Source organism: Lycorma delicatula, chromosome 2 (genome assembly GCF_047948215.1).
Source record: "Lycorma delicatula isolate Av1 chromosome 2, ASM4794821v1, whole genome shotgun sequence".
NCBI lineage: Eukaryota > Metazoa > Arthropoda > Insecta > Hemiptera > Fulgoridae > Lycorma > Lycorma delicatula.
Window position 1 is genome coordinate 18,191,314 of NC_134456.1, and position 144,179 is coordinate 18,335,492.

The 144,179-nt window shown below is 29.7% G+C and overlaps 3 protein-coding genes across 5 annotated transcripts in view; all 3 read right to left on the reverse strand.

Annotated features, from left to right (window-relative positions):
• Window positions 1-1,369: 1,369 nt before the first annotated feature.
• LOC142320135 (putative cytochrome P450 6a17) lies at window positions 1,370-28,797 on the reverse strand. The gene is made up of 5 exons (XM_075357814.1): window positions 28,765-28,797; window positions 14,351-15,340; window positions 9,338-9,556; window positions 6,224-6,469; window positions 1,370-1,659 (listed from the first exon to the last, which is right to left on the reverse strand). The coding sequence occupies exons 2-5, from the start codon at window positions 15,321-15,323 to the stop codon at window positions 1,493-1,495; spliced, it is 1,605 nt and encodes a 534-aa protein (XP_075213929.1). The 5' UTR covers window positions 15,324-15,340; window positions 28,765-28,797; the 3' UTR covers window positions 1,370-1,492.
• Window positions 28,798-38,494: 9,697 nt separating this feature from the next.
• Window positions 38,495-82,665, reverse strand: LOC142320515 (alpha-tocopherol transfer protein-like). 2 transcript variants are annotated; one of them, XM_075358386.1, is made up of 7 exons: window positions 82,471-82,642; window positions 55,960-56,054; window positions 52,679-52,829; window positions 46,937-47,130; window positions 44,659-44,766; window positions 43,219-43,366; window positions 38,495-38,757 (listed from the first exon to the last, which is right to left on the reverse strand). In XM_075358386.1, exons 1-7 carry the CDS (start codon window positions 82,613-82,615, stop codon window positions 38,732-38,734), a joined length of 867 nt encoding a protein of 288 aa, XP_075214501.1. In that variant the 5' UTR covers window positions 82,616-82,642; the 3' UTR covers window positions 38,495-38,731. The 2 variants fall into 2 exon arrangements, with proteins under 2 accessions (XP_075214501.1, XP_075214502.1); XM_075358387.1 differs by lacking the exon at window positions 43,219-43,366 and having other exon boundaries at window positions 82,471-82,665.
• A 14,365-nt stretch (window positions 82,666-97,030) lies between these two features.
• The window catches only part of LOC142320516 (alpha-tocopherol transfer protein-like), an 84,339-nt gene continuing 37,190 nt past the window's right edge, over window positions 97,031-144,179 (reverse strand). The window contains exons 2-8 of one of the 2 annotated variants that reach the window (XM_075358390.1): window positions 133,173-133,354; window positions 132,598-132,689; window positions 125,384-125,575; window positions 107,502-107,651; window positions 103,554-103,664; window positions 102,280-102,418; window positions 97,031-97,882 (exon numbers count right to left, since the gene is read on the reverse strand). In XM_075358390.1, the coding sequence (XP_075214505.1) occupies window positions 97,815-97,882; window positions 102,280-102,418; window positions 103,554-103,664; window positions 107,502-107,651; window positions 125,384-125,575; window positions 132,598-132,689; window positions 133,173-133,354 (934 nt within the window). In that variant the 3' untranslated portion in view covers window positions 97,031-97,814. The remainder of the gene's footprint in view (window positions 97,883-102,279; window positions 102,419-103,553; window positions 103,665-107,501; window positions 107,652-125,383; window positions 125,576-132,597; window positions 132,690-133,172; window positions 133,355-144,179) is intronic. The other variant, XM_075358391.1, reaches the window with a different exon arrangement.

Genomic DNA, 144,179 nt, shown 5'->3' on the forward strand with positions numbered 1-144,179 from the left:
GGCACAAAAGCTCACATAATGAGACAGTATGTACCAGTTCACATTTTCTCCGGCAAGGAAGGTCTATTAAAGGTGAGGACATTAGAAGCAGAAGGTACATAAATGGTATCATCCAGATGTGAGGATTATCTACCTTAGGGTGAAAATTATTATTATTATTATCATTTCTATTAATTGTTACACTGAAATGAATAATGCAATAGTTTTATTCATATTTAAAGTTATAGTTGACCTAGTGAATAATTTTGTACTGTGAAAGGTTTTCCAGTTTGTTAAAAAATTTATGAAAATTAATCAATTTTTATTTATCTAATTAAAAATAAAAATTCATTAGTATATGTAAGTAATCTAGAGGAAATAAAAATTAATGAACAGCACATATTTCAGATAATCCAAGTTCAAACAAAAATAATATTTACCCAGTCATCAATACGATTTCTGTAACACTGGATTTTGAGATTGTGTACAGGTATCTTAAAATATGGATCACATTTCTAAAAAAAAATATATGCCTATTTATACAATTAATTTCATCATTAACTTAGAAAATGTTTTAAATATGTGATTATAAAGTACTTTGGGTTGAATATTGATAAAACCAAGGATTTGGGTAACAGAAGGGGATAAAACAGAAGTATGAGTACAGAAGAAAAAGAGATTAGAGATTTACTGTACATTAGTATGTCATCAATCCTAAATAACTGTTAAAACTAAAATTTAAGCTAAATTTAACCTTAAAACTAAAATTATTTAACCTAAATAACTAAAACCTAAATAATTAACCTAAATAACCTAAAATTTAACCTAAATAGTTATTTAACCTAAATAACTAAAATTTAAAAAAAATCATTTGGAATTTGAAATTTTATCACAAGTCAAAATAATAGTGTATTGCCAGTTTATGAAATTGTAATGATTTTAAATACATGCTCATTTTTCTTAAGGTTCTCACAACATTAATTACTGTGTGTTGTATGATGTCTTGTTGATATTTTGTTTATTTGATTGCCAGTAGTTAAATTATAACTTAAAACCTGAATTAAAAATGTGTATTAATTGATGAGCATAGTTTTCAGTTGTAAAATTGTATCATAAAATTTCATTTAATCATCAAAACCATAAAATAATATTAGATGTTCACTTTTTTGCCAGTAACACAAGAAAAAAGATTGTAAGCTGCAAAAGCAGGAGTTTTTAATTAGAATACCACATACATAATTTTTTGTACAATAAAATCTTTTGTAAAAATTTTTTTTTTTCTTCTAATTGTAAAAAAATTAACTTGATCATTATTTGTCTTTTGGTCAAAGGTAATAGATCATTGAAACAATTCCTATATTTTTTATAAATCATTTTATTATTAATTGCCTTATTTTTAGGTAAATATTTTTGTAATTACATTACATTATCGTTTAAATTGTACTAAATCACAATTGTAACAACTATTTAAAAAATATAAAACCTTAAAATTTTTTTTATATAAATAAAATAATTAATTATCCTTTTTAAATTTTATCCATATACCTCCATCAACATGATTAAAGACTGAATGTTTTGTGATTTTCAAAGGTAATTTGGTCTTCTCACTTAACACTACGGTGTAGTTCAGTAACAAGTTGGCCAGAATGATCTTCATTTCTAGCATCACTAATTGCACAGCTATAAAAAATAATTAAACAGTATTACTAAATTTCCTCATTCTTTATTAGTATGATAAATTTAATTGAAAACTAAATTTACTAAATTGGTTTGTACGAGTAGTTGTATATTTATAGATGTATATACGAGGTGTGTGAGAAAAGTAATGAGATTGGTAACACTGCGATGTGGCAACGCTGTGTTTACCGGTCTGTGCGAGACCGGTTTGTTCATCCCTTCCACATGCTCAGTACGAGTTTCAACTCCGTTCAGCCAACACATTATTTTTGACAGCGCCATCAGTGAAGTTGTGTTTTTGTTGTGTGTTACGAAAATGGAGCATCGGAATTTAGAGCGACGTTGTGCAATCAAGTTTTGTGTTAACAACTCGGGGAATCCGCGAGTGTGACCTTTGAAACGTTAAAAAAACCTATGGGGAAAATTGCTTATCTACAAGTTTTCTACTGGCACAAATCATTTTTGGAAGGCTGAGAACACGTTGAAGATCAATCTCGCTCAGGGAGACCTTCGACTTCAAAATCTGACGAAAACGTTGAGCGTGTGAGGGTTCTTGTGAGATCAGACCGTCGTTTAACAATAAGGATGATGAGTGAACAGTTAAATTTAAACACTTTCATCGTACATCAAATTTGGACCTGCGAAAGGTTTGAGCCGAAATTGGTGCCGAAAATCCTCACAACGGAACAGAAGGACAATCGAAGAAACGTGTGCGTTGATCTTCTTGAGAGGATTGACAATGACCAAGAATTCTTCAATCGTGTGATCACAGGAGATGAATCCTGGGTATTTCAGTACGATCCTGAAACAAAGCGGCAAAGCGAAGAGTGGTACACTCCGTCATCTCCTCGACCGGAAAAATGACGAATGAGCAAATTAAAGATCAAAACCATGCTGATTTGGTTTTTTGGCAGTAGGGGTATCGTGCATAAAGATATTGTTCTTCCAGGAGAAACTGTCAACCAAGTGTTTTACAAAGGTGTCCTTGAAAGGCTCAGGAAAAGAGTGATTCGCGTAAGACCAGACATTGCAGTGGATGCTTCATCATGACAATGCCCCGTGTCACACGCCCATTTCCATCACGTAATTTTTTACCTCTAAATTCATTCCTACGGTTCCTTAACCCCCCTATTCACCTGATTTGAGTCCGTGTGATTTTTCCTTTTCCCGAAATTGAAACATGCCTTAAAAGGACGTCATTTTGGAACTCTGGAGAACATTCAAAAGACTGTGACAGACCAGTTAAAATCCCTACCAGTTGAAGTCTTCCAGAGCTGCTACCAGGAGTGGGAACAATGACTCCGCCGGTGTACAGCTGCCCAAGGGAACTACTTTGAAAGGGATAATACTGTTGTTTGAAAAAAATAAAAACTTTGGTAATTAAAAAGTCAGTTTCATTACTTTTCTCACACACCTCATGTATATATATATATATATTAAATGGAATAAATATTTGGGATACTGTATATTCTGGCAAAATTAAAACAGCTAGTGATTAAAAAGATAATTCAACATCTATGCTGTGCATAGGTATTGATGAGGTTCTTGTTACTTAAGACATTATAGAAGGTAATATCTTAATACTAATAATTAAACATTTTTTCCTCTTATTAGTTGATCAATTTAAAATTATTTATTAATCATGCACTCTTGCTATCTTAGGAAAAAGACACTTTACTCTCCTTCCTGAAAATTTTTGATGAATAGATATTCAACTGTGTGACTTCAGCTGAAGTCCTATTTTGGGTGGGATTTGAATCCATTTCTTAATCCTTCTATTGTTTTGATTATTAATTCGTCACTATAAATCTATCCCTTTCCCTTTATTCTTGTTCCCTTACTCCCTGCTTGTGTTATTCTTTTGGTTATGAAGTCTGTGCGTCAAAAAACTGTTGAGACAGGTGATTTTTAAGTAAAAACTTCTTGGTTCATACTTTCATCACAGTCTTCAAATGTTAAAAGTAGTGATTGAGAAATTGAAGCATGGTGGCTGTTATGATTAACTGACTGTAACTTCATACTTCTTATAAAAAAAAAAAAAAAAATATTTTCCTTGATCATTAATGAACTATGTTTATTTGTACATTCTACAAAAGATATATTATAACAGGCCTAAAACAAGATAATATAATTGTGACAGTGTTGTATAGTATTTGTTAAAAATATTGTGATAGTACCAGCGAGGAAACTTCTTGCTGGCTTTTTGTTGTCACAATTCTATGAATTTTTCTGATTAAAAACTAATATGTACATAAGATACATTAGAATCTTAAGATACATCCTCTGACTCATCAAATGTCATATTTTAAACAGTAAACAATAAAAAACCTGTAGATTTTATTATATCCTCAAAATGGCTAACCGAAAACAAATTACTCATTCATGGTTAGTGCTCAAATTTGGTTCTTATGCATCCGAGAAACATCTAACACCTGTCAAAAAATTTGACACATTTAGAAATTACAGTAAAGGAATGAACTGCATGAAATCAGTTCCAAAGTTTTTGAGAGCCTTGAAGATGCACTCTGATCTGGAAGTCCAGTTTTCTTTAATGATGAAGATTTGAGAACTGCAATTGGGATGAATTTGATATCAATCTGCAGAAAACTTGTTACTGACAAGTTTTCTTGCATTAATATTTGCAATATTAATGTAGAAATTGTAAGAGCAGATTTTCATCAACTAGGAAAGAGATGAAATTAAGCAAATGGATACTTAGTGTTTTATATTTTAAAACAAACTGCTAAAACTCACAATAGAGCATTTCTCATCTCACTTGATCAAAAACCTAAATTTTATTTGACCAAACTTTAATGTACAGTGAGAAATTGATCATGAACTTGAATCACAAGAGATTTTGTCATTGATTATTTCTAAATGATTTTCACACAAACACCAAAAACTGCAACCAAACCCATGAAAAATTTTGCTGTGTTCTGTGGACTTATGAAGGAATCATTCATCTTGAGTTTTTAGAAGTAAGAATAACTATCGGTGCTAAGATTATTGTTATCAGTCAGAAAGAGCTCAGAAAAAATTGTGAAAAAAAAACATTCAGCATTGGTAAACAGGAAAATAGTTTTGTTTCTTCAGGATAATGTTGACCTCATATGATTAAGATGACTAATGAAGATAGTGCAACTTGAATGGAAGATTATGACCCATCTACCGTATTTTAAAACCTTTTACCAAAAATTGTTCCTGAGACTGGATAATCAGATCAGAATCAAGAAGTTCAGTGTTAAAGTGATGTGAATATATATATATATATAAATATATTAAAATTTTTATAAAAATGGCATTTATAAGTTGTTAAACTGTTAAACGTAACCAACCAGGTTGGTCTAGTGGTGAACTCATCATTGAAAATCAGCTGATTTTGAAGTCGAGAGTTCTAAGGTTCAATCCTAGTAAAGGAAGTTATTTTCATACAGATTTGAATAACAGATCATGGATACTGGTGTTCTTTGTTGGTTGGGTTCCAATTAACTACACATCTCAGGAATAGTCGATCTGAGACTGATCTCAAGACTACACTTCATTTACATTCATACATATCACTCATCCTCTGAAGTAATTACTTATGGTGGTGACTTTGGAGGCTAAACAGAAAAAAAAATCCTGTTGAGAGAAAATTATAGAATGTGAAGGTTCTTATTTTTATGAATAAATTCATTTTAAAACAAAAACAAGTTTCATCTGAAAAATTTGTAATTTCTTTAATTAGTGAAAATTTAGCACACACACACACACACACACCATTCTGTATTATAAATGTTGTATTCTACACATTATACTAATAAACAACTTCATTATGTAACATAATAATGTAGACTTACTTGATGTTGTCACCTGAAGAGGAAAACCAAACATACTAAAATATAATCAGAAAGCAATGCTACAAAATAGTTAGAGTCTTATTCTATTTAAGACCATTTGTTTTTATAAATATTTATTAAAGCCAAAAAATCAGAAAATTAAATAGTTTATTCACTAAACATAAAATATAAAATATTTATCTATTAAAATTTTTCAATTTTTTTTTTCTATACATATTTTTGTATGATTTATGTCATTGTTAGAGAATCATTAAAAAATTAAATATATCAAAGTTTATAAAAAAACTGTTGTTGTACTCGTATAACAACTGTGAAAAATAAAAGTTGTATTCACAGCTAGCAGAAAGTCAACAATCTAGACTGTTTAGAACAATTATTAAATTTTTGAATAACAGTCCCTAATGAAAAATTATTTAAAAAGTATTTACAAATAAGCCATTTATACTTTCTGTTATGGTGGTCACATTATTCTAAACATTGAATAAACATGTTATTATATATACTACAGAAAAATTTTTAATAATTTATATATAAAAAGAATAATTTATTTTTACATAGGAATATAAAGAGCTTATAAGAATATATATACTTCATTTTCTCTGGGAAATATACTGCTTTGTGAGTATAACTATGAAATTTTTTGTAACGATTGATAGTAATTTTAATTTAATTAAATAGTTGTACTAAGAAATATTAATCTTAAATTTGTTATTTTGTAAATTCATCACCGATACAAATCCTTGGGCCGGAGCCAAATGGGAAGAAAACACCTTTTGGAATGCTCTCCATATTTGTAAAACGGTCTGGATTAAACTTATTAGGATCAGGAAAATATTGAGGATCCATGTGAAGGCTAACAGTAGGAATGAACACTGCTGTTCCTTTTTCTAATATTACATTAGTGCCTGGGATTTTGTATTCTTTTGTACAATTCCTTGTCAATACTGGAATTATTGCATGTAAACGCAAAGTTTCTGAAACAATAAAAATGACCAGTTATCAAGTGATTAATCTTTATTTGTTATTTTTAGATTGTAAACTACTTCGAATTATGAAATTAATTTACTGTAGATAAAAATACAATCTCACTTTCAGAACATTCAATCAAAACTCTTGGTGATCCAATGATAAAGTTTCAGAAATATCAGGATCACTCAGAATGTAAGGAAATCTTACAACATCAATAACTTTAAGTAGGTGCATAGGATTTATAAAACACTCCATATGATTTGTTTTGTGAAGTGCTCCATGCCAAATAAGGTAGTGTTGCAGGTGATCTAGGCACCTTTCAACAACATATGGTAAATGGAAATCCCAAATAGATGTAATTCAGTCTCGTTACTTAGCCTCAAAGTTAACAAGGGTATCCTTACACCACACATCCTTTGGTAACGGATGCTTTCATCATTTTTGTTCCAAACCTTAGCATTATTTTATTGTACGTTTAGTGTTATGATTAAGTTTTTCTTTTCAAGGTAATGTTTATGAACTTTATATCAAATTATTGTAAGCATTACAAAACAGTTTTTTCAAATATTTGTATTTATTCTGTGAATTATACAATTGCTTTTGAAAATGTCTTCTTTTGACAAAAACAATTCCTGAATAGTGCCAATTACACTTTTAGAAAGTGCACTCGAAGACAAGGGAGATATTGGTTTAAGTGATCATGGACAAAAGATAATTTTAAAGAATTTGATGATTTGAACTTGGAAATGAATGATAAAGATGTAGTTAGATGTCATTCATTTGGTGAGCATTATGTTAGAAAAGATGAAACCAAGAAACCGAATAGAAATTATGCTCAACAAAATGTAGGAATTTAGAGAGATAAACATTATTATTCATTTTCACAACATTAGTTTTGCTATAAAAGATGCAAAAACTCTTGTCAAATGTTTCACGCATTTTACAGACAATAATATTTTAAGATTTAATACAAATTATATTAGTTCTATATTACAAAGGTACTGCCAAAATTTCAAATGAAAATGTTGGTAAAGTTAATGAGGAAATCACTTTGGCAGGGCATATGACAGATAAGAGCACTTATATCATGTAAATTTGCAGAACCTTATCTACTGTCACATTATACAGCAGAAAATGTTAAAATGAAGTGTGCACTATGGTGATTTTTTTCAAGTTAGTTAAATAATATGCAGATGGCAGGACTATTTTCAACATTTTTTATCAGTTGATTTCTTTAATTATTAAAATAACTAAATACTAGACATCATTTCAGTATGTTACTTAGTTTGTCCCCAACAGTTCATTAAACAAGAAGCTCTTACCAATTTTGGTGAAACAAAGAAATAGAATTTCATGCAATCATAAAATTCTATTCTCAAAAAGGGTAAACATCTACCCAAATAAGAAATAACTTAGATGCAGTTCTTCCTGAGACCTACACCATCATTTAAAACCATTCACAAATTGAATGATAAGTTTAAATATGATCGAATGAGCTGAGAAGATAAACACTACAGTAGTTGCAAGAATGAGGTAACACTGAAGAAAAGATGATAAAAAAACTTTGTAAAATTGTTTTTACAGGCTGTAGATTGAAAATTAGAGAAATAGTTGAGATTTGAGCATCTGAAATAAACTTGTGCACAACATCCTAAATAAAAATTTGAGTATGATAAAGCTTTGGCATATTTGTTGCCACATTCAACTATAGAATTGCCTGAATGCTCCATCTTGTCGGAATATGATTTTAGGTTGTAACTCTTTATGTTGAGGGTAAGCAATCCCTTCTAACAAGTCCAGTTTGCATTAACTGTTGTTTCTGCAAAGATAAAAGGCCCAATTACACAATCGTGAAGCAGTTCGCATGAAACATTAATTTTTGGCTTATCGATAATACAGTCAAGTGTAACATGTGGGTTCCCTGATCTCCATTTCGAACGTTGTGTGTTCACTTTTCCAGACATACGAAATGTAGCCTTGTTTGAGAACATAACTTTTTTAAGGTAACAGTCATCATTTTCAGTCATTTCCAAAGTCAATTTCTTTCTAGCAGTGTGATCTTGTGGTGTAATATGCTGTAATATTTGTAATTTATAAGGATGCAATTGTAATTGTTTCTTCAAAACATTGTGAATACTAGATCGCTGAAGTTTTTTAACTCGCGTGCTGCACTGTTGACCTTCCAGGGCTGCTAACAAAAAACTGATGAATGATCTCTGTTTTTTTATCTGATGTTCTAGGCCTGCCTGGATCTTTCTTATGTTCAACACTCCCAGTTTCTTTAAATTTATCATGCCATGAATGAATACTTGTCCTAGAAGGTGGCGTTAACTTACACTGATTTCTAAAATTGCATCGAACTTGTATTTTGATTTTTTTTTTTGTCTGTCTGATTTTGTTTCAATAAACCACTCAACGCACTGTGCTTTCATCTGTGGATTCACGGTAACGACATATGTAATCACAGCGCTATCTAGTTTTTACTAAGAGAAACTTTATAAGTTACCTGTTAAAGAGAGCCAACCATTTATTAATAAAACTATTTTTTTTTCTAATAATACATCAAATTTGTTCAGATAATTCTTGGAAATCTGGGTATAACTGAACTTTTATACAATAGAAAAGTTTTAACAATCTCCTTTTCTCATTAATATTGATTTACTGTAAATTTATGTATTTAGGACATGTAGTACAGTAATACAGTATTACTTATTAAAATACAAGAGACAATTCTGAAAAAAGTTTTTTTTCATTCTTTAAATATTTATTTACCTACTTCAGTTAATATAATCTATTGTGGAATTGAATGTGATGTGCACTTAAAAAAATGGAACTTATATTGATTTGTATTTAAATTAAAAAAATTCATATACCATTGATAGATTGTTCTAAATACACCATTCTTTTGACAGATTGATAATCAAACTCATGACATGAGAGAATATCAGAGATTTCTTTTTTTACTCTTTTTTGAACATCCTGATTCACAGCCAATTCATATAAAACAAAACTCAATGTAGTCGCTGTCGAATCGCTTCCAACAGACATGAATATAAGAGTCTGTGCAGCTATAAATTCTTCAGTAAAAAATTCTGGAAAAAATCATAACTTTTAGAAGTATCTAGTTTTTTAAAATATTGTTTTTAAAAATATAATGTTGTGTATTGTTAAAAATTTTACTTGTGTTCCTTTAAATTAGTCTAATATCTCATTTCCCACTTCAGGTGCTTAATTTTTATGCTTTTTTTTAAATGCCTTGTACTGATAATGGAATAATGACTGTAGGAATATATAGAGCTATAAATATAACCAAGAAGAGGGAAATATATCAAATGCTAATGAGATTGGTATGTATGGAAAGGTAGCATAGAAGAAATAATAAGCAAATGCCAGCAAAACTAATGAGTATTTAGAAAATAAGGTGTTCAAGAGTCCAGAGGTACAAAAGTAACTAAAGATGAATATGGTAAAACATTCAATAAAATGATTGAGGGTTAAAAATAAAATTGGTTAGACGAAAGTAGATGCTGGTAAACTCAACAAATATCTTCCAGAAGTGGAAAGATTTACAGTTATTAAATAAAATGCACATGTAAGTGGGTTGATGATCTCCTAAAAACAGGAATGGTACCTCTAACAAAGACAAGCAATTTAAAGCAATACAATGTGTCTTCAATAATTAGTTTTGAAGAATTCCATATTAGTGTCTTAAGGTAATACATATACATTATAAATATATTAGTTAATATATATATAGTATTATACATGTTATATATTAGTTAAAATCTGCCACATTTTCAAAATGTGGCATAATATGTTGCATATTTTGAAAATTGCTTTATTTTTAATGAACTTTGAAGTTCTTGTTTGTTTAGTGTTGTACTTTATTCATACCATTTTACTTAGTCAAATTCTCTTCAAGTTTTGTTTAAAACTTTCTACTTGTTTATTGCTTATTCAACCAAGTTATTTTATGTCAAATATAAAATAGTATGTTTTTCAACCGCAATAGTTTGGCTTTTATCCTAGATTTCTCAAAAACTACTAAATATGGTTCTGGGACCTATTATTTTCAATTACTGAAGGCATGGAAATCAGGGCGAAATCTTTTGCCAGTCAACATTTGCTAAGTAAGTGATTTTCATTTTATGAAAGTTTGTTACTCTCTTCTTGAATCACTCTTTATATATAAATATGTATTTATATAAAATTACAGAGTAATTCAAAGCAAAGAAAACTTTGAAGGACTAGTTTGATACAGAAAGGTTGAAGATCAACTTTTGTAAAGATTAAATTAGGATTTTAATAGAAGAAGCACCAGAAGAAAACTAGACCAGTGTGATAAAAATTTATGTCAATTTTATAAAGTAATTAAAAATCCTCACTTACTTTCTAAATAAATAGAAATTTGGTGGCATAAGGTCTCTTTGAGACTATACTCCATTATAATCTCAAATGGGCTTACTGATTGAGTTGTTGTTTCTGTTGCATGTTTAATAATAGCCAGGAAATCCATTTAATGTATGAATGTTACATGCCATAACTAGACAATTGTATATGACCTGACATGAGACACCAGCTATTCCTGAAAATGCTTTAGCCACTTCCAAGAATAACAAGCATTTCATGCTAAACTGTAAAAGAAAATGAATTGTTAACTGGTTTTTGGTTGAATATACTGATTCATAAGAGCATGCCAAGCCCACTGATATTCAAACAATATCTTCACTCTCTTCATTAGGGGAAGTGACAGGTTTGTAAAAAAAATCATTTTCACTTTCAATACAGGAAACTCTCTTAATAGTGCCACTTGAATTATAAAAAATTCACATGGATACTTTTTTTATATCTCTAGTATCCTACAGTTAAATAGCTTTTACAATTTTTTTTGGAATTATTGTTTTTCCGCACAATGATTTGATGTTTTGAGTGGTAGTAGAGTTTAAATGCTGAAAATTCAAGTTTTATTGATCAACCGAGACAAGGTATCCAGTTGATCAAAAAACTGAAAAATTGATGCCCATTTCCATTTCAATTGTTAAGTAATCATTTATTTAACAAATAGTTATTAAATTAACAATATTTATGAAACACTAATTAAAGAGAGTTTCTATCTGTGATAAAAAAATTAGTTAAAAAAGTGTTTGACAATTCAAAGGTAAGTTTAGTTTCTGACTGAGATATAAAAATTATACTGTGTAACCTTTTACCTGCAGTTTATTTTCATTTTAGAAACACAGGCAGAAATTCTCTTTTTGTAAGGTCATGAATATCATTCAGTTCTTTATACCATCATTTCCCTCTGGTAAAAATATCTTTGCACACAAAATGTTTGTTGTGTTTCTTATGTAACTTACATTTAAACAAAACTTCATTTTCTACGTTTTAGGCATTTTTGTAATAACTAATGTATGTAAAGCAATATATTAAATGATTTTGAACATCTGTCAGGGATTAGGAATTAAAAACTTACCATTATGAAGGTAATAGGTGTATTTACAGAATGATTCATTCACTGACATGCTGTTACATGTCATTGGATAGCAATCTGCTTAGTCATACAGAGACACTTTATCACTTTATAAACATGCCAGTAATGCTAAAACAGAAGCAATACATGCCATTGTTTTACCATCCTGTTTTTTTCTAGTGATTTACTTATGAAGGATATTGTGTTAGAGAATAATTATACAGATGATGTGTGGAAATAATTTGGATAACCTCTGTTTTGAGTATGGTGATTTAAAATTACAATGATAAGAGTGATTCCTATAATTTAAAAATTGTGAACTATATTTTGGTTTTAAAGTGGGGGAATCAAGATAAGAACTGGGCCTCTCTTGTCTGTTGTTTATCCTATGTGGAATAAATAATCTGGACTATAGTTCTTGGCTCATGAGCTCATGTCATATCCACGGTATGGCATGGACCTCAAGATAATGCATTAGACTACTTTTTTATTTCAAAAAGAAAAGGAATATGGAATAAATCAAAACATACAGTAAAGAATCTGAATTTACCAACTTTTCAAAATTTTGGGAAAGTGGTAGATAAAATTGGGCTGGGTTTCATTATTTGAAGCAAATGTTTCTGGTATTAATGATGCTAAAATCAAACAAGGAATTTTTGTGGGTCCCCGAACAAAAGCCTACAAAATACATTTTGATTAAAGATGAAAAATCATCACAGGAGTCATTCAAATGTGTTCTGAAAAATGCTTTAGGAACTCATAAAGCCATAAACTATTGTGAGATTGTGTGTGAGCTATTACAAATATACAAAGTGTAATATGTCTATCAAAATTCATTTCTTGAACTCCCACCTGGATTTCTTTTAAAACAATCTTGCTGATATCAGTGCTGATCATGGAATACATTTTCATTAAGATATCATTGCCATGGAAAAGAGATACCAAGATAGTAAAGCGCCAGAATAATTTTAGTTTAGTGTTGGTGTTGAAGAGGGATATTTCAGAGGTCAAACGCAGAAGGAAAATAACACATTTTAGGTAAGATGAGTAGTCATATGTGTATTTAGATGTGTACGTATTTTTTTCATATTTCATTTCTTCCAGTGTCACAAAAAAACTGTGGGAGGTAAAGAAAAACCACTTACAGATTTGAATTCAGTGTGAAAATTGCAATTAGGAAAATATGCCTGTCCTTTTTTCCAACAAAAAAATTGTATTTTGTTTTGTAGTGTAATCATAATTTAACATTTTCTTCTATTCATATTAAATGTTTGATATTGTTTTACTAATTTCTAACAGCTGCCTTTGATGATTGTTAACAACCAAAATGGCCATTTAGTTTCAAATTTAAATTTAATTTAAAAAAAATTTCCAGTATTTATTATTTTTAAATTTATATTAAATATTGTAAAAATAGTATGAATATGAAAACCCAGTTACGAATTGAAAATTTAAACCCCTTAAATGTTTATAACTGCAAAATTTTGTAAAAAATCTATCTTAGTGATCATTAAACTGCATTTTGTCTGTTTGTAAGTAGTGTTACATTCTGAAATTCCTTTATAATTTAAATCTCCATCTAAATGTTAATAAAATTTTGGAATAATAAGATGATTTTTCATAATTGAAACACAGAAAAATGGTCCTTATTTCAAATGTACTATTTTTGGTATGAAATCATCACACTCCAAACACCCAGGAGGCCCTGGTGCAAAGGAACGATTAACGTTTTAAATAGAAAGGGTAGGGTTTTGACATATCATTAGATAAGAATTCAAAAAGAAAAATTTTGACTTGAAATACTTCAGGCTATGATTACCTTAAATACAAGAACGTTTTTATTTTCTATGTAAAAAAGAAAAAAGTAAAAAAAATTGCAGTCTTACTATCCCAAAAGGATTTATTTTCTGATATGAGCCCACCATTAAAATTGTCAAAAAATCACATGGCTATCAGTTGTTTTTTAGGGAGCGATCTGCCTAAAAAAAGCTAAGGCTAAAAAGGCTAAGGTGATGGCCTTAGCCTGAAGGTTTTATGTCGAACAGTTATTTATCTTAATGCATTTAAAATTACATGTTATATCTTTTCATTTAATTCTTTGTGTTGCCCAAAATGGGGGATAAGGGATTTAATAGTCTCATATAGAAAGATAGGTAGTTTCGAGGAAGAGATATCAGATAAATTTCATTTTTGTATGTTTAACTGTTAGTAGGTTATTTAAGAGTTTCCATAATATGTTAACACTGTACATAACACCACATTACATATGTTGAATAAAGTAGTTGTTTTTACCAGAGGAAACTCTGTTATGTAGATGATACCCTGTTTTTGGGACAGATGTGTGATTATAATAAGATTATTTATTTTCTGATTTTATTAACTGTTATATAATTTGTATGATTTGAGTCATGCTTACCGGATGACTTAGACCATTTGCTGATTGAAGTCGGAGTGTTGTTAAGCTGATCCAAAAGTTCTTTATCCTCGTTTTCATATTCATTACAAGAAATAGGATTTTTTTCATGATCCAATAAACTGTGCTCTTTTTTCTTTTCTTCTATCATTAGCTGAATGAAATCATTTCTTCTTGTACCTGTTTCTTCTCGAAATTTTATGATGTCCTTAGTCAATTTTAGAAAAAAATTATTGGTATCTTCGTGTATTATTTTGAATTTAAAAATTTTCCTCAATATTGGTAATCCATTTAAAACCATAAATTTCAATAACAGAATCCGAGAGGGGTTTAAATATTTATAAATTGATTTAATAAAGTCATTATGCATCTCCTCCTTTTCATTAAATGTATTTACAGTTAAACCAAAAGCAGCACTTGCGATTATTTTCACAATAATTTTTCTCAATAAAGTTAATGCTTCTATGTCTTGACCCATTTTATCTTTCAGGAACAGTACGCCTTCTTCACTACACTCTTTTATCGGTTCAAACATCATTTTTAATTTACCAGAAGTAAATGTAGGTGTTAATTTATGCCTAGCAGCTCTCCATTCATCACCGCAAAGATTACTAATAGCCAAACCAAATAAGTCGATTGTTTTTTCTTGAGGTGGTCCACGATCTTCAAAATGTGTAAAATCTTGAATTAAAATCCGATTAATTAATTCAATATCTCGTATCATTATAGTTGGTGTCAAAATTTGGAAGTACCCACCAAATTTCTCACCTTCAAGTTTTTTGTACATAGTATTAAACATTTCAATCATATTTTTTTTGCCCGTTATGATGCCTGAAAAAATTTCACATTGGTCTGAACTGGAAATAACAGGCACTCCTTTTTTCTTCCAGTAATTAGTATTCCTTTCATTTAGCCAATGCAAAAAGTAAAGTACTAAAATGGCTAAAACTGTAGTAATTATCAATGTACACAGCATTTTTGATTATGATGTTTCTGAAAATTAAATTAAAAAAAATACAGTTCAGGTTAAGCATTTAGTCTTATTTGAATGAAATAAAAGTTTACTTGCTTCTTTACTGATGAAATACAAGATTATTTTTTGGTTACTTCTTTTCTGTAGTACTATTCATATAGCATAGCGGTTCATAATGACAGAGGAGAGAGATGGTTGCTGCCTTTTTATTGCTAGAATAGGGTTTATAATAATAGGGATTATTCTATGATACAACATAGAATACTATATTGTACTATCTGTTAATCATTTTTAGTGTAATTTCTGTTAAAAAATAATGAAATTATATTAATTAGATTTGTAATTAAACAAAGTTCTTTACTTACCATTATAATATTTAGAAAAAAATCATTTAATTACAACTGTGATCAGTTTTTTATTATGTAATTTTTGTAATGTAAGTGAAAGGGGTGTTTCATATAGTAGAATTACAGTTAATGAATTAAACGTTTTTTTTTTATTTTACCTCCGGAATCACCATTAGGTATTGCTTCAGAGGATGAGATGAATGATTTGTAGTGTGTATAAAAAATGTATGCCTGACCACGATTTGAACCCGGCACCTCTGGATAAAGGCTGAGACGCTTCCCTTGCACCACAGAGGCTGGCGAACTTAAAGGTTTTTTTTTTTTTTTTTCCCTACTCTCCCCGACCGGATATCCAATTAAGTATACTCAGTCGGGGAGAGTGTCCTTTTACTCTCAAAGGAGGCGTCCCCCACCCGCCGGCTATACGTCCGGCATGGCAGGTTGGCCTCCCCGATCTCGGATCTTTTGTTTTACATTGCCTGCCTCTAATCCCCCGCTTTAGAGCCAAGGTCCGGCTATGCCGTCCCCCAGCGCCTCAGCAGGGAACCGGGACTCGGTCTTTACGCCTTTGGCCTCTAATCGACAGCGCCGACCCCACAAAGAGCCTAGGCTCCCGCAGGGACGACCCCGCCGACCGGGAATTGGTCTTTTATTTTAACCCAAACCCAAACTCCCCTGGAGTTCACCCCCTTCTCAGGTACCCGCACACCAAGGCGTACAGGCCCTCCATGGAGTGACTGTCCGCCCTACCCTACTGTTTATACTCCCATTCTTCTGTCTTCATCCTCTTTGGCCCGCAGGACCTCCCCGGCGAACCTGCGGAACCATTCCCAGTTCTCATTGTTGTACCCCAACCAGTTAATGAGATTTTCTGGTGTAAGACCATTAATTACTATTTGACCTCTGTTAACCTCTGTTATGTCTTGGACATATGAACAACGTATGTTCGGCATCGTCGTTCTCTGGACAATAGATGCACTGCGGGGTGGCTCTCTTCCCGATCCTATACAGATACTGACCGAAAGAGCCGTGCCCCGTCAGTAATTGTGTCATGTAAAAATTGACATCTCCGAGTCTATTGTTATTCCAGGTTTTAATATTAGGGATTAGGCGTCTGCTCCATTCTCCCACTCTGGACCCTGTCCACTCTTCTTGCCATTCTTGTTCTATAATCCCTTCCATCTCTTCTTTCGACATACCGCTGTGTCTGAGGGTTCTGGCTTTTATCTGAAGGTCTATGGGTAGGACCCCGGTCAGTACGCACAGCGCGTAATACGATACCGTACAGTAACTAGCAGCTACACGCAGCAATGCCAGTCTATGGACACTTCTCAACTTCTTTTTATTTCGCTGTATGTTCATTGCCGCCCCCCATATGGGAGCCGCATACAGTACCGTCGAAGTGATAGCCGCGGTTATCAATCTTCGAATAACCATTTTAGGTGTGCCGTGGTTTTGAAATAATCCTCTTAATCCCTTTACAGCAGGAGTAACTCTCCCACAAATCATATCAATATGCTTGCTGAACCTTAAACTTTTGTCCAGAAGTACCCCCAAGTATTTTGTTTCTTTTACTTCATCAATTCTCTGTCCTCTGATATTTAGATTCACACTTCTTAATGGTCTTCTACCCGAGAGGACCAGGCAACAGGATTTATTAGGAGCTATTTCTAATTTGTTATCCTCCATCCATTCATCTATTGTTCTAAGCGCTTGGTTTGCCTTGTTCTCCAGTTCATTAATATCTCTGTCTTCTACTAATATTGCGATATCATCCGTGTATCCTACTATCGATACCCCTTCGGGGTAGTTCAGCCTGAAGATTTTATCATAGAAAACATTCCATAAGGTTGGGCCAAGGACAGATCCCTGCGGCACCCCTCCGAATACCTGAAATATGGCTTTCCTTTCTAGGGTTTTGACCTCTATGAACCTATTTTGCAGATATTGATCTATCTGATTTACTAAGTATTTACTTATTTGCATGGCTTGAAGCGCCTCAATGATGGCTGTCCAGGAGACCGTACCAAATGCGTTTCTAACATCAAGCATTATGATCATGGGGATTTTTCTAGTCCTCCATGTACCGCTTCTGCAATTTAATGCCCAGTTTTTTACCTTCTCGACTGCGGTCACCGTGGACCGTCCCTTTCTAAATCCGTATTGTTCCGGGTGTAGACATTGTTTTTCCTCTATTTCCTCTCTAAGTCTATTTTCTAAAAACCTTTCAACTACTTTTCCCATATTATTTATGAGCGTAATCGGTCTATATGCTGTGTTCTCTTGAATTTGTCCTGCCTTTGGGAGGAAGACTGTTCTTGCTTCCTTCCAGCATTCAGGGAAGCTTCTATTTTGTAGGCCGTAGCTGGCTACATCGACTATTTCCCAAGGTACGATCCTAGCTATTATCTTAATGATGGCCGCTGGGATGCCATCTGGGCCGGGGCTTTTCTTATTTTTTAATTTATTTATAGCTTCCATGACCTCTTTTTGTGTAAATCTTCCTCCCTGGCATTCTATCGCCTCTCTATTATATTGCTCCTCCGTTCTGGGGAATAACTTTCTGATCTGCAACGCAGCCGTTTCTTCATTCAGTGTCGGAGCTTGTCTCCCAAGCCGCTTGGTTACTATTTTGAAAGCCCTTCCCCACGGATCAGCATTCAACTCCTCGCATAGTTCTAACCATTTCCTTCTTTTGGCCTGCTTTATGAGGAAGTTAAGCGTCTTTCTCGCTTGCCTATATTGCTCTGTCGCAATGTTACATCCTATTTCCGAACCAACTCTAGCTCGCAACCTTTGGGCCGTCCTCTTGTGTCTTTGCATAATTCTACGCTGTTCCTCTATCTCCCTGGACCACCAGTAGACCATATTATGTTTAATATTATTTCTCCTCGGTATGTTCGCCATCTCTTCTTTAACTATATTTTGGAATATTTCAGGTGTTATCTGAGTACTATTTCTAATTCTATTTGCCGCATTATTAGCCACTCTATACATCTGTTGATCAGACAGTCTGATAGTGTTATTTATCTGTCTTATTTCTGGCCGTTGCTCTCTGAAGTTTACAAAGATGGCTCTGTGATCGCTGGCTGTTTCGTCATTAAGAACCATGAAATCAGTGCGCATCCTTCCATCAATTATAACTAAATCCAGGACCGATTGATGCCCTCTTGCTTGGTAGGTGGCTGTTCCGTCATTAATACATGTCATTCCTGTCGCTGCCAGCAATTCCTCCAGGAGTTTTCCTCTAGCGTTCGAGGAGACCGCTCCAGCTAGAACAGTCCTCCAGTTAAAGTCTCCAAGGACTACAATTCTCTTCCGAGCTCGTATAATGACTTGTTGGAGGTCAAGGAGTCTGTTCTTAAGAGATTCCCTGCTGCAGTTAGGGCTGATATATACACCTATTATAATCTTATCGCTTACCTCAACAGCAATGAGTCCGTCACCTCTACCATACAGATCATAATCCACATTTCCAACGATCTTTCTAATTGCCACATCACCATTCCCATCGGTCAGCCACTGTTCTCTGGCCGCCGAATACACATTAGGTTCGGTGGCCACCAGGAAGTCCGCTTCGTATCTAGCTGCTATTTCTATGCTCAAATCACTAGAGAGTCGGCTCCTGTTATTATTAACTAGTATTACTTTAGTCATGACCTTTGTTACAGCACGGGTTCCCGGTCCTATGTGAAGTGGCTCCACAGTCCAGGCATATGGTCGCCTCCTTGCAATCTTTAATTACATGGCCGGGTTTACCACAGTTGAAGCAGTGGTTTGAACGGTCCTGGCCTCTGCACTCTCTTCTGCTGTGACCGACATCCCAACATCGATTACATTTCTCTATATCCGTCCGGATGTAGGCCCTGCAACTCACCCACCCTACTCTCAGCCTCGCTGCAATTAATTTCGTTGCATTCCTTTGACTTGTGACCACCGTGGCATTTTTTATGTTTCCAAATGCCTCCCTTAGTGATGTGACCTGAAAGTTTTCTCCTTGTCCTAGTACCTTCTCTACCGCTTCCCTGATCTCTCGCTCAGTAGTGTCGCCTAGCATGTCTTTTACATGAACGACTGTTCTGCGGTCTCCTCTTGTTCTTATATCCACCTGGAGATCCTCTGCTCTGTTCTTCAGCAGGGAGGAAAACTCCCCCGCCTTCTGCGCCCCACTAATTCGGACCTCTAGTTGTTGATCCCTTCCCTGTTTAATTGACAGTATTTCGCCGGCCTCCTCGACCTTAACCTTTTCTTTCATGGTTTTCAACAGATCGGCATAAGATTTACCGGGGGCCCTTACTACGACCGTTTTACTTCAACGACCGGGGGGGGTTCCCCTTCTTGTTGATACCGACCTCGACCTTGCCCTCCCTTGTTCGCTCAGGCTGGGGAGTAACATCCTCGTCAAGGTCTTACCCTTCCTCATCATGTATATTACTATTTTTCTCACTATGATGCCCGCTGGACCACTGGGAACCACAAAGACAGCTGACTCCAGCTTACCTACAGCTCTTCATAAGGCCTTTATAATATGAGAGGCCATTATCTTATCTCCTTCTCTAGAGTCATAGATTACCGTGTACCTAGTTCCGGTATTTGTGATCTTTCCATCTTCGAGGATGGTGGAGTCTTGTAAGATCATTGCCCCAGGTGCCGTCCCAGCATACCGGCTGGATGGCTTTAATCCATTCAAATCGATGAAAAAACAGCTGTCATCTCCTGGTCTTAGATCTTTCTCCTGGGTCAGCCTGTTCATTACCCAGGTTGACCATCATGTGGGTAATCTGTCTATCAGTTGTTCATCTGTCAGCTCTACATCTAGAATATCTGACATCTCGTTCCTGCCATGACTTTCGGTTTGTGTACTTTGGTCAACTGTGTCTGGAGTCTCATCATTTATTCGTTGTAAATCTTTATAAATTTCTGTCAGCTCCCTCTCATGAGCCTTGATTGCCGTTACACTGGCCTTGCCAGTTAGTTGCCTAAGCTGTAATAGTGCATTACCCAGCCTGTACGTAACCTCCTTCAAATTAAGGGGGGCCTCCTCTTCTTCTGATGAGCCTGCTCTCAGCCGCTTGGCGGTTCTCCCCTCTACTGTCTTCCACTTTGCTTTTCCTTGATTTAATCCTGTAATGTCCATGTCTTCTGAGACTTCAGAAACACCATCCCTCCTTCCGGCAGTTCCCCTCGAGGGCCCAGCCTCTGGAGAGGCCTTATCTTCTATTGGAAGCGAGCTTCGTCTTCTCATGACTCGGATTCGAAATCAGGGGTTGATTCCGAGTCCTATTATACCCCACACGGGCGGGTGCCCCCCAAAAATTATTTTTTGGTTTGGGGGGGGAAGTAAAATGTATGTGTCCAAATCCGGGGTCAAACATTTTTGGGGGGGTCAAAATATGAGGGGGGTCAGAAAGTCAGAAATCTTTGGTTTCGGATAGATATTTGGGAATTTTGGTTCTATGGTAAAAACTATAGGAGATATGGAGGATAGGAGTTTGCCCGTGTAAAGTATCGCAAACACTTAGCAAAATTTCTACTAGTACACAGTAAAACATCTGAAAATTTTACAAGTCCTTGTTTACTTGTATTTCAATGATGTCACGAACAAGCCAGAGCTTGTCGCTTGACTTGCAAAATTTGTCTCTGAACAACCGAAATTAATTCCAATATCAAAAGTTTATCACTTGAATAATAATAAACAATATTATCAGTCGATGCCAGTTACAATTGTCTATGCCATCCACTACAGATAAGCTACACCCAAATTGAAAACAACTCAAGGTACACCACTACTAACTCACACTAACCACTGCGACCAGCAGTCAACTATGAACCTTATTGCCAATAGCAATAAGGCTACTCAGATAAAAAATTCAATAAAAAGGTCAGTCCGCAACCAAAAATCACCAAATTGTATTAATACACTTCCGAAAATTTTCCACCGTCAGTTCCCAATTCCAAAAATCAGATATAAAACCGTTGATCCGAAAAAAAACAGTATAAGACAGAGCTTAAAGGATAAATGTAACTTTGTTAACATATAAAACATTTTTCTCTTGAACAAATATATTTAACTATCTATTTCCTGACCTCCGTAGGGGAAGTCAGGGTTATGACAGTTGTCACACTAGCCTCTCCATTTCAAGTTGTGATGGGCTTTACCAGAGGTTGTCTTTTAGACCCTCTAAACCTGATAACATATCACAGTCATCAGTTTGATCTCTGTCAGGATACCACCGATCAGTGTATTCCATCAGTGTATTTACACAATCTAATATTGCCTTGGTATGGTCTCTTCCAACCATGACCACCTACCATAACTAACAATCCTCAACTATCAAATTATCTGATTTGTGGAAGCATGATCCCTGCCGCCTTCTTCTAACACTTAAGGTTTCACACAAAAACTCTTCCCATATATGACTTCAGTTAGACTATGCACTCAGATGCATAACAATAACCAATAAAACAGATCGCAACGACAATTTTGTCCTAAAATTCAATTTACTCAAAGTCCTCTTGATGTACTTAAAAATCAAGAAATATATTCACAAATTTAATAAGCCTCTAATGGAAATATACCCTACCTCTCGCTGCTCTGATCTGCTTTCATGAGTGAGGTCAATGACTACACCCATCACAGAGTTCTTCACACATTCATTCTCATCGTAACAGTAAATAACTCAGCTAACATTTCACAGAGAAAAATATTAAACATCACATACCAGGCTTTGTATGTTAATATACTTTTGCTAATCAGGACAATAATACATCTATTAATGATAACAATAGTAAAAAATACTCTTATATAAAGTTTTTATTTTGATAGGTATGTAACAGTATTATTTTGTATAGATTGTGCATGCCAAACCATAAAATTAAAATGAGGAACTGTGGCAGTATTTCCCTGGATAGATCAAAGGAAACCATCTAATTAGCGTAAAATCTTAATTAGAGCAGCACCACAAAATGTACTGTTAATTATAAGATACAAAATAGCTGTGATTAAATCCATGTTATAATCCATACTATAAAATACAATTATACTAACTATTAACTATTTATAAGTGACTTACACGTATCAGAATTAGTAGTAAACAATTTCTGTAGGAAATATATGAAAATATGTGAATTGTTTTTAAAGCTATTAAATATGATGAACACTTATGGTAAATTTGTGGTTATCTGAATGTTAATTGGTCTTCTCTATATAAATACTGTTGTTTCTTTTTGTTTATAGAACAATTGTGCTACTGATCAAGATTAGTTAATTAAAAGGGATAATTTCAATCCAGGAAAACAAAATGTTAAGAATACTTCACTTGTTAAGCTTGTTAATAAATTTGTAATTAATGAAGAAAACTGTGAAAGCATTAGATAAAGATGGCAGGGGATTTAAACATTTAATTAAGATTTTTATGCAATCAAGTGATGCTTAATAAAAAAGAGAATATTATTGAATCTGAAATCAGAAAATTAATTTGTGACTATGTATTTGATGACAGCAAATCCTAAGGAACTAGCAAATCTTTAAAGGAATTTAGTAAATATTTCAAAGATATAGTTCAAAATTTTCTTGGAAACAAAAAAGCTGATAATATTGAACTGTTAACAGAGATACTCTTAGTGAACTATAAAAATTTATGCTGTGGAATGTTATTAAACTTTTTTTTTTACTTTGTCATCTTTCCTTCCAGATTCAGATGGTTTGAGCAGAGAGCAAGAAAAAGGGTTAAATATATATTACAAATATAACAGGATTAGGGTGGATCTACCATGACCATTTTTTTTTTTACAAAGAAAACATTTATCTGTTAACAAATGAAAAAAATAATTTTTCAGTTAAATAGAAATTTCTACAAAATACAGATAAATATTTACTTTGTTTATATTTTTAAAGCTATTGAAATGGTAATTGTTGCAAAGAAATACTTAAAAAGTTATAATATAGATTATAAAACCACAATGATACATATCATTGAGACCATAAAGTTACAATTTTCTGTTATTTTTGAAGAAATTTAAAAGTGATAGAGAAATCTGATTTGATTTTGACATTCAGCATAAAAATGAATTTATTCTCATCTACTTGTGCTTACTTTTCTTTTAATTTGAAGACCAGTTTATTTGTTTCATGGTTTTATAAGAGAGTTTTATTCCTTGTAAGTCTTTAATTTTTCACTAATCTTAATCTGATCCACTGTTATCATTATTTATCATAGTTCTTTTTATTCTTTCTTATAAGTTAGAGCTCTTTCTCATTGCACAGTTAAATTTCCAAATTTGTCATTTTTTAATTTTTTGTACTTTTTAAAGAAAGAAAACAGATAATGATTTATTTAATGACTGTACCTTCCCAAGGTAAATTCGTTTCTATATATGACTTTTTGCTTTAGCTATTCAAAATGCTACTAACAAAAATAAAAAATTTTTATTTCGTTTTATTCTGATATATATATATATAATTTTCAACCTCAATTAATACTGCACCACTTTTCATCATCCAGATTTTTTTTGTTGGAATTCTCTTTTTTTTATTCTTCTTTAGATTAATTTGATCTTTTTTTAATTATTTTTTTAATGATTTTTTACTTTCTCAATTTTTTAAAGTGATAAAGAAAGTTGTTTTAATGGGAATAACAATTAAATATATTTTTATTTTCACATCTATGTTTAGATCATTACGTGAGGTGATAGCCATGAGGCCCTGTAGTTTGTATTTCTGAATCATGGTTTAGAATTACATTTTTTATATCTTTACCATTATTATTACATTTTGTATTTGTCCATCATCAACATGTTACATTCTAAAAGGTAATGTTTTTACAATAATAAGTAAATAAATCCTTTTTTTGGTTTATGGTGATTTTATTCCTTTATCTATCAGGGAAGTAGTACATCTATCCATTCCTGATGTGATCTATATAATATATTATTATCTACCAATCAGGATAAAAAATTTATTTATTTAATAAAGGTTTAGGATACAATAAACAAAATTTATAAATAGAATGATTTGATTTACCAGTCGATTTAGCCTTCGTAGCAGAAAATTTGAATCAATGCAAAAATAGATTCTTAATTAAAATTGCTTGAAAGAATTCCAAAAGAAATCCTCAAAAGAAAAGGAGCAAAGTGGAGACAGAGAAAACACTCAAAAAGAAAGAAAATAAATTTAAGAGAAAAGGAAATTCAATGAAAGTTAGTACATAATCTTTTGCTGCACAAAAAAAAAGGTTAATAACAAATTTTTTTCCAAAACCGGAAAACTAATGAAATTACATGAAATTTTGTAAACTCAACTCCATCAACTATCTTATTTTATAAAAATGAAATTAATTTCTTGTGTATGATTGAAGTCAAATTTTTTAATGATTTCTGAAATGTCTATAATCTCATTATAATTTTTAAAAAATTATAATTTTAGTGAAATTTAATGAAAATGTTTGAGGTAACAATAGTAGATATGGAATTTCATTGGTGATATATTAGATAAAAAAATGGAGTGGTGTAGTTTTATGGACTACTATTCAATTTAAAAAAACATACTATATTTTAATAACTTTCTTCCATAAAATTATTTGTCGGACTAATGCTTAGTTGATGGTTTATTGCTTGAACCGACAGAAAAATTAAAATAGAATTAATTACTCAGTCATTCAGTTTATGAACTTCAAGGTTGAATATAATATGCTTACATTCTAAATATTTTTTTATTAAACAAATATATTTAATCGTCTACATCAAATCATACTTGAACACAAGGCCATCCAAGTCCTTGGTCCATTGATTTTCATAATATTTACAAAGGGTCGTTCTCATATTATAAAACCATTCATTGTTAACCTCTTAGCAGGTTATATAATTATCTAAATTATAATATAATAGTTATAAGATTTATTACTTCACAAAATTCATTCACTGGATGGAATACAATTATTTTACTTTAAATATAGATGAAACCACATTTGCTTCTCATGCAAATGTGTATGTTGGAATGTTGTGCAATATCCATAACAGTTGTAGACTACCTAATATTGAATAAAAAGTCATTCCCAAAAATGACAACTACATTTCATTGTCAAGAATAACAAACGTTTTTTCCCAGGGTTTGTGTGGCAATATACTTTTACTTATTGGGTTGATAGTACTCTATTAATAATGATATTAGTGTGTAAGTAAAGTAATGAGGCTGGTTCAGAAAAGCTTTTTATTTGCAATCCAATAATACATGGGGACTCTATCACCTTCAAGTAGATAATTTTGAAAAAGTTTCAATAGCATTCTCACCGAGTTTAACACAAAACTTGATTGCACAACGTTGCTCATAATTAGTATCACTCATTTTTGTGACAGCCAACAAAAACTTGTTTCAAGAAAAGTATCTTTACATCCACGTGGCAACAATAAACTAAAAATATTAATATTTAATGCAAATCAGCTATTCATACTTTACAGTGTTGCCACTTTGGCTGCCAAAAAAAAAACTAGTCTCATTACTTTACAGACCTCGTAAATTTATATAAATAAATAAATGTTCGTTTGTTCAAAATCTTAAATCTCCAAAAATTCTTCACCGATCGCTTTGAAATTTTGACACAACATTGCATTCGAATACGCACGTGTTTTTATATACCTACTATTTATATACCTAAGATGTAACACCCGTGACAGGTAAAACCATGTTTTTTTTTAAAAAACAGCGCTATCTGTTGAATGTAAAAGCAACACGTGCTATACTAAATATTTTATGATTCCATTTCAATGTTTCCGATATGTCTGTCCGCTATAGACTAAAAAACTACTGGACTGATTTACGCGCTGGGAAAGGGGAGAAAAGGAAAAATCGAAAAAGGTAAAAGGGAAGAAAATAAAAAGGAAAGAAAGGGAAAATTGAAAAGGGGAAAGGAACAACGAAAAAAGGGAGTGGAAAGGGGAAAGGAGAAAAAGAAAAGGGGAAGGGAGAAAGGGAAATAAGGGAAAGAGAGAGGGGGAATGTGGAAAGGAAAGGAAAAGGGGGAACATGAAAGGGGATGTGGTAAAAATGAAACCAGAAAAATGGAAACTGAAAGGGGAAAAGGAAAAGGGGGAAGGGTAAAAGAGAAAAGGTTAAATTTTGTGAGGTTCCATAATGTTCATTTTGTTAATGTTTTATCAAACTTTCAATTGTGTTCATTTAATCTACATATATGTACTCAAATCTAACAATAGCGAAGCATTGCCGGGTCTGCTAGTAAACTCATCAATTTTTTATTCTAATCAGTACATAATAATACACATTTTATATGTATGACATATGCTGTACTATGAGTTAAAAAAGTATCTGCAATAGTTTTTTCTTGGCTAAATCATGGAAAATCATATTAACACCTTTAACAGAGCAGCATAACAAAATGCATGATCATTTGTAAAATAAAAATAGGTATGATTAAAGTACAAATTAAATTAAAAATATGAATACATGAAATAATATTGAAATAAGTACATAAAATTATTAAATACAAAAAAATAACTAAAATATAATACATAGTTAAAATGGATATTAATGAAAATTATTTGAACACATATTTATGAACATGTTAAATGGGTGTAGAATTCTTAGCAGTTTTTAAAATTATATAATTAGTATTACTTAAAAATTTATCTGCAGTAATATTGTATGTGTAAAATAAATTTTTTAATTGTTTTTTAACAGATTGATGGGAAGATTTTTTTATTTGATTTAGTCATTTGAAATGATTTGATCAAAAATGGTAATGGTAGATAATAAGGTCCTTTCTTGTAATCAAAATTAGTGTATTGAGTTATATTGGTTTGCTTGGCATTTCTCCCGTCACCACCTCATTCAGTTGCCCTAAAGCATAAGACCGAATGTCTGTGCCACAAACGGCTCGAAACAGTTTAGCGACCAGTGTCCTAAATAGCTTCTAGAGCTAATCTAAAAGCGTGAGTGGAATAAGTGTGGTACCATACACCACTCGCTTGCATGTCCTACCACCCACTTGTCATATATAAAATTGTCATGTATAAAATTCTCAGATAACTGGCTTTATATTTTAGGAGATGAAGCATAAAATGTTCAATGAATAATTTCAAAATTTGAAAAATTTTATGACAAAATATGTAATAAAAATTAATGTTAGAAAAGTCAAAATAATGAGGATAGGACACAATAAATGTCTACACAAAAGAAGGAAGCATTGAAGAAGTAAAAGCATTTAGATACTTACCATACCAACAGAAGAAGATTGCAAAAGAGAAACTGAAATAAAAACCCAAATAGGAATGACTAAGGAACTATTTAACAGAAAGAAACAATTATGTAGTGAGACTGGGTTAAATCTGAGTTATGTTAGGAGTAAAATTTTGTATGGATATGAAATAAGAAATTAAGAAAACGTGAAGAAAAAAGGCTGGAGTCATCTGAAAAAAGAGCAGAAAATGAACGCTATACTGGCTGAGACAAATCATGAGAGAAGGATTGATTAACAACGCTAGAAGGAGAAAAAGAAAGAAGCTGGAAAAGAGTAAAGATATACACGATCTAATTGGAAATTGAAGGTATCAGGAATTCAAAAGTTTACCTATATATAGAGGTAACTAGAGGGTAGGTACCTATAAACAGAGGTAATAGAAGTTTACCTATAAATTGAGGTAGACATGTTGGAAGGGTGCTGCGTAAGGGCAGATATCTGTGTGATGATCTATTGAGTGACATTCAAATTACCGTGTATTTCTTTGAGCGAGAGATGGGTGAATTCATTGAAGTATTGTGTCTGAAGCAGGTTACCCTTGTACATATATACATGCATCTAACTTATGGAAAGATAATCTATTACCTTTACGTGTATTTAAAATAACTCTATGCGAAATGATTCAAATAATTCAGATGAACTGGTTCCAAAGAAACAGGATTATACTATTATAATTTGCATGTTTGTACAAACTGCACTATTAAATAAATAATCAAGTAATAGATTTATTTATTTTTTTTTTAATACCAAACAAAATTTAAATATTATTCTAGTAGTAATTACATTATAAATTTAATTAAATAACAATTTGAATATAAAATGTAAAAAGTAAAGGTAAATACTTACATAAATTGATATTAAATCATGAATGTTGCTGTGTTAACTTATGAGTAAATTATGAATTGTGTAATCTAATTTATACTAATTATATCTGCTTTTTAATCTTTACCACAAAAAGAGACTTTTATCTATAATATTTACAAGTGTTAGTAAAGATAAGTTCTAATTTTGTGCATACAGTGATTTAATAAAAATCAATATATTTATAGAAAAATTGATTTCATATTAAAGAAAAAAAAAACATATAAATACAAATCTCAGTCAAATCTAAGTCCAGGTTTTTACTGTATAATAATTCCCTCTTCTTGCTGAAGAATTCCTTTATTATCACTATCTTTCCTTTTATTTCCACTGAGCTCTTCTTCCAGTCCTCTGCCACCATAGTACACATACGTCTGTAATTTTTTACTTTTTCTATTCTCTTTTCACTTGTCCTTACCATTAAATCCTATTTGCTGTTTACTTTAGTTTTACTTATTATTACTTTAGTTTTATTATTATTACTTTAGTTTTTGTGACATTTATTTTTGTTCCATACTCTTTCATTCTTTCTTCTAGGGCTGTAGAAATTTTTATATGCCATAAGCTAGAATTATGATATTATCAGCAGATCTTATGCATCTTATTTTTGTGTCCTCCTGCATTTATCACTTCTTCTGTTTCTTCTAATATATTTCTTATGATATTTTGAATGTATATGTGAACAGTATCAGTAAAAGACAGCATCCTTGCCTAACATCTCGACCTAGATCCACCCAGTCAGTCCTATTCTTATTTACTTCCGTTTCTGCTGTTTGTCTCATGTGTAATTCTTTAACTAACTTTCTGTCTTTTCATTATACATATTTCTGTTTAAGAATCTCCATCATTTACTCCCGTTTGGCTGTTTCAAATTCCTTATCTAAACCTATGAAATAGATTACTTCCTCTTCCTCTTGTTAAATATATCTCTACAACCAACCTTAGTACCCCGATGGCATCTCTGGTTCCTTTCCCCTTTCCCGAAGCCAAACTATTCCTCTCCTGCATTCTCTTCCATTATTTTTACCTATCTGAGGTTTAGGATTCTTAACAATATTTTTGCAGCACGAGCTATTAAAATTATTGTTTTGTGGTCTGTATATTTTCTTGTACCTCTTTTCTTCTTTTTGGATTCTTCTTAATCTTCTTATTGATTCTTATTAAGTAATAAAAATGTAGAATTAGCATAATATTATTTACTTGCAAATTTAAACTGAGGTTCTCTTATTATGACAACATACTAAATTTAGGAAAACATCTAATTAACTTTTAATGGGCTTAATGTCTAGACTTTACTCTTCTAATAAACTTCTTTACTGTAGAATCCTTTGTACATTTATCAGATAGAAAAAAAAATCTATCGGTGTTATATGTAATGTATTTTAATCCTAATTTTTATGTATTATATATAATTATATATATATGATTAATAAATCAATCCTTGTATTATATTTGTTTTATTTTTATATTTTTTAAAACTAAAATTTGTCTACTAGTAATTTAGTGAAAATAGAAACATATTATTTATATCTTATTAAAAATCTGGTATTCCTGAAAATTTTAATTCTGTTTTCAAATTTTGTTTCAAATCTATTTATTACATTTTTATCTATATAGAAGCTCGAGGGTAATGAGAGGGTACAATCTCGTCATTTGATTAGTTATTTTTTCCTTAATTTCTCTTTTATTTTTACCCTAGTTTAATTGGTTGTTTTAACCAATTGTTATATCACTTCATGATATAACCTGTGTATAAGTTTTCTTACTATACTGTTGTATAATTTTTCTTATACTACAGTCATAAGCTTTCATTGATAAAACAATATAATAAATAAATGAATATAAAACTTTAAATAAATAAAATATTTAAAACGAAAAAAAAACATAACCTTTACAGGTTTTCTATTATAAGAAAATAAAATAAGTGTCGAACCAAGTAAGTACAGTTTACACGAACCATTTAATATAATCCAATTTAATATTTGACATTTTTTCTAAAGGTTTGCTGTCTTCAAAACAACACAAAACTAAAAGAACGGTGTAGAAAAATTATAAAATTAAATCGCATTTTATTTGTTGTATTTGGACATTCACTCGTCGCGTCTAGCTGGTGAGTGAGAAAGCTGTCAAGAACTTGATTAAGTTATTATCGAACGTTGGAGGGCCTCATATACGTCGAAGAGGAGGCTGTACGCGCATGTGGCGAACTAAACTTTTCTTTATGGTGGGCCAGTGTGGAAGATAGCCATGGCGGTAGGGGGTAACAGAGCATTGTTGAAGGGAGTACAGCGCCGTACGGCTCTTAAGGTGGCGTCGACATACGCCTTCCGTCTCGACTGAGGCGGTGCTGGTGGTGACTGGGATGCCGCCACTTCAGCAGCTGGTGGCGGCTCGTGCGCAAATTTATTAGGGTATGTTTAAGAACGATGCCAACAGAACAGGATTTACAGGATTTTAACAGATTTTAACAGGATTTACAGGGATTGGGAAGCCAGGTGGGATGCGTCCACGACAGGGAGGTGGACGCATCGTGTTTGATCGGCTCACATTGAGCCGTGGGCCTAGAGGAAGTTTGGCGAACTGGGATTCTAGTTGACACAATTCCTAACCGGCCATGAGGTCTTTCGTTCGTACCTGTGTGGACGAAGAAGAGCTAAAGACCACTTCTGCCCCTACTGTCGGGAGTTAGACACGGCGAAACACGTGTTATTCCAGTGCCCACGGTGGGACGAGAACGCCGCGACTGTACTGCCGTAACTGGGCATCTCGAGGTGGGGGTCCATTGTTAGAACGATGTTACGAAGTTCGGTAGACTTCGACACTGTAACGGGGTTTGTGTTTGGAATACTGTAACTGAAATATCGGGAAGCATGGGGGTGAGGGACAGCTCCGTACGGAGCTGCCGTTCGCCCGTACTTGCACGGGTGGACGATGGTCATGAAGTGCGGGGACTCTCGAGCCCGTATGCTAAAAGAGTCCCGGCGGGGTCGTCCCTTCGGGGGTGTCCCCGTTAGAGGCGAAGCACAAAGGACCGAGTCCCGGTTACCTTTATTAAATTTTCAACTTAAAAGGTCTAGGAGGTGAGGTTGTAGAACAAGTTCACCTTCAGCATCTCGAAATTTCCCCTTATTTTTCTTAGGAACATTTGTTAACCATTAATAAATAATATTTGCAAAATAAACATTTGAAAAATTGTCCTCCCACAACCAAAAGAATCTCTAAACTATTGCTAAGTGGGTATACTGAGTCAATAATACCCCATAACACCACAAGGAGCGCTAGTGTAACACTGACGTACTAAATTAAGTTGTACGTGTAAGCCGCTGACGGGAAAGTCCTACAACTGTGTTGTCAGCTTTTTATTAAAATTTCTTATCATATATGGCATTTTGATAACTTTGAATTCTGTTCTAAATATATTTTGATATAAATATTGGTATTTATAAAGAATATGTATTTTTAAATAAATAAAATTAATACTTAACCTGATTTTCTAATCTTCTAACTTTTATGTATTACTTTTAAAAGTCTAATAAATTTTTTTTTGTATTATAAAAAAACCCTCAAAATTTACATCTTTTTTCAAAAACCGTCGAATTCTTAGTTAATTTTCAAGTAGGTCGTACAAATTTTAATTTAGAAAATTGTTCATTGTAAAAATAATATTCTTGTAACTTTTTGAGAATATCAGAAAATGTTTCAACAATATAATCTAAAAAAGATTCAGAAGTGTAAAAAAAAAACTGTTATTCCATTATCGAGATATTTTGTAAAATAGGTCAAACGTTGTCGGTAACCATTATTATGAGTTAAAAAGAAAAAAAAATTAAATAAAATTAAGTGAACTTTAAGGTTCTTATTTTTATAAAGCAGGAAAAATGTATGAAACAAAAAGGATTTAAAACTATTTACTTATATTTCAAAACTGCATTTAAATCTAGATATTTTACAACTAGATTGACAAAGAAAGTATGGAGTGAGTTAATATAAAAATTTTAATATATAACTATTTATATCAGATCTCTACTAGTTATATTGTATAGTATTTCAAAGTGGGTATTTTATTATATGCTTTACTTCCTTTCTTTTTCTGTTTAGCCTCCGGAATCACCGAAAGGTATTACTTCAGAGGTTGATACGTATGAATGTAAATGAAGTGTAGTCATGTAAAGTCTCTGATCGACTATTCTTGAGATGTGTGGTTATGCTACTTCAAAGTTAAAAAGAGGAACTGTTGTAGTACTTCCCTATTCTTTCTTTTTTCTGTTTAGCCTCCGGGAATTACCGTTCAAGTATTACTTCGAGGATGAATGAGGATGATATGTATGAGTATAAATGAAGTGTAGTCTTGTACAGTCTCAGTTTACCATTCCTGATATGTGTGGTTTATTGAAAAACCTAACCACTAAAGAATACTGGTATCCACGATCTAGTATTAAAATCCGTGCAAAAATAAATGACTTTACTAGGACATGAACGCTGGAACTCTCGACTTCCAAATCAGCTGATTTGGGAAGACGCGTTCACCATTAGATCAATCGGATGGGTAATGTAGTATTTCCCTGGAATAATCAAAGGAAACTTGAAAACTGATAATGAATATTGCTGTTAAATTAAAATAAAATGATAAAAAGTTCTTTATAAAAAGCCCTCTTGAAAGCCAATTTTTTATTTTATTTTGTTTCCATGTTCTAACTTATATCATAACGAACCATGCTTGGAAATTACCCCGTTAAAAATGTATCGATCTTAAATTCTGAGTAACTAATGAACTATTCAACCAATCTTCATCAAACTTTTACATGCATAACTACAGATACACTACTGTAGCATATGTAAATTTCAATAAAATTGGTGTAGTAGTTTTGGAGATATTTGAGCCACAAAATATTATCCATAGACCTCTCTCTCTCTCTCTCTCTCTATATATATATATATATATATATATATAGAGAGAGAGAGAGAGAGAGAGATAATTTAGATATATATATAATATATATATATATGTCAGTATTCTCCGGTGAATGTCGACACACACCAAATATGTCGTTTTGAAAAACCTAAATATTTGCTTATTCGGACCTTTGCCGGTACATGTTGACAAGCACAGGTAAGCTGTGATGAGGGTAAACGTTAACTAGAAATTACAGAAAAAAAAATCACCCATTATACTAATCTATAAGGTAAATAAATTACGATAATCCTTCGTTAAAAAAAGGTAAGTTTAAATTTAAGCTAAACACAACGCTCTACACACGCTTCGCTCGTTAACCTCGTCTAATTAACGTTTAATATAGAAATTATATTTTTGTTTTTCTTCAACATTGGACGCAATTAATCAAATTCATCGCATTCAGCATGCAATGATGGTGAAGTTGAATAAAACTATTTTCATAAAAAAAGCTGAAAAAAGTGCAAACCATCTTCATTTATTTCCTTATCATTTATTTGTTTCCTTATCATTCATCCCTGCAGTTAACATATTCTGTCTATCTTGATTGACATTTTCAATTTATAGTAGTGAAAATTTTATTAATTTTTTTTATAAATGCGGGGCATTTGCTTAATCGCCTTCAATATTGGAGAATAACATATATAATTTTTATATTTAAAATTAATTAGACGAGATTAGTAAGGGTACGTTTAATTTAAATTTAAACTTCCTTTATTTACTTCATTGTATGAAGTAAAGGAAGTAATGTGATCGCGAAAAATTTCGGTTTTCATATTTCAACGGAAATATCCATTTTTCACCCTCCCTGAATCCATTTTGACTAGATTAGGGGTGACGCCTGTACGTACGTATGCATGTAACTTGTATAACTCAAAATCGATTAGCTGTAGAATGTGAAATTTTGAAAGCCGAAATCCAAAAACATTTGGATTTCGGAATTTTTCCCTCATTAATCAGCCCTCATTGAGAACTTTTCAGTAATATATCGTAAGTGGTACTACTTATTTTCATTGGTTACAGAGTTATAAAAAAATAAAATAAATGAAATATTTGGATCTTACAAAGGAAAGGAACATCGGTTCCAATCTGACTTTATTTTCTTTTATTTTTTAATTTATATATATTGATTTATTAATAATTATTAACCTGTGATTAAAAAAAAAATTTCCAATAAATAATAATTCAAAAATAACAACAAAAAAAAGAAAAAATATCAGAAGTTGTTGATAAAATAAATTTTATATACTTTTCTTTTTTAAAAAAATTACGTAATTTAATAAGCGTATAAGGAAGTCATATGTATGGTTCCAAATGTGATTTGGTGAAATATCTGGTTATTTAATATTATTTGAAAATTATAATTTAGAATCCTAATAAATATTATGTACTTTTCATTTGAAAAAAATATGTCTTTATATAATTTAATATAAGCACAAGGAAGGTCATATGGTGTCCACAACAGATTTTTTTACAAGAATTTCTCATAATATATTTACCTTAGAGATTAGTATTGCATGATTTTTTTTCTAATAATTACTATTTATTTTGATCACCACTATATCTTATTTGTCGACATATACCGGTGAATATATATATATGTTCAGCATTTAAAAAAACAATAGGGTTCAAATACAGAGATAGAAGAATGATTGCTAACATTTACAGGAACCAAACAGCAACAGTAATAATTGAAGAACATAAGAAAGAAGCCGTAATAAGAAAGGGAGTCCGACAAGGATGTTCCCTATCGCCGTAAATTTTAATCTTTACATGGAACTAGCAGTTAATGATTTAAAACAATTTAGAACTGGAGTAACATACAAGGTAAAAAGATATAGATGCTACGATTTGCTGGTGATATAGTAATTCTAGCTGAGAATAAAAAGGATTTAGAAGAAACTGAACGGCATGGATGAAGTCCTACGAGAGAACTACCACATTAAAATAAACAAGAACAAAACGAAAGTAACGAAATGTAGTAGAAATAACAAAGATGGACCACTGAATGTGAAAATAGGAGGAGAAAAGATTATGGAGGTAGAAGAATTTTGTTATTTGGGAAGTAGAATTACTAATGATGAAAGAAGCAGGAGCGATATAAAATGCCAAATAGCACAAGCTAAACGAGCCTTCAGTAAAAAATATAATTTGTTTACATCAAAAATTAATTTAAATGTCAGGAAAAGATTTTTGAAAGTGTATGTTTGGAGTGTCGCTTTATATGGAAGTGAAATTTGGACGATCGGAGTACCTGAGAAGAAAAGATTAGAAGCTATTGAAATGCGGTGCTATAGGAGAATGTTAAAAATCAGATGGGTGGATAAAGTGACAAATGAAGAGGTGTTGCTACAAGTCGATAAAGAAAGAAGCATTTGGAAAATATAGTTAAAAGAAGAGGCAGAGTTATAGGCTGTATATAAAGGCAACCTGGAATAGTTGCTTTAATATTGGAGGGACAGGTAGAAGGAAAAAATTGTGTAGGCAGGCCACGTTTGGAATATGTGAAACAAATTGTTAGGGATGTAGGATGTAGGGGGTATACCGAAATGAAACGACTAGCACTAGATAGGGAATCTTGGAGAACTGCATCAAACCAGTCAGATGACTGAAGATAAAAAAAAATACGGCGAAGGTTCGTATAAGGAAATATTTCCGTCTTTCAGCGACATATTTTGTGTATCTCGACATTCAACAGAAAATATCAATATTTTCCTAGACATCGGTCTGTAGTGGTAACATAAATAAGGAGATTACATTTTTTGTGAATATATTTTTGTACTTTTCATACCTTATAACGTAAAGAAAATTAATTTCTCATCTTAACCCCTACCAAGCGACCGAAAATAATAACGTAATTTTCATCGAAAGGTCTGTAAAAAAAATCATTTTTTATTTACAGTAATTTTTCCGATTAGAATTCATATAAAAAACAAAAATTACCCCTTTATTTGGATCCTAAGAATTACAGTCTGGTTTAAATTTACCGAAGGCGCAGCGATCAGGGCGAAATCATTTGTCAGCTGACACTTGCTAACAATGCGTTTTCGAAAATATGAATATTTAAATTTATTTTTTATTTTTACCAATTGAACATATCTCTTTTCTTTTTCCTGTTTAGGCACCGGTAACTACCGTTTAGATAATTCTCCATAGGATGAATGAGGATATGTATGAGTGTAAATGAAGTGTAGTCTTGTACATTCTCAGTTCAACTATTCCTGAGATGTGTGGTTAATTGAAAACCCAACCACCAAAAAACACCGGTATCCACGATCTAGTATTCAAGTCCGTGTAAAAATAACTGTCTTTACTAGGACTTGAACGCTGGAACTCTCGGCTTCCAAATCAGCTGATTTGGGAAGACGCGTTCACCACTAGACCAACCTGGTGGGTTAGTGTATCAATAAACTAACTGAATGATTGCTGTCGGCTCCCGCTAAAAGTTTTTGAATTGGAGTTTACAATAAAGTATTGCATCATGTTAGAAAAATCATAAATATTTTAACGTGGGTTTTTGCCCTTCCGATCAATAACTAATTAACGTTAGATAAAATTGTAAATACTAAACTCTATAGTAAGAAATTCTATAAAGAAATTAAACAATTGACTAGAAATGGTTATGGTTATAAATGTAACAGCTTAGAAGAAGCAGTGAATTGGTATAACAAAAAGTGAATGTTCAAGAAAATGGACATTTTCCCATCATCTATGATTGACAAGAAGGATTAAAAGTTTTTGATTTGTAAAACCAAAAATGCAAAAATCCTTTCTAGAATTTTTCTGATTAATAAAATAAATAGATATGATGTTGTTTTTTTTCAGTTTTCAATCAAAGTTTGACAATCAAACAAACGTTGATCATTGTCATAATTAATCAATCCTGTTTACATTCATACTTTCAGAAAAGAGCGTTTTTATTTTGTTTTCATACTGGATTGCTTTCCCCTTGCTTCTATTCAACTTTCTGGGATTTTTTTCGTTTTAAGAGATAATAGATTAAAATTATTTGTAGAATGATCATTTACTGTGAATATTAGTTTGTAATAAAATTCCCCATTTCCTTCTCAAACGTGTACATCAAATTTAAAACCATCAACATTATGTATGAGTTATAGACATAATACGAACTGGCTCTACTAATGTTAATAAAAATCTTTAGTTGATGTTTTTGTTTCATTTTCTAAATTCATAAGTTCTCCAAATTTTTGGGCAAGGAAACTAAGCAAAGAATATCTGAAAAAATAAACTATTTTGTAGAATGGAATATGTTAAAAGTTGAGTAATATGCAAAATGAAAAAAGAAGCCAACAACTGGTAATAGCTTATGAGACAAAGTCTGACGTTGTTTAAATCATTCTGGTTCAAATTTAGAAAATATTATGAAAATAGTCACTTCAGACAATCTTTAAAATTGTAATAAATATGACTAATGAAATAAATTGAAAAAAAAAATTATTTTGACTTTGAAAGGCTCTGATTTAGGCTTCGATATTTTGCAAGTGTACAGTTAAATGATTGTTTTTTTAATGAGGATCGTTTTTTAGGACAAGCTTTTGTACAATATTATAATGCTGTTGCTGCATGTAATTAAGGACGGTAGAAATGGAATTACCAGATTTCTCATACAAAATTTATTTAAATTTTCATCACGTTTTATTTGGTGTCACTTAATAGTAAAGTGATATCAGGAATAAGAAGATAGACGTAATCATAAATTAAGGAATAAGAAAATAAGGATAGAAAGAAAGAAAGAGAAGCTGCGTTACAACAAAATACATACATTTTTTTTTCATAACAAACAAAACACAAGTTAAAACAAATATATAATGAAAAATAATGTATTAATAAAAAACTATATACACTGACAACAGTAATAAATAAAAAAATTACACATCTATATGTACAAAATATTTATAAAAATTACACAATTCTTAGGTAATAGTACACAAAAATGAAAATATTAAAACAAAGAATTCTTAGCCTCATGTTTATTTTACTTTAGTGGTAGCCGTATCCTAACAGTTCTGAAACAAAAAATAAATATATGTTTACATACTGTACAATTATACATTAATCTGTATATATATACAAATACATAAATATATACATACATAATTTGTATATATATACAAATACATCCATTTTATATTATATATATATAATCAAAAAATTTACATACACTAATTACAGGCAGAATACAATGAATACATTATAAGAGGCATATTCATAAAGTAAGGACCGTTTGGTCATTAATAAAAAAATTAACTCATGAGAAAACGTTTTTACTTATTTTTAGTTTACTACATATCTATTTCACTTTTCCACATAATCGCCATTAAGTTCTAAGCTCTTTTCGTAACGCTGCACCAGTTTCTTTAACCCCTTTTTACAGAAGTTCGCCGCCTGGGAATTGAACCAGTTGACAACGGCAGTCTTAAGTTCCTCGTCGTTTTCAAACGGTTGTGCACCAAGCCACTTTTTCAAACGCAAGAAGAGGAAGTAGTTGCTAAGTGCACGGCCAGGACTTATCAGTTCCTAACGAAAATCTTGAATCTTCTTGTTGGTTAAGGCAGCGGTGTGAGGACGCGCGTTGTCGTGAAGGAGGATTACGCCGCACGACAGTTTCCCGCGTCGACGATTTTGGATCGCACGTCTCAGTTTGGTGAGCGTTTTGCAGTACATGTCAGCTCTAATTTTTGTTCCACGTTCTATGAAATAAAATCAAAATGACCCCCACTTTTTGTTCCAAAAAACGGTAGCCTACATTTTTCGACTAGAGTACGGAATTACTTAAACTTTTTTGGTTTTGAGGAATTTGAATGGCGCCACTGCATTGATTGTTACTTCGATTCTGTGTTGGTGTAGGATATCCACGTCTCGTCGCCCGTAATACTGTGGGAAAACAAATCATCTCCATCTTGTTGAAAGCGGTCCAAAAACGCTCGTCCACTGCACATTTTTGGCTCTTTGTTTTGGTCGGTGAGCATTTTCGGTAGCCACCTTGCACACAATTTGTGATATCCTTGCTATTCTGTGACAATCGTGTAGATAGAGGTGCGTCCAATATGCGGAAATTCATCAGCCAGAGCACTAATCGTCAATCCCCGATCACATCGCAGTTTTCGGTACACTTGTTCAACGATTTCGTCGGTCTGAATATTGGGCCTGCCACTCCACTCTCGTCATGCACATTTGTGCCGCCATTTTTAAAAAATCTCGACACCATTATTTAACCTTTCCTTCACTCATTACTGTAGGTCCATACACTAGGCCCAATTCCCGATGAATTTCAGCAACTGAAAATCCTTTTTTGCACACAAAAATTGATTCACAATTGACGGAAGAAACGATCGTCGTGGACATTGTGATCTGCATTCACCGGCAGGCAAATGACTACTCAATCAGAACAACTGCAGTGGCTTTGTAAATAGTCGTTAGATGGCCCTGCATGCGTGAAACTGGGGTCATCCGCTAATATTTAAATATAAGCAGACGGCCCTTTATGAATATGCCTCATATATTTCATTAGTTAAAACTTTAAAAAATTCTGTGATATTTTATGACTGTAAAAACCCATGAATTGTTTGAAAAGCGACTGTAGTAAAAGTTTATAAGTAAACTCATTTTTACAAAAATTATTCAGTATAAAAAACCTCACAAATGTCTATAGTCAAGTGAGTTTTTATTACAAGATACCAACACACCCCTATGTATATTTACATAGTGATGCAATTATTATTTACAGTGTCTGAACAGTTATCTGTTCTCAAAACAAATTAAATAAAAGAAAAGAGAAACAGAAGCATGAATTATAATGACTTGACTAATTCACAAATTGTGTCATCTAAATAAGTATATCATGTCTATTCAGTACTAAACTTTCTTACATTTCAACAATTTTATATTAAAGATAAGTCAGTAAGAAAGTTAAATAAAATATATATATATATATATATACAAGGGTCATTCAATAATTACACTCAAATTGGTCTGGAACTGAGATTGTTTATTTAATCATTGAAATTTGTTTCACATTTTCTTTGATTTCATCATTTCTATTAAACTTCTTACCATTTGGTACCTACTTGAGTGGACCAAAGAAGTGGAAATCTGATCAGTTGAAATCAGGACTGTATGAGCGGTCAGGTAGAACTTCCCCATACAATTTTCAGATGCTTTTTTGAGTTACCTGAGCTGTTTGAGGCTGAACGTTAATGTGAAGTTAGAATGATGCCTTTGTGCTGAGATCCAGCGTATTTTTCAACAGTGCTTGCTTCAGTTTGTTGGTAAGCATGTCACATAGTATGTGCTGTTTATTGTTCATTGACAAAAAATAAATCAAACCTATGACAATTGGTCCAAACCTAGCCTTTTGCATTCCAAAAGATTGTCATCATGATTTTTCCTGCTGATGTTGGACTTGAAATTTTTCTTGACTTGTGAACTTGTGTGCTTCCATTCCATGCTGTCTTTTTGATTCCGGTTCATAATGAATGGTTATTCCATGTCTCATCACAGGTTAGAACACTGTGAAAAAAGCATCATCTTCCTGCTGTTACAATTGTTTCAGTTCTATGCACTATATAATAAGGTTATGACCTGCACCAACACTTACTTGTAATTTTTCAGCTATAATCTCATTTGTAATCCATCTTCTTGAATCCGTCTTCTTGAATGACAGAGTTTATACAAGTTTCAAGGTCTGGAATAAATTTGACATCAAGAACAGTGCTTGTCAGTCAGTGAAGATTGACCGTCATTAAATTTTTCTATTTGCTTGTTCTAATTTCTGTGGTTCATATAACTTTGTTTATATTGCTTGAAAATATAAGATTAGATGTTAACCTGTTTTCCAACTTCAGAAAGCAAAAAATTGATCGCTGCACACTGTTAAACTAATTTGCAAACTTCAAGAGGGCTTTCCATCATAAAATTAAATTTTGAGGTTATAAACAAATCAGTTTTATTTAAAAAGTTGATTGTCCACAGGGCTCAAAGGAAGTCAAAACTTCTCAGGTTCAAATCCTAATAAAATTTGGTTGCTTTATTATGGATTTAAATACTTTACAGTGGATACCAGTGTAATTCATGGTTGGGTTTAATTATGCATAGTTAAAATGTGTACTTAAAATTAAATACACATCTCAGGAATGGTCAGCCTGAGTCTGTACCATTCATATACATGTCATAGGCATCACCCTCATCACATTGCAACATACACATTAGGAAATAAAACTAAAAAGCTGATGAAAAGTTACCACAGACACAGGGTTACCAATTTACTATTCTGAAAGTACCATAACTCTCAACTGTTTAAAATCCATAATTATTTGTGTCTTTAATTATTGAATGACCTCATATGCTCTCTCTCTCTCTTTCTATATATATATATATATATATATATATATATATATATATATATTACAAGAAAGTAATATTTAAAAGAAACCTAAAATATAAACTTTTTTATTTTCCAAATAAGATACTTAATTACAAAAAAAATTACTTTATGGCATTGATACTAGCTATATAATAAATTTACCAAGTGTAAACCTTAGCTTTCATTCTCTCAAATGTAACTTTGAACAAAGAATTTACTCAACACAGAATATACCATGACATCTGTATTTATTTATTGTGTGTTCTTCAAGTTCAAACGGTACTTAAAAAGGTTCATAAATGAGAATCTGATTGCATCTAATTGTAGCAGCTAACCATCTGATTATCTTAATTCAAATCTAGGAAATACTTGTGGAGAAGTGGTAGGAGTGGATCAAACAAGTATGTTATTTATTTACATATCTTGGATACTAGCATATGCTAAACAATTCTGATAATTTTTATTTTGAGTTGTTTGAATGTATGTATTCTTAAGTAATTTCTGAAGAAAAAAACAGCTTTTTTGTATATATATATATATATATATATATATATATATATATATATGCAGCAAATTAAATGTTTTGTTGAGTGTGAAATTGTTAATAATTAATTAGCTACTTCTATCCTGGATAAAAATACTCTATATCCTGATGAATTGTTAGAGGAATAGGTTCTGCTGCCAGAGGAGAAAGCCTTGAGCTCAATTTGTGGATAGATTATTCCCTTTTTACCATCTCCCTTTTTATTGCGCATTCTATGATCAGCAAATGCAGGATAACTGTGCTAGATCTATGCTGTAAATACTTGAAATTTTAAAGCCAATATAGATTTTGTATTGTCTGGTAGAAAAGTCTGATCTAGAAGGTAAAAGAGAAAGGCCTAATATAAGGAGTCTGATCTAGAAGGTAAAAGAGAAAGGCCTAATATAAGGAGTTTGGTTACTCAGTTTCCTATGAGGTAGTTGCGTATTAAGCTTAATGGCTGAGCATAAATCAGGTAAAATCAACTCTTCTAATTCCTTCAAAAAACAAAATATGTCAGTCATTGTAAATAACATCATTGACTACTGATAAACTGTGCATACTAAGAACTTTTATACCAACCTGTGAGCCTTGAATGATTATTTTTAATAAAATATTGTATATTCTTATCATAGTCTGTTGTCGGCAATTTACCACCATACTCTTCAGGCAGTGCTTCTGGAGAAATATGTTGGTGTAATGAATTCCAATTAGATTTATGAAAAAATATCTATAGAACATAGTAAATAACATGAGATGTAAATAAATCATACTCCAAAAACAACAATGTGTGTAATTAATATACAATATATGAATAATAGTGCAAACATTAAATCTCAGTTAATTTAAAATTGTATAAACAAAAAATTTAAATCCCATGAAAAAGGAATTTTAAAGTAAAATTATAACAGTAAGTACAGATGCTAATGGTCCCTTCATTTATCTGTTACATAAATGAAGTGATTGTTGCAAATGAAACTTTTACTTGTTATAGTTGGGATTAATTTAATTTATACATCAGAATTCATCCTGGTACAACAGCTATGACAATAATATGATTAATGGATCCACAATTTTTTTATTAACAGCTGCTGATCCTAGACCATATAAAAGACTGAAAGCTAATATTCATGAATTTTGACTTAAAAGATACTTTTTAATCTTACAGTGGAACAAAAATGCACAAAATAGGTTTAAATTATTATGTGTTTTGGTCAATATTTTTTAGGTCATTTTCAAAATTTTTAAGATAAATTTTATGAGAAACCATGCATTGTCAATAATTTGTGGAAGTGTGTAATTTTTGCACAAGTTTATCAGCATGTGAATATCGATCTGACGTGACTGTTGTTGTGAGGTCATCTTTGGTTTCAAAAAAATAAGAGCCTATTATGCCACACAATGACACATCACAATAAATGGTAACTTTATGCAGTGGGTGCTGACATAGCTGTGTAGGATTCTCTTGTGCCCAAAAATAAAAATTTTGTTTATTAAATACATTAGGAGAAATGGACTTTGTCTGCATCCATAGTTTGTTAACAAAGTCATTGTCCTTATTTATCTTTACAATCATTCATTTACAGAATTGATGGTGCAATATGTGATGGTTTGGTTTGAGTTCCTGGATGATCTGCAACTTCTATGGATGGTGCAGTAAGTCCTGCAAAAGTATTCCTCAAACATTTGAACTATCCAACTGTAAAGACAACAACATGACAACAAATAGAATAGTGTGAGCTTATGAGAGCAGTTAAAACAGTGTCGATATTGTCTGGTGTATGAATGAACCACACACTGTTGAAGGTTTTTTTCATTGTTGAACCTGTTTACTTAAAATTACATATCCTTGTGTTAATTGCATGAGCTGACAGTAAATAATTGTGATGTCCTAAATTAAACTCTGTACATAATTACCCATGTAATTATGTAAGTCATACATTGAATCTATTGACTGGATCATCAAATACATTTAAAATTATTGTAATCACTATATTTTCATAATTACTTAATAACACTTACACACTCTTTTGTTGCAGATGAAAGAAGTGGAAAGACTATTGATACCATAGTATTAAGTAACATACCAGAGTTAACTATGTGAAACTGAATATGATGAAGGGGAATGGTCTGAAAAATAAACAACAGTGATATTTAATGATTTTGCAAAATTTTATCATTATATGTAAGTAAAAAAGTAACTGAAATATTGTATGGGAGTGATTACTAAACATTGTTTTCATGAGTTAATTTTCTTTTTCAATATTAGACATATAAAATTTGTACATGTGAAAATTCTGTAATGTACAGAGTGAGCATAAATTATTCAGCGCATTTTATGGGTTAATAAAAAATGAACAAAGCGATGTAGTGTGCATTGATATTTTTCAAACATTAGTGTATTATTGATGATCTTGAATAAACATGCCAGCGCATTGTAACGACAGGAGGGATTGTCAGTTGAGCAATGACTACCATGCAGGAGAAAGCAATGTGCTTACTATAGTTTCATGAAAGTGGATTTGTTATTACTATTCATAGATGTTTTTGTTTACAGTACACCTGTGATCCTTCTAATAAAGGCTCTATTTAACATTGGTCTCAGCAGTTTAAGGATACAAGAAGTGTAGTACACAAAAAAGGTGCTGGCAGAACTTCCGTCTCTGAGAAAGTTGTGGATCGAGTAAGAGAAACTTTTCAGAAAAATCCTGATAAATTGACAACTCATGTGAGTTGAACTGGGAATATTGCAATCGACAATTGTAAAGGTTCTACACAAGTGCCTGAAACTACATGCATACAAAATTCAGTTGGTGTATGCAGTTGAAGATGACGATAAACCACAACATTACAATTTTTCCAAGGATATTCTCGATAATGTGGATGAAGATAATAAGTTTTTAGGTAATCTACTCTGACCAAGCTACTTTCCATGCCTCTGGCCATGTTAACCATCATAATTGTTGTATTCGAAGTAGCAAGAACCTTCATGCTGTTCGACTGACACAACGTAATAGTTTGAAAATTAACATTTGGTATGCATAGACTACTTATGAAGTGTTCAGGCCATTCTTCTTTGCTGAACCAAGAGTTACTAGTGCTTGTTATCTAGACATGTTACAAGAGTATGCAGTTCTACAAATTGAACATCGGCTATCCAACGTTTAGTTCCAACAAGATGATGCACCACCATACGGCGGGCGGGGGGGGGGGGGGGTATCCATGTTTTACCTACATAAACAATTTAATTTCCTCAATGTTGGATTGGCTATGATGGACTAGTTTCTCGGCCACCTCGATCCCCTGATTTTACTCCACTCAATTTCTTTTTTTGGGGTATGTCAAAGAAGGTTGTCAAAGACAGAGGCAATGAAGGTGTCAACATGAACTAAAAAGAACCATCAAAGGTGTAATTAATGGAATAACTCCAGATATTCTTTGTAATATGTGGCATGAAATTGAATAATATCTAGACATTTTACACGGCACAAACAAGTTCATGCAAACTTCTTTGAAATTAGTAATTGTAAACAAAAGTGAAATGCCCTGCTCAGCAATAAAACATACATGTAAGTACATTGCTTTATTTTTTTAAAAACACCTGAAATTTGCTGAATAATTTATGATCACTCTGTTATATATTTTATTCACTCTTGTGTATACATCAACATAAATACATACTTTTTATAAATTTATATATATATATGTTTGTATTCATTACACTGTAATTAATTATTATTTGCTGCTATTTTAAGTGTATTTCTGTTAAATAGGTTACACCTACAATACTATATTTGGTTTTAAGTGATTTTGGAATGAAGGAAATTGAAATAACTGTAATATTGTAAAAGCTATAATTATTATTTTCTAATTTTAATTACAGAATCTTTTAAGGTAATGTTTTATTCTGATGTAAATGTTGTTTCATCACTTGCAATTCCTATGAATTATAAAATTATCATAGTGGTAGAAGAAAAGAAATTAATAATTTTCTCTTAATGATATTTGAATGAACAGTTCTACAAACCTGAAAGGGAGTTGTTATAATTTTTAATAATTTAAAATTGTTAGCATGTTTTTCATGTTGACAAAAAAATTAATTTATTTCTTATTGTTTTCTGAGTGTACCTTTTTGTAGTCTTGACGTTATTCTGAATATGCCTGATGTTTCATATCTGATAATTGCACATTGTTATATTTTAAAGAATACTATATATCATAGTTACTTAATGATAATTATTTACAAAAATTATTTTTTTTTTTGTAATTTTTAAGAAAAAGTAATAAATATTATACTTACTTCTGCTTTACGAGAGCCAATTTTACAATTTGTAGGAGTAAAATAACGCATAAACTTCCATGATAATCCTTTCATATCTATTAAAAACACTATACCATTTTTTTGAGTTTCTGGTTCATCCATTACTGCTTCTAACCATAAGTCATCAACTTGTGACATTTCATAAACCTGATATTCCCCTACTGGTATATTACCTGTAAAACATAAGAAATAATTTCATACAAAATCACAGATTTCTAATCTCATGAAGTTGGCATTTTGATTAAAACTTGTATAATATTTTACTATTCCTAATTTTAACATATTACTGAATGTATTCAATTGTAAATTAAATTATTTTCACACAAAATAAACATTTTTAAAACACATTGAAAATAGTAGTGCTATTGAAGAAAGGCACTTTTGAACTTCCCACTAAACTCCACTGATCAAAATACTCACCGTATCTATTGCGGCCAGTAGAATGAGTTCTGTGATTGCATGGGGCTTCTAACATTTTCCAATTCTATGTGCTATCTTGTGATATATCTGATCAACACTTAAATGAAAAATCTGTTTTGGAATTAGGTACATCAGTGTTTTTGTTTAGTTTATTAAGTTACTACTTATTTAGTTCTTTTATTTTTAATAAAATAGCTACTTAAGAATCTTTTATTCATAAGCTTAGGAGTGAGTTGGTAGCAAAGACGAATTTGATTAATTTTTTGACATAGTACCTTTCATTATTCTATGAATGATTTTATTTCAATTAAGTAAATTTTAAATACAGCATCTACATATTATATAATACAATATATATATAGTAATTTTTAATTTATATAATTATATATATATATATAAATATAGGTGTATATATATATATATATATATATATATATATATATATACACCTTTCTCATGTTACAATATCTAAATTTTCACCCTGATTGTTTAAAACTAAATTGTTGCTCATAGCCAGACTGACCACTGTACAATCATTCAGGAACATAATAAATATCTTCTATCTATCTTGCCTTGCTAACAAAGCATTGCTTGATCAGTGCCTGCTTGTAAAAACATATCTATTACTATTTTAGCTTCCCACTAAAGTAGTCATGAGATTTATTCATTGGGAAGAGTGGCTTTTAAATGACTTCTCACTTTACTTGGTAGCATGCATTCTGGTACCAAAACTTTCATACACAGTATACACTGTGGCCTTTCTCACCACTGACTTCTATCGATGTAAAGCCAAAGTTCAAATATATGTTATAATATTTTTAATTTTTATACTTCTTCACACTCTTACTACAGTTGATGATTTCACTCTTTCTCTCTTCAATTTGATGATTTCTCTCTTCAATTTCACTCTCACAATGATTATAGCTGTTTAGTAAAAATCAATTTATTTATAAAATAGATACAAGAAAAAATACTTCATAAAATTCATTTCACTTGATCAAAATAATATTCAGTATAAACAATCTCCAAAAACTAATTCAGCATTAAAACCATATGAAACCATAATTTATTTATGTAAAAACAGATACCAGAAAATTAAAAAAACTATGAAAGCAATTAGACTAATGTTGGATCATTATATGATAAATCATTTATAAGGTTTCTGCAAACAGAAACTTAACTGTTTGCATCAGCTTCGCTATCCAATGATATTAAACTGAAAATGAAAATAAAATTGTGTAATATTTCACAGTGCTCCTGGGGGAAGTCACAGCTCCTCAGGGCGCCAAGGTGCACATTTTCAAAACCATGTCTACAGATATTTTTTTTACTTGAAATATCACATTAAAAATATTAAATTATTTACCTTTATGTAACTATTCAAATGTAAGAAATAAATAAGTCTGTTTTTATTATAATTAACTTATTGTGATGTATGTATTTATTTTCCATATAAAAAAAATCTATATTATAATTTATTGTAAATTAAATCTGAGTAGTACAAAAGTATAAATAAAATAAATAAATAAATAAATAGATATTTATGTAACAATGCCTTGCTGTTGTACTGAAAATTCACAGAAATTGTAAATAATTGACTTGCAGTGCCTCCACATTGACAAGTTCACTGGAGTAATATAAATTTTTCATTTATTGTACAGTTTTTCTGATATGTTTTTAAAGATTACTTTCATAACTTTCATGTTATGAAAGGGACGGCTGAAATGAAATGCATACTGGAATATAACGGGAAAACAAAATTTGCACAAAGTGACAGATTGCCATCTTGCCATTTTATTCCCCTATTACTAACATTCCAAACTCACTGATCCACAGCCCTTCATTTTCTGTCAGTTGCCATTGTTGTAAACTATACATGCTTTAAAAATGCATTTAAAACGACATGCAGATTGATTGAATTTTTAACTGCGAAAAAGTAAACCCTAAGTGACATTCATTAAAAAGCCATTTATGATGATGACACTGTGGATTGAGGTACTGTGAGTAGGTGGGTAATAAAACTTTATGCAATAGAAGCTAATAAATGTATGCACTTTGTGCTTTGACCGGTTTCTGTGACTGACTGATGAGAAGCATCAAAAGGAGATGAATGATTTGAACTAAAATAACTGGTACACAACAACTAATCGCTACCAAGATAGGCATATTGAAAGAACAATTAGGTCTTATTATTACACAATTGATCTATAAATCTGTTTGCAGTGAGTGCCGTACAAACTCGTGAAGGAACAAACAAGAAAATGAATATTGTGAACAGCATATAAAATATTATCGTGACCAGATTGATGACTTACTTCCATCATTACTATCCAGAAGAAAAATAGTATAGTATGCCATAATTAAAAAAGAATTCAAAGTACAACCCTCTGCAAAAAAATTCTCTTGACAGTGTTCTGGGATTCCTAACACATGTAGGTAACTGGATATGTGAAAAACTGGGTGGACTATAAATTGTATGCAATAAATAAAGGCGATAAAACACCTTAGGAGATGTGTCTGCTACATTCACAACAAACCACAGAGCCAATAATTCTGCAACACAATTACGCTCGGCCACACAAATCAAGTGCAACTGTCACAGCTCTTGCGATTGCGCCCTGCAATTTTCACTTCTTTCCATAATTAAAGATGGAATTAATTTTACCACAGATGATAAACTGGACAATGCAGTGAGGTTTTAGTTCAAAGAAAGACCCATTCTTCATTGACAAAATTAGAAACCTGGTTCATCATTGGGATAATTGTGTAAATGGTTACTACGTGGAAAAGTAGATGTAAGTTTTTGTACCAAATAAAATATATTTTTGTGCCGTATTTGTTTCATTTGACTCTCTCTTTTCATTTGTGAGTTATGAGGAACTGTTTATTACATTTCAGCCATCCCTAGTATTAAATAACGTTATTTAATTAATTACTTTGTTTTTTTTTGTTCAAAATAAACATCTTTTTTGTATGTGTTGTTAAAGAATATACTTAAGAGTACCAGGATGTATTTTTTTAAAAAATGTGGCTTGGTTATTTCTTGTTTGAGAATAAAAAAAAGAATTTTCAACATGTAGTGTAATTGTGTAAAAATATCATAATCTTTTTTATTTCAATTAATTTATTAGTTGTTTTCATGTTTAATTTAAACTTTATGTAAATCTACACTTACAAAAATATTGTTATAAAAAAAATGAATGCATATTTTAAAAATAAACATGTTATTTAATAAAAAAGCACATTAATAAAAATGTTAGTACTTGTTTTCATTTTGACTAAAGGGAAAGATTTATCTTCAATTACTAGATTTTTATAGGGTACTTGATTAGATTAATAAACCTTTGTTGTTCTAATACCTTATTTTACCTAAGAAAGGTTCTAGTTTTCATTCATACCACTGCTTAATGAAAAAATTAGATACAACAATTAAAATGAATTATGTGATATACTACTATTAGACTAAAATAAAACTTACTTAAATATTAAAATATGTATAAAAGTGCAACTGTTATAAATACCAAAAGGAATTGCCATGGCTGAATCTTGTATCTTTTACTTGTACAGCAGCACAATATACTGCTGTTCAGGTTCTGCAAACTCATCTCAAGCCATGCAACGGTGCCTAAGTGGTTGTATTGCCAGTCAATGTACTAAGTGACATAAAGGGATTTTAATAATGAAATACAATGTCAACAAATTAATCAAAATTATCTTTACAACCAACTCACTCCTTGGCTTATGAATAAAAGTTACTATTCAAGATTTTTTAGTTTTTTTTTTATTATAAATAAAAGAACTAAATAAGTAGTAACTTGATAAACTAAACAAAATACTGATGAATCTAACTGCAAAACAGATTTATCATTAGACTTGATCAGATGGAGATGAATGGCATATAAAATAATACTGGGTGAACAACTTAAAACCAAACTGGTACAGATTAAATACAGTTGCGATATGTTGCATCTTACAAGTGAAATGAAAACGTAAATTACATTAAATTCTTTACTTATATTAGCAAAAGTTAAGATATTTAACTAGAAATGATATTTCTAGAAATGATATCCAATTGTAGCAATCCACTTCTGTGCTTGAGTAATCTATTGAGAGTCACCTGATGCAAAACTCTGTAATCAATGCAGTAGATTGATTTCTTGCTAAATTTTCGCTTTTATTTCATCAATAGTGAGAAGATTTGATGCATAAATTCTATTCTACCCTCCATATAGTTTTAAAGGAAAAAATCACAACTAGACAAATCTGGGGAATGCAGAGGTCACCATCCTTTGCTGACAGTTTGTTCTACTATAAAAGCTACACGATTGTATGCTAATGAATCCTTTGATGTATGGCACGTTGTACTGTCTTGTTGAAAAATGCCGTATTTCTTCTCATGATCTGTTAACTGAGCGCAGAATTCTTTAAAAATGTGTTTCAAGTTTATATTAACAGTCTGGTCAAGAAATATTGGTCCCATTGTACAATTACCAGAAACGACTCATCACAGATCAATTTTCTCATCGTAAATAGGATGCTCAAACAACCAATGAGATTTTTCAGTCATCCAATCTGGTGTTCTGAGAATTAACATGCCCAGATAAATGAAACCATGCCTTGTCTAACATGAAATACAGCATCAGCTCTATCTGTACATTGACAATGTTTTTCAAAAGCCAGTCATAATAATTAAGATTTTTTGGTTTGTCTGTTCTGTTAAGTTGTTGCACTATTGCATGACATGATTTCAAATGCACGATATGTTTTCAAATTTAAATCATGAAGAATCTTACGGCAAGATGTGTAATTAACTACTCTATTGTGATAACTTAATCTAGATTTTATTTTGGATTGGCAGAAATTCTTTGAATATAAGCTGTGGCCTCTGGACTCCTAATGGAAGGTTACTATGGAAGGTTACTATTTTATTTTGTGCTCAGAACCTATCCTGTTGATTGCCATCTATTAACCAAATAATGTATGCTACTCTTTGCTGAGATATTAACATCTTTTTTGAAAGAATCTACAATGCACATAAGTTTCTACATAGCAACCTTTTCCTCGATCGAATATGGCATTTTAGGAAAACATAAGTGCATGTAACTATGAACAGTTTACAAAAGACAACAATTAACAAGAATAGTAACATATACAAGAAACAGTGGCACTAGTATTAGTAATGGTAGCAGATTAAAGGTCTTATTTGAGCTAACTCTATTCAATTTTAAGTTGCTCATCCAATAAATTCATTTAAAAGTTTACTTAATGTTCTTTAAATCTATCAATAAAAATAATGATTACCTAACTTGATTATATATACACGTCTACCAAGAGCATCTCTTACTGGCATCATTGTATGAATCTCTTTTTGAAGAATTTGATCCTGAAGTTCAGTTCGTTCAGTAGCATACCAGCCAGAATAGTCAACCTTTTGTCTATAAATTGTCTTCATCTGTAAAAAAGGAATACTTACCATTACTAAACCATCTGAAAACTTTCAAAACAGAATTTTGACTATTTAAGAAAATAATGTTTTAACTGATAAAAAAATTTTCAATAATTTTGTTTATATTCATATTTCAGTAAATATGATGAATGTTTTATTATTGTAAAAAATAACACCCATTAGTGTGCTTCATAAATATATGTATTTTAGAACTTAAATCACATAAATGATATTTAAGTCTAATAAAAATGACAATGATAGATTAGCCAAGAAAAAATATCTATGGTTGTTTTACATTTTTTATATCTGATTGAGTATTCTGCTGTTTAGAGAATATGATTGTTAAAATATTTTGATGTACTTTAAAATTTTGGAGGTACTTTCTACTTCTTAAAGCAATTTATTTTTTCTAAATGGAATTTTAAGATTTACTGTATAATATTTTTTTGTGACATTTTCTATGGGATTGCTGGTGAATTTCTTAAATATTTTGATTGTAAACATGGAGAATTATTTCAAGAATTGATCAAGTAGCCTTTCCCTAATACTTTTCCTGTAAATTTAAACCAGCTTTAATATAATTTTTTATATTAAATTTTATTTTCTAAAGAATGCTGTAATTTGCAAGAGAGCTAACAGATAGTCAAAAAAACTGTAAAAGGATGTTCTTAAAGAGGCCCCATCATTTGGTAGTTTATACTACATGGACATTTCTGTTAAAATGCATATATTGGTGTGAAATGGGTAAAATAATGTGGACGATGTTGGTACATCTGGAGTGGGGAGGACTACATTTTGCCTACATATTTGAGTATTTCCAGTTTGTGTTTAGCATTTGCTTTTGAACAGGTTGTGTAATTGTTTGTTGAAATGCGGCTAACTGTTGAAGAATGTGTATTCTTGATAGAAACTCATTTAGAGATGAAATCTCATATTGTGTGTTAGAAAAGTTTAGGGAGAAATTTGAAAAGTAACTAGTGAAAAGTGTTATTCAGAAGTTAGTTCAAAAATTTCATGAAACAGGTTTGGTGTTAGACAAGAAATGTGGCCAACACTGGTCAGTTTTTATGACACAGGTCATACAGGACATTAAAGTGGGAGTTACAAGATCTCATAAATCTTGTAAAGACTAAGCCGGGAAAAGAATATTTCATTAGGTTCAGCCTACATTGCAGTGAGGAAAAAATGCTGAAGTCTTATCCATATCAAATGCAGGTTTTCCATGAGCTAACTAATGCTGATTATGTTAGAAGAGTTCACTACTGCCAATGGTTCAAGAACTTCATTTGAGACAACATTGGTATTTAAAGTCTTTTTCACAGCCTTTAGATAACATCTCTTTGTCTCATTCTACTGTACTGCAGTAGAGCACTCTAAAATAGGAAATAGCTTCAATATATAAAACAGTGTACTGCCAGTTGTTGGGTATGCAAGGTAACCTAAGGCAAAGCTTGTGTTAGTTGTTGGTTTAAAAACAGAAATCAAACAGTTGATTAAAAAAAAATGATCTCTTGGGTACTGCTGAGATATGGAACAAAAATCTCACAGGGAAAGATGGGTGACGAGTAGGAATAGAAAAACAAGATTCCAGTTTATAGATCCATGAGATTTATTCAAAGTAAGAATTTGATTAAATGAAAAAATAAAAAATGATATGTTTTGACAAGAATGCAAATTGCTTCTCTTAAAACTTAACGGTGAATGCCTGGAATGTATGAGGGAGTAGCAATTTGTAAAGTCATATTTAATGAATCAATAAGAATTGGAGAAACCATTTTCTGGTTGCAGTTTTAATTTGAATGGATGTTTACATACATACCATTGATGTTTTAGCTGATAGGAAGAGAAGTAACAAATCTCAAATAATTAAAGAACCTATTAAACATTTGTGGAACCAGTTATAATACCCTGAGAATGTTTAGTCTCAAAGTATTGTTTAAATAACTACCACTAAAAATTAAAAAGTGAATGTCTAAGAACCTTTTGTAAAAAATGGAAAACCTATTGTCACTATTTTTGTATAAATATATATTTTATTTAATTTTGAAGTATAAATTTAACTAATCTTTAAAAATCAATAAACATTTGAAAATGGAGAATAGAACAAATTGTTTAAAGCTTTATGAAACAAAAATGTTGAGAAAGTTGTTACATTCAATTTATTCAGGAATCAGGTAGTAGTGATACGAATAGATGATAAAGTAAGGCAGGCACACCCTGATTCAGAAAGGAGTGAGATAAAGATGTAGTCTGACATAACTGCTTTTCAGTTTGTGAGTAGAAGAATCAATACAAGAATTGAAAGACAAATTTGAGAGTAAAGTAATTAACAAGTAGAAAAAATAAAAATTTTAAGATTTGCCAATGGTACTGGCCTTTTGCAGAAACCAAATTATGTTAGAAAAAATTCTTAATAACATGGATTTCTTACTGAGAAAGAAATTGAGCTTGAAAATAAATATTATAAAAATTATGGTAATGAATTCTGACAAAAAGGACGATAATGAGGAATTAAATATTAAGGTAGGGGAAAAATAATATACCAGAAGTTACCAAATTTTGCTATTTAAGAAGTAAAATTACAAAGATGAGCAAAATAAGTTGAGATAAAAGCAGACTTGTACAAGCAAGAAGAGCTGTTATACAGTAGAAAATCTGTAGTATCAAATTAAGATCTAAGAATTACTAATTCTGAGTAATGTGGTGTTATAGAAGAATGTTGAATTAAGTAGGTGGACAGATAAAATGTGAAATAAAGAGGTCATAAAACAAATATAGTCAGAGAAAAGTTTATGGGAAAACATGTAAACTAGGGTTGTGTGCCATGTTTAAAGACATCCAGATTTAATTCATTTGGTAACAGAGAGATATAGGTGTAAAAACCACAGAGAAAGAGATTGGAATTTATTAACAAATAACTTATTTATTTAATGTAGGATTGGTTTAAATTGAGATTATAAGATTAGCACATAATAAAAGGAATAGAGAATAGGATCAAACCAGTTAAATGACTGATGACTGAAGCAAAGTTTTTCAAAATGGATGTATTTTTAAAACACCCGCTCAGATATGTTATTTTCTTCTTTCATGATAAAAAAATGTTAAAAAAAAATTAACTATGTTATAAGTTACTTACACTTTCAAAAGCTTTATTAACATCAAAATTCTTGTAATAAAGATAACGAAGAAAAATACGGTCATCTTCTTCTCGAACCTTGAAATTTGGCTCTCCTGGAACAAATATTTTAAAATCAAACTAACTGCATAATAATTTCATCAAAATAAAAATAATATCCCTACTTTGATATTGATCTAATAATAATTAATTATTTACTGATTCTTTTCTAGTCTTAAAATATTCCTGTTAAATTAAATATACAGCAATGAGAATGTGAATGTATATCTAACCATATAAGTAAAGGCAAAGCTTTAATCTAAAGAAAAAAATATTTTAATTAAAATATAAAATTTATAAAATGAAGATTTGATTATTAAATTGAAATAAAATTAAAAAAGAAATCTTTAGAACTATGACTTCTGGATCTGTAAACAGCAACTACAAAATATGTTATTGAAGTTGTAGATACTAAGTACAAACAAGTTTTTTTCATTCATTGATAAGAAATCTTACATGATTAACTCTTAGCTGTTTGACTCTTGGTGATTACAGAGTTATAAGATAAACATAAACATGATTCTAGAATCATAATTCTTTTGCTACTTAAAAGTTCAATCTAAGTTAAACCAATTCAAAGTAAAATTGAAAAATAGTATTCATTATCCACTGCAAGCAATATGGTAACTGATATTTCCAGTGGATATAGTCAGGGACCATAGCCTCTGACTATAACTGAACATTTAGCCATAATAATAATTAATGGCTAAATGGCCATTAACCACTAATGCTATTACAGCTATGATCATTACCTACTAATAAATGCCCACACACATCTGGTCCAATTTCATTGTATCTAATGTTCGGACGAGGCCTGCAGCAAAGGCCTCGTCCGAAAACTGAGTTATTAAATGTCATCGATGCATTTACATCGAGGCCAGGTGATGACATCCCAACGAGGCCAGGCTTATTACTATGAGATGTAAAAAGTCAGAGGGCGATAGACGACTCCCGTTAAAGCCCAACAGGGTAATAACGGGGGGGTGGTGTGGCAACCAGAATATCACTAAGCAGGTGTCTTCCCTTACGGGGCTGGGATGCATCCAATGTTGTGTAAGTTTAGTAATTTCTGGAAACTAGTTTATTAGAAATTGGGCTACAAGCATTTTAACATAGAATCCTTCACTTTGGTACTTTCTGAGATGCTACTCTGAAATGATACTTTCTGAGACATTTCAGATATTGTGGAATTATTATCATCTTAAGAGCCCTTAAATGATGTTATTATAACACGAATAGGAAAGTAATTATTTGCAAAAGTTTAATCTTACAAAGTGTTAAAAAGATGATCCCTAGATTAGTAAATGCTAGTATATAATCTCTCAATAAAGCTTTTAAATACTAAGATGTAATATTATAAAAAAAATGAAATTCAATTAATTAAATTTGTTCAGAATAACTTAAATTCTGTATAGCCTATTCTATAAATCTCTAGTATAAGAAGCACCTTTATTACCAAAGGATTCATGCAAAATAACTTACACAAGTTTTAAAAACCATGACAATAAATGTTATGACTATAAATGTCCCATAAGTTTCCATACATAGGAAAAATAAAATTTTTTTTATGAAAACCATTTTTATTTATTTTTATGTATTCTATGAGACACTCTGCATTTCAAAATGCCCTTTTTAGTCTTAATATAATAATACTGGTTAAATTAAACTAACAGCAAATATTTATTTTATAGCACTTGCGTACTTGTAAACAACATCAAAGTTTTTATTTTATATTGTATAAAAAATATATATGTATAAATAGATAATTAATTTATTTTTACTAATAATTATTATAAAAACATTATTATACTCTATTATTATAAAAAATAACATTTTAATATGGCATATAAATATACTTATACGTGTAATAAAATAACATTATATAACTATTTTATTATTACTACTTTATTAATTAGTATTATTTTGGTTTCTTTTAATTTTTAATATAAGTTCCATATTTTATTTATTGGAAAAATTTGTTTAGTACATAATTATTAAGTAACAACCTAACGAGTAGAAGCTGTAAAAGTGACTAACACTCAAAAATCTTATCTTTTGTATAACGTAAACAGAACCAATGCTGCTGTTTGGTCTGGATAAACGGAATTTTTGTCACGTTATATGATATACAGAGCGTATGTTATGATAATTGAATGTGTATTGCATGTTTTATCTTCAATATCCAATTTATTTATTTTCATGTCAAGAATATGCAAACATTCTTCGTAATAGCGTACCTACACATATTGAATATCTTCTTTGTAATATTTTTTCTTTGCTGCACTACTTTTAACTTTTTTTCTTTTTTTTTTCTTTATAATTATTTTCGTAGGAAGAGGGAATATCTGATCTAACACTTCGTAGTATCTTTTATCATTACGTTTTCTAATGAATTACTTTTAATTTTTTAATTGTTTTTTTTCTAATTGATTTTTTTTCTATTTTTTCAGATTATGAAGAAAATTAATATTTGGTTCATTAATATCAATTCATTATCAAAAATCAATATCTAAGTTAACTTGAATAATCTACTCCTTTATTTTTTTCTAATGGAAGGCGTTTTTAATTTTTAAATCATATATATCAAATTCTTTTAGCCGTTAGCTTTTTTCAAATGTGTTTATAGAAACCATTTATTTATCTTTTTCTTGTTCGAGTAGTAGCAATCTCAGATTAAAGGAACAGATATGTAAAGTTTTAGAAATATAGCCAAAAATGAATAGTGCTATGTAAAACCAAAGCTGAGACAAATAATTAGGAGAAATATTTAGGAATGCGATGGTCATCTACAGCGTAAATGATTCCATTATGATTAAACTCAAATTGTAATTTCCGCTAACATTGATATAATGTAATATGTTGTACCAGTTGCATTATTATTATTATTTATTTCATATATTCTACTTAAATTAACTTCTTATAAGATTCTTTAAATACAAAATGTCCATAAAAAAACCTTCTCGGTTTTAAAAATTCATAAAATGAGATACAAATACAATGTTTTTTCCGAAAATTTTCTGTATTTTTTTGTTATGGATAGATATAAAAACCCCTCAAAAATCTTTTACAAAAAATATTTCTTTAAATCTTAAGTTGGATTGCGCTATTTTGACTGTTAAACGATCACTTAGTACACACAGAGAAAAAAGCATTTATAAATAAATGAAAAAAGGAAATATTTATAAAATGAATTTATAAATAAATGATCGATCTATTTAAAAACGCTGTAAAACGAATATTTTTAAATAGGGGTTTTTAATTAAGAGTAAGGTACAAAAAGAACCTTTAGTTTTCAGATATCTCAATTGAAGTCCTAAATTTAGTTTAAAAATGTCTAATCCATTCGAAACCTTTAATTCAAATTGTCCATCACAGCTTAACTTATCTGAATAAAAATAAAAATAAAGTGAATCTTAAAGCATTCAAACTGATATAATCTCCCATGAATAAAATTTAAGGGAGAATATAAGCTTTTAATGACCTGAACTTATTGTAGAAATTTTCATTAAAAATTTTGTAATAAATTTAAAATTGTTAAAGCTTAAGCCCCGCACCTCGATTTTCCGGACCAAAAATCTAAAAAAAATCGAGTATATACCGGTATTTTAAAGTACTACAGATATGATAAAAAAATACGTAAATACGAAAATATCCAGAGAGTAAAGCATTTAATTCGTTCATTTAAATTACAATATTAATATTACATTAATAATTAATTACCGTAAGTACTACTTTAGTTCAGAATCATTAGGCCAGTAAAACGAGAAGAAAGTATCATGTTGAAAAGGATCATTTCAATACACTTTTTAATATGGGATTTTATTTTTAATTAATCACTGTCACTGTCAATATCTGTAGAAGAGTTACCGGTAGACTCTACGTCGCTCTGCTAAGGGCAGAGCGACGGTGGAGGTCTTCACTACCATCAAGTTCATTAGATATTCCGCATTTTTAAATCTTTTCCTTACTAATTCCGTGGAAATACCTTCCCAAGCATCTTTTATCTAAACACAAATCTGGTTAAAATCTGGGCGTTTGATTCTTCCTATAGGAGTGGGAAAGAAATTTTCATCAGCCATCCATTTACTGCACAGTTCTTTTAATGCAGATTTGAACGGTTTATTAATGCAGACATCTGGTGGTTGCAATAGAGATGTCAATCTGCCTGGAATTGTTACTTGGTCTGTCATACCCTTTTTTAAAATGTCTCACTTTATCAGTCGTATGCCTCCCGATAATTATCCATTACTAGCATACCGGTATTTTTTTTATTAAGTAAATCTCCTGATCGCTTTTGCCATACACACCTGATCCAATCTAAAATTAAGGTTTCGTCCATCCAACCTTATTCCTGTGCTCTGATAATAACTCCATTTACCTGTACGGTAGGAAGAGTTTTTCTTTTAAAAACAATGTACGGAGGTAATTTTGATCATCAGAAGTAATGCAAAGCATAACACTACACCTTTGTTTTTCATTACCACCAGTGAATCGTAACACTTTTTTCACCTTTTTTGTTTGCGGTTTTGTCAAATGGCATTTCAAAATATACGAGGGTTTGATCAGGGTTTCCTATTTGAGAAGGCAAATAGCCTTTATCTTTTCAAAGGTTTATTATTTATTTGTAAAAATGTAATATTTTTTGTTCATAAGCGTCTGGAAGTCGAGAAATGATCGTCTTTCGTCTTGTTGACAAATCATTTCGTGCAACAAATCGTGTTATACGCAAGTATTATTTAATAAATACAAAAATTATGAAAACTCAAACTGCCTAATAAATGTAAAATAATAGCCGAGAAAATACAATGGAATATTTTCTTTGTTACTACTGATTAAAACCTTTACTAAAATTATTCACTTGATTACACGAATCAACTTTCTCATTTTCGAAGCAATTTTACTTGTCATTTGAAATAATTTATAATACAGTATAACGTTTGATGAATTTAAACATTTACTGAAAAAAGACCATAGGTTGGGTTTCTGAATTTAACGTTTACGAAAGATAAAGGTTCTGTAGCGCCAATCTGGATAGTACTTCAACCTTTGACCTGTAAAAGAGGAGGATGGTCTACATCATTTACGTCAAAGAACGTATTTCTTTTTTCTTTTTAACAGATTCCCCGTAAATCCTGTTCTATATTTTCATCAACTCCTTAAAAAAAGTAAAAGAGATTCTTTATCTCAAGTCATTATTTTATTAATAACTCATTTTACTTTTTCATTTTTTTAATTTCAGCTAGAATTTTGAATCAAACTTGTTTTTTTAATCTAGAGCTCAGTTAAATAATAATATTTCAGTTATATGTAAGTTTAAAAACAACATTTTGATTAGGAGAATAGTATTATTACAAATGCTACAGAAGAAGGATGTACACTTATTGTACACCAAGCTGAATTGTTTGAAATCCAACGAATACTGATTTTATCGTCGTGCCCAAATTATGCTGTTGAGCGATTCATTAGGATTCTGTATTTTACTTTTTACGCACCTTACTGAATGATCTTCAGCTAATAGGTTTCTAAAAAAATCCTTTTATTACGCTCATGACAACAATAGGTAAATTAAAGTGCTTTGAGTGATTATATGGTTTACCTTATGCCTTGGCTTTTTAAAACTTACACCAGCTATCGGCACCAGGAGGACATAGTCCATATTGACGGTTTTCATCAGTTGAACTGAAATAGAAAAACTCAGCCTTCGCTGCTTTATACACTGAATACCATCTTTCAGTATTTCTCCTAATGGCTAAGCCATAATAATTCTGAATATTAATTGTAGCTGTGTCTGTCAGCCTATTACGTCCACGCAATGAACTACAATCACTTAATTTCATCCCTCTGTACATTAATTTCAGATTTCGAAGACGCTTTCCCATTCTTTTTTGCTCGTGGCTTATACATTCCAACTTCTTTATTTGGCAATCATCTCCATACAGTTTAATTTCCTCTACAAATGACAAAGCTTTTGAATCCCCATCTTCTAGATATTTCACGATTCGTACATTTCGAGTAAGTGACCGTTCATAAATCTTCTTCGCTCCATTGGTCTCCATCCCCCCACTCCCACCATTGTAGTTCGCCTGACAACTATAAAATGGTTGGATATAGTTGGGGAGGAAAAATTCTTTTAATATAATACATATCTTAAATAAGAATTTTTATCATTCAATTTCAATTCGATTGTACAATTGCCGATACATAATTGGGGAATGGAATTGTAAATTATAGTTTCAAAAAACTAATTCAATGCATTCGTTGTGGATAATGGGTAATTTGTTTCTATATCAGTATACGAATTAGTGGAAGGATTGAAATTTTTGTTTGTTTTCCCTATTTCTACAAACTGGGCCTGTCTGAACTGGATTGGACTGTGCTCGCCTAGATTGGAATTGCTTCATTGGAACTGGAATGGACTGGACTCGTCTGAACTGGAATTGACTCTCTTAAACCGAATTGTCCTTACTTTAACTGAATCTACCCGAAAACTACCGGATTCGGGCTGGACTGGTCTCGTTTCGAGACTGGATTGAACGGGACAAGAGTGGACTGGATTGGCTTGATTCGCTAAACTTGATTCACTAAACTGAACTGAGTTGGACAGAGCTGGACAAGATTGGGATGAACTTTATTAGAATTGACTTAACCTAACCTAACCCAACCCTTTGTTTTTTTTTGTTAGAATGGTGGGAAATCCCATTTACGGACGTCTAACCAGTGTCGGGCTCGCTAACAGGTGCCGCAAGATGTTATTAATATGCGTACGTAAACCTGCGCACTACCGACTAATCCGTCACCCCTTCCTGGAACCGCTAACGAAGCATTCCTTCTGGAAGGGGTGTTACATGCCCACTCTCACACACTCATACGTCATAGTGAAATCGCATCATAATAGGAAAATCAACAGAATTACATCAGTTACAGCAAAACAACAGCAAACAAGATACATCACTGTACATCAAGATACAGAAAACAGATTATGAAACTACTTACAAAGAAAAAATTCACACAATATACACAAATTCAAGAGAAGAAAAACTCAAGAAAACAAGTCTCACAACAATATAAACATAGAAAAATCATCAAAAAAAAAAAACAGCAAGAACATAAAAAAAAAAAACGCCTGAAAAGAGACATTCATTAATATTACATGATCATTGCAACAACACAACACTAAAAATGCATACATCGGACAACAGAAAAAAACTTCTGCAGCCGAACAGCAAAACCTCACAGATTGCAGAAGATACAAAATACTACATACTACAATAAGGGCCCAAGAAAAAAGGGAATTAGCCCAAGATCAGAAAGACATAATATACATCAAAAGCAAAATACTCAAATATATACGTAAAAAAAAATTATATCATAATATCAGTACAGCAAACTTACATCTACATAGGGACATATACATACCCCTTATACTTACTACCTGCGGACGCCATCAGATACGGGAGCGGTACCTGCGGACGCCATCAGATACGGGAGCGGAGTGTCCGCGGCCTCTTCACGTCAAGGAGACCCCGACATGTACGGGGGACCCCCTAGTCGATCACTCGCGAACCTGTCCGCCCCGCACTCTCCGACGCCGCCTATTGTTTTGTGACTCCTCCCATGTTTGGAGGTCTCTCATCATGATTTTCACATACGTAGTGATCGCCTTCCAGTTTTCTTTCTTTTCTATCCTTATGCTCATCAGCTCCTCAGGCTGGAACATCTCTTCCCTGCCTAGCATGTCAAGTAGCTCTGTCCTAGGTCCTTCGTATCTCGGACAGTGGAAGAACACGTGGTATGGCGTTTCCTCCTCCTCGTATACCGGGCAGTTCTGTTCATCGTTGAGGCCGTACTTATGAAGGTATGTTCTGTATCCCCATGGCCCGCCATAAACTGGGTAGGGTAGTAATTCAGCGAGCCATGAGCTCTCCCTCGCCAGCGCCTTACATCTCTCACCAGGCGGTGTGTCCATCTCACTTTTGTGTTGCCGTCCCACCGTTCTTGCCACTTGTTCTCCATCTTCTCCGTCTTCTTCTGTCTGCGGGAGACAGAGCCCCAAGATCACGTATTCTTATCATATTCAGTTTTCTAATTTTATAATATTCATATTATTTGCTGTTTAAGGCTTAGAATAAACAAACGTTCCGTGTGTTAGTGCAAATATTTGAATTGAAATTCGGTTCATATTATGTACGATGTCATATAAACAATAGCAATGCTTCATAGCTATTTACAGTTTTATGATACAGTTAAATTATATTTCCGAAACTATCTTAAAAACAATTACTTGGTCTTGTGAAAGATCAATGCTATTTTAACTGTGGCGTTAACTGCTTGTGATAAAAGCTACTTTGAGTGAGGTTGTTTTTGTCATTAATTTAGTTTAACTAAGTATCATACTGAAATTTATGACTTATTTGCTTTATTACAGTGCTAGAAATTAACGTTTTGTTTATAACTGTTTTTAAGAGTCGTGAAATTTAATAACTGGTGGCCGAGAGTTCTTCTTGTTGTACAGTTAAACGCAGAAAAGGTAAAATATTAGGAAATGGGGAAAAGAAGATAGTTCTTAATGTTTTCAATAGATTTCGCGAAAAACACTACTAGAAATTAAACTAGTAGAAGCGCTTACATCTGAATTCACAGATGTAACTACATCAAGTATTGAGACATCGCGAGCTAAAAAAAAAAATGGGATAGTATACATGCCAAAAAAAAGAAAATCTTCAAAAACCATTTTAGGCCAATTTCATGATTTCAATAAAAATTCTGTCGGATTCAAAGTCCAATTCGATTTCTTTTTTAAAAATGAATTGCCCACACTCAATAAGATACTTTCAGCTGTCAAAAGTGATCCGGATTTGCCGAAAATTAGTCGGGCTAGTTTACATAAACTTCATTTATCGATGGGTTTCAAATTAGCAGAAAAATTAGAAATAGTTTTATCATTGATAGAGATGACGTAAAGATTTGTGAAGGAAATATTGAAACAAAGGGTTTAGAAAAATGAGAAAAAAAGTTTTTATCTGGATTGAACTTGACTGAACGAAGGTCATTCAGTCAATAAAGTTTGGCGTGACACTTCTGTTAAGACATCTAAACAGGCTTTTCTGTCTGGCTTAAGTACCGGTTTAAAATCGGCAAGTTACAAAGGAAAACGGTTGATTGTAGGTCATGTAGGGAATGAAGATGGATTTGTTAACGGTATATTATTAGTTTTCGAATTCAACAAAAAGGTTTAATACGATTATGAAATTAATTCCACTGAGTAGTGTTATTATTATGGAAATGCACCATACCGTACTGTAAAATTAGAAAAAATCCCGAATATATCGTGGCTAAAAGCGGATGTATTATCGTGGCTGATAGAAAAACCATTTGATTCTACATTTTTAAAGTTTGAACTCCTAGAAGAAATTAAAAAAACAAAATAAACAAAAATTTAACAAATATGTAATCAATGATATGGCTGAAGCAAATGGACATACAGTATTACGACTTCCACAATACCACTACAATCTGAATCCAGTAGAACTAATGTGGAGTCAAGTAAAAGGATTTGCAGTTTGGAATAACAAAACTTTTAAATTATAGTGGATATAACGATTTTACTTGAACACGGTATCGCTGAGGTAACGGCAGATAAATGATGGAACTGTGTTAAACATGTTCTGCAAGAAGAAGAAAAAATGTGGAAGATGGATAATTTTGTTGATATCGAGCTGGATAAACAAATAATTTCGAAAATGATTCATCAGAATCTAATGTTAGTGAAAACAAATTGTTGAGTGGATTTGATTATTTATCGAGTGATTCACCATAAGAAATTGAGAAAAAAAAACCAACAGAAAATGATAATCATAAAATATTTTTAATTTATTTTATACATGTAAATAGTTTTTCAGGGTTTGTGTAAATCACTTAACAGATTACTTACAAACCTATTTATGTTTATCATTTGATTAAACCGTTATTATTTTGTATATCTACTAACGCGTATGAAAATTACTGCTGTAACGGTAAAACAAAATTACCATCGAAGTTAACTAAGTATATTTAACGATTTATAATCTTTTCATAATTTAATAATCATTAAACGTTTTAGAATATACTGAGCAATAGGCAACTATTTATGTATTTCATTGCGGTAAAAACTAAAATCAGGCACACAGTAGCTGTCGCGGAATTTTGTGTACCCCCGGTTCATAGAGCGTTGCTCGGTATTTGTTTTGTTTACTTCGGACAACGTAAAGTACACAGATATTAGTTCAATATATGCTTACGATCGCTTTTTTAACTTATGGATATTATAAAAAATCGCAAACTAATAAAAATGATAATAAAACTAACGTTTTGCCTGATTACTGAGATCTCTTTATTCAGGTACTGTTTTATGCTTAAGGTTTTAACTGTTTTCGTCTACGGAATTTTATTGAATACTTAATATGAAGGATATTATTAAATTTACGCTCAACACATTTTAAATGAAGCATTTATTTAGCTCTACGTACTTATAAACCACCCGATAAAATTATGTTGGATAAAAAAAAGCGTAAAACTAGACTAAAAAGTATTTTCTTTGTTTACTGGAATACTTAATTAGGACATAATGATTTTCATCGTTTTCACAACTTTATCTCTTAATTAATAAGAACATTTAATAATATTAATTCATCCGAGGTATAATAATTGTTCTCATTTGTATTCATATTATTTTGTATGTTTACTGGATATGAAGTAATTGAATGTTATGATCGTAATATTCATTCTTGCCGGCCTCCGTCGGGCGAGTGGTAGCGTATCGACCTTTCATCCCGAGGTCCCGGGTTCGAATCCCGGTCAGGCAAAGCATTTTCACACACGCTACAAATCATTCTTTTCATCCTCTGAAGCAATATCGGTGGTCCTGGAGGTTAAAAAAAGTTCATTCTTAATGTAAAAAAAAAAAAATAAAACTTTTTTAATGGTATTTTACTGAAAGAAATAATTCGAAATAACTTGTTCTTACCTTATCTTAAACAAGAAATACGGGGCTTTCTGTTTTCTAAAGTAACTAATACTGTCTTAGTTTGATTAACAATTAACTTACAACTAAATCCGAAAAAAAAGAAGATTTTTCATATATTTATTTTCTCAATTCACGGGGTTTTCCACCCTGCTTTTACTAATAAATTGTTATTACTTTAACCTTAAAGATTTCTAAGAACCTTTTGATTGCTTATATAATGTTCAAATTATAGTTCGCACGTCATGCATTTTTGCCTTTTTTATTTATCTAGTACAGGAAAAAGGATATCTATCAGTTCGCAAATCATTAGCATATTAAATACAGCAAATACATCAATATATGCATAGAAGATACGTAATATCGTGTAGGCAATAATAATCAGTATATGACAAAAAATAAATAAAACTTCGAACATTACTTCTATTACCTACAGCATTATATTTGCATAATAATTTTAAACTTTGCTAATGGCGAAAACATGCCTAATCGATCTAAGTGAAGATTATAAGAGAATAAATTATTAATTATAATAATATTTTTTTATCTACGAATAAGAAAAGATAATAATAATAATAATAATAATATTTAAAATTGATTCTGTATCTCCCTAGTTCGTAACATTACTGAAATGAGCTAGTAACACACCACAATATTATTTGCTTGCTTAGTAAACAAACGTTTAGATATTCTATATTATACAGTTAAATCTCCGAGTAAATTTACTTTAATTCCAGTAGATCAGTTTATCGAACAGGAAATAGCTTTATTTAATTTTAAATAACGTTTCCTCCTTAATTTAATGTGTATGATGAATAACCGCATTCATATTTGAAATACGCGTGGAAAGTAATTAATTATTCGAATGAAATGGACGCAGAGCAATTTTAATTTCAATTAATAAAAAAAATCATTCAGTCAGTATGTTTAGTCTTAATTAATATTTTGACAGACGAAATAAGAATAATTAACCAGTTTAATTTTATAACTGACAGTATAATTTAACCAGTTTATTGAAATATTTTATTTTTTAAATCAGCTTTTAATTATGCTTTAGAAACAATGATACTTAATACGTTACTTGTTATGAAATCAACAAATCATTTGAAATATTACGTAAAATAATACATTATGATATTTTACTTCATTTCTAAATTATATTTGAAACAGAAACGATCCTGTTTAAATAATTAAGCTTCCTGTAACAGGGTACTTGAGATAAATATTCATTCCATGGATATTTCGTAAAGTATTTGACTTGTTTCATCTGTTCATTTTTTTCTTCTGTCCTGTGATAATTTTTATTCCATACATTTCATACAAATTGTATTATATATACTCGTATATGCAGACACCAACTAGAATACTTGTTTTTGCTTTTCCAAATTCTAATACCATTTATGATAAAATATTTATAATTACAGAAGATAAATCAATTCCTTGTTCTAAGACACTTTGATGTTTTATTGACTGGGATTATTAGTTTTTAATTTTATCAGATAAAAAATGTAATTACTAAGAAAAAAAATGACGGGTTACTCCGTTATATGCTAATAAAAATTTAATAAATGAATAAACATTTAGATCGATACATAATCAGGAATGTACTAATGTACTACTTTCTTTTAGAATTTACCTGGACTTTAGATGGATCAAGCAAGAGTAGCATCAAACAGATTTGATCAGAACAGTTTTCACAAATTACAAAAATAGTGAACCTAGAAATATTAGTGAAGCGAACATATAAGGATAATATAAGTATAATTATGAATTTAGGAATATTATGAATATTTAAAAACATTAAGGCTACTACGCCAGGTTTACGGTGGAAAGTGAAATAACTTTCATCAATGAGCTAATGTTATTGTTCTAAAACATACCCGAGCCTCTTGAAAGCCAGACTTATATTCAATTTTACAAATGATTTCTTCATTTTGTTTACTCCAGCAACAGAATGAAGATTCATTATTTTTTAATGTAAAAGATATCATTACTCTCAGAGAAAGTGACTCTGATTTATTTCACTCGTACCTTAGATGTTTCACGACCATAAGAAAGACCTAAACAACAGTATAAAATTATCAATTATTTGGAAAACAATACATTGTATAACTCTACCTAAAAGGGGAATAAATAATGTTATTATTTAAAATAAAATAAACGAAAATATTTTAATGTAAAAAAATTTCTCATCCAAAGCGATCTCGAACTCCGAATACTGTGCAGAATATAACCTTCATCATCGCCATTTATAATTAAAAATGTAATTTTATTAATAAAAAAGAAAGACATTCTGTATTTACATTTATTCAAAAGTTAAAACAGGAGACAATAACTACAGTTTTGAACAATACACTCATAATGCAACAACAGTCTCATGTTAAGGAATAGGCAACGGTGTTGCTAGCTATGGCTTAAGGCAGATACTTCCTGTCATGCGCACCTACGAGGTCAAGGCCCTTATGTTATCTAATATTCGTTCAAAACTTAAAGAAAGTTTCCTTTAAAATTATCATGAGGTTGAATTTAAAAGTGATCTTGAGACAGAACAAAACATTTATCTCAACTGCTTTTAAAAATAGATGATAAGCTGAAGGAAATTAAAATTAGAAAAAATAATAAAAGGGAAAATTATAATTTTATCATTTTTTGAGATTTTAACTACGTGCATCATCTTGTAAAAATTTCCTAAAGATTATTTTTCTAATTTTTAATTGATAAGAATCAAATTTAAAGTGTATGTAGCTTATGATATCAAGAGTAAATCTTTGTTCAAAAACTTACATTTTTTGATTTTATAAAACGTTCATTATGATTTAAGACCCCTCGGGATTCATGATTAATAATAATCTTTTTTGTAAAACAAAAATCATTCACTCAAAATTAATGAAATCAAGAATCCCCGTTTGGGAAATGAGTGAATCTCCACCAAGAACTCAAGCCCAAAAATAATTGATACCACAATCACCCAAAAAACAAAAACAGTTTCATTGTAAAAGTGTTATATATATATATATATTATATATATAATTTGTATATAGTATAATTTTTTGAATACATACATATATATATATATATATATATATATATACATTTATATAGTAACGTAAGATTTCCAACGTGGGATCATATATGTAAATCGATTCAGCCGTTAATTTGCTACGGTGGAACAAACAAACGTATGTACATAAAACCTAACAACATTAAACTCCTTTTAGGGCAGTCATATAAAAACAAAATGATATAAAAAAATTATAAGTAATAAAAACTCCCAGAAAATATTTAATCCGGAAAAATTGTTACACATAGAAACTAAATTATATTTGCTACTCTCAGTCTTCTCTAAAACACAATTCTTTGCTTCAAACTCAGAGAAAAAATATTTAATAAATTAAATAGTTCAACTTGAAAAATATTACAAAAAATTCACTCGCCACGGGGCTGTTTCAAAATACAACAAACTGGTTTAGAAAAAATACGAAAATCAAGCAAACTACACAATTGTTAAGAGCAACATCTATTTAGAGTAATATTATTTTGTAACTGAAACAACCAAGTGGTGAGTGAATGTTTTTCAAATTTTTGCACGACTTAATTTATTAAATATTTTTTCCTTACAGTTTCTTTGTATACGAGTATAATTTTTTTTTTCGTATTCGGTGTAAAGAATTGTTTTTGAGGGATACCTTCAAATTGTAAGTGTTTGTCAGGGGTTTGTATTAATCATAATTTTTTTTATATCTATTTTATATATTTCTTATCTTTTCTATATATTATATTTTATATATTTCTTATATTTTCTTATCTATTTTTTATATTCTATTTTTGAGATAAGGAAATTCACTAACACTTTTGCAATGAAATCTCCTTTTTTTGTGATTGTGATAAAAATACCGAAATTAAATGCATCACTTCGATTATTAAAAAAAAAGATTCCTTATTCTTTTGTGATATTTATCATACATGGTTTTATTAGTAGCAACAGAATAAAAAATCATCGTTTAAGGAAAAAAGATTTTGATACTGTTAAATAATAATTTATATAATGCTATTAAATATTGATTACTATATCAATAAGCTATCAAGAGCACATTAATTAATGTATAAAGTTTCATTTCAAGGTTACGGTTTAATTTACAATTTTTAACAATATTCCTACTTGAAAAAACTACATGACATCTTTTTTTATTTTTAATCAAGGTTGCGATCAATTTTTATTTATTATATAAAACCATTTTGTATTTATTTATTTCTACTTTATTTAATTCAATTATTTAATGCATTCCCGAAGGCATAGCCCATTATTTACTTATCTACTTTTTTATGCATTATAAGTTTCTCGAATTTTAAATACATATCAGTAACAATAATTAAAAAAAAAATGTTTAGCTTATCTTAAAATTCCACTCGGTATTGCTAATTAAGTTTATGATACATATTTAACTGGTCGACAGTCAATTGTGTTAATAGAATCGAGTCTTTCACGTTTTTTTTGTAAGTTCTTGTTTTAGGTCAATATTTACATTTTTGAAAATTTATTGCAACACTATTTGAAATCTAGGCTACGTCTCAACTTACAAGATTCATTTTTAAGACTCTTATTTCTTTTTTGAAAAAATAAAACTTATTTAGGACCTATTTGACAGAAAAAATGGAGATAAAATTTATAGCCAAGTAAAACTTTAATGACGCTTTAAGTATTTCGTTTTAAAAGTATGTATACTTTAAATATTAAAAATCGTTATCGCATAATACTTATTTATAAAATATATATTTAAATAATATTAATCTATTTGTATAAAAGACTGATGATTTGAGCTGTAACATTTTTGTAGTAGTTTATTTATCACAATATTCAGTATATTTAAGCTTTTTTTTTTTTAAATTTATACGTAGGAATAGTTGTAATGCAAGTGATATAAAAAAAATTTTGGGGGCGGAAGAGCTAATCAAAGCTTATTGATTAGATATATATTGATTTTTTGAATATTTTAAAACTTTTTTTGATTTATATAAACTTTTGTTAATAATATTACAATAAAATTTCATCATGATTCACCCTCATTCCTAGCAAAAGGAATGTTAGGTAACGTTTTATTGGTTTTACATATTTTAATGGAATTTTTTTTAGCTTCTTCCATTTAACAAAGTAAACGTAGAAAAATCAAAATATTTTTTTAGGAGGTGATTTTGGAATTGAGAAAGTAAAAAAAAAACGATTTTGTAATTATTATTTTTTTCTTATTCAAACGTAATAAAAATAATTTTACTAAAAAATTTGATTTGATTTTTAAAATTTTTTAAATTCATAAATTACCCCCACCCCAAAAAAATCTTAGGTAACTTTTTTCATGTATTATTATTATTATTATTATTATTATTATTATTATTATTATTATTATTATTATTATTATAATTATTATTATTATTATTATTATTATTACTATTATTATTATTATTATTGTTATTATTATTATTATTATTATTATTATTATTATTATTATTATTATTATTATATTTTAGTTTATTAACTTTTCTCAAAATTATTCATATCATTTTTTTGTAAATTAACTATACAAATATTAATTATAGATAATATAAATGAGTAAATATGATTAAAAAATACATTATAAATAATATGTCTTAAAAGTTTTATATTTTTTTTAGAAGCTTACAATAAAAATTTATTTAATGTAAAAGTCTACCTTTTTGATGAAACAAAAAATTGTTTTTTTTTTTTTTTTTTTAGCTTCAGAAAATAATGTCGACACATTTCCCATTAAATTAAATTAAATTCTTTATTACGAATTTTTATGTACTCAGAAAACTGATATGAATTGTTTGATGATTTTTTTTGTTTATTTATAGTCGCATCAACAATAATTATTGATTGATAATTATTTTAAATGAAAATCGGTGCCCGCCAGTTTTTAGCTTCGGAATCATAATGTACCGCTCAAATATACTAATTAACTAACTAACTGGAATATTTAAAATATTTTTTTTTTATTAAGATCTAAATATTGCGTAATTTATAAATATAAATTATTATTTTAAATTATCATTTCAATTTCAATTTTACATTACTAAAGATACAAGATAAATGTTTTTATAAAGTGTAGCTAAATCAAGCTGTTCCTAGTGTTTGCAATTTATCTAAAACTATGCCAGAGCTTAACTTCTGTTTATATTACGTAAGAATGTATTATATTATTACTGTGTTTTTATTCATGCATATACAAAATTATACTTTGTATTCATATTTCACCGGTTAAAGTATGCATATTTGAAACAATCAATTATGAAGGTTATGCAGATTAATGAAAAACTAATTCAATTTTTTTATTAAAACTAAAGTTATTAAAATTTTAATGTTGCTTTTTTGTCATAAAACAAAATTAAAAAAATGTTTTTCTCAAATGCTGCATTTGAAAAAGAGAGGATCGTATAGCAATCGTTCATCCTTGTGAATTTGTATGATGGAAAATAATAGCAATAAGGGGCGCTTTTCTTATGCACAATGAACAAATGCGCATTGAAAATTTCAATGATTTATTTTACAAGAGCAATATGAATTATTGCTCTTAGATTTTCAAACAAGAACCAAATTTTCAGATAAAATTCCCATGTTCATGTGTCCGTGCTCATGTGTTCAAACAAATTATTAATAAACAATGCTAAGTTTATAAAGTAAATTATTTGTCTGTAAAAACAATCAAGAAAATTAGAATATGTGCATATAAATTTAATTAAGTCATTTAATTAAATAAGTATGTTTTCATTTTACATTTAAAAAAATTTTACCAAACTTTTCTTTAGATTTGTTGGATTTAGTTCTTAAACGGACATTTTTTTTTATACTTTTTATCATACCTATAAAAAGGAGCTCTATTGAAATTGTTTTACATCGATTTAAATATAAGATTAAACGTTTCTTATCTACAAAATCATTGCAATGAATTTAAAAATAATCAAGAGGCTTGAATGAGATTAATAAAGGTAATGTTCCTCAAAAGTAATTTTCTTCATTCAACATTTATTGGATTAAAAGAAAATCCAATGAACAATATACACGCACATGTTTTAGATTATATAACATTTCTTTACGTTTTATGGACCACGTATTAATCTAATGTTATGTCATATCCATTTGTTTTTGTTTTTTTTTTTTAATTTCCTTGAATTACGAAAAAAAATTGTATGAATACTAGTTTATCTTTTGTTACCGTTACACACGAATTCCCAAGACATGATATCTAGTTTCATATAATTTAAAATAAAATGTATATTTAATTATAAAAATAACAATAAAATAAATAAAAATAAACTTTTAAGCTGATAGTAAAAAAAAAAAAAAAAACATTTCCCATAGTTTATATGGTGTTATAGTATAAATTTAAAACAAAATTAAAACCAATTCAAAAAAAAAATCACTAAAAATTTAAAAATAGTTTTAAATTTCAAATTATTAAGCGGGTTTCAAATTAATAACAAAAAAAAAAAAAAGAACATTAATAACTATTAAAAATTTACTAACCCTAAATTTGGCGCTGATATAAAACAAAAAAGTTAAAAAAGATTGAAAAATTATTGTTTCTTGCTTTTCAAATCCGTTTTAATACTTTTTAAAATTTTTATTATTTTTTACATTTTATTTTCATTTAAAATACAGTTCGGTTTATATAAAAGACTATCTGTCCGAAAAAAGCGGCTGAAGAAACATGAAAGGGCAATAAACTTTTGTATTTATTAAATAAAAACATCATTGCAAGTAACATAATACGAGGGCCATTCGGAAAGTAACCTCCGTTTGACTATAAATGAAAAATCTGCATAGATAAAAATATTTTATTATATTCAACTTAAAACTACAACTTTAAAATATTTTTAAATATAATTGCCATTTAAATTAAAACATATATCATACCGTTCCTCTAATTTACAAATACCTTCTTTATAAATTTCAGCCACCTGGATTCCTACCCAATCTTTCTGGCATTTTAAAATTCGTCTTAGTCATCAAAGTGCTGTGACGCAAGCCATCTCTTCACGTAAGTAAAGAGATGAAAATCACTCGGGGTTAAGTCCGGGCTGTAAGGAGGATGATCAAAAATGTCCCGTTGGAATTGATTCAGAAGTTTTTGAGTTCTTCGAGCACTATGAGGACGAACGTTGTTATGCAACACCGGATCACAGCATACCGCGTCGTTTGTTCTGGATGGCTTGCCTAAGTTTTTTCAAATTTTTGCAGTAAACTTGCGTCAAATGTCTCGCATCGCAGCACTTGGATGACGAAGACGAACTTTGAAATGCCGTGAAAGGTTGGCTACGTACCCAGGCGGTTGAATTGTATGAAGAAGGTATTTGTAAATTAGTGAAACGCTATGATAAATGCTTGAATTTAAATGGCGACTATATTTAAAAATAGTTAAAAGCTGTAGTTTTAAGTTGTATATAATAAAACATTTTTATCTTTTCAGTGTTTTAATTGTAGCTAAACAGAGGTTACTTTCCGAACCGCCCTCGTAAAATGTGGACAAATTTTCCCCTAAAGTTTATTCACAAACATTAATATAAAAAAACGTTTTTCAAATCTACAGCGTTTCAAAACGAATATCCGGGTTTTAAACCTTTATAATATATTTCAAGCACGCATATTAATTAAACATACACGAAATGAAAGAGTAACTCAAAAGGTTTTACCTGTGAGCATGCTTTAAACCCTACAGATTATGGTTTGCGTGCTAGCTTTGTAAATAAAGTTATGCATGGTTACGATGATGATTTTCTATATTGTATAGTACTTAATGACGAATCAATATTTTATGTTAATGGAAAAAGTAAAAACTCATAATATGCTTATCTGGGGGTTCAGAAATCCATGAAATATTGCAGTGTGAACGAGACTCCCCAAAATTGAGTGTTTTTGTGTCGTATCCCGAAGGAAAGTTTACGGGCCGTTCTTCACGGAAGTAAGTGTGTCTGGAACTAACTATTTTGATATGTTACAACTAGGGCTCTTTCCTCAAGTGCAATACGAACCACAGAACTTTATTTGACAACAAGATGGTGCCTTCTCTCTGGCATAACACAGTTCGTTATGGGTTGAATGAAATTCTTCGCGACCGTTGGATTGTCGACGGGGATCAGATGACAGGGCTTGTCTGCCGTGACCTCCACGTTCGCCCAATCTGATCCCGTGCGACTTTTTCTTTGGGAGTTTATAAAGGATCAAGTGAATGTGCCACCGTTACCAGCTGATTTACCCGACTTGAGGCACAGAATTGAAGCAGCTGTCACCTCAATTACTTCAGATTTGCTGATTAAAGTATGGGATGAACTCTCCTATCGGCTGGATATGTGCCGGGTGAATAACGGTACTCTCATTGAACGTTTACAGGAAAACCTGTTTGAGTTGCCCATTCATTTCATGCATATTTTATCAATGCAACTGAAACTTAATAAATATTACATAACTTTAAAACTCCGATATTAATTTTGAAACACACGTTATTTTTTATATTTAGAGCAAGTTAATAAAAATGATCTTACTTTCTTAAAGTTTTTCTTGAAAATATTTCTTTAATATCAGAATGACTTTCAATTCATACAGATCAGAAATGATAATAAAATGACATTTTTAAATCACTAGTTTAAAACTATATAACTTTGCGTATCAAAAGAACTTTTCAAAGCTTCTAATTAATTTAACCGGAAGATGCTTACTATGAGCTAGTAGAAGAAATTTTTCTTTAAAAAATGTTTGTTTTTATAATTTAACTTTAGAAATCTCTGAATATAAATATGAGGCGAGTTGAGAACGTCCTCTTTTTTTAAACTCAGATGAGAGCTGAAGCCTATGAAAATGTATTGCAAAAGACACGAAAAAAGACTTTCATTCTACATTTTATTTAGTTTCAGAAAATGTATCTGCTAATTTTTGAAACAACCCTTCATTGATTTTTTTATGAATAATAGTGAAATATGAATTACCTCAAATGAAAACTATGATTAATTATAATCGCTGATACTGGAGTATTATGTGGTTACTTTTAATTTCTTCGAAGTATTGTATTTTAGGTAAAATATCTCTATTTTAATTTTTTTTGTATCTGATCTATATTATTACAAAATAAGTGTAGATTAAATATTATTTTTTTATGATACTTAATATTTAATTAATTTTGATTGGAATTTAGCTAATATGAACTGATTAAACAAATTTGTTTATGTATGTGAATCATATATAGTTATTTTTGTTTTTACTTTTCTGTTGTTTATACAGTTTTTTCTTCACCGTTGGTTTTATTCAAACAGAAAATAATAAATAGATTAATTTTTTAACAAAATAAAATAGACTGCCCGAGAGGAAGCGATCAGGGTAATACGGAGATGGCTGTCCACCAACGGTCTTCGCCTCGCGGAGGAAAAGGTGTAGGTGGTGTTGATGTCCGGCCGGCGGAGGCTGACTCCTAGCCCCCGCTATCCATCACCAGCTTCTGTGGATGGGCGGCGGGGACTCCCCGGAGTAGCCGTACGTCAATCGCCCCCAGGGGACGCCACAGGGTCGTTTCAATTCGGATAGAAGAGAGCCCGGGTGATCACGTGGGGGCTGGGTATATGCCATAGGGATTAGTCCGGCCCCTGCGTGACTGGAGGAGGAAGTTTTTTAGCGGGTGAGAGCTCTGTACTGCCGTCAGAGCGGGCCTGTTGGTGGCTGGCAGAGCCTTTTCTTCGCCCTAAGCAAAAAAAAAAACGAAAAAAGTAGATCTAAAAAAACTCTGAACTAAAAAAAATACTAATAATATAACATTAATAATACTTTCACAATTCTTCAAATGCAGAATTTTAGATGTCGGCGGGCAGTTAAAAAAAAATCATTTATCAACAGTTTGATAAAGTTTAATTGGCGCCGACTTCGAAAATAGAATTTATTATTTAACAAGAATTAAAAAAATATTAGCTTTTAATTTTTAGTATAAATGTTATAAAGTTTTTTAAAACTTTTTTTTATTTTAAATTATTATATTTTTAATAAAAAATCAGCGAAAACGTTGCCCGTACGGTTAAAAGTCGTTTCAAGAAATGCAAAGACCTTGAGAAACTTGCATCTTGGTAAAAAAAAGAAAAGAAATGTAGAAAAATGACGTAAGATGATTTCTAAAGAGTGTTTTCAGGAGTACGGGAATATACTCGTATTTTATTATATTCTAAGTTTTCTAACTATTCGTTTTACATTTTTTAACAAATATACTCTGGATATCAGACAATGGAGATACGCTATGTGTAATATCCAGTTATAAATTAAAAATAAAAATATCTTTAAATCATTTATACAATGTATTTTTTCATTAAACAGTATCTTCCACTAAAGTTACGTTGAAAACAACTAACATCGGAACCACCAGACGATCTTCCTCTATGACGTAAAAAAAAGAAAAGAATAAAGAGTAATAATGGTAAATATATTATATATATATTAAACGGTGATCGAATTTAGACTTTCCTGCTGTAGTTAAATTCTTCTTCTCCCTTAATTCCTTTTATAACTAAAGTAGGTTACAAAGGAAACATATATGGGATTTATAACAGTAATGTCTTTTTTTATCATTCATACGTAATGAGTAGAAATAATTTTCAAGTCCCATAATAATAATAATTTTTAAAATTCTATTAAAGCTCAAAGAACTTTTGAATTATATGTTACACAATGAAGCTGATGACTAAAGTCAGTTTTGATATTTTCAACATCCAATCTCGTAACCCGGAGACAATATGATGATATAACTCGGTAAATTATAGCAATTTAAAAATTTCTTTTATTCGGCTCATGTAAGCTCAAGCGCTTTTATCTGATACTTAACTTATTTTGTGTGTGTGTGTGTGTGTGTGTGTTTTTAATAATCATATACTTTGCGAAATTTCGTAATTGAAACGAATAATTTGATTTTTATTTCATGAAAATTAGTGAAGTGTTTGAGTTAAAAAGAAAAAATTGAACAAACAAACATACCGTCCCAAACACATTTTTACCTTTTCGTGTGCTCAGATAAAAAATAGTATAAAAAATTAAGAACGTTAATTTCTTCTTATTTGAATAAAGTAAATTTTCATTAACGTATTTCAATTTTCAAAACGCTCTAGATTATTACATTTTTTAAATAAATGTTAAAAATATTTTTCCTAATTTCATTTTTGTTTGTATTTGGCAATATTTTTCGTTTTTCTTTTTTTTTGCACAGATTTATTATTTTCACGTACAGATCTCATTTTTATATTTAAATAAATAAAACAGACCACAAATTAAATATGATACATTTAATTTCACCAGGTGGAAAACCACATAAGCAATAAAATATTATCGCCTAATTGATTTATTACTAAAATTAATTATTTAATATTAATTAAAATTTTTTTATCGTTGACTTGTATTCATTTTTACTGACTGAAATTTAACAAAACTCTACATGGTGCTCCTGTTATTTATCAGAAATTTTAGAAAGTCAAATTGGATTTAGATGATATAACTGAAATAATATTTGACAAAATTTTAGAAAAGATTTAAAGGAGAAAAATGGATACTGAGTTTAGAAAAAAATAGTAAAATTTAGAAGAACTTTCATATATTTACATATATACTAGCCAGTCAGGGTTCCATCTGGACCCCCACTGTGCCCGTTATCCTCATAGTTGTAAGAATAATACCGATAAAAACAATTAAAGCTTGAAAAACTCTCTTTCCTCCAACGTTTCCCTCATTCTAGAAACTCTGATACGTTCCTGCTGTAGACGAAAATACCCATTTTGATTCCTCTTTCCATTATCCTAGAATAGTCTATATCTGGGAACGGGTCAAGGTACCTGAAAATCGGATATGTTATAAAACACATAGTCTATTATTTTTACGTTGTAAATAATAAAATACAAAGCATTTTTGCTTTTTTGTAAAATAAACTTAAAAAAGTTTTTTTTCTTTTGCTCAATAACAATTATTACAATCGGCTCTCCGCAGAGCCATAAGTAAATTTCCTGACTAAAGCACGTGATAAGAAGATCCTTAAGGAACCCCCCAAAATAAATACTACACAATAAATAGATGCAAGCAAACTTAAAGTCAAATATGAAATTTCAAGCACAGTCATAAATCACAAACCATTAATTTCAGCACCATATAGTCCACAAAACAAACATTAATAACAAATAAAAAATAAAAAACTTAAAAATAACAATTAAAATTGTCTTCAGAAAAAAACTAACTGGTGATAAAATTAAAAATCTTAAAAAATCCACGAAGCCGTTTTGAAGAAACATATCTACTGCAGCGCCCCCTGGGGGCATATAAAGCTAATCGAAGAACCTGCTCTGAGATGATACCTATGTAATGCAAAAAACCGCATCAAAATCGATCCATCCCTTTTAGAGAAACACATTACTGCAGCGCCCCCTGATGGCCTATAACCGTAAAAAAATGTCTAACAACCTTCTCTGAAGTGATACCTATGTAATAAAAAAATAGCGGATCGAAATCGGTCCAGTAGTTTTTGAAGAAAATGGTAATACACACACACACAACCTCTTACCCCCAAACGCATATGCCGTCTCCGTTCCGTCATGGGTAAAAAGAAGAAAATTTACATTTTCCATCTTTTTTGTTAAATTACAACTTAGCCCACCGGGCTAGTCTAGTCGTCGTCGCAATGTCAGTTCTTTAACATCTAATTTTCGAAGTCGAAGGTTCTTAGGTTCGAATCCTAGTAAAAGTTAGTAGCTTTTATACGGATTTGAATACTAGACAATGGATACCGGTGTACTTTGGTGGTGGGGTTCAATTAACCACACAACTCAGGTATGGTCGGCCTGAGTCTGTAGAAAAACTACACCTCATTTACACTTCATATATATCATCCTCATTTTAATGGGCAGTAAAAGGGAGGTTGCTTATTGTTCACTCGTTGAACAGATTGCAACGTACACATTAGGAATAACAATAAAAAATTACAACTTTTTAAATACGGCGCCAAGTTCAAAAGAAATAATTAGCAACAATTAATTCTAATTTAATAAAAAATTAAAATTGTAATATTTATATAGCTTTTTGGTCACTTGTAACTTTTTATTTTTATTTTTGTTAAATATATGTTTAAGTTCACAAAAAACTGCATGCATATGAAAAAGTGTAATCCGTAAGGCAATATGTGATAAATTTAAAGGATAAAAAAAGGAAAGGAATTTAAGAAGATTGTCGTAAAGAGAATACTATAGTACGTTAGTAAAGCTCTCTAAAATGCGAAAATATGGTTTAGTTCTTTAAATTTGTACACACACACACATATATATTCCTGTAGAATATAAAGAAAAACAATTTTTTTTAATTTTTTTTTATATTCAGGGGATGATAATGTATATTTGTAAACTGAGAAATTATAATAATTATTATTAAAAAAAAAAAAAAATGGAACCGTCATCAAAATGTGCGAAAAAGTAAAAAGTAATTTCATACAAATACTTAATGAATTGGTGGTACCTTGAATTTGTTAATGAATTTGGAAGGGGGGTTAGACACTTTTTTAATAGGCGCCTGCTTCTACAAAATTAATTCCTAGATATAATATATATTTATTCTATAATAATATATACGTATACCACATAAAAACCAATACCGATATTACATTAATGGAATTCATATTTATGTACTTTGATTGCTTTAAATCGAATATTCTAGTGTAAATTTTCATTTCAAAAAAAGATCTCTTTAAAAATCTCCATTTGCTGACAGAAACTCCACTTAACATAGAAAACTATCATAAGCGCTTTCTTTACGTATAAAAAAAAATCCATCAAAATGAGTGCATTTGGTAAAAGGTAATGTTTAAACAGGTTTGAACATGCTTGAAAAAACCAAACAAAAACCATAAATACGAATCGAATTGAAACCTCCTCATCATTTTGAACTCGGTTAAAAAAATATATATTAAGTATGAAAAATACTTTTTTAAAACTTTTTTTATATTTGTCAGTGAAGGTACCCACTGTATTGATCATCGTTTTTTTTTGACAAGAAACCAGCTTGCTAAATTGATTAAGCTAACTTTTTAATTTTAGCAGGTTACTGTAGGATCTGTATTAATAATTTTAAAATAAAAAATTATTTAATTCTATGACCGATTCAAACAATAATAGAATTATCAATAAACAGAAATAATAATTTTAAAGGCGTATTATAAGCAGTTTTTTATCGGTAACAAGAATGAGCTATATTTAAATAAAAATTTTGATTCAAATGTATGAAAATATTTTTAGTGATTTCAAGTAACTAATGCATTTATTTAATTTTATATTTAATGGAACTAAATTATTTTAATTAATTGTTGTTTATAATAAGGTTAAATTTAATTATACTGTAGTTATAGAATAACTAAAGAGAAGGAAATGACAAGTTTTTTTTGTTGTAATAAACAAGTTTAGCCAGATACCTGCCATTAGTTGCTTTAATTTTTCAAGTGCACCTTCCTTTGCCTCCATGTCGGTTATGCGCTCACTGTCCCACTGTATGCTATTAACTCGACGGCACCTACTACTAGTCGTCAGCTGTTGAACCACCACTACAGTTGACGTCATTTCAGATCCATGCTCCCTTCATTGGTCCATTTATTGAGATCTGTATCTTTATGGTTCAATTCCATAGAACGCTCATAAACTTTGTGTTTCATTGTTTTATTTTATTATTTATTTTAAGACTGTTAGAAAGCAACTTATATTACAAATCAATCAATAAGTTATCGATAAATTTTGTCATACGATTGTTAATATAATTTTCCATAACTAAATCCATAAAGGTTTACCGATAACATATTTTTTCTTCCTTTATAAACATTACTTAACATAATCACTGATTAAATATTGTATAGAAATTATAATTTGAATTTATTTCAATTCTGATACAATCTAACGTATCATTTCAGAAAAATTATTTTAACCTTTTGTTAAAAATTTTATCAAATTTATTGAATTTAGTAAATCTGTCATTAGATTATTATTTAATTTTATTTACATGAAATATTTCTTCTGTTTTTCAGTTATCAATTTAATAATTTATTCGATTATTCTGAGGTACTATTAATACTATTCAAGGATATTTAAATAAATAACCGATTCCTTTTGGATACTATTTTGCATTTATTATTTGTGTTAATAATAAATGCAAAATTAATTGTTTTTTTCTTATTTTTATCAAAAAGTTGTTAAAGTCTAAAAGTAATGTATAGAAAATTAAGATTTATTTTCACTAATTTTTTATGCTATAATTAAGAATTTTTATGAAGTACGTTTACTTAAATTAGAAGAATTTTTTTTAATAATATAAACTGCAACATCAGCATCAAATTAATAGTGTTCCAAAATGAGCTGACATTTTAATTTTTTAATAAAATACATTTTTTATTTGATAATATTTTTGCTTTATTAAAAAGTAATAACATGGAGGTTATGCGTGGTACAAAACATCTGACAAATGAGCGCCCCGGCCTTGGCTGCACATGTTTCACTCTTTTGACAATATTTTCCTAAACATGTTGACATAATTGCTTGGAAATCTCGGCAATGTTGTGTCGAATTTCTTCTTTGAGGTCCTCGATTGGTTGTTATTTACTGATGTACACTTTATCCTTAAGATAAGCCCAAAGAAAAACATCTAACGGTGTCACACATGATCTTGGTGGCCAATTCACATCACATCGCTGCGAGATAACACGACAGTTAAATTTTTCTTACAATAACTGCATGGTTTCATTGGCAGCGTGTCATGCTGCACCGTCTTGTTGAAACCATATACCTTCCATAATCATCATTAATTTTAGGTCATAAAACACCTAGAATCATCTCACGACATCGAACTCGATTGATGGTAACTGCATATCCATTTTCATTTTCGAAGAACTAAGTTACAATCAATCCTTCAGCCCAAAATCCGCACCAAACCGTGACTAGTCTATAGGAAGTGTATAGGAAGTCTTCAATATTTTTCTTGGATTCTCTGATCCATAAATTCGACAATTTTGTTTATTGTCTTTATGTAAGAAAAAATGTGCTTCTAAGATAAAAATGATTATTTTCGAAAATTCCTTCGTTTTCGAACAACTCGATTTAGTGTTATTTAATCAGAGTTGTTTAATCAATTGGTTTTATTGCTATTTTTGCAATTTCTGCGCGTTGTCAAGCGTGTACGTTTTCGTAATTTAACTTCAGTGTTTACTGACAACACTATATAAAAATTTCTACTTTGGTTTTACCGCGAAAAAATAAAAATATCAGTTCATTTTGGGACACCTTTAGTATGATAAAAGGTTATCACGTTTTCATTCTAAAAACGTATTTTGCAATGCATTAGACCTCCTTACCAAGTAAAATCAATATTTTTTCCTCTGACAGTACGGACACAAAAATTGCTGATTAAAGTTCCTTTCAATGAAAATGAACATTTTCTCTACAGAGTCAGTTTCCGTGATGACTAGAGAAAAGATGTCACTTGTAAATGAACATATCGTCATTTAAGTGGTCCTGGCATGCTGATGTGCAAATGTACGTTTGTTTCAGTGAAGTATCGGGAAACTAATTCACTCTATACTTTTCTCAATAAGCCTGGCGTGGAATGCTTACTATTCTTATTCTAATGATGGTTATATCTGTCTTAGGACTGACTTGAATCTCATGTCATTCGACTACAAACCTGACTTTTGAACCTGAAATTATCTAAATAATATTTTCTTAAAAAAGGCGCTTCCTATGTGTATTCAGTAATTTTTTTTTAGAGGAAAAATCACTGGAGGATTTAGGAGAAGGGTAAGTATAGTTTTTTAAGAAGGAAATTATAAAAATTTTATCAAGAATGAATTTAGTAGAATGGGCCGTTATAATTAAAATTTAAAAAAATACACTTTATTACGCGTTATTAAAAAAAAAAGAATGTACCTTCTTTTGTATACCCTTACGATAACTGCCAAAACGCTTATTCCATAATAAATGCGAACTCATCACCTAATATATAAAGTTAGCACAAAAAAATTCCTAGGCTGAATTTTATATTCTCATACATCTTTATGAAAAAACAGGTATATTCGTATATCCTACCGATCTCCGTGGCAGAATGATCGAATTTCAACCTTTCATCCGGAAGTTCTTTGGTTCAAATATTGGCCAGGCAAGGCATTTTTCATATGTTACAAAATTTCATATTTCTAAGAACAAGCTTCGAGCTTTCGTGGTAAATTATCCATCAGAAAAAGCTTAATCGCCGCGAAAAGTAAAGAAATGAAATAAAAAAGGAAAGCTATTTTTTCGAGTTTTAAAAGTAAGATTCTTCGGAATCAACCCATTAGATTATGTATCGGTAGACTGAGAAAATTTGTGGGAAGTGTAAAATTTCTACATTTTTGCATAGAAATTAACTGAAGATTTGCTTTAATTTTCTGTACCACATAGGCTTGAATGCCCATCATTAAATAATTATTTGTAGAAGTTGAACAGGTTATTTACATAATAACTGGATTTACATCAACGAGGCTGAGTACAAGCATTATTAAACGGATATTTCAACATTTAAGATTCTATTACCGATTCTTATAAATGATAAGATTCTATGATCAACTTGAATGATAAAAAATGTTTGATTTGAACACTGTCCGAATATTATACATTTATTTAAATATTTACCAGATGTAGCTTCGTTTCGTTATCAAGAATTAAAAAAAAAAAAATTAAATCGTATTTTAAACAACAAAAAAGTGGAAAAATTAATCATCGAGCGGATCTATTTAAAAGGAAAAAAAGCCTACTTACACCTTTCTGTATAAAGTATTCTCTAATTAATGGTTTAATCAACATTTGAAATTCAACAACTACATTTATAGAACTACCCAATAAACCAGCAAAGCATATTATTGTATTAATTTAAAAATCATTGTTGAATTTTTTATTTAAATTAATTATATAATATACTGAGTGATTTATGTAATGTTACCGGCATTTTCTGAGCTCATTTTATTAGCGAAAATAAGGAAAAAAGTTCATATAAACATGGATCCGGAAATTCTCCGTTAGCGAGTTACGGCTAGCGAAGGATTTCACCCTGATTCCTGGCCAAAGAGTGAAATAAAACTATACTAAAATTTTAGGAATCAAAATTAAGGGATAAACTTGGTGGTTTCTTATGGTTTTTGACCTGACATATTCTAGTTTTTGACCTGACAAGTCTAGTAGTTGTCGTAATATACGTACGACTTAAAACGGAAAAAATTGTTACAACCACGTTTTTTTACGTTTGTAATACTAAAATCTTTGTTAAATATATAAAATTTATTATCAAAAAGTTTATTATTTTAATTATAGAGAATTAATTATGAGAAAACCGATGTAAAATAGCACAATAAAAAAAGTACAAATACTAAAAATTTCATTTTATTACTAATACTTATTGTATGAAAGCTTTTAAATGTTATCAAATACAGAAAATGAAATTAACATACAAATGATACGTTAAAAAAATAAAAAAATGTAATTGATGCATTTAATAATGTTTACTGTAAATTTTCAAAAATCTGTCCTATTTCAATACATTTGGCTACATGCTTTTGGATTGCTAGCATTGCTATTCGCAATTCTGCACGATTTTCCTTAATTTGTGCAACGGCTTCTGTTATACGACCAACTAACACTTTAAGTGTATGAACATTTCTCTTGTATATAGTACTTTTTATCCAACCCCAGACGCAAAAATCTAACGTGTTAGATCAGGTGATCTCAGTGGCCTGCCGCAGCCAATCCATCACTCTGGAAATTACTCATTTAAGTATGCCGATACTGCCAATGTGAAATGGGAAAGCGCACCATCATGATGAAAGTACATGCGGTATCTTGATGCTAATGGAACATCTTCTAAGAACAGTGTCAATTATTCCTTAAGGAATTACAAGTAAAGTAAGTAACTAAGTAAGTGTTCTTTGTGTGGGGGTGTGACATTGTTGGATTGTTATGACTGTGTGTGTGAGCGATTCCCCTTTCTTCTGATGAAATGTCTTTATAAGCAGTCCCAGGAAGGGGGAAGCAAGAGGTGGAGGTTTAGTCGCTAGTGCGCAAGTATACATACGCCCTTGGTTATAACTGGCGGAACCTGTTAGCGAGCCCGACACTGCTCAGGCGCCCGTAAATGGGGTTCCTCCACCTCTTTAAAAAAAAAAAGAAAAGAAAAGAATTAGGAATTCCAAGTAAATGTTGGAATTTAGACGTCCTGGGACAATGAATGGTCCAGTTAATTGGTCCAATTTATTGGTCGTAAACTAGACCACACCACACATTTACGCTAAATCGGTGGAGGAAATTACGTTCTACTCTCGTGTGTGGACTGAGTTCTGGCCAACTGTGTTCATTGCATAGATCATTGACGCCGTCCAGAATAAACTGAGCCTCGTCAGTAAATAAAATGAATCTGTGCAATCGGCGATTCATATTCAATTAGTTGCAATATTACAAACGAAGAGTAGGATCTCTTGGTTGAAAATTTTGTATTCGTTGATTATGATTATGATTAAGGATATAGCTTGTTGTCACGATGTATCTTCCACATCATATACCGGGAAACTCTGATTCGCCGGAAAAGGGGTCGTATAATAACACCCTGATTGCATTGAATAGCCTCGATAATGCTTTCATCAATATCGGTATCATGATGGACAGAACGGTCGCGGTGAGTACTGATGCTGGGAAGTGCACACTTTCCTCTTGGCGTATGGAATGTTTCACTAATTTTTTTAGAATTTGGAACTCCCCGCTTAGAAAAACATCTTTGAAGATGTTTTGCAGCAGCAGTTACATTTCTGTCACACACCCTCAAGATAAATACCATGTCGGCGTATTCCTAAGTCGTAAATAACAAAGGTACTGCTGCAGTATGACACCAATTAAAAACAAACACACATACACTTAAACTACACTGTACTGACAACAATTTACAATAACGGAGAACATTCAAGGCACTGATGACACTACATAAAACGGATTGTTGTCCTACTGTTTTGGCCTATTTATGAAATCATAATTTCTCAAATTTTCAATTTGACAGTGAATTCGAGAAAGATACATAATCTTTATTATCTGAATAACATTAATATTGATTTTTTAATTTACTATTTTTTAATCATTGCACTTTATAGGAAAGCAAACATGCTTCGTACGTGTAAACCCTTCGTTTTCATACGATAAGTATTAATAAAATCAAATTTCTTGAACTTGTATTTGTTTTTATTGGGCTATTTCAGATCGTTTTTCTCAGAATTAAATTATCTACAAGTTTTAATAACAAATTTTACGCATTTAAGGAAAATCTGGTAATAAAAACGTAAAAAACATGTTTTTAAACAACAAATTTTTCTACTTTTACGTCGAACATTATGAAAATTATTGAAGATATGATTCTGGAACCATATTTCCGGTACAGATACCTTTTAAGGTATCTAAATGAATATATTTTTAAAAATTTATCGCGTATAAGAATACTTAAGCTGTAATTTAACATTATCGTAATTATTTTTATTTAATAATCTTAATCCTAACTATTCATAAGATTAATTTAAAAAGACCTTCTGCTCGTTAAATGAAAATAAATTTCAGTATATTTTTATTTCACTGTTTGCCCAGGAATCGGGGCGAAATCTTTCGCTAGCCGTAATTCGCAGCATTTCCGGACTCATGTTTATATGAATTTTTTTATTATTTTTGCTTGTAGAATGAGTTCAGAAAGCGCCGGTAACACTACTTGAATCACCCTTGAATTGTTATAGATATAAACAAACATAATTTGTGACAAACGAAATCTGTACAAGAAAAAAAAATCTACAGCGAAAAAACTGTATTATGCCTAAAGGAATTTTACGCAAATCGCTCCTAATTTGTATAAAAACAAAATAAATTTACATTTTATTTTAAATTTATCTTACACAAGAAGAAAAGATTATGAAAAAATATCAATAAATTAATTTCTATCATTAATTTTCAAAGATCAGCAAGATAATTTTTCCAGTAAGTACAATTTTATATAAGCAGGTACAGGTTAAGCTAATACTAAACTAGTCCTGGAATAAAAGTTAAGGATTTACGCTTCACCATCAATTAGACTGGTTTTTCCGATTTTTTTTTAATAATTTTTTATTTATTATTCTTAAAATAAATTATTAATATTCTTTTAATATTATAAGACAAAATCCCTTCCTTTTAAATTTCTTGATGTTTTTACCTCTGAAATCCAATGAAATATAAAACTATAAAAATTATTTTTTTTTAATCTAAAATATTAATTTCTTGTTTTATTATAATTATTAAGAAAACTATAAAAATTATTTTTTTTTTTTATTTCATTCAATAAATATCTATTTATATTAAATTAATATATCATGCGAAACTTATGTAAGGTATCTACAAATATATATATATATATTTTTTTTTTTGGATCATTTTTAAGAATACATAATCGGTAATTTAATTATAACTATTTTGTATTACTTTTTATCTTAATAAGATTAATTTGAAATGACCTTCTGCTCGTTAAATTACAATAAATTACGTTAATAACAAATTAGCTCAAATCAGTTTTCATTCCGAAAACGCTTTATTTATCTACAATGCCAAAGTTTAACTTTTGTTTAAAAAACAAAATTTAAATTAAGCTCTGAGAAGCTTAAGAAAAGAAACTTTTATGAATAAAGAAATAGAAATATTATCGTAATCCAAAAAAAGGTCACTGTATTAAATATATTAAAAAGATCTAACATTTAAAATATAACTCGGAAAAGAAGTAGCTGCAAAGAAAAACTTTTTTTCGGCAGTGTTACAAAAAATAAAAAAATTTGATGTGGACTGTACATGACTTCCTTGTACGCCTATTAAATAACATATACACATTTTTAAATGAAAAGTACATAAAATATTATTTCATTAGTAACTTTTGATATTATTTCAATTTTTTTTTTTATTGTTACTATTGAATTATTTATCGTAAACATTTTTTTACAATCAGAGGTTAATAATAATAATTATTAATAAATCAATGTATCTAAATAAAAAAATTTAAAAAAAAGAAATGAAGTCGGATTTGAACCGATGTGCCCTTGTAAGATCTAAATACATTTCATTAATTAAAATTTTATCTGGCTATAATTCTTAAACTAATGAAACTGAAATACCACTTATAATATGTCGTTGAAAGGCTCTCAATGAGGGCTTGTTACTGCAGTTAAGAAAAACTCAAAAATCCAAATGTTTTGGATTTTGGGTTATTTTGGACAATTTTCGATTGCAATCAAAAGGCAAAGTGCACAACCAGATGTTACAACAGCTCTAAATCCAAAATTTCAACATTTTATGGCTAATTGTTTTTAAGTTATGCGAGATACTTACGTACGTACTGACATCACGCCGAAATTAAACAAAATGGATTCAGGGATGGTCAAAATGGATATTTCTCATTGAAATCTGAAAACCGAAATTTTTCGCGATCACAATACTTCCTTTACTTTGTATAAGGAAGTAAAAAAAAATATTAAGATTATAAAAGAATCCCCAGGGATGAAAAACAACAGAGATAGTTTAAAAATTCATTACTTAAAAACAATTTTTAATTAAGATAAAGGTAAATATTAGACAAACATAGAAAATGTACTAAAAATGAATGGTCATCCGAAATACAAACAAAAACAAAACACTTCTACAAAAGAAAACTTTGGTATTGCTCTTACAACATTAAAACAGTTTAATAATTTGGTTTCTTCGGTAGTCTATTAATTTGGTTACTTATAATACTGATAATCCTGGACCTTAGAATCCCCAGGATTTACATTTTAAATTTTCGTCGCAAACCGCATAACGTATACAACTGAGGAGAGGAGAATGTGAATGATTACAGAGTAGCTGGAGCTTCAGCAAATAAGATTAAAAATCCATGCGTTAATTGGTGTTCTCCAACAGCAACCCATAAAGGATAATTCTATCTGACGTCTTTCTCGCAGAGACGATTTCTGTGGTAATATGACCCATTTCAAACCCGTCAGATTAGTCTAGTAGTTAAACTCATCGCAAAATCAGCTGATTTTCAAAGTCGAGAGTTTTAAGGTTCGAGTCCTTGTAAAGGCAGTGATTTTATATGGATTTGAAAGCTAGACTGTGAATACCATTGTTCTTTGGTGGTTGGGTCTCAATTAACCACCCGTCTCAGGAGTGGTCGGCCTGAGCCTGTTCAAGACTACTCATATACCTTTACACTTACACGCCAGACTGCAAACAGATGCCCTGGAACCTCTGTAGAGTACTGCTGGTACGTCACTGTATTGTTGCTCTGTAACCTGGAATTACATAAATAAATCAATTTCTCATAAAGTTGAAACCGTGTATAAAATTATTTCGTAAAATGATGATATTCTTACCAAAACCGTCCCTGTTGTGAACCGACAATGTCAATTATAGATCTAAATATGACTTGCATGTTGGAGGGCTTGGTTAGCAACAATATATTTGGCTCAATGAAGAAGGCTTGCCTTTGAAACTCTGCCTTTCCTCAGTGAGCTTGACGTAGGATACCGGATATTTTTTAGAAATGTTTATTTTTTCTGGCTGACTCTTCTCAAGCCCCAGAATAACAATTAAGGTTATAGCATGTAATTAATTATTACTCTACGTACAGCATTTCTTTCTGACGAAGCTTATTAAAAGCCAACCATTTATTCTGCTATACTGTCTTCAATGAACGTTTCTCAAAGCACGTATCATCGGATTGGATCATGAACCTCACGAAGGTTGAATGATAAGCCGACTTATGCAGATGTTGTAATAAACATGTTATTTATTGTAATGAATTTTGTGAGTATGATACGTAATTAAAAAACCAAAATATATAATATCTTTGTCATTTTGTAAACATATAATATATAATTATTTTTATAAAGCAATTTTCTGGAACGAAAATAAACAAAAGATTAAATTTAGCTACGAATACTATTCTGATTAATAATCTTTCATAATTTCAGTTATGTATATACTACGAACGCAAAATGCTGTTTGTATATCGGTGAACTTTGATCGTTATTTAAATGAAAAGTATTAATATGTTAGTGCGTGTACTTTATACTCAAAATAGTTTTAGACTTTGAATTCATCACTAATTTTACAGTTTGTGCGTGGGAATAAGAGATAAAATGTTTTTTTAACGTGAAACATAAAAACCTGATTGGGATTAATATCTAGAAACTTTCTGATGAAAGATGAAAATAAAAATTTTTCTTTTTTTTTCAATACCTGGACCTAATAATCTAATAATTTTACATTATTTTAATTTTTTGTGGTTGCAATGAATCGGCATTATAATTTTACGCAGAATATTTATAAAATAAAATCTTATAAAAATACTACGAGTATGTTGTACGTGAAAAGTTAAAAACAGATAGTGAAAATAATCGCGATCTTTAATTCATAAATTTTTATTGTCAATTATGTAACATGACGATGAAATTAAATAATATTAAAAAGTAACTGTCGTGTACAAACTATAATTATTATTATTGTATTTTTCCCAATATGGAATTTATTATTTCAACGTATGGTATTTTAAATCTACTGAAAATAAATTTTAATCCAGATCGTAGACGTTGTTGCTCCCCTAACCCGTATCATTTAATAACTATTATTATTATTATAATCATCCCGACAAATTATTATTACAATTCTATTTCATAGATATAATGTTCCTATGGAATATCACTCTCATCAATTAAAGTGTAAGATACATGTACTGCACTGGTTACAGAAATTGCTAAAATGAATGATAAACGTAGTTTGTACGCGTATAAAATTTTTAATGTTTAGAAATTCTGCTAAAAAGCGTAATTAAACCAAATGTATTTATTTTTACGAATATATTATTTTTCGAATTATATTTTACTATAATATATTCGTAAATTTTATTTTTAATTTTATTAAAAATTATTTTAATTTTATTTTTAATAAAATTTAAAAAAACGCAGAATAACCGAAAAGACGTAATTGTAACCAATTTTTTTATAATTAGATTTTAATAATTGAAGCAATCACAAAAGGCTCACCTTAACAAATCAGTTAATTATTTTGTCCCTTTAAATAAATATTATTGTACTACAAGCTAATGAAGTAAATATAACTGAAATTCTTATATTTCTTCATTTTAATACAATTAATTTTTTATTTTCTAGAAAATTATTTTTTCTTTTTATAAAAAAAAAAAAAAAAAAAATATTATTTTTTTTTCAGTTTTACAGAGAAAATATAAAAGACAATTTTAATAAAATACGAACTATTAAAATACCTTACCTTTTAATCACTTTTCACAAAATTATATCAGCACGTCTTTTGTAAGAATAAATAAATTACTTTTTTCTGAAAGAAGGGAAATAACTATATGATTTCTGATGACGAAATTTTTGGATGGGAAATTTCAATAGCTTATAATAATTGTTTTTTTTTGCTCATTTTAGCTCTAATTTCAAATCGCCTCCAAACATAGGTTATTCTAGTAATTTAGTTTAAATTTACTTTAAATTACGCGTATTTCTTTACATTAATTTTTCCGAAGTTTATTTATTTATTAAATTACAGATAAATTTACTTTAAGTATTTTTAACATTTCATTGATTATTTATTTTATTATTTTTTGAATTTGTATTTTTTCATACATAATACAACTCCTACTTATATATATATTTTTTTCCACCAAGTTAGCCTTTCAAGAAGTTTTATTTCATACCTTCAAACAATTTTGGTTTATTGATTTGAAAAATATGGGGCATAAAACCCGCCATTGTGTTTTTTATTATTAACTATCATGTATACATAAATGCAAAAGAAAAATTCAGAAATGAGTTCAAAAAACATACTCAGCTTTCTACGAGTCTATATTAACAGTGATAGAATTTATTAGAAATAGAGCTAGTACTGAAGAAAGAGTTAACATGAATTTAATGGGAGTAAAATGGCTAAGACTCTGAACAATGACTGTTGAGGAAGACATGCTGTTTTCTTTCAAACCTTACAATCCTTTAACAATACACACATAAATGTCCCGATTAAAATCGTTTCTAGACTCTACAACAGCTCCAATGTGTTCTATTTCTCTGTTTAGGTTAACGTTTTCAAAAAAAAATAAAAGTAATTATTTATAAAATATCATTATTTATGTATTTAAAGAATAATAATAATACAAAGAATACATTAATTTATCGTTTACAATGTTTTTTTCAATCTTTATTACGGCTGTGACACTTGTAAAGTTCCCGGGACTTTCGAAACCTATTCTACTCGTGAAAATAATGGAAAAAGTATATATAACATTTATCCTGAAATGCTTCATTTGCGAGTTACGGCTAGTGAAAGATTTCGCTCGGATTTCAGCTACCCGGTGAAATGAGGTCGTACTGAAATTTTTAGGACGCTAATTAAGGCAAATTTAGTGATTCCTTATGGCTTTTACCTGAAAAATCAAATAAAATAGGCCTCAGAACCGTATCTGCAGCATTTTTTGAGAAATCTGGGGTGAAAATCAATAAATTGGTGTAAAAAATCTTGTTTTTTATGTTTGACGTACAATAACTTTGTTAAATGAGTAACAGACCCATAAAACTTTTAAATAAAAATTAGACAATTTAATTCTGAACAAATGGTGTAAGACAAGTTGAATAAACAAGAAAAGTTAAAAAGATTCGAATTTTATTTAGAAACAATACATTACTACTACATTTGTCAGAAAAGTACTTAATCACCATATCACATAAGAAAGTTTAATATAAACAAAAACTTAATTCTTTTTAGGTGATGGAAAAATTTGTAAAAACCAAATCTACTATTAAAAATTGCTGTTAAAAGATTTAAAAAAGCTGGAAATTACACAATTGTAAATTAAAAATAAATAAATAAAAATTACTTAAATAATAATTTTTTTTATTAACGACAGAAATGTAATAAATTATTTGAAAAATTATTTCAAAATTGCCAATAAAGTAACAACAGCTGATCAACAATGCGCAATGTTGTATTAGTGTTAAATCATTCTATAAGGTACATTAAGTATATCGGGTACTGTGAACTGTGCTGTCGTTAACATAGGTTTTGTTCTGTAAATTTTAGTTTGAACGTGATCGGTTTACCATTGAAGTAAAGCCGTACTTATTTTCAATAGAGGAATAGACTGATATAGTATTCATTTTGGGCGTGTGTAATGGTAATGCTACAACTGCTGCAGTAGAATATGAAATTCGTTTTCCGAATTGCAGGATTCCAGACACCAAAAATATTAGCGCTACTTTTCGCAATCTTCGGGAAACATGTTCACTATCTAGTAATTGAGCCAGCTAAGAATGATCTGTCCAATACGACCCTGATATTGATGAAATTATTATCGATGCAGTTCAGCGCAGTCCAAGTGTCAGTAGACGACGTGAAATCTTTCTAAGCGGATCAGAGTTTCGCATTCGATAGTTTGGAGGACACTTAAACAAAAAAAGTTTTATCCTTATCATAAACAGCCAGTTCAACAACTACATTCACGAGACGGTCCGCTTTGCTTGGATTTCTGCAACTGGTGGAATACTAATCGGCAACTCCATATTTTGTTTACCGACAAGGAAAAGTTCACTCGAGATGGCATCAGCAACTTATGCAATGAACATACATGGGAAGAAGTAAATCCTCATGAAATGGTGGAAGGCAATTTTCAAAACCGATTGAGTGTCAATGTATTGTGCAGCCTTCTTCAAAATTAGCTATTTTTAACCCAAATTTATTGGTTTTCACCCAAGATTTCTCTAAAACCACTGGAGATTCGGTTCTGCGAATTTTTTATTCGATTTTTCCGGATAAAACCATAAGAAATAACTAATTTTTCCTGTTAATTAACGTTCTAAAAATTTCAGTACGACCTCTTTTCACCGAGGTAGCTGAAATCCAAGCGAAATATTTCACTAGCCGTAACTCACAAACGAAGTATTTTAGGACATACGTTTATAGGTATTTTTTCCATTATTTTCACGAGCAAAATAGGTTATATATCCCTAAAAATATAATAATAATACCTTAAAATAAAATATAATACCCTAATAATAGGGTATATCCCTAGAAATCACCAAAAAATTTTCTTGATACTTTATGGACAGTCAATATGCGTTTAATACTAATGACTTGCATAACAATTTTTGATTGATATTGATATTTTTTATGGATTGTTGTAATATGAAACTAAAGTAACTAATAAATCATGAAATGTTGGAAACTGAAAAAAGTAAATTCTTTGGATCATTTTGCGTCAACTGCACAAAATTAAAATGGAATTATTTAAAATATATGCAGAGATTTAATATTTAACTGATCAGCAAGTATAATAAAATCAGCCAATCATTTTTATTAATTCAGTTTAAAAATTAGTATTTTTAAGAAATAATTTTTGAGTTTTAAGATGCAAATTAGTATACTTGTTTCAGTAAAGAAGAAGACTGGAAACTACCTGACTCTTCATTTCCTTAATGTATCTGACACAGACTACTCGTTGTTCTTGAGAATAGCTATGCCATTTTTGGAGATTACTTGTATCTTATAATTAAGTCACCTATAATGGAATGCTTAACAGATTGCAGTTATCTGCTGTTTTTTATCTGTTTTTGCCTTTCTAACTTAATCAACTAAAAGTTGTACATCTTTTGTATGACGTGTAATTCTTTCTAGGGAATACATGTACTCCTCAATGTTCGTTGTAAAAATTCTACTATTGCATTGTGTTTCCTCTGAAGAAAAATAATGATCTTATGTGTGATTAATGCTTTTTCTTTCAAATACTATTTTTATTAATGATTTTTTTTATTTTAATAAATAGAATCAAGGAATTAAGTGAAAAAATTCTTATTAAAAAAAAAAAAAAATAACTTTATGTTGTTTTAAACTTAAATTAACAATGTCTACATTATATAAAAATATTTCATTAAAGGATATTATAAAAAATATCATAATAAAAAAATTGTATGATTGATAAAATTGTCTTAATATAGTATATTTTTATCTAGACTAAAATATCTCTTCAGTATGTTTAAGAGCAAGAAATAAATTTACTAAAAGTTCTTTCATTTTTTGTTTGTTTTAAAGGTTTTAGTTGTTTTATTATAATTTTTATTAGACATAATATCATTTGTTTGTAGTTCACTTATAAAATTTAAATTACAAAATTACTATTAATAATAACTATCAATTTAAAATATGAAATTAATTAATTCATACCAACAATTAAAATATTTCATCATGATAGTGTTATCAGTAACAATTAGGTCACAAGCATAAAAACCATTTACATTTGTTAATTGAAAATAAAATATGACAATCAATTAACAAAAAAATTCATGTAAAGCTTGAAAATTATATTCCATAATATAAAATTACACACTGTAAATTCATTAAAGAATTCAACATTTTACTACTGTATAATAATATCTAAAAACTAGATTATTTAACCAGCTGTTGAATAATAATCAGCTTAGAACGTTTATTTTTCACAAAAATAGTGGTTTTATTATTCAATTAAAAAATAATTGTTGATCTATGTATATCTAATGTCATATTACTTGCTATCAATCATAATTAATTTACTTTTTAAATAATAATAATAATAAATTATTTAATATTTGGTTGAGCTAACTGTATGTCATGTCTTTGTTCACAAACTGTTGACATACTGCATGACTCCGATACACCTTAAGTAAAAACATTAACTAATTCAACCATCTTCTTCTGTTATTAAATCTGATCCATGCTCTACTATACTGTAATTAAGACTTTCCAGTTCTGAAACAAAATAATATATATTTATACATATATATTTTTTTTATGTATAAAAAAGGAACATAGATAAATAAATGTTTTATTCAGATTGATACGTGATTAAGTTAGTTATTACATATAGATTACATCAGGAATGGTTGATATGCTATACCAAGAAAAAAAACTATTGCAAAATTTAATAAAGCTAAAACAATTAGAAATTACAAACAAAATTAAAGCTAGTTTGGTACTCAAGTATTGTGCAACACAAGTATTGTGTTGCACAAAATTAAAGCATATTTAGTTTATAAAAACTATCAATGTATTGTAATTTCTTCAGAGCAACAATTTGGTCAGTGCATGACCCAAAACTTTGAGTGATCTGAGAAATATGGGTTTCAAAATAGTCGGCCTCCATCTTAAAAATAGCTGTTATGGATGGTTACCAGACCTTCATAAGGGTAGAAATATATTTTACCCGAAAAACACAACTAGAAAGTGATTGTTCTTCGTTTCTCATTTTAAAAATATTTTTTTTAATTTTATGTTTTTTAGTCAAGCAAATGGAGACAGGTGTAGCCAGTAGCGTTGCACATACAGTAACAGTAGCAGTGGCTGTGTTAATTAAGCTGCTGTGTTGTATACCGTCACACCCCTTAAAAAACTGAAATTTTACATAATTGTATAAATTTTTATACATATAATTATATAGTTTACTTAGTTTATACGTAGTTTACTGTATAGGTTTTATACATCGGTACATAGTTCTTTAGAAATAGTATTCACAAACTATCTAATATATTTTATTTTTGAGAAACATGTATATACATGTTTACATATATGTATATGTAAAAGATGAGGTTTAATCGGAAACTCAAATAATACAGTGTGATATAAAGTAGCTCTCTCTCTCTCTCTATATATATATATATATATATATATATATATGTACTAACATCCCTGTAGCGGCTTCGCCCGCGATATTTGGTTACTTGCATTTCCCATCACGATCAGTTTTTTTTTTTAATCATGAACTGGAGGAAGATGCAGCCAATCACATTGCACATACAGTAACAGTGGCAGTGGCTGCGTTGACTGAGGCGCCGTGCCATACACATCGTCGCACCCTTTAAAAATTCAAAATTCAAAATCGCGAAAATGGTTTTTTGATATTTATCTCGAGAGGATTTGCAAGCCTAAATCTACTGAATATTTCGTTTATTATAATCGGAAATGGAGACAATTTGCAATCATTGTTAAACATTCTTTTCTTCTGTTACCCCTTTCAAGATCGAATTTCGAGAAATCTAAAAATTGGTTTTTAGATATTCACACGAAGATTGTACACATTAAAAATCAATATGATATCCTCATTTGTTAGTGAGAAATCGAAAAAAATTAGTAACTTTCATAGTAACTCCATGTTAACCGTTTAAACTTGGAATTGGCACTTACACTATAAGAAGAACATTTATACAGATTTTCATGAATTTATCTTCAGTAGTTTTTGCTGGGCGTTGGATATGAATTAGTCAGGACATCTTGTTGTATAGGTTCAGATATTATATGAGTAGAACAAAGAAAGCAGATTCATAGATGTAAATCATAAGGTAAAATAAATTATTTACTGAATGTTAGTCTGCAAGACTTTCTTTTTAAATCTGCCTCCCGGAACCAAACCCCCGATTAAGCATGAACACGGTTCCGGGAGGTATCTTTGCCTCTAGCCGCCAGATGAGGGAAAAGCCTGGTCCGACTATGCCGTTCCCGGCTTCCATCACCCAGCAACCGGGACTCGGTCCTCTGTGCTTTGCCTCTAACAGGGACACCCTCGAAGGAACGGGAGGATGTCCCTGAACGGGAGGAGCTAAACGACTGAGTCCCGCCGACTCAGGGGAGTCGAGAGTCCCCGCACTTCATCACCACCGTCCACCCATGCAAGCACGGGGCACACTGGGGCACCATAAAGAAGAATCGAGGTTGCCTCATGCGCATGCACCCTCCTCTTCGACAGTAACATAAACCCTTCTCATTCGATAGTAACTTAACCAAGTTCTTGACGGTCTGCCCAGCTTTCTCACTCACCGCCTGGACGTGAGGTGAATAACCGCCTATGGCTCAACCACACTCCAAGATAATTGGCGGCCTCTCGTGATTGGACCATCGCTTCCTCCATCGAAATCGGCAAAGGCTTCTGTCGCCGCCTTCCCACCAATGGCACAAACAAAGATTTATCGCAGGACAGATGGAGTCCCACTCTGGCCATCCACTCACCGATCATCGCGATAGCGGCATTCACGGCTCGTGTCACCTCCTCATACGCTGATAGCCCCTCCTCCTGGCCCATGAACGCTTGTGCAATCTGCCAAGTTCCACACTCCACCAATAAACGTGCCGGTCGCCTCAGTCGGATGTAAGTTACCCGAGAAAGCCTACACTCGTCCGCTACTATCTCTGCAAACTCCTCAGGAGACTCGGCTCTGATCAGGCGGCCTCTAATCCTCCGGGGGGAATTCGATGCAGCCTACCTAGGAGGTGACCAATCTCGCCAGAGGGTCAATTCTGTGACTTGTCAGTGAATCAAACATGATGAGCCTATGATCTGATAGACATTCCTTCTCCAACAGCTCTCAGTTACAATAGTTGCCAATACGATTCCCTGTAACAAATGCCAAGTCTAGGCCCAATCTTGATTTTCCCCGTTGGAACGTTGTTGCCTTCTCCATTTGTATGATTTATATTTTTGTTTGCAAACCATGATTTAACAGCCATTTTTGGATTTTGAAAACTTTTTAGTATTATTTTTGAGATATTTTTGTAATTAACATACAAGAAGTCTATAAAAATTTAATAATATATAGATATTAAAAACTTAATAATAGAAAAATACAAATGACATTAACATATATATATATATATATATATATATATATATATATATATTCTTTTAAAGAATTATTAAACTTCTCAAGAAAACAATACATCATAGTTTCAGTGCTGATCCAAAATCAACCATTTGTGAATTATTCTCATCACAAGTAATGTCTTGCGCATTTATAGATAAAACATGTCCTTTAGGGTAGGGTGATTGGAAATATAACACTTAGAAAAAAAACCAGATAGTAATCAGAAGTAATAGACTTCTTAGTGAAATACTAGTACTGTCTGAATTTAGTTTTAAAAATATGTATATTTTTGTGCAGTTTAAATTAAAAAAATTAATGATAAATTAAACAAGTCTAAGTTCTCAATGACTCTTTTTACTACTGTTCCGTTGAAAAATTCATTATATTTTACTATGGCAATTGTGTTACCAGTGAAGAGCATTACATTCATATACAGCGTATGTACTAGCATATTGTAATCATTATTAAATACTAAGAATAAAATAAAATCTAAGATAAAACATTGAGGATCTGTTAATTATATCACTCTTTGCTTGAAAATGAAGGCTTCCAGTATAATTAATTAATTTAACTTGTTCTCTTTGGTAGATAAAATTAAAAAAAATCTAGTTACAAGTTCTGGTTACCACTGAATCCAGTTTAGTTAAAAAATATTATTCATGCAATCGAGAAATTTATAAGATCATAAAATATGTCCTTAAAAATACAATGTTTATTAAGTTATCCAAGATTACGGCCACATTGAGGAGCAAATGAAAAAATAAATTATTCCATATTAAGAAGAAAGAATAAATACATTATTGGAATTTAAATACTCAAATATTTTTTCTTAGTTTATTGCTGATTATTGTTCACATTCAAAATGTACATTTAGTTTCAAAATGTGCATCAAACATTTCAGTTTTAGTGATGGTAATTTCAAATCTATTATGCACAAAAATAATGGTAAATTATTTTATTTTTGGATTTATTTACAGAAGACAAGTCTAGGAATTAAAGAATTTTTTTTACTTACATTTTTTTAATATTAACAGCAGTAATATTGTTCTATTAAGTAACAGTTTCACATTTTATTTCTAATAGAAAAATAAGTACTTTCTGGACTTTTAATTTAATTATAATGCATTATGTATTGTTCAGATGGCATTATAGAATTTTATCAATTTTTGTTTAATTAAAAAAATATGTAACAAAGTATGAAATAACAAAGTAAAAATATGTAACAAAAATAAGTAACAAAGTAAAAATATGTATCGACAAAGTATGTCCATACTATATTTTATAGAATTTTTTTTTAAACCAACAATTAGCTAATCTCATTTAAGCTAATCATTTAATTTTTAAGCTTTCATTTAATTTTAATCTCATTTAAGCTGATAATCAAACTTGAATAAGAGAGTGTATGTAGATGATTACACTTTTGAACATTTGTAATTCAAATCTTTGAAAAGATTCTGCAAACTTCTACAATTGGATTTTAGAAATTACTAATTATCATTAAGTAATTGCACCTACCTTTAATGATTGATGGCACTTCTGTAAGTGCTAAATATTTCTTTGGATCATGTAACTGTGTACCTCCTAGTTCAACTGGAAGTATCTCTGGTTCTATATGTTCATGAAGACTGCTTAAACTTTGGCCATGGAAAAATATCTGTACAAATATATATATATATATATATATATATATATATATATATGTATACTTATATCTATTCTGATAAATTGTATAACAACATGAGTAGCATTCAATGCATTTTATATAACAATGTCCCCATAATTATATTAATTTATGTTCATTTAATTCATGTTCACTTAATACCAATTTTAAATCTTAAATTTATTAAGTTTTTCTCAGGTTAATTTAACTAAATTGGAGTTGGCAAATATCTTTGACATATCTAAACAACAATCATTCAAAATAAAACACATAATAATTAAAATTACTATTTTAAAAAATTCTGCTGAGTTTATATTTAAAGTTCTCATTACATATTCTTACAAGATTCTTATGGAGCTGATGAGAACTATAATGATCAGCTGATGAGAGCTGATAATTTTTTTTTCTCTTTGACTAGTTCATAATATATTTTGAATTTTCATATAAATAACAATTACACATCATTTACATTAATGTTTTGTCTAAAAGTATTCAATATTTTTTTTTTTAACAAAACTTCACTGTATTTAATTTCTTTCTTTTGCAATTTTAAAATCTCATTACAATCAGTGTTTTGAAAGCCATTTTTATACTGGTATTTTTACATTCATAAGTAAATACTTTAATTTACCATTAACACTTAATAGTAAAAAATATTCTTCTAAGCGACGTTATCAAAAATTTTAAACCTAAGATTTGTGTTTATGAAGTTTGGTCTACTGTGTCTTTTTTAGTTCTGGAGTTACTACCTCATAACCTCAGGAGACTCAAGAATCTTAATTCAAGGTTACTTCAAATCAGGTAGTAAATATGAAGAGAATTATACACTTAAATAATTATCCACAACCTTACCATGGTACAAACTTCACATCTTAATACTATCAAATTGATGATAATGAAACTTTATTAATATGCCATTAGAATTTGGTAATAATCTTATTCAGGTTCTTCAGGTTCAGGTGATGATGCTTAAACAATTATTAAAAAAAAACATTATAATATTTTTGTATTATTAAAGAAAATAGAGTTAAATTAATGAAATCATTACATTTTTATTACTTAATGATAACATATATCTAAGTTATTATCCTTCCTTAGAATATTATATATAATGATACTTTTAACTTACTCTTTCACTGATTTTTTCATTTAAAAATTTCTTGTAAATGGAGAATAAAAGAGAGAACGGTGATGGTTCATTTACAATATGTACAGCTGTAATTTTTAATGGAAGGCATTCCTGAAATCAGAAGTTTAGTATTTTATTAAATGAAGAATAAAAATAAATACCTGTATGTATTGGTTAATTAAAGCTCACATTGTAATTTCAGGGCAACAATATCATCTAATGTTATGTAATTTATCTCAGTTGAACTTATGAACAGTGTGTATATACTAAAGAAGTCAATTATACCTGTTTCTAAAAACTTAAAATATCTATAACCTTTTTTTATAAACAATAACAATTGTGTTTTGTTTCACCATTTATAACAATCAACGAGTATCTTCTGCAATAAAAAATATTTTAAATAAGCAAATGATTTAAAATTTTGATCTGTTTAAGTTACATTAAACCTTGATCAATTTTAATGGGGAAACAATTAATAAAATAAAATATAATATATGAAATTTGGAAATTAAGAATATTTTAAACTTTATAAACTTTTTTGTTTATTTTTCATGAGTAATGCCTAATAAAACTCTTTTAGTGACTTTCAAATATTAACTACTTTATACTACATTATTTAGGAATTGGTTACTGCATTGTTCATTTAGCTTATTGAAAATGAAGATTTTACCAAGGTTTCCCTTGGTCCATGCAGATAAATGTTGGTGCAGTTTCCTTTACTTCCATGAAATTACTGTGCCTGTAATGAACTATGTAATCTGGTGAACTGATCAGAATAAACTATTTATTTATATATTGTACTGTTTATTAAAACACAATGACGGCCTGATTAATTTTTTATTATTATACCAATGTATTGTTGAAATAATGTATATATCATATTAAAAAAAAAAACAGTATATTAAACACTACAGCTTTCTTACAGCTGTGACTAATTAAAGCAGCTGAGATACAAAGAGGACCAGTCACAGTTGCTTCTTTGAGAATAATGATATTTACTATAAAGCCAAATCAAATTACCTCAATTTGTAAGGATGAACATCACCTGCATTTTGATGGAATTTGCTTGTATTTGACCCTGTGAAAAACGCAATGGGAACCATTTCAATCTTCACTACCTTAGAAAGCATGGAATGTGATGCTTTTATTCGTAATGAAACCTGTGGCATTTTTGGGAGTGACTTGTAAATCATGATGAAGTGATTACAAACATTTGGTTATGACAGTTAAAATGCATATATATTTAATACAATAAAACCTCTATTAATCTGAAATAATTGGGACTAATATATAAAATTCGGACAATCTGGAAATCATAAAACAATTTAGTATTGCAACAAGACTGGTGTAACAGACCTGAGTAATGGATTCCCGTCAATTAAGAAGAAAGTGCTAGAAAATATAATAATGGAAGGAATTCAGAAAGGGGCTAAAAGAAACCTTTTAGTTTTGCTAACAGGTCTGTTTAAAAATTGTCGTTTGTAGTGTTGCTTTCTGACACACCTAAACAGATGCTGTTCCGTGAGAAGAGTTGCCGGACCCAGGTACGGAATCTCATGGAAAATGTGAGGGCGGATGATCATTCTCATGCTTCGTGTTGGGTCCAGTCCTGCAGGTAAAGATGATAGGAGTATAGATACTCCAGGAAAGACTAGTTGACGGTCAGTCTGTGAGAGAGTTCTAAGCGAGGAGTTATTATGCGAGTTTTAAGCAAGTGTATTCTGCGAGGAGGTCAGTGAAGGAGAAAATTTCTAGTGCATACAAGTTCGACGTGATTAAGGTGATATCAAAAGTAATTTCAGTACATGAAAACAAGAGGTGGTTTGGTGACTTACTATTAGACTATAAGTAAAAGAGAAAATGTACTAAATTACATTCATAAATTGTTAGGATAATTTTATTTGTGAACAGCAACGGTATTTGCAGTAAACAACTTTATACTTGTCTTATTTATTATACTACTGTTGTTATAGCAAGACTACCGGTTAAAAGTGTTAAGACTAGCAGTCATGATAATGTCTTTTGTCAATGGGATTGAATTCTGGTTTTCAATATCTAATTACCTGTAAATAAATCCTGATGATTACTTTAAATTCTGTTTATATATAATCACTGTTTTTTATTATTATTGACATTTATTATTATTATTATTGTGGTTTTGATTATTATGATTATTATTTGTTTGTTATTGTTGTTTATTATTCTTATTGTCATTATTATTATTAATAATTTGCCTTATTTTATTTATATTCTTAAATTAATGAATTATAATTATGTAAGATTTTCAATTGTCAATCTCTCAATATCCTGACCAAGCCGTGAACAAGCGACAGTATGACGTATACAAATGTAAAAGAAACATAAATAACAGTAGATAATAAATAAGTTCATTTAATTAGGTGAAAGGTGAATTATTAAGATAGGCTGTATTTCTTTATAATATTTATATTAATCTCTTTTTTTTAAACATAAATTTTTTCTGAATTTTTTTTAACAATTTTATCATGAAAAATATTATAGTGTCTTCTCAGAAATGTATTGGTGGAAGAGACTGCACGTTTGAATGTTCATATCTCAAGAATACTTAAATTTTTCATGATCACAATACTTCCTTTACTATGTATAAAAAAGAAAAAAAAATTAAGTATTCTATTTTACAGTTTAATTTAAAAATGTAAGTAGATACAGTATTTTCAATGTTATATATGAAGATATAACATATTGTCACTACCACCATAATAATTTTAAACTTTTATACTGCAATTACAGTTTTGGTAAAAAAATTAAATAATAATGGTTTTACTGCCCTTGTCCTATAAAAACTTACTGCTTGGATTGGGGATAAATCGATGTTCATATAGCACAAGAGTTGTTCTAAAATTCTATAAAGGGATTCTTAAAATTCAGCAGAAGAAGAGGCAACTTTTAGTTGCTCATTTTATCAGTGCACTATGGTTAAATGACTCAATAAGATATACTGTCTTATAATTAATATGTTTTATTATTTTAAAAAGAACATCACCAAAACAGTAATTGGATCATAAGGTCAGTGAAGTAAAGCATGCCTTATATTAACATAAAAATAAGGAGAAATACTCATGTTTATATTTTTAATATATTAGTTTCATCTTTTGTACCTTTTTGCAAGTTTTATTTACTGGAAATTTTAATTTAAGAAGATATCTCATAAGAATAATGAATTTGAAGCCTTATATTAAAAAGAATCAATTTAGGTTAAGAATATTGGTATTATTAATACTTTTTAGCAACATCAGAAGCCTTCAGGATATCTTGTGCAGCTTAATTCAGTCAGGATAAATTAAACTTTTATTTGTATATAAATGAAGGGATGAAGCTTTGTTATTAGTATTTTTTCATCAAATATGTAGTAATCTGTTAGTTGGAAAAAACAATTTAAAAAAAAAAATTAAGCAATATTTTCATTTTAGTAGAGTGCAAAAAAAATAATATTAAAAAAAGTTTATTAAAATTAAAAATAGTTATTAAAAAAGAGTTGGTAAAACATTGCTTTCTGATAACATTTAATGGCATTCAAAATTGTAAACTCCAGTAAAACAGTAAATATAAAAACTAATATATACCAGTATATCAGTGAGTCCCTCACTGTGCAGTGGCTACTCAAAAGTAACTTTAAAAAAAAAAAGATTAAGATAAAAGTATTAAGGAAGTAATGTCATTAAACAGTAAATAATTAAGTTATGTTTTACTGTGATAATCTTTTCAATTAAAATGTATATTATTAACTGATAGACTCTGTAACAAAATAAAAAACTGATGCAACAAAAGAATATTTTTCCCACATAATTCATATGAACATAATCTTAAACTTTAACATTAAAATAAAAGCAACCTATTAATTTTGTCGTTTAATTTGTGATAAAAATCTAACTATGATTTTTTTTTTAAATTCTGTAGTAAATAATTTACCGCCATAATGAAGACCATTCTGCGTGCAAATGAAGGAGTGATGTAACGTAAATGAGAGAGACCAAAATCTTTAAGATCAAAGATAAGTGCGAGACCAGATCGTTGTGTTGAAGGTTCTAAAACTCCCAATTCAGCACATAATATTCCAATCTGTAAAATTAAAATTTAACCCAGAAAAAATTAAATTACTAATTCCTTAATGCAATAAAATTTATTCACTGGGATAAAATTAAGCAATTTTTTGTTATTTGATAAATTAGTAAAATAATTAAGGTGAATTATGAATTGCCTGTAATTGAGGGTTGCTTTCTTAAGGACTCTTCAGAATGCATTGTTTTTTTTTTCTTTAAAGGTGGTGAAGTAACAGCAAAAATAATTTTTAATGAAAGTACATTTAGTTTCAAAGGCACTCCTACAAAACAATCTGTTTTGTGAATGTTGTAAGAAAGAAATAAACTAATGATAACCAATTTATCAATTATTATTCAATTATCTATAATGTTTATCATGAATAATGTATTATGAATAAATATTACACAAGGTGTAATGTATTATTTATCAGAAAAAGAAATACACTAATTTGTTGTCTATAATAACTGTCCTAGTCTTTATTACAACTGCGGTGTATGTAAAGCATCTGAGGAAAAAATGGCAGTAGTCAGTTGCTTCTTCTGAAAGCAATCATGCTCAAAACACAGCCAAACATGGTGACTAGAGTAAAGATGTCATTTATGGGGTCTAACATCACTTTAATTTCAGTAAACTTTGTATGATAATATGCACCATTGTAGTCAGCTCATTGAAGAAAAATAGGGAACCACTTCATTCCACAGTTTCTCAAGATAATCCAACATAGGATGTTCATTACTCTTGAAAATGGGTTTGCAGTTTTATGGTGTGAGAGAGCGAACATTAGTTTCATGTACAAACAATGAAAATGTTTTTATTTATAAATAATTTCCTATCACTTTATCACACGAGTTGAACTTTTTTGATTCTGTTTTTTTCATTGCAATTTCAATTTTGTTTTGAGAATTTTAAAAGGGTTATGAAGTGAGGAAATGAATTTAATCACAAAAAACCTTTTTTGCAAAATGTGGATTGTATACTAAAGGCATTCAATATTTTTAAATTAATTAACAAATTGTATATTTCATAAAACTGGGTTAAAAAAAAGAATATTGGAGTTTTAATTTATTTTAATATTTCTTGGTTGAGGTATACAATGTCGATTTAAGGAGAAAGAAGAATCAAAGAGCAAAAAGGACAGTTAAAGTTGCATTCATGGATGTTTATTGATTCTCACCATATCTTTCTCCTTGACAGCTCCACTAGCAAAGATGGCATCTACTGAACCTGGTCTTCTATGTATTGCAGTTTGCTAAATGTAAATCTTTAATTACATATTGGACATGATAACTTAGTTATAGTTCCAACATGTTGTAGAGAGTTTAATTGTGATCCTCCAAGTGACAATAAATTCTTCAATGGCATACTCATTTTGAAATGCCGATGTCTCTATAAAGGAAAGAGTACAGGATGACCAAGGTTGCCAGAAGAAAATGATGAATGTGTCAGAGAGTCTTTCCAGTGCAGATCCAAAAAATCTGTTATGAAGGCTGGGTGTAAACTAACAATGCCAGTGTGGAATGGTTTATGGAAACATTTACATACTCATATGTATTTATATCATTTACTACTGTTCTTTTTTTTCCTCTCCCCCAATTCAGATTCCACAGTGAAGCATAACACAATCTGGGGGAGTGTCCTTTTATAAGCCGGCTGGAATCTTATCTACTAATGCCTGCCTCTAACTACCAGAGTATGGTTACCAGGCTCGACTATGTTGTTCCTGTTTCCCCACCCTAGGAGCCGGATTTACTGCTGTTACAGGATTTGAAGCCAACTGGCTACATTGTGCGTGCTGCTGACTTTGCGATTGAAATGTTGCAGCATGATATTGATGACTTTCTTGATTGTATTATGTTGTGATTAGTGATGAATCAATATTTTATCTTAGTGAAAAAGTTAATACATATAATATCTAGGGGTCAGAAAATTCACATGAACTCTTATAATGCAAAAGGGACTCGAAAATCAAATTTTTTCACTGTAATATCCCAATGACAATTTTACAGGCCATTTTTTTTTCGCTGAAGTCAGCATAGTTACTTATTCGGATATGTAACATATATGATTCTTTTCTTGATTGCAAGATGGACCAAAGAATTTTGTTTGGCAATAAAATGGTGCACCTCCTCACTGGTATAACTTTGTATGGGGTAAGTTGAATGACATCTTCCCCAACCACTAGATCAGTCAGGATGGACCTGATGACAGCTTGTTTGCTGCGATCTCTGAAGTTACTCTATCTCACCCTGACCCTACATGATTTTTTTCTTTGGGGATTTATAAAGGATCTTATGTATGTGGCTCCAGTACCTATTGATCTACTCGATTTGAGGTACAGCATTGAAGCAACTTCCATTAGTTAATTAGCATTATTCAATCATTACTTCCATTAGTCCAAACATACTGATTAAAATATGGGATGAACTGTCCTCTCAGTTGGATGTGTGCTGTGTGAAAAAGGTGTAAAGAGAAACTGTGAGGGTTACTCTTTCAGTTTAATTGTACTACATAACTGCAAGTCAAAGTTAATATATATTAAAACCCTTTATTCTTTTTCTGTACATTCTGTAATTAATTTCAAACAATTTCTCAAATAATTAAATTTACATACATTTCTTTCGACTCTATTCTAATGGATTTTTTAATCTTGACATATTAATTTGTTATAACCTTCATTTTTGAATAAATGATTTATTTCTTTTAATATTAGTCTCTCCACTTATAGTTTTTATACTTGATAGACCTTTCCTATCAACTAATGCAGAGTGCCTTAAGGTCTATTTCATTAACCTAATTCTTCTTTTTGTAAGAATTTGCCTTCAACATCTATTTAATTCTTTATATGTCTTGCAGTCTCTTAGTTTCAGAACAATATTAGGCAGACAATCTATATTAAACAAAAAATTAACATATTAAATAAATTAATATTTTTATTGACTTGCATTTTAGTAGTAGAATAATTTAATAATTTTATTCTCAAATTCAAGAATAATGTTAAAAATAATTACAGAGTTGTTCTATAAAGCTTTCGTTTTAGTATATGCTTCATTAGCAACTTAATGGAAATTTTTTTAAATAAAAATACTTTATTAAAGTTAAAAGAGTAACAAGATCAAAAACAGCCCCTTAGCTAAGGCTAATTAAAAAAGGTTCTTTCAACTTAAATAATTTTAAATTTTTGTACAAAAAGGTATTAAATTACTGGTATATTGTACATTATATAATTTGATATTTTCTAATTGTACATCAGAAAATGACTTCCACAACATAAATGAAAAAAAACAAAACAAAGGCAAAGAAAGCATTCATATAAGTGAACTGAATTTACTTATTAAATTAACAAAATAGGAATAAATTGTGTAAATTTTTTTTAATAATAAAGTAGATATTTTTCATTACCATTCCAGATATTATTAATTACAACACTTAACAAATTAAAGGCAGAATTATAATCAACATCACAGTAGTTCTAACTCGATCATCTCATCATCTTTACTAATTGATCATCTTTTCATGGTACCATTTGACAATGTTTAAAGATTTTAGAATGTAAAATTGTAAATTTAAAAAGGGTTGTTAAAACTGTAAATTTTAATAGGTTCTAAAATTATATAGTTGTATATAACTTGACATGAGTCATACACGTCTCTTAAACAATCATTACTATTCTCAAAAATAAAAAGTATTAAAGATGGTGAAGTGTGAACTGGTTTCTCATTGTTTTCTTGATTGAGTTGAATGAATATACTGTAACACATCAATATACCAAGCCTACCAAAATACAGGTGATAAATTCAACCCTACAAGTGCTATTTTCATTACAGGCAAGATTTACGATAAAAATTATTAATTTTAGAAAATGTAACTTCATTTACCTCAGATAGCTTCACATGTAATATTAAACTAATCACTCAAATTTAAACAACTTAATTAATTTAACAACTCACTTTTGGAACTAATTAGCAGTGTTCTTTAAGAAATAAATATCAAGGTTTCTTGGAAGATAAAGGTTCAATATTTTGAAAATCAATCATTAGAATAGTTAATAAATTTTAATTATTTTTATTGTTGTGAAACAATGCATTATATACAATGCATTAAAATAAACTTCAGTAACAATGTTTCATTATTAGCAATTCAAAAGGAACTACTTTTATTCAATATGGTTAACTTCATAGATCCATTATTGTTTAGATTGTTATAAAAAAAATTGAATATTACAGAATAAAAATATTGTTTATTATATTTAATCATTCAAGCATGAATATTTAACATCTCTTATGTCCAAGAAAAAAAGAATCATGTGTTAAGAATCATTTCAACAAATAAAGGAGTTCTATTGTAAAATTATTATTATTAGTAAGCAATATTATTTAACTTTTGCAGTATTTCATTACTTTTGCTGGTGAATAATATCATCAATAAAATAAAATGTATTATCATTTTTAACAAAGAATAATTTACTTTTTGTTATTTAAAAAAAATATAAACATTTATGTACGCTAATAAAAAATTAATAAAAAATTCAGTGTAATGCTATTAAGATAGAAAATAAGTTACTGTATTTATAATTAATATTAATTAAAAATCAATAAAAGAAATATTATATGAAACAAACATTAATGAAACTTTATTTGTGTAAAATAAAAGGAAAGATTTAAGCATAGGGCAGCAAATAATAAAATAAAACCCAGTAAAAAAATAAATAATTAAATAAAAAATATTTAATCTACAACTGAGCAACTGTATAATTTGGAGAGGGTGAATTAATGAAAATAAAAGGAATTATGAAGTAAATCAGCCAACCTTGATAAAATAATTTATTTTATTGGGTTATTATCTTATCAAGTATGAGCCAATGATTTAATAAAAAATCTAAATGATGAAAATACTGACTGCAATGGAATATAAGTAATATTATTTTTCGTTTTTCTTGGTTTCAGTTTGGCATAATATTATTTTATGAAAAAAAAGTAGTATTTATTTTAGTTCTAAATAAAAATTCTTATGAAAATAAATGAATACCAGAACTTAGGACAAAATTAGGGGATTTATAATATGGAAAAACAAAAGACCAATTAATGAAATTAACCAATTAACCAATTATTGAAATCTGATATTAAAATGCATCCTCCATTAGTAAAGCAATAAAAACTTTTTTGGAAAAGGAGGTCGGAATCTTCCTTCTCTGTTTGAAATAAAAAGCAGAATTTTCTGGTAAAATTCTTTCTAATATTATTTACATTTATTGAAGTTTTTTGATTAAAATCCATCCTGTGTATCTAAATAAAAAAGAAATACATAAAAAATGGAACAGGTTTAATTTCTTGTTCCATTTTCCTTATTTTAGTTATGCACACAAATAATTGAATAAATCAAAAAATTTATTTTTTTTTCAACAGAAGTTAGAGATACCTTCTGGGTAAACATTTTAAGTAAAGCCAACAAACAGGTAAGATTTTAATTGTGTAACTGAGCCATCTGGTTAAATTAATTTCATACTGGAACTTTTGTAAAACAGGTTTTATTGTTTGTATGTTATTCTGTACAAACAGAAAACAAATATAAGTCAAGATTATTGGCACAAACTGAACCAATTTGCTTCCGTTTTATATGAAACACCAAACTAAGATCAAATTTAAAGACACCTTAACAATTTGCAGGCATCAATTTAGATATATGTTTACACAGAATGTAAATAACATTCATTACAGAAAATTACATCACTCAACTGTTTATATAAAAAATTCTCAAGTAAGTGATATCTCTAAAACAGCTTACCCGATTTTGATAAATGAAATATCAAATTTATATTCAATCTTTTTTCCAAATTTCATTATGGGAACCATATCATTTCACTTTATAGAAAATGACGTAGTTGGTTATAAAATACAACGTGTTCTTCATTTAAATCTTACTGCTCAGCTAATAATAGATATTGTACACCTAATTCCATCCCTAAAATTCAGTAATACTCAATAAAAGTAATAAATAATAATTACTGAGATTTTCCATTGATTTCTGCAAACGATCATCGTTGTATATTAACCTACACAGATTTTTTATTTATATATATATATAAGTATGTTCCAGTGTCATTTGGACCGTTTTTTCATGATCCCATAATCCACCTCCAATGAATAAGCCATCATTAAGGAAATAAAAGTTTTTATTTTCATAATATTTATCACTCTCTAAAGAAATCATACATTGCATGCCTTCTGGTTCAAATTTGTATAGAATAAATGTTAACAAACCAAAGTGTGCAAAATTTAAAAATATCTTATAATCTGGGCTTAAAATAAATTATTTTTATAAACTCTTGTATTATACAGAAAAATACTAATGTCATACTTCAATTGCCAGTTTCTATAGAAAATGCAATGTAAAGGAATTAATAAATTAATTTTGCATAATGATAACAAATTTTCCTTAATTGAAGACTTTATCTCATGACAATACATCAAAACAAGCATTTGCTTGTCGGTCAGGGCTCGCTTCATTCTGCCCCTCCCGTCTAACCAGGGATTCTCCTTGGACCCCTAATATGTTTATTATCCTCATGCTTGTGAGAATAATACAAATAAATAACAATTAAAGCATATTCAATTTATAAAACCTATCAGTGTATTGTAATTTCTTCAGAATAACAGTTTGGTCAGTACTATTAGCCAAAATTTAGTGTCATTAAACAATATTACTGTTAATATTGTTTACAATATTAGAATAATTTTTTCTAGAAAAAATTATTTTAATTTTCTTACAAATTACCTTGTTAATTTAAAATTAAATACAATAAAGACAACTTTGAAAGTTAATCGCATGAGATTTCTTATCTTCTTTCCTTTATTTTTCCAATTTTTATTTTCAGGAAGAACGCTTTTTTGGAGTTTACTCCATCTTCAGTTCCTTTTTTTGTCTGAAGTATGCGAGTTTCAGATTAGTCGCGACCCACCTTAAAAATAGTAGTTATAGCCGGTTACCCTTCCTTCGTACTAGTAAAACTTTACACGGTTCTTAGCGTAACTCGATCAACACCACGGCGAGATGACAGTACTTCGTTTCTCATTTTTTATTTTATTTTTTTATGTTTTTTGGTCAAGTAATAGGAGCCAGGTGCAGCCAGTCGCGTCGCACATACAACAGTGGCAGTGGGTGTTTTGGTTGAGCCGCCACATCGTACATCGTCGGATCTTTAAAATTACTTTTCTTGATAACCGAAAGATTAAAAAAAAGACAGACAGGCTTTTTCGTAGAAAATTTAATTTCAGTTACTTTAAGTGGTCTTTGAATCCGATTTGGTTTGTCGTAGTAAAGTTTAATATCGATTTAATTTGTCGTAGTAAGAATATAATCGGTTGTTACCGTAAGCCATCAAAATGTCTATCTTGAAACGATGAAATATTTCGTTACGGTAATAGTCCTGTGTTATTTCCAGGTACAAAAATTATGATCCTGCAAATTTCAACTCAATCGGTTGAGTTGTTTTTACGTGCTCACTAGTAAACGTACTCACTAGTTGTTATTGATTATACAGAACAACCGTAAACATAAACGAACTTAAAATAATATAAACTCATTATTTATATACAAATTTCCTTTTTTCAATTTATCTATCAATTACGTAAACACTGATTTAAAAATAACCTTCTAAAAACCATTTCATATTATTATATAATGGATAAAATTATATAAATATTTAAAATGGACTGTAATGATTATTTTTTGAGTAAATAATATCAAATGATTTTTATTTTTCTATTTTTCTTTATTTTCCACTTTGAAATCCCATTTTTAATTCGATAACATATGACTGTACAATGACTGATACAATGTATCAATAAAAACACTAAATCAATAATGATAAATTTACTACTTATTACGTTTACATTAAATCATTTTATTTCTTCATTGTTGTCTATAATTACTGAGTAATGAAATAAAATCTCATTACTGAGTAATGAGATTTTGTAGTTTTGTCAGTCTTGGCAATTTTTATACATTAAAAAATTAATCTCTCACATTAAAAAAAAACTACGGCATTTGAAATTTGCCATCTGCCTGTAATTGCGAGTCTGAGAAAAAAAAAATATGCAAACTGATTTATCGCAAAAAATTTCGAAAAGGGTTACATTTAATCCTTTTTAATATAATGTAGCTGCATTGTGTTATCTATTTATTTACTAAAATGTAATTATTTCTTTTTTTTTGTTATTTGACTGATTACATTTACTTTAGTTAAATCTCTTAAATTCTGTGGATATTAATATAATAGATTTGTTTGTTTGTTTCTTTTTAATACCTTTTTATACGACTGCCCAAAAAGGAGTGTACTGTATTTAGGGTGTATGTATGTATGTTTGTTTCACCGTAGTAGTGAATATATCTCTTGTTTGTATATTGAAAAAATAAAGGAAAACACTAATATAAAAATGCAAAACGTTACTTAAATATCAATTTTTTTTTCCAATTCTTACTACAGCTTATGTACAGTACTTTACGCGTATTTTCTCTCTCCCTCTTTCACTATATATATATATATATATATATATATATATATATATATATATGTATTACATATATATATATATATATATATATATACATATAAGCAAACATTTTATTTTTTTCTTACAAATTGCCTTGTCATTTTAAAATTAAATACAATGAAAACAACTTTAAAAGTTAACAGCATAAGAATTCTTACCTCCTTCTTTCTTTTATTTTTTGATTTTTCTTTTCAGGAAAAACGCGGTTTTGGAATTTACTCCATCTTCAGGTCCTTTCAATTTGTCAAGGTATTAAAATTTTAGTTATCAAAAAGTTATTAAATTTTTTTTTTTTTAATATTTGCAGTAGCATATTGAGTCATAATTTTTTTTAAATTTATTCATTGTACCGATTAAAATTTTAAACATAATGACAAATTAAATACTTCTACACATGAAGTATTTAATTATAAATTATTTGACATCATAAATTTTAATACACTGATAAATGAAGAGAAATTAAAAACTCAGAAAATGTTTTTTCCAAAAATAAATAATAAATAAAAATGGCTAAAACAACTTAACAAAATTCATCATATTTTATTTAATAAATTTAATACATAATTTTTTTTTTGATTTCTAGAAATTGTTATCGTTTACACCTGGAAAGAAACTCTTCCGAAAAAAAAAATTGTTTGAACTTTCATTTGTTTTTCTCGTCATACTGAAATGACTTTCTATATTTCCAGCAAGTAAATCACAAAAACCAGTTCCCTTAAAATGGAGGAACGAAGTTTTCAATTTTAGATAAGTTTTGATCAAAGTTATTTAAAATGTTATTAATTCAACTTTTATTATTACATGAATACTAGCTAATCATACGAAATCCTCAACTATAACTCATACGAAACAGTTTTATTAAAAGGAAAATGGAGCACATAATCTGTTCAAAATTATAAAGAAAAATCAACATTTTTAAAATTTTATTTTGTTTAAGTTTATGTAACTCACTGTTAGCAATTTAATGACAAGATTTCAATTATTCATAAAGAATATGAATAATGGACCCTGACTAAGATACTCGCACACACTCGCCTGTTAAATGATATGAAGAAATAACAGTTTATACATGAAGTCTCTGATATCTGTGTCAAGATATCATGAGTGATTCATAATCAACGTCTAGCCAAAAGTGTTGAAGATAAATTGAAGGAAATTTGGTATACAAGTTCTTCTTACGATAAAGTCACACTAAGAGAGGATTTTTTGAAATTCTGTTTAAAGGGTTAAAATGAAGTAAAAAAAAATTTACTATTTTTGTAATTTCTCGGTAACAAATGAAGATATAAACTTCATTTTTGGTATGTATAATTTGATGTAAATATCTAAAAACCGATTTATAGATTTTTCGAAATTCGACCTTTAAAGGGGTAACAAAAGATAACAAAATTTTGAACAATGGTTGCAAATTTTTCCCATTTCCAACTATATTTAACGAGATATGCAGTAGATTTGGGCTTGGAAATACTCTTCAGATAAATATTTTTTGAATTTCGATTTTTTAAGGGATGTGACGGTATACGGCGCGGCGGCTCAACCAACACAACTACTGCCACTACTACTGTTTGTGTGACGCGATTGGCTGCACATGGCTCCAGTTACTTGGCTAAAAAACATAAAATAAAAAATTGACCGCGACGGGTAACGCAAGCAACTATGCAGTGCGAGCGAAGCCGCGACGGGGATGCTATTGTGTGTGTTTATATACAAAGAACCATTTTGTATTACACAATGATATTTGAGTTACTGATTAAAAGGAATGTTTTACACATACTCGTAGGTACAAGGTTCTCAAAAATAAAATTTATAAGATAGTTTGTAATTTTACTTTCAAGAATTATATCCTATGTATAAATAATACATAGAATTTACTCAGTGATTTAAGAAGTATCACTGTATAATATAAAATGACTTAAACAAAGAATACTCCTGATTTAAATAAATTTTGTTCAATAATCTAAGGAGTTCTCTTGAAAAACTTAAGATTAATTATCGCTCAAGGTAATTAAAAACATAATCTTTATTTAACAAAGTACTTGAAAACTATCACCACGCTAAATTTATGACATTAATAGTGTTATTTTGAATTAATTGATTAAAAATTTCGTTAATCTAACGTTGAAAATTTAATAAACATTAAATTAAATTTATGAATATTAAACATTACATTTTTTTATAAGGTCTTTAATATCTTAAAAATGGTTAACACTTTGAAAAATGAAAAAAAAAAAAACAACATACTCGTATAATCTTGTTTATTTTGATGATTCTTTGGGAAAAGTACGCAAATAGTTAAATATTAAACAAGTCCTAAAAATTTAAAGGGAGCATTCGTAAGCTTATAAATTCAAATGTTTGCCCGAACAAAGAACGGGCTTTTCAGAACTGCAACAGTAAGTTGTCATAAGTTTAGAAACATTTTTTTATTACGGAATTAACAAAATATATTTCTAATTGTGTATATTTTTATAAATATTTATGATATTTGATTACGATTGTGATATAGCTTTTGGACTTTTTTTTTTTTTTTTTTTTTTTTTTTTTTTTTTTTTTTAAATTTAAAGTCTAATTTAAAATATCATACTCTTATTGTTACTTTTATTCTTCTTAAGTCAATTTTTGTGTGAAGCTCGTTGGTAGGTCACATGACGTCATTTTTAAGTCAACATATACATTTAAAAATGAAGTTTTTTTTCATGATGTAGTCACTTGTGAAAATTTATACAAGAATGCTTTTTTTTAAGACTAATTATTAATTAATTATTCACTTTGAATGTAGTAAATTTAAACCCCTAAACGTATAAAAAAAAAACCGGAAAAATATTGCATGACTTTCCCGACTATTAATAATAAAAATTAAAAACGTTAGTGCTAAAAGAAAAACAAAAAAAAACTAATATTTAAGAAAATTTTTTAAAACTTATCTGTATTTTTGGTACGGGGTTTATATATTTTTTTAAAATTGTAGATATTTCTTGATAGCTCTCTATATGAAATAGAAACCTTCAAAAAAGTTTGAAAAATATTTAAACTGAATGAAGATGAAGTAAAAGATAAAAAAAAAGCATATTTCAATTTTAAGAGCTAGGGGTTGATTTTTTGAAAAATATTTTGTTATTTTTTTATTATTTATATATGTTCTATATACATATATCTATATATACCTGTTATACATTATTTATATATCCTTTTTTAAATTTTCTGTTTTTTTTCTAAAATGCCTCAGAAGACAATTGAAATCGGTTTTTCGTAACATACCCCACCTCCTTAATCAATTTTTAAAAGTTAAATTAATATGATCATAAAGAAATATTTGAGCCAAATATATGAAGGAAATCCGTTCGGTCAGTCCTGAGGTATAAGTCCAGAAGCAGTGCGACACACATGCTTACATATGTACGTATTTACGAGGCATGTTTTTTAAGTAAGGGCTCTTTTTATATAAAAACTGAAAAAAGTGAATAGAAAAAACTTTATTATAACAAAATAAATTTCTATATACTTCTGTCTAACAGGAAAATGAAAGGGTAGATATATATATATATATATATATATATATATATATATGTATATATCTCCTACTTTTCTACATATTTGCCATTCACTGCAATACATTTTTGATATCGGTTTACCAGCTTCATTACTCCGTTACTGAAGAATTCTCCCGCCTGTGGTTTAAACCAATTAATTACTTTGTTTTGCAATTCTTTATCATCTTTAAACTTCTGCGATGCAAACCATTGTTTTAAACGGAGAAAAAGTAATAATCACTCGGTGCAAGATCCGGACTGTAAGGTGAATGTTTGAAGATTTCCCAACGAAATTTTCGCAGTTGTTCAGCGGATTTGTTTGCCGTGTCAGGTGGTGCGTTACCGTGGAGAAACAAAATTTCGTCGGTTAGCTTCCTGTGCCTTTTGAACGTTTAAGTTCAAAAACGTTTAAGTTTTGTAAGCGTTTCACAGTACGTATCGGCATTAACAGTACTTATAGGTACTGTTAGGTACAGTTACTGTTATAGGTAGTTATAGGTAATTCAATCAGAAATATTCCTTCCAAGTCCCGAAAACCGTAGCCATAAGCTTTTACATTAAACTTTCTCGCTTAAACATTTTGGGCTTCGGGGATAATGAATGCCGCCATTGAACTGATTGCTGCTTTGTCTCAACATTAGAATAAAATATCCACGTTTCATCATCACCTGTCACAACGTGATTCCATAAATCATCACCTTCATTTTCATAGCGTTTCAAAAATGTTTGAGTTGCAGCAAGACGATTTTCTTTGTGTGTTTCTGTCAACAACTTTGGTACCATCTAGAACACAACTTTCTGTAATCCGGGTTTTCAGTTAAAATGTCCTAAATTACTGGTCGAGAAACAAAAGGAAATTCAATCGAAAATTGAAAAAAAATAAGCCTTCTGTTTTCATGGTTTTTGCATTCATATTTTTAGTCAATTCATCTGTGATGACAGTCGGGCGACCACTAAATTCTTCGTCGTGAACATTCGTTCTTCCTGTACAAAACAAACGACATATATATACATGTGTATGTATGTCGTACATACATACTTTATTTTGTACTAGAAAATTTTTAGAAAAAACAAAACCTCGCTACCTCACTTTTGACACGGTCACCGTACTTTCCCATAAAAGAAAAATTTAATATTTCTTTAATTATTCTACCTACATTGTATTATACTGAATCAAGATTTGAAAAAAATTAACAAGGAAGCAAAATATTTTTTATTTTATAAAATTGTACATTTTATATCAGAAGATAAAACTTAACAATTAATTTCTCAATAATTTATCTATACAATTTTTATTTCTGTTAATAATTCATTCATATTTTGCAATTAAGCTAACAAAGAATAATTGTAAAATTCATTTTTACAATGAACTTATTTCATTCAATAAATTTTAATTGTTTTATATTACTTAAGTATTCATTCAGAATTACTTTGTGACTTCATCCGTATATTTACTAAAAAAAAATACATTGATTTTGTTTTAACAATAGCTGCGCTTTGATAAAGATTGTGCATTCTTAATATAAATTATGAAAACAAAATATTTACGTTGATTTCTGTTCAAGGATTAATAGAATCAAAAAAGGCTGATTATATCTCTTTGAAACAAAAAATATTATTACATTGCTTCATTTATTTGTAAAAACTAGAAAAATTATAGATTTCACAAAAGAGAAAGAATTAGAAAAAATGACCTTAGCAAAACTAGGACTTGATATAAAACCTTTATGAAAGGCCGTGACTTTTCATGAAATTATTGAAAGAAAATAATTTCTTTACAGTGTAAACTTTAATTAGAATAATTAAAAAATTCTTGTGATGCAATATACTGTCTTATCTACTCTCATTACACATACAGATTATAAATATAAAAATCATGACTTTATTTCTGTTCAATACGGTAAATATGAATAAGCCAACTACTCATACATAACATAACTACTCATATTATGTTATTCACACTTATCTTCTTTCTCTTACAAGTTAAGCCTGATCAGTCTGTTCCAGTATATGGTTCTGTCTACTTCCCTATCTACCAATGCACATCTACTTTCATATACATATGGATAATACTACATATGGATCTACTTTCATTATACATATGGATAATAATATATTATATCCCTTATAATAAATTTTAAGTTAGATATTAGATATAATTATAAGGTTTACAAAACCGGTTCATATATCTAATTTTGCGTTTCATATCTGTAGTGGCAGATCGTTATCACCGTATATTAAAGTTATTTATTCCATTTTTTCTCTAATTTTATCATTTAGAAATCAGATATTGCTCTTCCAGTATTACTTTATTCCCTTCATAAATTTAGACAGGCAATAAAGTTTACTCCCTTCTTGATCAACCCTTAACAATTATTAAAAATGTGTTTGTATTTTAGAGTTAACATTTTTATTGAAGATCTACACCTTTCTTTCATATATTAAAAGTTCTACAGTCACTGAATGCAATTTCAATATTATTCTCCCTGTTTTATTTTTAGATGAAATAAAGTTACATGAAAAATTAATTCTGTTTACTTTATTCTGAATTTCCTGATCTTCATTTTAAGATAAGGAGTATCCAAAATACTCCTAACAAGATCCATTACTAGAATGAATAATGCAAAATACCGATTAATACAGAATTTTTCCAAACTCTCAACCAATACCAATATTATACAATTATAATGTGTAAGGTTAACGTAAAAGTTTTAAATGGAACTAATGTTTAACAGGAAAAGATAATTTAGAACAATATACTTTGTACTTCTATAATCCACCGAGTTAGTCTAGTGGTTACACTGGTCATTGCAAAATTTTTTAAAGTCAAGAGTTCTAAGGTTCCTTATAAAGGCAGTTGGTTTTATATGGATTTGAAAGCTAGACTGTGGATACAGGTGTTCTTTGGTGGTTGGGTTTCAATTAACTACATATTTCAGGAGTGGTCGACCTGAATCTGTTACAGACCACATGTTTACAGATATATTTACACTTACACTGCAGCTACGTCATTTCTGACACGCAGATAACAGGAATTGCATTTGCCTATACATACACACTCAGAACCGACAGTTGCTGGAAAATTGGTTGAAGAAAACAGACGTACTTTGTACTTCTGTTTTCTGTAACTAAACATGCCCACAAGCAATTTTAGATGTTAAGAACTACCTTTTCTAGAATATCCATATATTAGAAAGTGGCATATATTATGGTATGTCAGCAGCTGTAGATTTGCTTATGTAACTACACTATATTTTTCTTAAAATGTTTACGAGAAAATATTGGCTTTTCCATACTACGTTGTATTTGGTTTATTCACTCCCTAAAACAATGTACCAGTTGTAAATAAAACATTCCCTTTAACAGAAAAATTTTCTAGTATGTGATAAAAGTATTTTCTAAGTTAATTTTCGGCATGAACATGCAATTCATTACAATCTTTGTAAAATCTACAGTTCGAAAATTTTTTTCACTCGTGATAAATTTTCTTAAACTTTAAAAATTGACGAAACAAAATAAAATTGTAATTTTATGTTTCAAAATGTTTCAACTAGTGATAATTATAATATTAAACATTATGAGTTAGTCTATTAACTATATAGTCTATTATAACACTTCTACATCTTCGTGGCTGTGGTCGATAAGAATGTAAATATAGCTCTGGTATTAGTAGACATAGTGGAGAATATGCAAGTTAAATTATAATGGTGATTAAAATACCATCAACTGAAAATATTGATTGTGAGAATTTAATAGTTTCTAGGTTACTGATATTGTTTCGTGGCTGAATAGTATTTGTTACTATTCACATTCTTAATTTAAAAGTGAAACAGTAAATTGTTAATAAGTTCAATTTTTTGATAATAAACAATGTAAAGTTGTGAACAAAGGAACAGTAGAGCTTTTTCAAGAAAAACAAAATGAATTGTAAATTTTGACAAAAATTAATTGTATGTATAAAATTAGACAAAATGGATAAATAAATTTTTTATAATATGCACATAATATTAAAAAAAAATAAATACGTAGTACTACATAAAGAAAATGAGTTATTGAATTGCTACGTAATAGTAGTTTAATAGTCGTTCGTCCCTCTCTCGCTTACTTTTATCATATTTTATGAAAAAAAGTTGTTTTCATTCATCTCGTTTAGATGTTTAACACTAACTGATCTAGAACTTTCCTTGGTAATATTATTTTACTGTTTAATCTTTTTATTTGAAATCTTAATCCGAAAATTCTAATTAATTTGTCGCGTGTGCAATTACTATTTGTAATTCATTTTGATTGGATCTACAATACATAGTCATTGAAAAATTATACATAAAAGAACAATTTTTTTGGAAATAACAAGAGCAATTTGCTCTTATTATTTGCCATAAAGTGAGGAAATGAACACAGCTACAATATTGAGATTTATTTTTTATTTTGAAGTTGTATACATATTTTACAAACACGTGCATAAACATATGTTGAATGCATTATACAAGTAGTTTATTAAAACATATAAATGATAGTTTGGATATCTAGTCTGTCTAATTTTGAAGGGCAATATTATTATTCCTAAAATCTACTACCTGCAATATATTTTTTTTCTATTTGATACAGCATTTACTCCTTTTAGTTAATTATTTTAAAAAAATTGTTATTCGTAAAAACGTTTTTGACGATTAGTTTTGTTTATAAACCTGATGTTAAAAGAACATTTTTATGGTCTTAAATAAGCTGTGTGAACAGTCTTTTTGAAACTTTATTCAATTACTGTTACTTAATATTTTTCCAATATACGCTGTTACAAAAAATGTGTGTTTGACCGTATTATACACAAATCAGGTGAAAAAATAGAACAAAGAGCTATACAAATTAAGTCTATCGTACGGAGTGCAATTAACATTTTGATAATGATTTTGTTATAAAAGTTTGAAAATAATATTTATAATAAAGTAGTTTTAGGATTCCTAAAATTATTTTATGAATTAACGTTATTTTTCAAAGAAATTTTCTCTTGGTTTTCCAGAAAAAAAAATTCGGTGTTAGATTTTAAAGACAGATAAACTAAATAAAATAAATTGATCATACATTTTTATAACTTTTCTTTACTTTTTTATTTCCTCTTATAAATATAACTGTTGTAATTAATTATCTTATAAATATTTTAGTTAGAAATTCTTAAAAATTGGATACTAGGCTCAGTATTCCGTTTTATCAAAAAATTGAAGAAAATCCCTATACAGAAATGCATTCATTTCATTCTTTGTTATTTTAAAACTAGTGTAATAACTAGAAACAGATTTTATTTAAAAACAATACGTATAAATAAAATTATCATTCCATTAGATCCATTCGTAAAGAGTAAATAATGATTCCACCACGTACATGTCACCCACCAATCGTTACACATTGATGCAAATAATTAAATCTTGTATGAATTATATTCTAATGGAAAAACAAACATAAATTTAAAAGAAACTATGAATAAATTTGATATAATTTTTTTTTTTTAATTTAAGGAATAAAAAATGTAAATTTGTACTATATAAAAAGTTAATTATAACTAAGTAATGATTTGAAGAATATGATGTAGTTTTGCATGAAAATGTTCTGAGAAGTTAGATAAATATTTTCGCCAGAACTTTTATAGCACTCTAAAAATTATAAAATTATTACTGACCTGAAGCAGTTGATCAGGAGAGACATCAAGAGGTTGCCAATTTGCTGCTCGAAACCACAATATACGACGATTTTTTATGTCTCGTTGCTCCAATACATTGACAGTACCAGAACCTAATGCTTTTGTAATCATGTCCATTTGCACCTCACGCCATGTGTAATGCCGTGATAGAAAACTCTGATAATTCTTTATCTAAACCAGAACAAAAAACAAATTAAAAATTAAATAATTATTCAACCTATACAATATAAAATTATATATATATACATATACACATATATAAAAGTATATATAATATATACACGCTCGCACACACACACGTGTAGGAGATTCCAACTTGCACGGAAATCTCTTGGGAGATGATTCTATAGTCAAAACTAAGAAAAAATTCATATAAACATAGGTCAGAAAACTTATCGTTAGCCAGTTTCCGCTCGCGAAATATTTAGCCCTGCTTTCCGCTCCATCTGTGAAATTAAACCGTACTAAAATTCATGGGATACAAATGGAGGGGTAAATTTGATGCTTCCGTATGATTTTTGATCTAATAAACTGAATAAAAGAGGTTCCAGACTACAGGATGACTTAGGTTTAAAGAAAAACGGGGTAAAGTACAAAAATATTTTGTCGGAAAATACACTATTTTAGGTTTGGAATAAAATAACTTTGTTAATTTACCAATAAAAAAATTTACCTTTGTAGAGAATTTAATTCTGAGAAAATTGATGTAAATAACGTCTATTAAAATTAAAAACAAATTTGAAAGTTCAATTCCAGTTAGAAACAAAACACACAAACTGGATTGTAAAAGTGATACGATTTTAAACAGAACAATTTTCATTGATGTTTTAACAACATAATGTAATTGAAAACAAATAGAAAACTTATCAATAACAGAAAAAATGAATAAAAAATAGATCTAAAAAATAAAAATCACGTATTTAAAATAGTAAAAGTAAAAAAAAATAATAAACTGGCTTATAAAGGACACACAAATTTCGTTATTTGATGAAGATAATTTTCACCAAATTAAAAACCGATCAACTAGTTAACTTATATGGCACAGACTTCAATTTTTATTTTTATTCAAAATATACTTACAAAAATCGGTAACCGTATGAAAAACGGTGATGATCTCAAGACGTAAATTTCGAGAAGTCTGCATCTTGATGTATATAGAAAAAAAGAATATAAGAAAAAAGGAATATAGGTAAACGATCGACCTGTTTAGATCGTTAGAAAAACGATATAGTGAAATAGAGAACAGTATCTCAAACTACTCCGTTTAATTATTCCGAGAGTTAATGGAAAGTGGCAATATGTATTATAACTTAACTTTAATTTTTCAAACAATTTTCTTGTATTTTCTAGAGAATAAAGTCGAAACACTGAAAGGACATAAAATTTTATATCGATAAAATATAACAACCCAGTATTTATCATAATTTCAAAAGAAAAAAGTTTTCAGTTCTTAAATGTGAAAAATTTAATTTTGTTAGAAAAACTCCTATATTTAAGAAAAGGTACAATAGGATCTCCAGAGGAAGTTTCTTTAAAAGATAAAAAAAAAAATTCAGAATCGTTCCATTAAAGAGAGAGTAAGGTTAAACATAAATAAAAAGTATCCCATTATGTGCTTTATAACTAAACCCATTTAATTACTTAAATCTAACATTTTTTTCTAATTAGACTGATAGTGACAAGTTAATTTTAAATAAACCTGTAGAGTTAGATTTCATACATTATAATTCTTAAATGCTTTGACTGCTACAGGTTGATTGATTGCAAGGAGGCTGTTGTATAATAGGTTAAAACCATAAGAAAAATAAATTATGGAAAATAATATATAAACATACATTTACATAAGAATATACATAAATAAAAATGCAATTAAATTAAATGACGGTGAAACAAAAATTTTTTTTTTAAACTAAATATAACTCGTATTTAACACATTCGAATTCTTTAAATATTTCCATAAGATTTTCTGTTCTATAAATTGTGATTACCTTCATAAACGTTTATTTGTTAAGAAACATGAGTTATTAATGTCTCGTTCAATTGTATCTAAAAATGTTTTGAAAGAGAAATATTTTCAGCCTATAAGAATGAACTATTTTTTAATTTATTGACGAAAAATTTTCCCTACAAACTGATATCATTAACAATATTGTCTTATCTTGGCAATAAGAGGTCAAATTACAGAAAATCAAGTACATAGTAATTTATAACCAACTTATAATCATCATTAGTTAATTATTTAATTAAAAATTATCGTGTCAATTGCCTCAGAATAAAATAACTTCCTATTTGTTCATAAAAAAAAAAATTGGAAATAATTTAGAATTTACTTATTAAGACGTATTCAAGCATCTAGGACGACTAGATATTGATTAAAGTAAAATAATATACAAGTTCTTATCCTTAAAAAAAAAGTTGATAACCTTGAACAATAAATAGCAGCTCGGAATATCTATAGACAGGAAATTAATACAGAAAGTAATTTTTTATATTTATAAAAAATAAGTACATTATTTAAATAAAAAAAGTACAGAAAATTAATTCAATATGTTTTATATAATAATTGTTAATTATATAAAAATTATTTTATTCAAATCCGGAAATAAATAAGAAAATTACATAGCTCCACCAGAGATTTTTACTAATAATCTTATTTTAGTTTGCCTAAATATTACAAAACAAATTTCAATTCTCAAATTACTCTTTCTAAGTACCAAGATTATGCTTTCTTTTTAACTTCCGCGACCACCGTTAGGTATTGCTTCAGAGGATGAGATGAATGATTTGTAGCGTGTGTGAAAAATCCCATGCCTGACCGGGATTCGAACCTGGGAGTTCCGGATGAAAGGTCGAGACGCTGCCACTCCCGCCACGGAGGCCGGCCAAGATCATATGTTTTATTAAAAAGTACCTCAGCAATAATTATTTTTATTTATAATTTTACTCATCGGATTTCATTTAAATGTGCATTACTTTTAATTCTTTAAGAATTAAAAAAAAAATATTACGTGTTGGTTAACTGTGTACTCATGTCAAAAAATTATACACTTAAATTCATGATTTAGTAAGAGTGTATGTTTGAGGTGTATTAATAAATATTCTTCTAAATATTGTAATTGATGTAGTATTTTCTAGAAAAGTCAGTCCAACGTATAAAACAAGGTTAGAACAGGTTTCTATATTATTGCATTATCTTTAGAAATATATTAAATATTTGAAGAATTTCGATTCGTTTACATTGTAAATGAAACAAGGAATAAAAAAATGCCGATTAGAAACGATGTTAAAAAATTGGTAACATTTTTTTTTATAAATTAAGAAAAAAACAAGTAACCTATTTAGAATAAAACTGTGTTGGAGAAATTCCTTCTCAAAAAAAAAGAAGATTTTTAAAGAAAATTGACAAATTTGTTAGTTCATTATTAGAATACCAAAGACCCAGAGCGTTAATTTGTCAGCTTTTACAGGACTGTAAATCTTAAAAAGACTTAAAAAACTTTTCAAAGAAAACTTTAAATTCGACTTCTTAAAGAATTCTTTTAGTTTTATTGCCAAAAAAAAATACAACTAATTTTGACACGTTTTAAAATTTGAGTTGCCCAGTTATAGCAACTTACAAAGTTTTGTAATAATTGGTAAAATTATTTATTTTTGTAAATAAAACGCTGAATTCACTAAGAATTTGGTATATTTAATTTTTTTTTAAATCTGACAAAATTGTAAAACTTTTCTTGCATTGGTTATTTATTCTTATAAAGTGGAAGAATAATTACACATGAAAAAAGTTACCTAAGATTTATGTTTTTGGATTGGAGTAATTTATGATGAAGTTTTATTGTAAAATCATTATTAGATGTTTTAATAGAGCAAATAAGTTTTTAAAAATTCAAAAAATTGGTATTTTACATTTTTTTTCTACACTCTCACCTCCAAAGTTACCTTCCAAGATTTTTTTTGTTTTTGCTACTTTTACTATGTTAAAAGCAAGAAACTAAAAACAAAATCCACGAAAAATGTACAACCAATAAAAAGTTATCTAAGATTTCTTTTTTTGGAGTAGGAGTAAATTATGATGAAATTTTATTATATCATTTATAAAAGTTTATTATTTTAAATTTGTAATAGTATTAAACCAAAAAAAATTTGAAAATGAATGGCTTAATTCTGCACTTACAGAAAGGTCTTCTATTTATTGTAAGTGATTTTGTTAAAAGTTTAGTAGTTATAATTTATGTTTTTTGTCTCAATCACTAGTTGATCCGTTTCGTTGCTATTTCTTCAAGATATTTAAAATGGCCCGTGGTCTTAATTTTGTTATTCTTTGTTTCTATTGTCTTTTTGGAATATTTACTGACACTTGTCATCATTTCTGTCTTTGAAAAGGAGATTTGCAAACCTGTTTTTTCAGCTACTTTTTTTAACTGGTTAATTTGGTTGATTGCTTCTTGTCCTGATTCTGCAAGAGTGCTAAGTCGTCGGTAAAAGTTAGATATTAAATCTTAATTTCTATATAATAATCTTAAATATATTAGAATATAATATACCAATCTATCGATTAATATATGAAACATACCGAACTTTAAAGTAAGATAACATAGGAAAGATCCTGCGGTACCTTTGTATGATTCCAAATGTTATTCCTTAGTGATTCCAAATTGCACGGGATGATTCTATAGCCAAAAATAAGAAAACATTCATATAACGTAGGGTAAAAATCAGTTCGTTAGCGATTTTCGACTCGTGAAACATTTAGCACTGCTTTCTGCTACCTCTGAAATTCATAGGGTACAAATTGAGAAGTAAATTTGATGCTTCCTTATAGTTTTCGATCTAAGAAATTGTGTAAAAGCACTCCCGATCTCTATTTTACTTAAATTAAAAAAAAAAAAAAAAACGGAGTAAAACTCGAAAACGTTTTGTCGGAAAATACACTTTTTTAGGTTTGGAATAAAATAAATTCGTTTACCAGTAAAAAAATAAAGATTTTTAATTAACCTTGTAGAAATTGTTAATGTAAAATTGATGTAAATAACATCTATTAAAATGAAAAACAATGTGGAAAGGTCAACTTTAATAACTCGCAGAAACAACACACGCAAACTGGATCGGAAAAGTGATACGATTTTAAACAGAAAAATTTACTTACAAATGCTAAAAATTACAAAAATAAATTTAAAAGCCTTCTTCTAAAACATATTAAACATTTTTATTTGTTCATAGTTTGGCAATAACAGCTGAACAACAATTAAGTGTATTCATTTGAGCTGTGTTTGTACTGTTATTGTTTGGTCAGTCATTCACAACGGGTGATACCACAAATTTGTTTTCATTTGGAGAATTGATGGACATGTCGTTAATTTACGCTAAAGTAAATAAAAATGAATTAGCTACTGTGCATGAATACCGGGAAAATTATTCAGATCGAAGAGTACCGTATCGTAAAACAGTTCAGGCTTTGGAAAGGCGAGTTTGAGAAACAGGTTTGCTTAAACCAAAACGATTCGATGCTGGTCGTGAACATTTTTGAGAAATACCAACGCTGAAGAAGCAAAATTGAACGCGGTACAATTATCCTCCTTCTCAAGCACCAGAAGTTTGTCACATCGCTTTCATGTTTCGCCATCAAGTACGGTGGCGAACGTTACGGGAGCAATAATTGTAGGCATTCCATACAACATGTGTTATCCACAGTTATTATCCTTGTACTCCAAACAACAGTTATATCCTAAGTAATATAATTAGGGAAGAATCCTGTTTTACAAGAAATGACATTGTAAATTATCGAAACAGTCACACCTGGACAGAAGAAAATCCCCATGAGACTGCTACAAGTCATTTCCAACGCACTGTTTCGTTTAATGTGTGGTGTGCCCTTCTTGGTGATAATCTCATAGGCCCTTTTCCTTATCGTCAAAGCTCAGTGGAGAGCGGTACTTGCATTTTCTGCAAACAAATCTGATGGAATCCCTGAAGATAATCAAGAGTAGCTCACCTGCTCAGTACTGTCTTGATGCAATGAATAATTTAATAACACATTTAGTAAGCAATGGATTGGTCGAAACGGAGCAATAAAATCGAGCCACCTCGATCTCCCGATCTCACGCCAGTGAAAGTTTTCCTTTTATGGGGTTGGATAAAGTCGTTAGTTTATTCCGCTCGTATTGGCGCACGAAAAAAAAATTGAGACATTGTATGATAGAAACTGAAGCTACTATCAGGAATAATAATGATGCTATTAGACGTGCCTGTCTAGCACGGATTCGTCGAGCTGAACTATGCATTGAACTGAATGGCGGTTACGTTGAACAACTGCTTTGAAGAAATGTTTGCAGCTTTTTCAAGTAACCATTTTGATATTAATATTTTTTAGAAAAAAAATCAAAAAGTTTGTACTTTTATTTTTTTTGAATCCATTTTTTTATTCATTTATTTACTGCTAAGTTTTCTATTCGTTTTCATTTATATTATGTTGTTCAAACATTGATTGAAATTGTTTTGCTTAAAATCATATCACTTTTTCGATCCAATTTATTTGTTATGTTTCTAATTATACTTCTCAAATTTGTTTAATTTTAATATTACATCAATTTTCTCAGAATTAAATTCTGTACAAAGATTATTAGAAAACTTTTATTTGTTTATTAGTAAATTAACAAAGTTATTTTATTCCAAACTTAGTAAAGTATATTATCCGACAAAACTTTGGCGTGTTTTACCCCGATTTTCTTAAAAATAAGTGAGTTAAAGGTCTGAGACCACTTTTATTCAATTTCTTAGATCAAAAACCATAGGGTAGAATAAAATTTACCTCTCGATCTGTAACCCAACAATTTTAGTACGGTTTAATTTCACAAAGGAAGCAGAAAGCAGGTCTAAATGTTTGGCGAGCCGAAACTCATTAACGAACCGTTTTCTGAGCTATGTTTATAATGAACTTTTTTTTTCTTATTTTTGGCTATAGAGTCATCCTCTCGAAAGATCTCCATGCAATTTGGAATCATACTGTGTATATATTTATTTATTTCACTTTTTAAAGAACTACATGCCAATCGTCCAAATAAAATGTTTGACTATTATTATTAACATTTTCAAAAAAAAAAAAAAAATTATCTACTTTATTGATACTAGTGTTGGCATAACGTAATCCTGAAAATTAACGTAATTCAACAACAGAAAACTTAACATTTGTTTACCTGGTTAAATGCCGATTCTACATTATATTCTTTAGCTCTTAAAAATTTCATTAAAAAATCATCATCAGTTCTTGTTTCAAAATAGTCATCTCCTAAAAAAATAATGAAAAAAATTATTGTGCTACTTAGATTATTATTAAAGAAAATAAACTAAAATTAGTAAAAAGTATGCTTATACGGATACTCATGCAATAATGTATTCAAAAACATGTTATGCTACGTAAAATGAGTAAAGACAAAAAAATAACAGTTATTTTGATACAAACTCTACTATCCTCTACTATATAGATAATAAGAACGGTCATTAAAAAGCTTTAAAAACCTTTTTTAAAGAAAGGCTATTGTCTGAATTAGGTAACAATGAAATTAAGAGCTAGCAAGTGGTTAATATTTACTTTAACTATAATCATTTAAATACTTATTAGTTTGTAATGATTACAATTTACAAATTTAAAGTAGTATTAAATGGATTAAATAATGTAATATTATTTAATATTAAGTAACTTTCTTTTAAGAGAAATCTATTTGTATTTAAAGTTACTCTTATATGTTGTAAAAGAAAATAATAATCTCACCATTATTGTGAACGTAAATCATTTGTCTTAATTCTTCAATTTTATCCAATTGCTCGAGTTCTTCTTCTGTATATTTAGGGTCATTTGTGTAAACTAATTCTTCTAATACAGCAGCATATTTTTTTTCTAAGTATTTTGCGTTTTCTGCTTGACATCCAGTTACCTTTTCACCTACATTTAACCTGAAAGAAAAATAAAATATAAAACTTAGTTCTTTATTTGTAAGATTTGTAAATAAATAAAAGTTGTGAAAATAAAACAAGCATAGTCTTTTGGAATAGTTGTTTATTACTAAAGAAGTAATTAAACTTGTTCTTTTATGTGTAATATTGGTTGTTTCTAAACCTGATTAAAACAAATAATTTTGATTACCATAATTTAATTCTTAACAGACGAGATCATGTTAAAATTATAAGTAAACATATGATGAAAAAGTTAGTCGATTTAATAAAAACTTTTTACGAATAAAATTTATAAAAATTATATTCTTTTTATTATTATAATCATTACTTGTTTCATCTTAATAATTATTTTCATTGAGACATCTTCATTTGATAATATATATAAAGGTAAATGATTTATTTAAAATACAAAAAAACAATACATTTTTTAAAACAAGGAAAACCTAAAAACATTTCAGTTTTTATGTTTAATTTTCATTTTTCTTTGTTACAATGTACTGTAATTTCATTTGTCATCGTCATTATTATTTAATTATATAATTAGAAACCGTACGTCACTGGTATCTGGTTTCATTGATATTGTACATTTTCATTTTTATCTTAATTTAATAAATTATATTACACTCATTAAAGATGATTTATTCTTTTTTTAAATATTATTTTTTGTTTCTTAATAATTAAATGACAAAATTTAAAGCAGCATATCATAAAAAAATCTATATGTGAATGTTTGGAAGTTAGATATTTATTTTATTTATTTCTATTTTCCTGATTTCTTATTTATTTAACTTAAATATCTAAGAAATGGTTACAAACTAATTTAACATGAATCATAAATCCCTCCTCAAAATGACTAACTCATTCTCAAGGATAACGTGATCCCCTACCACGCTTATTAAGAAAATAAGAAATGATAGGGTTTCTTATTCCCTTCTTCACTGAGTCAAAAATGCGGCTGTATTTTAGCTTGCTAAGTTTAATAAACGTTCTTGGTGATATTCAATTCTTTACTCCGGTCAACAATTGAAATGGTTTTGTAATGAATATCTCAATTATAAATACTTTGATTGATATTTCCGTACTTTAGATGCCTTATATTCGTTTTCGTTACAGTCGCAAGAAAGACGAAATTACAAGAAATTAAATTAAATTAAATTACTCTATATATATATATATAAACTTCATCGCGCTGTCCTGAAAATGAAATTATCTACAATAGTTTTTTTGAGAAAATGTTCGTTGTATAAAGTATAAATATAATTTTTTTAGGTCGAAAGATTGTATAAATAACGCATTTATTATAATCTATATTGATTATTTAAAATATTATAGTAGCCTATCAAAAAAAAAAAAATCCATTTTAAAAACGGTCAAACAAACTGCCCTCCGAGGTCGTCTTATTGATCTTCTAACTCTAATTACATATTAAAGTTATCAGTTTGTCCTCCGTCAGGATGCCACTGATGCACATGTCTTGATAGGTACTTCGATCTGTGTTTAACACAAACTTGTTATCGCCTTCGCTATAGGCTTCTTTCAACATATTTTCTCTTGTCTACTGTAATTTGTAATCCTCTCAACTACTTAACCGTTCCACGGAAGCGTAATCCCCAGGCATCGCTCTTACACCGAAGGACACAAACTAATCATTCATCAAATAGACATCAAAACTTGACAGCATTAATAAATATATAAATTAATTTGATATTCATAAATAAATAAATTAATTAATCTATTCTCATAACTGTCGATTATTGATCGAAACGACAACAATTTTGTCCTATAAATGCCTTAGATGCATTTCTTAATTCATTTAAAACAATTTCACAAAAAGATAAGCACTAAATTTTCTCCGATCTAATCTGCTTCGGGAGCGAGGCATCAACATCTTTGCCCTTTCACACTTAGCTACATCGCAGAGGAATGAAACGAGTATCTAAACTAACCAGGGATCGATACCAAAACACCTATCTTAGCGAAGTAAGCGTCCAAGGGAGCCCCTAGGCACCCGGGTAGTACTCTAGCTATTACAACATCAAACCCCATCAGTTACCTTTTGCAGGGAAGAAACCTGAGAAAGTCAGCAACTACATTCCATTCCCTTTGGATCTTCCAATTTACTTCGAAATCCGAGAGAGAATTAATTTTCCCCCAATTTCCGTAACTATTCTAGTACGTTCAACTGTGTACTTTGGGCAAACATATAGGATATGGTATGCACTATCATTAGCTTTACATTCCGAGCATAAACATGAAACAACCAAGCTAAATCTAGTCAAATTATTCCTAAAAGCAACTGAGTAATATACCGATTGGGGAAAACCTATCTAGTAACTTAATATATCTAGTAACCATAATATAATTCCGGGCTAAACAGTAAAACATTATCATTATCCCGGTTTTAAACAAATCTGATGTGGACACCATATGACTTCCTTGTACGCCTATTAAATTACATATATATATTTTTAAAAGCACTTAAAATCTATTTCACTAATAACTTCTGATTTTTTTTTCATATTTTTTTTATTGTTATTATTAAATTATTATTTATTTTTAAAATGTTTTTAAAATCAGAGGTTAATAAATCAATATATTTAAATTAAAAAAAAGGATAACGAAAAAAGGAAAAGAGGAAGAAAATGTTGCAAACAAAAAGAGAATAAAAATATTAAGAGAAGATGATAAATATAAAGAGGAAGAAAAAACACCAAGGAAAGAAGACTGGCAGAGTGCCATCCCTACTGAATATGACTCTTGGAAGGGGAGACTTCCCCAACAACTGGAAAGTTGCAAGGTTAGTCCTGATGACTAAACCCGGAAATCGGATGCAGAAGAATAAGAATTATAGACCTATATGTCTTATTAATGCAATAGGAAAACTGTACGAACGGATGATTGGTAGACGGGTACTGGAGAAGATAGAGCTCTCCGATTGTTTCTCAAACAATCTTCTTCACCCAGGGGCGCCCTGCTGTTGATGCTATTAACTACGTGATGCGATGAGTTGCGAACTAGGCCGCTGGAACAAGTAGGAAGAGACAAATTCTGTTAATTTTCCTGGACATACGGAACGCATTTAATAGCGTTCCGTGGTGTGTGGTGTTGAATGCGCTGCGAGCAAAAGGTGTGAGCGGATACTTATTGGCAGTCGTCACAGGTATCAGCACGAACGAACTCCACTGGTGGATGCAGAAGAAGGACGGAAAGGCATTAATATGTTCGATGGCATCCCACAGGGTTCGGTCCTCGGGCCAATACTTTGGAATGCGGCGTATGACGGCCTTCTGTACATGGAGTTAGCGGGAGGCTCCGAGATGGTCGCATACGCCGACGATTTTACCCTGCTGGTAGCTGCAAATAAAGAGGACCGAGTTGAAGAGTTGGCCAACGAAGCACAATACTTCCTTTACTTCGTACCGGGAAGTAAAAATATTAATCATTGTTTATAAAATTCACTAGCCAATTTTAAGAAGATTTTATCATCATCTTTACGCTGTCAAACTGTGTACTTAATCCTAATTTCATTGAATGACCGTTTCTTATAATTTTGAAATATTCATATAAAGATGATATCTGAGAATGGAATTCTTAGTACTTTAGGTTTATCATCACTGAACCAACGGACGAACAAATATCATTCTATAAGAATAAGGATCAAAGCGCATACTTTAATAAATATTAATTTAAGCACTTTTTATCGATGTTATGAAAGTCAGAATACTATATACAAAAAAAGGCGTAAAATCGTATTTTTCATCGTTTTTATAAAAATATAAATGATACGTTTATCGTTACTTAAATTATTTTAGATAAAATAATGTTAAAAAGAACTAGCTTTAATTTGGAAAGCTCAGGTGTCTTCTTTTACATGTTTTCATACCTGAACTCAATTTCTGTAACGAATCTGTCTTGTCAGGCTGAATCCAAATAAAGGTAATTATAATTTACTTTGAATTTGAACTTGAATGATTTTAATAGAATGCAGAATAAGCGATAAAATGGCACAAAATTGCTGCCTCAATATATAATTTTAAAAGGTTAGGTAACCTATTATTCTTTCAAGCTTTCCAAGTGCGTAGGTTCTGTTTAAATCAGGACAGCGGTTTTTACTTAATTTACAGATTAAAAATAGTCGACTGTTAAAAAAAAATCTAAAATTGAGTAGAACCATGTATCATGATTGTTAAACAAAACCGTTAAATTTTTCAGAAAAGTGTAACATACAGATCGATGTTTCACATTTATTTAAGTTTAGAACAGGCTATGTCTAGAAAATGGAATATTAATTTTTTCTTTTTTTATTTAACTAGGTATTAGATAAAGAAACGAAAATTGTAATATTTGAAAAAAAGCGTCTTTAAAAAGACAAAAATAAAAAATTAATAATAAAAAATATTTAACTATGTAAAATTTTATTGCATGATGTTAATAATAAACAATATTTTCCGGATGTTGTATTTTACAAATTATTATATAAATAATAAAAATATCTGTGTCGCAACGAACAATAACCTATTGTTTTAAATAAATTGTTTATTATTGATGACCACTAAACGTTGAATTTTGTTTTACATAACATCTATATCTTTATAGTATATCCTTTAACTGTATTCATTTATAACAATTTATAAAAATAGTAAACTATAAAGTAAAAAAGATTTATTAGTTTCATTAACTATATAATATAGATTGTTCTTATTGTACTATACTGTATATAAAAATTATTTATTCATTCATAAAGTGTTATATTATTATTTTTTTTTTGTCTTCAGTCATTTGACTGGTTTGATGCAGCTCTCCAAGATTTCCTACCTAGTGTTAATCGTTTCATTTCAGTATACCCCCTACATCCTACATCCCTAACAATTTGTTTTACATATTCCAAACGTGGCCTGCCTACACAATTTTTTCCTTCTACCTGTCCTTCCAATATTAAAGCAACTATTCCAGGATGCCTTAGTATGTGGCCCATAAGCCTGTCTCTTCTTTTAGCTATATTTTTCCAAATGCTATTTTCTTCATCTATTTGCCGCAACACCTCTTCATTTGTCACTTTATCCACCCATCTGATTTTTAACATTCTCCTATAGCACCGCATTTCAAAAGCTTCTAATCTTTTCTTCTCAGATACTCCGATTGTCCAAGCTTTACTTCCATATAAAGCGACACTCCAAACATATACTTTCAAAAATTTTTTCCTGACATTTAAATTAATTTTTGATGTAAACAAATTATATTTCTGACTGAAGGCTCGTTTCGCTTGTGCTATTCAGCATTTTATATCGCTCCTGCTTCGTCCGTCTTTAGTAATTCTACTTCCCAAATAACAAAATTCTTCTACCTCCATAATCTTTTCTCCTCCTATTTTCACATTCATTGGTCCATCTTTGTTATTTTTAATACATTTCATTTCTTTTGTTTTGTACTTGTTTATTTTCGTAGTTCTTGCGTAGGACTTCATCTATGCCATTCATTGTTTCTTCTAAATCCTTTTTACTGTCGGCTAGAATTACTATATCATCAGCAAATTGTAGCATCTTTATCTTTTCACCTTGTACTGTTACTCCGAAATTAAAAATTGTTGTTTAACATCATTAACTGCTAGTTCCATGTAAAGATTAAAAAGTAACGTGGATAGGAACATCCTTGTCGGACTTCCTTTCTTATTACGGCTTCTTTCTTATGTTCTTCAATTATTACTGTTGCTGTTTGGTTCCTGTACATGTTAGCAATTGTTCTTCTATCTCTGTATTTGAACCCTAATTTTTTAAAAATGATGAACATTTTATTCCAGTCTACGTTATCGAATGCCATTTCTAGGTCTATAAACGTCAAGTATGTTGGTTTGTTTTTCTTTAATCTTCCTTCAACTATTAATCTGAGGCCTAAAATTGCTTCCTTTGTCCCTATACTTTTCCTGAAACCAAATTGGTCTTCTCCTAACACTTCTTCCACTCTCCTCTCAATTCTTCTGTATAGAATTCTAGTTAAGATTTTTGATGCATGACTAGTTAAACTAATTCTTCACATGTATCTGCTCCTGCTTTCTTTGGTATCATGACTATAACACTTTTTTTGAAGTCTGACAGAACTTCCCCCTTTTCATAAATATTACACACCAGCTTGTATAATCTATGAATCGCTTCCTCACCTGCACTGCACAGTAATTATACAGGTATTCCATCTATTCCAGGAGCCTTTCTGCCATTTAAATCTTCTAATGCTCTCTTTAATTCAGATCTCAGTATTGTTTCTCCCATTTCATCCTCCTCAACTTCCTCTTCTTCCTCTATAACACCATTTTCTAATTCATTTCCCCCGTATAACTCTTCAATATATTCCACTCATCTATCGACTTTACCTTTCGTATTATATATTGGTGTACCATCTTTGTTTAACACATTATTAGATTTTAATAATGTTAATTATTTTTGTTATATTATTAATCAATTAATACTATACTTAATGAAGAAGTGTATTTTTGTTTTATAAACTAGTTTTTATTATTATTTTATTTATAGATTTCTTCAGTACCAGTATCACACCTCTCACAAAAGCCTAGGTAGTACTAAAAGATTGAACAGGTTAAAAGTTAAAATTCATTTATCGAGCTTTGTTTAAACACTTGTGTATAAAAGCCCCAGCTTTTCTGAAATACAAAAATAATCTGTATTTGAAAAAAAATTATAGACAGTTGTTTATAATCTGTCATTTAAATAAATTGAATTATTCCTCTGTTATTATAATATAACGGTAGATAATCAATCTATTATTTTGGTGCTTTATTTAAATATATTTCAGTATGTATTTTTTATTAAACATGTTTAACAAAATCTGAAATTTTATACATCTTAGGGTAATGTTAATAAAATGATTGTATTTTCTTAGAATTTCAATTAATTTTGTTATAAAATTACAAATTTTTATTTTTTTAATTTTAATATTCGCACGGAAACATATTTCAGTACAACTTATTTATATTAAATACAAGATAAAATGTAATTTATCAAGTGTTTCTTTCAAACTATAAAATATTTTGAGGATATAACAAATTTAAACGCATATATAATTTGTAAGAATTATCCAGTTTTCAAAATAAATTTTATTTATTTTGTTCTTGTCTAATATTTACAAATTTCTGTAAAGATAAACTTAGAAATTTTATGTAATTCATTACAAATAGTTGTATACAAATGTTAATACATTAATCACAACAGTAATTAAATAATGTACTCTAAAATTATGTTAATATTTACAAATATTTAATTATTAATAAACTTAAATAATGTAAAATATTAAGAAGCAAAAAGTGTTTAATTTTATGAAGGATTATTTTCGTTATAGTTACGAAGCGATGTTTTCTGTCAAAAAATGCCATAAACTACAACCGACCCGAAGAGATCACTAATCTTTGCAGTAAAAGTTAGGGGTGGGGGGGGCGGTAGAAACTATCATCACGCTATTCAGTGAAAGATAGTAGGAGTTCCCAAAGAAATTACCATGCTTACGTAAAAATGAATTCATTAAATTCTAAGATAATAAATTCCGCCAGACATAAAATGTAAAAACATTCAGTTTTTAAAACATTCATTATTTTACAAACTAAAATGTAAAACCATTCGAAGAAATAACTGAATTATAATGTATTAATATTTTATTTTTATTGTTACATGTTTATCTATACTTACAAACAATATACAAATTCAAAAATCGGACACAGCTAATTTCTTGACCGTCGATTAGAATCAAAAACTTTATTGGGTATTCAACAAACAAATAAATCAAAATTATCAATAAAAAAAACTGAAATCCTTCTAGACACATGGCTTATAATTCAAAGGTAAATCAAGAAAACCAAAATTTGGTCGGTGCAAGCCGTGAAGTATCTGGGCATTTGGCTCGCCAGCGGAGATCCTTTACTGCACACGCACGGGAGGCTCGACACAAGGCTGAACAGATGGTGAAAAACTTGGGTAAGTTGTTTGGCAACACTGCAGTATTATGTGCCTCTAAACGGAGACTGTATGCACACGTGATAAATTCGGTTTTGACGTACGGCGTCCCGGTGTGGGACAGGGCTTTAGCTAAAGATCGAAATCGACGCCTTTTAGAAGCGGTGCAACGGGAAATCCCACTCAGAATAGTGTCGTCATACTCGTCGTGTCTACCGAGGGAACCCTTGTGATACCGCTACCTCAACTGGCCAGTTTACGTAGAAGGATCAGAGACGGAGTGCGACTGGAGGTTGCACGGAAAGAAATGCTAATAACCTGGCAGGAACGATGGGACACGACTGATAAGGAGCTGGACACACAGACCGGACCGTGGGTCGGAAGAGGGTTTGGTGAGCTGAACTTTTGGTTCACCCAGTTCCTAACCGGCCACGGGGTGTTCCGGACTTACATCTGTTTGGAAGGAGGAGGGTGGATGACCCGAACTGTCCTTACTGCGGAGAGCCTGATGATTCATAACACGTCTTCTTTCACTGCTACAGGTGAGAAGAGAACAGACTAAATTGCACGGCTGTTACAGGACTAATCGATCTAGATAATGTTTTACGCTGCATGTTGACTAATACCTACAAGTTTACTGCAGTCTCGAGGTTTGTAACCTCAGTTCTGAGACAGAAAGATCCCACCCGTTTGCTACAGAACTGACGCGAGGGGGTGGGACAGTTTCCTGCAGAGTCGTCATCCATCCGGGTTTGCCTGGATGGTCGACGATGATGAGGCACGGGGACTCTGTCACCTTCCTGCTGTGCTGTTAAGACCGAGATCCGGTTGGGTTCCTCTCGGAGGGCCTGATTCGAAGCGGGCAGTTAAGACCGAGTCCCGGCTTCTTGGATGGGGGTACCAGGGACAACGTGGGCCTGGTGACCCCACTCTGGAGGTTAGAGGCAGGGCACAAAAGCAAGATCCAACTGGCAAGCTGAGCTGTCATACTATAGCTGACATGCCCGGGGTTGTGTTATGTTTGATTGTGGGTCCGACCCCGGGAGGGGAGTTGGTAAGGTAGAGGTTTAGTTGGAAGGACACAGCTATACATACTCACATTAACAAGATCTTGCGGATCCTGTTAGCAAGTCCAATATTGTCTGTAAATAGGTTTCCTCTTGTCACCAGGAAAAAAGAAAAGTAAACCAACATTGAAATAATTCAGAAATTTCAATCAAAATACATGGACTTCTAATCAATTACAATATTATACACCACAATTTATACATACCAACATAACAGATGAAAACAAAAAGATTTCTAATTCCTCAAAAAAATAAATACTTCAACTCCACATATGTGTAAATGCATATATAAAATATAGAAACTCAAAAACCCAAAGGTACAAAACACCTAGAAGAATGTAACAAATACAACTTATTTTAAAAATCACACAACCACAACTTATTAATATAAGTATATAAATTAAAAGAAAACCTTTGGATAATCTTCTCAATCAAAATGCATAACCATATAATTTTGTCGTAGATATATTACAGGATTAAAAAATAATTACCTCATTATTAGAAAAAAAAATCCTGTGAAATTCTCATACATCCAATCAAGGTTATATAATTGTTAATCTTTTTTTAAAGCTTGACTTTAATCACATTTTAATACAGTGTGTGTGTATGTGTGTATGTATATGATGAATTCATAGACTCATGCATTGACTCCTCCTAATCTATCACAGTTTTATAAACCACGATAAATACACAGCACCGTAATAAATGGAAACAAAAAAATTATCAAGTTCATGAAAAAATTTTATACTTCAACACCGCATATATGAAAAACAAAAAATAGCAACTTGAAAATGCCCAAATTATAAACTATCTCGAAAACAATAAAGTACCTAGAAAAGTGCAACAAATACAACTTAGTTATAAATCACACAACATAACTTGGAAACATCACACTCAAATTTATCAGCACATGGTGATTATAAATTTGGAACTTTTTATAAATTTTGGAACCACAGTTATGTTTATATTTTTATTAATTTTTTAATTAAAATTTATACAACAAGAAAACTGACTGTAACATCATAATTACGTTATTACATAAATATTTTATGGAATTATTGCATAAATATTTTAATGTATTATTATAAAAAAATTAAAATATATTTTAATGATATTAATTATACTTACGTATTCATTTTTGAGAATCAAATTTTAAAAAAATCACTCATTAAAAATGATTAATATTATAATAATTAAAACATAATTATTTCATAAATCATTAATTAAACTAAAACTACAGTAAATAATCATTATTAAGTATTATATTCAAAAAAGTAGAAGTAATAAAATATAATAACTAGCTATCTACTTTTTTCCTTATGTACATAACGTTGGTCTATAACAAAGGGGAAAAATAGGATTACAAGTTATAAAGACCAGCACTGTTAATAACTGATTACCCTGGCTTTCATGCAAGATGAATACTACTTTGAATGATTCATTTTTATGGATCAGTTACAAAATCAATTTCTTTGTTATAAGGATGTCAAGTACATATGGGTATTATATTATGTATAATAGTGTGTACACACTATATCTGAAAGTTAAAAGTTCACTTACACGTTACTGTTTTTATTTATCTATCTTGATATGAATGTACTTGTCATTTACTTTCAATTTAATATTTTATTAAATTCTATTTAAACTCAAATTAAATCTTAGTTTTATAATGATAATTTTTAACTTTTAAAACAATACTGGAATCTAACTTTTAATTATATAAAAAAATTTGCTTATATATTTCAAAAATTTAAATTATATTTTACCAGAATATACCAAGTAACACTGGTCAACAATGATTTT

Coding starts and splice junctions, on each gene's coding strand:
- LOC142320135 (XM_075357814.1), bottom strand. CDS start 15,323: ATGCTGTGTACATTGATAATTACTACAGTTTTAGCCATTTTAGTACTT. Junction 9,557..14,350: donor CAAATGGTCTAAGTCATCCG/GTAAGCATGACT, acceptor GATTTTTTCCAG/AATTTTTTACTGAAGAATTT. Junction 6,470..9,337: donor TTTAGAACAATCTATCAATG/GTATATGAATTT, acceptor TTATTGTTTCAG/AAACTTTGCGTTTACATGCA.
- LOC142320515 (XM_075358386.1), bottom strand. CDS start 82,615: ATGACGTCAACTGTAGTGGTGGTTCAACAGCTGACGACTAGTAGTAGG. Junction 56,055..82,470: donor ATTAAAGCAACTAATGGCAG/GTATCTGGCTAA, acceptor TATTTGTTCCAG/GAGAGCCAAATTTCAAGGTT. Junction 52,830..55,959: donor TTAATAAAGCTTTTGAAAGT/GTAAGTAACTTA, acceptor CCTTTTTTACAG/ATGAAGACAATTTATAGACA.